The 144,179-nt window shown below is 35.0% G+C and overlaps 2 protein-coding genes across 2 annotated transcripts; one reads left to right on the top strand and one right to left on the bottom strand.

Annotated features, from left to right (window-relative positions):
* Nucleotides 1-65,198: 65,198 nt before the first annotated feature.
* Nucleotides 65,199-68,282, top strand: LOC113493068. Its single transcript, XM_026870866.1, has 2 exons — nt 65,199-65,883; nt 68,218-68,282. Exons 1-2 carry the CDS (start codon nt 65,199-65,201, stop codon nt 68,280-68,282), a joined length of 750 nt encoding a protein of 249 aa, XP_026726667.1.
* Nucleotides 68,283-76,240: 7,958 nt separating this feature from the next.
* LOC113492998 (neuroligin-4, X-linked) lies at nt 76,241-116,086 on the bottom strand. Its single transcript, XM_026870760.1, has 11 exons — nt 115,451-116,086; nt 106,744-106,899; nt 100,503-100,700; nt 87,903-88,019; nt 85,763-85,888; nt 83,442-83,592; nt 83,142-83,354; nt 81,034-81,172; nt 79,262-79,413; nt 78,802-78,960; nt 76,241-78,715 (listed from the first exon to the last, which is right to left on the bottom strand). Exons 1-11 carry the CDS (start codon nt 115,902-115,904, stop codon nt 77,866-77,868), a joined length of 2,715 nt encoding a protein of 904 aa, XP_026726561.1. The 5' UTR covers nt 115,905-116,086; the 3' UTR covers nt 76,241-77,865.
* Nucleotides 116,087-144,179: the final 28,093 nt, after the last annotated feature.

The raw sequence follows: 144,179 nt of genomic DNA, 5'->3' as shown, positions 1-144,179 counted from the left end.
GATGGATGTGATGTACGACTGCCACACATTAAGAATTTAAATCTTTATGTCGCAAGGGCTTTACAAACAAGTGCATACAAGTTAACTGCTCGAATACAATTTATTCGTGAGTTAAATGCTAACTGCTGCTTTTTACATACCGTGAAAAATCAAGATTTTAGAAAGTGGATAAAGTCAAAAATTATATCCCACTAAGTTATTCTCTAAGTAAAATTTAAATATCTGCCAAATACTTGAATATTCTTAATTATATCTGAAAGCGACGAAGTCTCAAACTCGAATTGATCTAGAACAAAGTGGAATTATTAAGCGAGGAAGCTTAAAACAATAATTGTTGAAGAACAAGTTACAATAATTGAGTCTAGAGCCTATTGCCTTATTTATATTGTAGAGCCAAAGTTAAATATGAATTTTTAAAACGAAACTTGATACTAAAGTAATAAAATATTATATTGTAATAAGTTCATAATTGAGCATGTTTTTCAGCAAAAAAAGAACATAGTTGTACTTACCACGAGAGCGAAAATCATTAATTATATAAAAGAAGTAAATCTGGCACCGGGAGACTTTAACATCATTAGTTTTCTTCTTAAATGTCTTAAGTCAGAACATTTACTTGTAAAACATCGTAGAGTATTAGACTAATAAATTACACTTACGCTATCAATCACGAGTAACGCTAGCCAAAGTTTCTTACCACTATGATTGATCTCTTACAACGAAATTACTTTATTGGCTTACAAAAAGTTTTGGGAGCAAAGAGTGGAATAGTGTTAGGAATTTATTTCATTTTAGAAAAAACTCTTTGGACTATTGTACTTCGGTATTTTAGAAGGTTATAATCGGACTTTTACTTAGATGTAAATTAAGAAATCATTTTTGGTTAAACTCTAACTAAAGAACTAAACCGCGTGGTCTTTACCTACATAATAAGTAGTTAAAATGTTGATGTTAATTACACTTTTTATTAAAAGTGCACTTGTTTTGTGGTAATGTAATATTTTATGTTGTTAAATTAAATCACATTGATGATACTGAAGTAAAACCGGTAAAGCGCGACTCGCAATAGTAAAGATTCCGTACAAAATTGATAAAGAAAAAAAAAAAGAGTATTCTTTACTCACCAATTATGACCAAATATTATATTATTATTATTAATTTATGACCGAAACAACCGTTGCTGAACAGGCTTTTTTTTGGTTTTGTTGTTTAAGTCACATCAGAAATACAACATAGTACGTATGCATGTGAAAATAAATTTAATGAAAATGTGTTTAGCTTACCCTGGTGACGAACGACAGACTGACGGATAAACAACGTTTTTACGTGTTGGTTACGGAACCTTAAATAGCTCAACAATTCAGCAACTCACTATCTACCAGGCAGACCAGAAACATTAAATGTAAATAACCGAAAAACCTCGAGCTCATTCCTCTATTGAAACTATGAAGAGTGTGTCATCACAGTGAAATGTAAACCGCATTGCTTTTAACATAACATTTCATGTTTTTTGATAGCTGACATTGTCACTTTCATTCAACAAATTGTTTACCGACCTCAAAACGTCCGTGTAAACATATTCGGCATATGGGAACTGAAAGCAGTATTTTCGGAATCTCTCGAATATGTACGAGTACTTTATTTGGACGGTTCTGTTAAGTGGTTGATTTATGAAGTGATTTTTGTAGCTAAAATTTGCGTATCAGTTTTCGTTGGGGATTTTTTGGCTTTATTAGACCTTGAAGAATTGGTTCGGAGAACGATTATCAGATTAATTATTGTTTAAATATTGACTGTACACATAGTCTAGTCTTCTACACAAAGCCACTGTGAGCGACGTGTCTCGAGTTCGATCCCTTCGATCTGGGTGTCTTTTTGCATATGATTTGAATGTTTGTGATACCACCCGTCACTTAAGCATGAAATTCCACCATGCGGGAGTCGTTAAAAAATACTTAGTTACAAATTAAGATGGAGAGATTTGTACATGTACGTTTGGAGCATGACTGCGGATCAACACACTATGACCCACAGTAAACTTTACAGCTAAAATAATAAAGTCTATCAATAGACTACTTCTTCTTACTAATCGAAACTTTTGCCTAAGTTTTTGTCTGTAATAGAATTAAACAATGGCTTGGATGGTTCTGTTTAATTCTATCCTCCTTAAACAGTAAAGTTAAGAGACTCGCAACACAAGTATCAAGAAAGTTGGAACAACAAAAAAACGCTCTCAAAAGATATTGTAATTGGAGTTCAAGAAGTTTGTAGAAGCAAATCGTTTATATTCAGAACAGCAGAGAGTTCAGGAACAAATTTAGCCCTCAATAATATTAGGACTTAATCCGAGGTAAGTACTCGAATATTACTATTAACATGATTCAAATCATCGAAACTTAATCTTCAATATTTGTCTTAAAATTAAGGAAGGATAAGCTTTGTGGTGTGACTCACCAAAATAGAAAACCCATGGGCGGATCAAACTCGCAAAGAATCCTAATATTATCAGACGTAGTGTCTATCTACAACACACACAAAATACTTATACAGAGTATAAAAAACCGATTTCTTAAAAAACTTGCGCCGAAATTTTACCTCTTTTCAAAATTCCATATAATGTTTCTACAGGTTATATTAATATGAACATTCCATCCAACCTGCAATTAAATAAAACATATCCACGGCGAGGTTTTCCCCGAATCCCCTTTGTGTTCCAGATACAAGTATTTTTTATTATACATAACAACACGAAACTCGCTTGAAAAGCTTACATACCTTGTAATATAACTTTGGTCTCACATTACCATCGTGCAACAAAACACATGAGCCGTAACCGCAAAAAGCCGGCGTTAATACGAAGCCCGAACAATATTTGCAAAGTTTTTGTTCTCAGGATGTAAAAAACTGTAGCACAGCAGTTTCCAATAAATTGGAGCGTAGTCCTGAACTCTTAAAGTGAATCACATGTCATTGAGGGAGTGAGATGAAGCTATATAGAGTTTAGTGCGCTGTCTCGCTTCCACAACTGCGACGGTTTTGCGTTTAGATCTCGTAGTACAAATGCTGTTCAGTGGAAAAGTTTGCTTGAAACTTGTTACGACGCTGTTTTAGTGTAAGCCAAGTTTCTGCGGAAGAGATAAATTATGAAGAATGTAGCAACGACACTGTCCTAATGACCGCGGGCGACTGACTCTCACATCAATTATAACAATGTTCTTTTAGCATGTGCTTCTGGATGATTGCACCTGTTCACAATGCTGGAGCTTGAAGAGTTCCAATTTTGTTTGGTTTTTCAATAGAGATTGTTTTTATGTCACAAAAATATCAGAAACCTTGCTGAACACATTCAAAGACGTAATAACTTAATGGATCCAATTTTAGTTTAATGAAATATACAAAGCTGAAGAACATAGACGGAGCACAAATAACCTTATTTCTGCTTTTCAGTAAACGAATAAAAGTTATTAGCTGTGATTCATTTATAAGGTGAAAACATATTAGGTCTATCAATACTGCGCCCATAGCATTCTTGGACTTTGCTTGCTGCACTGGCTCTACCACTAAAAAAAACTAAAAATATCAGAAAGACACAAGTACTATAACACAACATCAAAAGTAAAAAGTTATTCTTTCCAAGGAATATAATATAAACGCAACTAATAAGACAACGCGCACTCCACGCCAAGCCAACTCGCTGAATAGACGTCTTTCCCATTCAGCGAATATAACAGTAATTACTATGTAGTTCCCAGATGCAAAGTTCTTGTCTACATAAAATACAGGGAAAGCTCTATACACCTCCCTGCATGTTGGGCCAACGTTACCGCATGCACGCCAACGCCAATGTGTGACGTTGTGAATACGCCACGGGGTTTGGACAAAGTTTTACGTGAAAATTTAAGTAGACAAAAAATTTAATGGTTTATGAATATGCTCTTATAAGTAAGTAATAAATTAGATAACACACAGGTATTATCAAAATTATTAATGCAATTTTAATAGTAAATGCAAAGCTACATCATAACACATTTCGTAAAACTTATTTCCAGATGGAATTTGACTTATCTATACTAATATATAAAGCTTAAGAGTTTATTTGAACGCGCTAATCTCAACTACTACTGGTTCAAATTGAAAAAATATTAGACCATTCATTGAAAAAGGTTTTAGGCTATATACCATCACACTGAGACTAATAGGAGCGAAGATACAATAGAAAATGTGGAAAAAACAGGGCAGATATAAATCAGAACTTATATCTTATAACCACGCGGACGAAGTCGCGGGCAACAGCTAGTAAAATGACTGAAAAATACTTTACCTTCCACAAAAAATTATCAAATTCATATTTAAATTCTTCACACGCCCAACATTGGCCCACACTATTTGGCAAACCTTTTCAACCAACTAGCGTAAAGACAGCATTAGCGGTAAATAAGGCTGCAGCGAACATTTTCTTTCAACCGTCGCCCCCAAAGTGACGTGTTAATTAAAACCACGTGGATGGCATGGAAATTAAAAATGCTGAAGTATTGTCACTGTTATTTCCCTAGATGCTTTGGAGAAATTAATCGAGTGTGAAGAAACGCTATCGGGGAAATGTATTTTAAATAAAATATTTGATAAATTGACAAACTGTGTTTTGAGGTCGCGAGGCATTTAGTTTTCTTTTTGTTCTATTGGAATATTTGTAGTTACTATACGGGTTCAAAAAAAGATGATTTATTTTCACTTTTTAAACATAGACCACGGTGGACTAGATGCTTACCAGTCAACCAAACGGTTCTCAGCTTAGTTTTTCATATAAGTTTAATTACACGAAAGCGTTATGATATTATTATTATGTCTCTTAAAGTAGGAAGGCTCTAGTTTTTTAAGGAATCAAAAGAACAAATATGAACTAGAGAAACATTAAACCATCAATAATCTTAATGACTATTAAATAAATTTTATAGACCAACATTTTTCTCCTCGTTGTCTCCTCATCTTAAAAAAATCATTAATTCACTTTAACCCCATGCCAGGATACGTCATTCATCAACCAATAACTATTAGGTATACTCTGAACAAACCGCAAAATGTGTAAAAACACGTTTCGGTCTTAAATCTTGATAAAACAAACAAGCCACATTGACGGCACGCGCCCGAATCAGACAATATCGAATCACTGCATACGGAATATTGAACGGCATTTTTCAGAATCGAATCACAATACATAGAATTTGTCTAGCCTCGGGGAGAACAACTGACGAGAGTTTGGGGTTTATTGATTTTATTGGGAATTGAGGGATTTACCTGAATTCATTTAGACTAGGTTTCGAATAAATAACTAATAGTTTAGAGGGTAACAGTGTGGTGTAAACAATTTTTCGCATGTTAAATTTGATTTAAAATATTTTTAGTTATTGTTTGCTTTGCCGAGAAGTATACTGGACCGGAGGTCATCACATCGCGTTGGATCCCCACGTAGGATACGAATGCTTATCCTGAGTCTGGGTGTATTTGTACCTGTATCATGAATGTTCGCGAACTCCTACATTAAAATTTTTATAATAAAATTGGTAAAAAAAGCAATTTCTACACAATATGTAAAATCACTTTCTATAAGGTTACTTAACGACGCATTTAAAAGTTCCAAAACGAAATTTCTTTGGCGGCTATTAAAATAATTGCGAACAAGATAAACAAAAGACAGGCTAACTTATTTTCTGGACAACCGCACGCTTGAGGAGGTCCAAAATTCGATTACAAGGGTCCGTTGTTTCGCTACGGTATTCCAAAAAGTGCTTATCGTAGCGAGAACTTATCGAAAGAGGAGTTGTATCAGCGCTATATAGTGTGAATTGCCACTTACTGTAGTCGTTAATTCTCGGAGATAACAGTTACACCGCGCTGCGGTCATGAATCGAAACGCAAATGATCCGTTTTGTGAATTACTGGTGTTGATTTTAAAGCCTCACTTGCTTACACTGGTTCAAGTGTGGCGGGCTTGAAATGACGGGATTGAGTGTAAATCAAAGTGATTGCTTTTATTTTTACGTAGATATAGAAAGAGAGTTCCGAGGGAGAGAGGGAGAGGCCTTTGCCCAGCAGTGGGATCTAAAATGGGATAACAAAAATGTAAATACGAAACTTCTATTTGATGTCAGTGGTATTTGGTGTCATGAGTTCAGAACAATAATCATCAGACAAAAAATGCCTCTACACTAAAACCTTACTTGTAACCTAGCTAAGTTTTCCAAAGTCACTCACAAATTCAATTGAAACTTACTGATTCACTTTAAAGCGTACTCGTGAATCAGTTAACTCCTCAACATTTGCCAAAATAAAAAGTCTAGGAGTTACAAAAACTCGTCAAACGGACGATTTGGAGCAAGTTCACAATCCTGAATGAAATATTGGAGCACTCTCTTCAACTGTGACCGTAGTCCTTTGATGAATTGAAAACAAGTTTTGGTGTACGATCCAAGTTGTGGGAGAAGTGCTAAGCGCTTTCTATCAGCTCTTGTGACCAGACTGCTGTGACTATGGAACTCGCTACTTTTCAAGTGATGTGCCATCTCGCTTTTTCGTAGTCGTAGTACAGCCTTTGTCATACTAATCTCGCCAAGCTGTCATAATGCGGCGCGACTTTGATTTTATGGTAAAGTTTTTTATGTATTTATTATTTCTTTCTTCATCACTCCACCTACTGCATTTTCCTTTTTTATTTAAAATGTCTGTTTTTAAATATAGTTAAGTTATTCCAGTTCCATACACATACAAATCCTACGTAATCTCATGACTTGCGTCAAACAAAATCGCATCGCATCGTTTTAAGTTCAGGACTTTTGGAGTGGCCCGTCCTTTTAACTTTCCTTTGAATGTATAAATTAAAGATACATTTCAACTTTCTTTCATGATTTGATTGTTCCTTTACATTATTTGTGTCGCAATGCTCCCTGAAACAAGGGAACGAAATTTCCTTATTTACTTTAGCGTGTTTATAAGAAAATTTTATGTTTTGTTTAGTTATGAAAGCTTGAGGGTTCGATTTGGAAGATTGTTAAACGTCTATCGCGTGTGAACTTTTGTTTTTACATCAGAGTATTTTGAAAAGTTCAATATTAACATACCATCTTGCCTACACTTCAGAAAGAGTAAGTGTATCAAATATTCTCAATATTAAATAGAATATGGTATATGAGAATAGGAACATGGTTACCTTAAAATTTATTTTGGTCGAATGCTGTGATCGAAAATATAACAAATCTAAAAAAAAGAATTTTTGATCCGACATCAAAACCAAAACCATTTATAACACCAGCAAAACAAATAAAATACCATTCGTTTCATCTCAATTAAAATTTTCCAAACCCAGAACAATTTTACATCCAAACATTATTCAAGCTCACGGGCCGTCGTTATAATAAAAAAACATAAATAAATAAACATTCGGAATGGGCAATATTCGATAAAAGCAATCTTGATGCCCGTCCGGGATCCTACCACTACACTTTATGGTCGCTACAACTTAGAAGGGCAAGATTTATATGACCTGACCCTACCTGAACTAAAAAGGATTTTTCGGGTTGAAAAAATTGGCCGCACGGCGTACTTTAGTGGGTGTTTCTCTGATAGTTTTTCAATGAAAACTATTTCTACTTCTACCGCTGCGAATGTGGTGAAATGTTTTATAGGTGACTCGATTATATTAGTAACGTACGGCATGGACATCAATAAAAGAACTTTACGCCTGAATCGATGTTGCTTGAAACAAATCATACAATCGTTTTCAAGTATTGATAACTGCGAGATTTGATTCCAAATTATGTTAAACATAACGAACTATTTTAATTTCCATATTTTCTTTTCTATGAGCTAAGAATCTCGCGTAGAGGATAAAGATAGATAGAGCTCTACCTACGTCCCTTTATACGCAGTTTAATGTACGGCGGCAAGTACAAGGTGTTGTCTGTATATTGCCTAATCAATACTGCGAAGTATCGAAATAGTCCGATAAACAAATCTGAACTTTCTAGAACGTATCGGTTATTTGTGATTCTCGAATTTTTTTCTTTTTTCCGTACAGTTTTAGTTTCCTCGCTGTGTTTTTTCATGTGTCACAGGTTTTTGTTACTTGATAATCATTCACAGGTACTGGTTTTTCAGTTCGAAGTGTTACAAATACTCTTACTATAGACTATTAACAATAGAAGGAATAGCAATATCGATAAGAAGAACCGGTCAAGTACTAGTCGGACTGGCGACACTGATTTGTCGATAGGTATAAGCTGGTATCTTGGAAAGAAAATGGCGACCCACCAAATCTATAAGAGACGGAAAGACAGCAGGAGATTAGCGGTCTGTTAAGTAGTAAGTTTCCGTTTTCACCCTCTTCGTGCGAAACCCTAAAAATGTAATTAAAGCGATTGACGATAATTCCAATACTAGTATCTCAGGTACATAAACTCTGGCGAAACCTAAATAAACTGACGATGGGTCTACTTAATTACTAATAACATGTCAGCGTAATCACTTAACCTTTTGTCAACCTTTGTTTATACATGCTAAAATGTTTATGAACCCAAAGGGCACTTAAGATAGTAATTCCCGATATTGTCCCTTAAGCTACCATATTACCGCGAAACGAAGATAAAATCAAGTTAATGGCAACCCTAGGAGGTGACGGTGCCCCTGGGTATTTCTATGGTGTTATGAATCAGCTGACGTTTACTGGGAGTCATTTATTGGTTCCTGATCAGTAGATTGGGGTAATATAGTGCGGGACATGTCGCTTTTATATAAAAAAAATATCGGTCAGGCCATGAGTTATGGGAGAATTTCGAACGAGTGAAAAATTGAAATGGGTTCGCTTGCGTTGAACGGCATGTTTTGTCTTGGGTGTGCCTTCTTTTTTTGTAAGGTGGTGTAATCCCCACGGGCACGCATGCAAGGGTAGTGTCAGACTCTTACGGACTAAACCGGGTTACGTCAACGCGTAGCATTAAATCTTGTTTGTACCAAAGAAAAGTTAGCCGAGTAGGTAGAATTGTAATTTCATTAATTGATCAGTACTCACCATATTAGGTGAGTATTTCTATTTCCTTATTCGGATATTAGTTGGTCCAGGACAAGCTTCAAAAATTCAGACATAAATTGTCTATACTTATTTATTATTTTCTTTGTTTAACTGACGACTATTATAATAATATTGAAACCATAACTAATAACTCAACCCTCTTTGCAAATACCAAGAGTACACAAAATACGAATTTCTCATTTTTCTGATTTCTTTTCTGCACTTACACTTCATTTGTACCTATCAATCTTGCCGATACAAAAACTCAGGACTCGCAAGAAATATCGTGTGTGGGCATCGAACTACCGACCTTATACCGGCGTACAAGAACATTCAACATCTATACTAATATATAAAGCTGAAGAGTTTGTTTGTTTGTTTGTCTGAACGCGCTAATCTCAGGAACTACTGGTCCAAATTGAAAAAAATTGTGTTGAATAGACCATTAATCGAGGAAGGCTTTAGGCTATAAACCATCACGCTGCGACTAATAGGAGCGAAGGTACAAACGAAAATCGGGGACGAAGTTGCGAGCAACAGCTAGTTATTTAAATATAGCTAGTAATAAAAATACAAGTGACTTGTAAAACAAGATGGATGTATATGCTTTGAAGAATTTACAAGATAATGACTAACCTAACATTAGTCTTTACCATGAGCCATTCAGTTATTTCGATAGGTTGAAAGTTAAAAATTTAATATAAGTGATTAAAATAAATGTATGATCTTGGCTATTCCCATAACATTCTCAAACAGCTGTATTCGTTTTCTCCCTTTTGAATTCAAAGAATACCTCTGAATTTTCTCCAGTCGAGATTTCCCTAAAACATCCCCCATTGACTTACCCTAATACAAGCTTCTTATTAAACAAAACAAGTACACATGAGCCAGTTCTTTGTTCTGATTTTTCTAAGATTTCCTTATCACTTCGTTTCCTTAAAAATCTTGGGTACCAAGAAATAATGAGTGACAAACACGGCTTGATTACAAAGACTCGCTCCGATTACCATACCAAAGGAAGTTTTGAGATACAAAAAATCTAAACAATTCAAAACGTTCAGACAAAAGAATACGCAATCATTCCATTCTAGGGAAGTGAAATTAAAAGTGTCTCGAGAAGGAAAATGCTAATTCTAAGAAAGAATCACACTTGTAAGCAGTGTGTTGAAGTTTATGTCCTTTTCAGGATGTCTTTAGATATTCCAAAGAACTGACATGCTTATTTAAAAATAGATGTTCCGCATAAATTCGTGAAAATATTAATAAACTTAGTAGCAGGATTCTTTATAATAACCTCCTTAAATATATTATATTCCTTTCTACATATTTATTAGATACTTTTTTTCTTCAAACTCTTTAGAGTACTATGTTTTACAAGACTACAAAAGAAAACAAAATCCTAGATGATAATTTGTTTCTGTTTCAGGTTCATGTAACTTTTATAATTTCGCCATGTTCTGCCCCCTGCCGGTGCCTGGGGAAATACGCGCGTGATGTTAACCCGCTTTTTGTTTTTGTAATATTTATTGTTTCTCGGTTTACGAAATAGTTATTCTAAAACGCTAGAGAATATTTGTTCCGAAAATTTTCCATGTGCGTAGGCAGTACAGAAGTAGTTATTGGGTACCAGATATAGAATTAAAATAGCTTTTATTCATTAAACTTGTGTTTACTGTAGATCAAACAAATATAATAAGACAAATAAGAACTACCGAAATAAATCTGAGTCCTTTATTATATCATAATCGTATTTCTATTACATTTATAATAACCCATTATTAGTTTGTGAAAGTATGGAAAACGAAGGGTACGTTTTAGTAAGACAACACAAGATTACTTAAGATGTTCGGGAGAATCAAGTGTAATAGAAAATCAGTCAGATAGAATTACTCCTTGCGCATCTTCTAAGACTGTAAGCTTATTTTTTAATCTACGGAACACGATCTTCGCGGAATACATTATTTTGCCTACCGACCATGACGCTTGTGGACGCCGGCAGCATACAAATTAGATGCCAAAATCTTTGCAGTTCACTTCAAACGATTTCAGACTCTATTAGGTTAATTATAAGCTACAATTTTCTGTTCTAAGTCGTTCGGTATCTGAAGGGAGTCATCATCGTTAAAACCTAATCGTGTACAAGTCCTCATTATGCTAAACAGTCGACGGCTTCATTAGGAGGTCGCCGCGTCGTAACCAAATGAATTACGCGCGATTTTTCAAATCATATTATTTTGTAATATATTCCCTTTTGGATGATATCGTAACTACAAATTAAGATCGAATTTACATACAGTTATTTTACAGCAAAATGTGAGTTTTTCCTTAATGATTTAGGTTTCTGTCAAGTGATTATCGTTACTTTTGTTTAACAATTAAAACTCGAAGCGTGAAACCTCATTGGACTTGTTACAACTTTTTAATTACAAACCGTTCACTTTCATCAAATCTGTCTGCGGTTTCTCTCGTTCACAACTACAATTTAATTCCATTGAAAAGAATAATTGAAATCAGATTTCACATAGAAAATTAAAATTTGTTTACTCAAAAATGTTGGTTGGGTTTAGTTCAAATAAATATCAGGAAGCTAATGATGACAACATGACTCCAATAAACCATTCCGGTGTTTATTTAGCTCACGGCTTGATATATTGCGTTTTGAAAACTGATGGGGTTCTGTCCGACTACCGAAATTCAATTTTGCCAAAATGATTTATGATTTCAACTATCTGCGCACTGAATATTAATACGATATAATTTATTCAATCATAGATTTAATGACGTTTAAAGGAGGAATAGACTGGATGAATTTTATGAAGGATATTTATAGCGGGCGTAATTTATTGCGCCGCGTTTAGCATATTCAGATAGACTCGAGATTTTTGTGTTATTTCCGCGTCACCAGGAGCAGTGCTTATAAAACTTGAAGTCCAAAATAGAATCCACCAGCGGGTAAGCAAGGTGCAGATTGCTGAATCATTCTCCACATGGCTAGCTTATTTTGTTTAGAAGTGAAACATTTCCAGGATAGAATAACAGTAAACATTTAAACCGACATTATAACAACAGCGCAGACACTAATAGCATTACCTCCAGAATACACTGTCGAACAAAATTTCATTTCATCGTCGTACAATTTCTGACTGTGATTGCAAATAGCGGGTACGTGATCGAGAAACGAATGAAACAGTCTCGGTAAGAACTTACCATGGACGATGTAATAGTAACTTCATTTGCATGTTTTATTTTAGCTTCGAACACGATTTATGCTGAAGAAATGAAAGAAACGATTGCAGAGCCGGCGCAGAAATGGAACGTTTAGAGGTCCTTACCCTTTGTCGAGTCTCGTTCTTTGTTAAACTAATTCCTACTTTCTCATATTCTCATAAGTACTTTACCTGTACCGTTTAATTATTGTATGCGTTACATCATAGTTGTATTTTAGTGAGGTTCGAAGAATATGTCAAATCAGTCTAGTGCTTTAACTATATTATCCTGCTTTCCCCTGATCCCGTTAAAATGCAACTTTATTTTCAACATTTTCAAGTAAAAGCAGCAAAACATAAATAAAAAACTCTAGCTACATAACCTAGATATTTACCACTCACCTGTACATAAAAATTGAGCAAGATAAACCGATTTATTAGCACCGCCGCGCCAACAATTTTATATCCTCTCGCTACATCCCAGGAATCGCATAAAGTGAATATTTTCTACGGCAACCTTCTGAGATATGGTTCTCGCGTTCATTCGAGATTTTTTACCGATTCATAATCGAGTTTCATTGCGATTCTGCACTATTTTATTCTGGTGTTATTGAACAAGTAATAAACGTGGTGCGATGCATTGTATTCTTTTCATATCGTTTTTGTCCACACTTGCTATCGGTATCAGAAAATAGAGTTTTGACTATTTATCGTTTCCCGATAGTCCATGAATATTAAAAGTGCTTTGTACATTATGCATACATTCATATGTAGCTGATGTTTGATGTGAACATAGGTGATTAATTGATGACCCACTAATTGTAGCGAACAAAAGCGGTTGTATTTCTCAAGGGATTCGCTCACGAGCTTTGTTTGAATATTTCGGTGTGTATTATGAGTTTGTGATGTCTATTTATGATATCTAGAGTAACATAAAACGAATATTGACAGGAGATTTGTGATTTTATATACACAAAGTTATGCTGCGAAATTTGAAGTCGTAAGATAATTTTTGTACTGTGTCGGTTTAATTTACAGCACGTTACTTATACCAGTGACATAAGTTATTATGTTCCAATCACTAACTTCTTTATATTTTTTTGAAAATTATTCTCATGGATGGTCAATGCAACAATCTTTCTAACTGTAACCTCATTTGTCGATTTTTAGCTAATTCTTTGTTTGCGCTATCCAATCTTGAGCAGCAATCAAGCACATGAGTGAAACTTTAATCCTAGTACTAACATTTTCAGATATTCTCCATAATCGACCACCCCAGACCAGTACGCAACAAATTTTAATACCATAAAAAAGTAGTTTACAAACACTATTACAGTTCGTCGGTCCCAAATTCCTGCTTACTACAAGAAATCCATTAAACACACCCCAGGTATGGCAGGGATAGGAAATATTGAGTTGTAATCGCGCACGTAGACGGTTGGGCCTCGTAAAAATACGTTTTTACGACAAATTACCGTAGTAACGCGATTTTGAAACACGACAACCCTATTCTGACATCTGTAATCTTATGTATGGCTGTTGGTGTTAGGTGATTGTACGTGTTTTGCTCTGTATTGATTTTATTTGAATTGGTCTTTTTATTTTGACTGCCTCTTTTATTTTTACGATACATGGATAGAGGTTTGAAGAGAAGACTAAGAAGGAGAAATATTGACTAATTGAAGGAAAGAGTGTAAGTACACTATATGAAAGTAAGTAAAGGAGATAGACGGGATCGAGGGAGAAGAACAGGCAATAAGTGTCACATATTTAAATTTCAATTTAATGTGTTGCCTTTAATGCTACTAGTTAACGTAGTATTATGTCCTTATCAGGAATGTTATAGTTGCACAGAAGTATGCTTTTATTATTTAAGTCTGGTTTGTTGACTGTTGCTTAGGAAAGTTTTTCAAGTTTCATAATAATCCTATGGACATATCTATTTAGGTGTTGATATTATCTGCAAACGTCCTACGACTCGGCAAGGGCAGCACGGAACAGCTGCGTGAACCAAGTAGCAGACTAAAATTTATACGTCAGCATTAGACCGTAATAACTAATAAAGCATTTAAATCAAGCCACAGCTTTTATATTTAATTTTAATTTAAGTATTTTAAACCAATTAAAAATAAAACCAGAATGTAGTTTAGCAGTTTCTAACATAACTTAGCGTAAAAATAAATTAATTCTGACGTTAAAATAGTAATTTGCATATTACTTATTTATAAGCATTTTAACCTTTTTTATACGTCACAGTTATCAGTGACATGTTCAAATGGAAACACGTAGCTTAAGGTCGGGATAGACGAAACCTTTTTGCATATGCATATTCTGCAATTACAAAATGTAAAATCATAACTTAATTTAATAACTAATCAATTACGTAAAATTTTCGGTATTTATTCGATAAAATATCGCACGTGATTGTAAAATAATAATAATTTCAATTCGTAATCATTTTTGTGTTTGACAAGAAAGAGACTCAAACCGCACAGAAGGACATCTCTATAGGCTACTATTATCAAAATAACAAACTTGCATCCATGCAAAACAAAAAACGATAGTGAAAAACTGCAAGCCATTTATCCCAAAAAATATGACCGCAAGACAAAACAGTTTAGGTAAAGAAAACATTTTTGTAAAACAAATGTGTTCCGCTGCAATATCAACATCATTATATCCACGTTTACTGCCTTAACGTGTTCCGAGCAAACAGCCCGAGATAATAGTCCTCTACGTGCAACAACAGACCCGACTTCCTTGCCTTTATACGGTCGCACGAATATGTAATTGTTAAAGTGCAGTTCCGAATGACTGGGTCCAAGTTCAATTATTTGCTATGTATATTGTTTGCTGTAGGCCTGCTCTGGTGTTGTGTAAATATGAAATATACCTATATAGATACAGTAGTGCTTTGGTCATTGTGTCGAATCTAAATCGCTTAAGTCAAGTGTGACCTATGATTAGTTGTATTTTATCACAATTCTTTTCGATAGCAATGACATTTTAGATCAAGATTTGGTCACTTATTAAAAATTTGATTGTGTCTGATCAGGTTTGACTTTAACATAAAATAAAAAACAATTTTAGTTTGTGAAAATAAGGATTTGTATAATTTTCTAATTCGATTGAAAGGGTAACTTTTATTAAATTGGAAGACAAAAAAAAACATAAACTCATTCCCGATCACAGACAAAAACTAAAAACTGCCCACAAGTAACTTCATCAAAACATTAAAAAAATAACTCTTGTTCATTTATTCCAGGGCTGAGTGTATGTACGCCAAGCAGGGCCCGTGACACGCGACACTAACAGTCGACACACGTTTAGTTATTAAAATGGTAATTACGGGCACACGCTGTTTGAGCCCTAATGTGGGAACAAGTGACGTCACGTCGACGGTCTAGCGTTTAATATGCTCGGTTTATGAACGCGATGATTTAGGTACGACGCTGTAATCTTGGAACTCCGGAGTAGTTGCTACTTTTAGTTTTAAATACTTTATACTGTTAATTTGACAAAGATTTTTCGAATGTGACTTTGACTTTGTAATTTTGAAACTATTTGTTTAACGTATGAGGTTTGGTTTATAGATCCTGTTTTGTATAAATAACACACGTACACAGATAGATACGTTAAATGCGTTGATTTTAGACAAAAGATACGAATCGAGGCGACCGGGCGTAATTTGGGCACTAAAACTTAAAAAAAATAGCATCAAAATGATGCAGTTAGTTAGAGATTGCCTCTAAAAATCTAAATACAAAAATCTGATCAAAAGTGTTTCAGAAAAATAATTTCATCAAAAGCACCGGAGAAAAACTTACTATAGCGAAAAACTTAAAGTGAACGTCGCCAAAAGAAAAATGTTTATTCATAAGGAGACGCTCTCGCAACTAAACGCTTAATCTAAAAAGTTTGACACGTACAGCAAACTAAATTTCAGTTAGAAACTCGAGAGTTTAGCTAATACTGTGTGACAACTAAACTGCATCTAGTTTAGTCTGAACTAAGACAATCTGCAAACGATGCTGACTTACGTACTAACTAAATGCAACATGAATATTAAAAGCTGTTTAGAATTTGTTTGCATTTAGTTTTTATCGACCCCGTACTATGAAATACATTTAAAGGTGATCATCTGATGAGGTGCCATGGTACAGAATGTGGTTGTTTTCGAGGTATTGGATATTCACACAAATGAAATTTTAATTTCCAACTGATTGCATTTTATTACAAAGTACCCGCTGAGACAGACGGACAGAATATAAATGATTTTGTGGCACCTAACAAAACGTGTGTCATGCAAAAAATCACACATTTTAAAACAAAAAAAAAACTTTTTTTTTCGCATTTTAGATATATGTCTTATTCCATTCACTGGTTTCATTCTGAAAACCTAATAAACAGTACCTATACACATATTTATTGCAATTAATGCTATAATCGATATTAAAGTTGTAATTAATCCAGTCTCAGTAAAATGCCTTAACGTTTATCACACGTTACACGTCACACGGCTCGAGATAGTGAAAATGTTTTATTTATTGCAGTAATGGATGAGATGTGACCTCCGTGGAGCAGCGGCCGTGATGACTGTAATTTTTATTCGTTGGAAAGAACAATTTCGTATGGCATATTGTTTTTTTTTTGTGTGGGCGATAGTGGATTGTAGAATTTGGTATGTGGTAACGTGATAGCCGGTGCAAAGTTGTGATTTAATTCGGCCATTGTTGCTATTTTAAACAAAATTGTTTATTCGACAATCAACAACCGTAACAAACTACTCAATCATAATATATATTTCTCAACTTTGCATTCACATCTGGCTCAGAACCTGCGACTACTATTCCCCATTTAGATCTGAAATTGGGCGTTCAATGAAATTTCCCATTCAATTTACCCAAACAAAAATATCCATTTCGTAGTTAATAAAGATTGATAGCATCTTTAAAAGCACCATCAAATTATCAACACCAAAAACAAAACAACACTCATCAGCCAAAAGTAAAACACGGGATACGTGTCAACGTATTTAAATAAATGTTCAATGTTTTTATTTTGTTCTAAAGCTGATTGCTTCGCGATATTAAATATACGTCATTATTTTGTACACGTCTCATTTGCAAACTCGTTAAGCGAACGAGTTTTGATCCAAACTTTATGAAGTAATGTTTTGTGAGAATTTCTAAAGACTCATTGGATTAAAGTCGTTTGTTTCAATTAGAATTGATATCATTAGGGTGTTTGTTTTGTTTCGTGTTTGTTCAACTCGTAAAGTTAATAAATAAATAGTTTGTGAACTAATTTAGGGTGATTTGCTTAATGTTATGTAATGAAGTTTAGGGTTTTGATGGAATTCATTACTAGGTCTTCGCTTACTAAAGTAGAACACAAACTTACTATCGACGTTTGTAGCATTGTTGGATTGAGGTAACAATACATATGTTTTTTTGACATAACATGGCTACGATATCTTGTAGTTTTCTCTCTGTAGTTGCCATCACGATCTTGTTGAACCTGATACAAGATAACTTGAAGTGGTGAAAACCGCTACGAGTCCTATCTCTCCGCTTTTCCCAGAATGGATAAAATCTACAGAGATCTCCTGAAAAAAGGGCTATAATATTTTCAAGTTTGATAAATTTTATATCAGGAATCCTTGCTTATCCATCTACGTCATCGTTATCAAGAACGTTTATAATCAAGACGTCCTACGTCATAAATCCGTCGCATTACATCGAATACGTCACACGAGTCTACGTCACAATTCGCGCACTTTTTATCAAGATACGACGTTTGATTTGCATTTATAGTGGTTGTTACAGTACTGCTCGTTTTTTTGCCACTCTATATTGCACGTGCTGTGTAAAAGTTATAATTTATCGATTTGATATTGTACGAGAATTTTAATATGGAATGGACGATGTTTTTATTTGAATTTATTATGATGTAGTTGAGGAACGTGGTTTCAGTTCATTTGCTGGCACGTGTAAGATCACGCTACAAACGCTGAAATCGAAATCTTCGGAATGCGGCTTAATATGGTTAGAAAATAGATTCAAACATTTTTAGAAGTACAGCTGTCATTTCAATAGTTATCATATTATCGTTCTCCTTCCCTGGGACAAAACAGCTGCAACACTGCAACCTGACAAAACATTTGAATGTCTATATTCTATGAAAAAATACGTGATAGGAAATAGTTTATATTTACTAAAACAATAGTACGTGCTAACCTACATTTTAAGCTTTAGTCAATGAAAGAAACAAAAGTGGGTCTGAGCGTGTTTGTTTGAATAGCGATCGAATGGTATCGCGCCGGGGCAGACGACGCTACCTAAACGCTCTGTAGGGCTGCCACGCAAAGGTAAACTATGTACTGAAAAAGGAAAAAAAAATTGTCGAGAAACAACACGACGAATTAATGCATGAAGAATTGCAACGAATCGCCATGCACCGATAGCAAAACGGCGATGACGTAGCACGGTGGTTTGGATTTAGTCAGTAAGAGTCTAACACCTTTTAGCGCCGAGTGGGCGAAAAAAGCAAACCCAAGAAAAACAAAATGAAAATATTTAATGCGATACAAACGACTAACATTAAATTAACGACTAACAACGAAAGACAGAAACAAAAGGATATCAGACACACTTAAAACGTCTCGAAATGACAAATTTCTAACAAAAACAAAACACGAATATAATTTGAAAGCAACAACCCGTCCGAAGCCAAAGATCTTTTAAAGAGACTTTAAATTAAAACGGTGAGTAGAATAGAGATAACCCTACTCTACAGACGGACGGACGAAACGTTGAAAAAGTTTCGATGGCACTCTGGCTCGTATTTCAAATTCTACAATAGCCCCGCTTCAACCGAGATTTATTTTAAAACTAAAACTCGCCGGCATCGGTAGGGTTATTATGGACGATAAATTAGAAATTTCGCAATTTCCTACGATTTAAATTAATTATATTTCGTGAGGTGAGGATATCTAATTTTAGAGGATTATGAAAATTTTTGGAGGGTCGTGTTGCAAGGTTTAATATAAAAAAATGTGCATCCACTTTTTGTTAAATGTTCTGACCCTTTTTCATAATTAATTATCTAGTTTCTGACTTTCTGGTCAGTTTATACCCAACAGTAGACCCAATATATGGAACTAACTGATACATATTATACATAACTTACATATTATTTTCTTTACTTTTGGACAAAAATTTCTCCCATGTTCAACCCTACATTTTTCTACTAAAATCCAAACCAAATTAATTTCCCAAAACACAATTAATATCAATTTTCTCCTCATTTATCAAATAACAATTTCAACAACAGTGTAAGTTTCGTTAATAGCATTTATAGATACCACAATCACGACGATGTAGTACCAGTGTAGAATCACAATGCTCTAAACCAACACGGTATAGACAACGTTTATCCTTGTCTGCCCACTGCATCTATGGACAGAGTAAACACCAGATGTTTAGTTAAGACTAATGCAATGCAAGCAGGTTAAGCTATATCTAGGTTATGCCATCCGAACGATGTACTACCAATTTCTTATTGAGCAGATAAACTTTCAACTATAGACGCCGTTTAATCGGATTAAATGAATTTAAAATTGGTTCATCATTTTTCAGTAGTACCAGCGTCCTGGTATTAGTATCTATTTTTTTTACTAGTATGATTTAAATAATAAAATGAATAGAATTTATAATGTTCAAAAGACTCCTTTTTATTGTCATTACTGCGTCAATGTCCATGACACTTTTTGGGTAATAAAACAAAAAATCAAATGAAAATTCGAAAATCATAAATATTTTCATACCGTTTGGAACAAAATAACAAAAATGACCGCCTTCCAACTTTGCCAAAGAGGTGAATGAACTCTGACCAAATAAATCTAATTTACAATGTAAATAAAACAATGATGGGAGTAGTAAATGCGGTAGGTATGCATGGAGAAGTTTCTCGACTGAACAAGGTGACGTAATGAAGGAGAGGATTATACTCAACGGTTGGAGAACGTGCGATGAATAGCGTGAAAAAGTAGGTCAAAGTCTGGCTACTATCTCTGGTTTTACTCTGGAAAACTCCTAGGTGAGTGACCTCTGGATACTAAAATAGAAAATTTTATGTATTTCCGAAAATGTCACACGAATCTCATGTAGTTGAAATTTGACTTGAGGATTGGTAGAAGATAGACGATTTACCTACTCGTTTCAATAGTGCCCCAGTGACTTGATAATTTAGCCAACCCCAAAACCATTGTACCAAATTTCATTTAAGCAGTAAATTTTGCATCTTAATTTTTCATATCTAAAATGTTAAACCGATTAAACAAACCAAGTGGAACAAAACCATTGTTCTGTGCAATACAATCGTCACTCAGCTTCAAATCACGTCCTTAAACAATTACCTTCGCTCCAATTTTATACAACGCTGGCATTAATCAATAGAAAAACAATAAAACCCGGACATCGGATCACGAAATATCGGCAGAATAGCCAATTTTTATAGAGCATTTTTCCAATGGATAGCAAAGGACAGAAGTACCACTCTGCAGAATAACAAAACAAAATCAATTAACATTGCGATACGGTGAACTAAAATAAATATTATTTGTTTAAAGCAATGTACAATGACATTTTTATGCGCTTCTCTTGTCATCAAAATTGTTGACAGAGTCTAAAAAAAAACTCACTGCACACTATGCTGCCCATACCAAATAACTGTGAATTTCAAGATTAAAAAATAATGACGTTTTATCCATTAACTGTCGATGAATTGAAACATCAATAAGAAGTACTATAACATGGAACTTCTAAACATTTTCTCCTTGCTACTGATGTACGAGTAGGAAAGCAATCTGTTATTCTGTTCGCGGAACTCTAAAGAACCCATCTCGTAGTCTCGGCATCAATAATTTGGAGAGAAAACTTATATCAGTATTGTTTCTCATGGATTTTAAATGTTATTTTTCTGTTGCTACCGACTTTTAAAGCGAAGATTTATGAGTGTTTCTCAATTCTTTCATTTTTATAGTCTCTCTGAAAATTGGATTGAAAGTTTTTGATATTGAAACCAATACTAGATAAATTCTATAATGAAGAAGTGAATGAAGTTTATAATTGAGGTAATTGTATTTTCGCACCTTGCTCTGTCACAGCTGTCGTTAAGTGAGTTCTCTTACGCCACTATGGCTATAGTGCTTTTGCATTAGTCTTGCTTCAAGAACTCATATTGCATACACTGGGTTTATGAACGCTCACGTGTTTACCGTTTTATAGACCAAAGCAGTGATACATAACGTACCAGGTAAGAGGATCATTAGCACAAAGTAACTAAAGACATCAAGTTATAACTACTGTAAAAGGTACGTCGTTGTTTTGTCCTAGCAGCTCTTCTATTTTCAGTAATCCAACGCAACAATCGGAAACCGATTGAAAGGATTGCAGATACTCTTTGTAAGACTAATTGTTGAGGGAACTTTCGGAAAAATCGAGAAAAGAGACATCGTTGAAAGCCTTTGAAAAAGTTTTGTTTTGCAGTCTTTTGTGATGGACTGTCGTTAATTACACTTGGCTTATATTCGAGAATAAGCATTCTGTACAAAAAGGTACGATTTGAACCATGGAACTTAGATGTTTGAAGAAGTTGCTCTCTACACGCAGATGTGTCACTGTTAGGAGTTGATGATCAGCCTTTGCTTGTATTGATTTAATATAATTTTATAACCTGCCATAAGATACACTTTTGGTAGCAGTGTATCATGAAAAAAAGAAACATATTAAAAGAATAAGTCTTTTTCCAGGATAATGTGTTATGACTTAGACTTATTTTTTAATAAAAGTCCAAACACACCCAGATTTCGCTATTCTCTTAAAAGTCTAGACAGTGACAGGTATTACCTATATTATTATTACGTCATGTAGTGGCACTTTCCTGTCTTTCTTTCTTATCTATGCTCAATGATTACAGCAGTATTTACGGCTGTAGATACCTACTCCGGACTGAAAGGTAAAGTTAAAATATATTCTGCCAAGTTTCGGAGATTGATTTTAAAACAAAACAAGATTAGTATCATGGGTAAACCTCTTTGTAATTGTTTAGGGGATGCAAGCCTTATCGGCTTAGAAGCAGATATTTTGGAAGTAATTTTCTCAAAATCATTATTTTTACCTCATACGTTGTTTGCTGTCTACAGTGTAAAAAACACACATTATTATGAATAAATAATATTTAGTTTACTATAGCGGAGTGGTATAGATCGCTGCGGCAGATCTATTGCGAACCAAACGAAAACAATACTTACTGCATTAGTTTCAAGTATTTTTTATGTCTCAAAAATATCAATAATCACCAAAGTTGAAGTTCGTGATCAAGATTCGCTTCTCCAGACAATTAATTAGGAACAACAAATAAGTAAACAGGTTCAACATATTTATTTCTGATCATGATCAAATATTCTTGGTAACAAGGTATTATATATTATCAGATCATCGTTACGAGAATAATCTGAACGTCACGTCAATGTAATTATCAGATTAGTTCTGCGCAAGTAGAATTAATTAGTGCATACATTATTATATGATGATGAGCTAATGAGAAATATAATATTCATAATTATTAGATACCTTCTGTTTACTTTTCGATATTAATTTTAGCTATCAATAAAATTGTGTCACACTAATATCATTACATGAGAAAGTCTGTGCGTGTGTCTCTGTGAATAGTGGCAGCATACATTATTTGGGCCATTCTAACTGTCTAGCTATTACGCTTCGTGAGATACAGCCTGGTGATAGACGGACTGACCGACAGCGAAACCGTTGTTAATGAGTATTTACACTTTAGGTCAACGGCTTAAGATTACCTTAAAATTTATAATATTACACAAATTTTAAATCATCTTCAACACACCATAAATACAAAAGCTGGCACTAATCACAAAAAAAAAAACCAGCACCAAGTCTATAACTTACTTGTATCCATTACAGCATAAAACTGCAAACTACGCAAAAAACTTCGTTAAATTTATTTCCTTGCTTCCTCCGGGGGGAGTTGCAAAGCACATACATTACATTGGTGCTTAAATTTGCAAAGTAGCGAAGTTGTAGGGCCCAGTACCGAAGTTGCCGACCCAAGAGTTTTGTATCATTATATCTTAGCGAGAGTCGACTTGTTGCGAAATCCATGGGCTGCTTATCTTGTTTTTAGTTTGCGTTTTTGGTTTATAGAGTTTTGATGGTAATTAAGATGTTTGATTATAATTATCGAAATAGGCGTAATAGCTAATAATAACGGTCAGGTGTGAGTCTGACACCATAATCAAGGTTTTGTTTTCATTGGTTAATTAACTCTATAACTTACAAAACAATTTCTAGCTGCAATTCTCTCTATTCGCTGTCTAGCGATCCCGGTTCACGAGATAAAGCGTAGTGAGCGAATAGATAGATTGACAAACACTAGGGCCCTAAAAACTGAAATGAAATCATTTGATAATACTTATTTTCAGCAAACTAAAATTGTTTAAGAATTTCTACTATTACTTTTGGGTTTCAAAAGCAATTCCGATAGTTTTAAGTGCTAAACACAAATCTCATATAAAACACAATCTTAACGAAACCATGTGTAATCTTTATGATCCTTCGTATCCACAAGAGAAAAATCTCAAATTTACTTAAAGATACTTCGTTCCGTCCAGTGCACCTCAGTTGCAAACTACTAACTGCTAGTCGCTCGCCGAAACTTGCTAACTTAAGATAGGTAGTAACGATTAACATACATTTTACGTCAGGCAATAAAAAACTTTAAAAGAAAAACTTTGTCACCATTTTTCTTTGCTTTCCTGTATCCTGTTAGGTAGAAGATTTTTTTTAACTATTATACCAGTTAGTCAGATAATGTTTGTGGCTTGTATTTTATATAATTTTACCGTATGTCTATATGGTCACTAAACTTCTCTTAAAATCCTGGACTGATTTGGATCAACTCACTCTGGATCTGGTTTAGTAAAGGTTTTTGGGAGCTTATGATTAAAAGAAAACTGAAAAAATGTTCATCATCTTTGTCTTTTTGTATGGTTGATGTAGAATCTGGTGTCAGATTTTCAAAAACTAGTTGAGAAGTATTCAATGAAGCCTTTATCTTCACGATTTTTTTCTTGTTATTTTAACCAAAACGGTCGGCGGAGAAACATAGTACATTTTTTCTCCCTCTCGCACACCTCATCCATGCTAATTTGCTGTTTCTCTTAGGTCATCTGCCTATCTTTATTCGGACTACAGTTTGTCGAAAGTAAAGCAAGCAGATATGATAGTGGACAATGCCATTCAAGTTGTGCATTAAGTAACTTTCAAATATTATCCCAATAATTGCACATTTTTGTAAATGTTCTCTTCCAGTCCAGAAAACTCGGCCTGATCTTAAAATGCACAAATACGAAAATTCGATTTGCACAGATCAAATCACTTGCAGCTCCGCCGTACAAAGTTTCTCAACAACTCTAATATGCAAATATTTGAGCTCCAAACTCAGGGAACCTAACGTTCAGCCACTTCTTCGATGGGGTCGTCAACGCCATTCTATGCCGGACTGGAGTATAAGGAATCCTTGCATATAATATGTATTTTATGGCAGAAAATATGGCAAAAAAAGAAAAACTGCAATATAAAATAGCATTCGTTGTTAATAATGTGTGTATATAACCATATTTTCTGGTTTGTCAAACCCTTCGGCTCGGGACCCTACTTCTTCAGCTCAAGCTTAAAGACTCCAGTTGGGTCCGAATCTAGTCAGTCAATCCCGATAAATACGCGTTACCTCTTTATTGTGTCAAAAATAAACTAACCTAAACAAGACTCAAATTTATTTGACAACTATAGCTGATACATTGAAATAGAACAACTAACGCTTAATTTATACATAACCTACGAATAAGTACCACTGTAAATAAATAAATCACGTGTTACAATGTAAACGTATTCCACTATTCGAGGCTCTGTCTGACACTTCCAAGGCTCATCCGGTACAACTTTACTCATATTTCCTGTGAGTCTATTAGCTATGGTGATAGCAACCGATTGCTATTGTCATCCATATTAGCGTTGAAGGAATTGTACAAATAAAACTAATGTAATTGTAAAAAATCTTTGATCTCAGCCTAGACTTTTCCCAACTAAGTTTGGATCGGCTTCCAGTCTAACTCGATGCAGCTTAGTACCACTATGCTACAAGGAACGAGTGCCTATCTGACTTCCGCAACCTAGTAACCTGGGCAAAACGATACCCCTTTTGTAAGTCCTGTTTGTAAGACCATTTGTCAGACTTTCTAGCTTCTAACTACCCGTAACGACAATACGAGGTGCATAAATGGTATGTATGGTCACTCTCCATGTGACTACCGTATCAAGCGCAGCTTTACCTGTGATTGATCAACTTGTGCAGTTATAGTTTAACCACGAGCTCCTTATATTCAATAGGTAGCAAAATGGGGTCAAAACCGTTCTTTTTGTATCCGAAATCGGAGCAAAAAAAGTCTGTGGTTAATGCCTGCACTAAAACAGGACAGTAGCCATAGCGGAAGCGAGACGGTGCTATTTGCATAAGCAATAGTTCTCGATTAATTTCATAGTTGTCATCATTGCCACAAAAACCTTTCCCGATATTGTAAAGAAAAGGTAGGTAGAGAGAGAAAATAACAGATTTCAATTTAGTTATTCTGCGACTTAGCCCGCAGTACTTGTATTAACTCGATAAGATCAGAGGCCTAAAGTTTGAAAATTCTTAGCACTTAGTCATTTTAAACAACCCTTTGAGGTCATTGAGTTATTTGTGGTATATCGAGGCATTTTTCTAAAGCCTTAAAGTCAATTAATTTAAACAAAAAATGGCAAATTTAAGCGCAAAAAATAAGGGACAGAAATTCCGAACAGAAAATCAAATTATTTAAAAGTAAACGGAAAATTGTTATTTTAAGGTTCGATTCGAAGTCCCAAGCTGGTGCTAGCCTGATCCTAGAAATACTCAGCGTTGAGAATGAAAAGGGTTCTTACTTTCAATATTTTTTCGAATTTGAATCGACTGGGGAGTCGTTTTAGGCAGCTGTGCTTGTAAAAAGTGACAAACTTAGAATATGTAAAGTGTCATTTCAACATTTATCATGGACTTGTTGTAATTTATTAGATTAAATTTTTACTTTAGTTGTTTCTCGCGTCTATTTATTTGTGGTATACGAAGTTTTGGCATTCATTTTTTACGTAATTCTAACCGTTCATGCAGATAAAAAATTTCGCAAAGATTTTTTTTCTCAATAACTCCACTGATCCTCTCCGACCATTGCAATTGGTCGAAACTTGATGCTATAGCTTATTCGTCTATTTTATTTCCTTTTGGACATACACAAAAATATTTTTCAATACGAAAACGTAGTGCCTGAGATAAGCGAGATCATATCAACCAACCTTTTTTAGTTTTGGAATAAAGATACCCAATAGAATACAATTGCTATCGCATTTTTGTCTTTCAAAAAAGAATAGCTATTAACTTCAATCGCTACACGTAATAACGTTTCCAAAACACAATGTCGCTAACATTTATTTTACGATTTAATTCCGTACATTTCACTTAAGTATGTGCTTAAGCCGCTTACAGTATAGCATGGTTATAGTTCACAGCGTTCAGTGACGTATGCACGTTCTTGAGGAGTTTTTAAAGGGCTTCCTTGTGGAAAATGATATTTAATGAGAGGTTTTAAACAGGTAATTAAAATGAGTTTGTATCATGTTGCGTTGCTTACGCTGTTTCAGTTATTGCTTTGTAGTGTAGTCTATCAAAATTAAATGTGAGTAATATTTTGTAATGGTTTTAGATGATTTGGTTATGTTCCCTTAAATATTGCCTCTGCCTCCCGCGGTAAATAAGTAAGTAGGTAAGTAATTTTGTTTTACAAATATTCAAATTACATGCACAAATAAACGCGACAAGTGTTTGTTTGTTTGATCATAGTGAAAGAATCAAGTGGCCTGTCTAAATGAGTTAACAATTATAGAATTTGTCTATTTTAGATAAGTCAAATCGGTCCCTTTGCTTTGAATCCGCAATCTTTCACTCGTATCAATCTTAATACCCTGTATACCGTATATACCGCTCAAACATTTAGAGCTGAGATAAGCTGAACAAAAGCGTCCACAAAGACGAACCACTTTGTATTATTTAGGCATATTCCCGAACACTAAACATAGCGAACTGACAAGGTCAGCGCTTCACGCAGTTCAGACAACTAATTAAAAGTTTAAGTTGACGGGTAATAGCTTTTGTTTTTCCGCTTATGAATTCGTAACTCATAATAACAGCACATAATTAGCGGAGAGTTGCCGGAATAGGGTGTTTTGGAATTACGCAACTTTGAATGTTTAAAATTTGAATTTTTCAAAAGTGCCTCCAAATTGCCAGTCTTGGGAGTTCTTGAGATGAAAGTAAGTTTGGATTAATGCAAATTTTGATATTGTATTTTATATCCGTTTTACGGCCTATTAATGTTTTTTATTGCTCGTGAGTAATTTATAAGGATCAAGATTTTCGTCTTCGTTTTCCGTGTATAATTAAAGGTATGTGTTTTATATACTACATAATAATCATGTTTTATTTAGTGACAAAGTAACCAAAACCACGATCCTAATCATCATTCTCATACAAAGTCTAAATCACTTACCTACACAGTCGCAATACACGGTTAGAAGATATCAGCTAAGAATACCTACAACTAAATAAAGACCAGACAAATAGCACGGAAGCAATACAATGTACTAACACTGCAGACACCGATATCGAAGCTTAAACCCTCGTTACAAAACCAATTGAGTGCCAACTTCGCGCAGTGCAATATGTATAATCGGGTGAGACCTGCAAGTCTTGGAATCTAGACTACAAAGTAGAACAGAATAATCAATGTATATTAAAATGTCGATTGCAGTTTATTGGAATGCGTGGAAGCAAGAACAGAGACTTTATTTAGAAATCTTGTGATTTTCTTATTGAGTAAAAGTGTTTAGAATTCCGTACCTTAAGAGTAAATACAGAACTCTATTACCAGGATTTTTCTCCTTTATGGAACCCTCTATGTTTATAGTTCTAATCATATATAATGAAACTTTGAATAAATCCATCCCAATATCGCAACCATTTTGTCGATTTTCAGAGAAATTACGATAGAAAACACTGCTATTCATAGTATAGCGCATGGCTATGTGTGTTTATTTGGAATATATAAGCCAGGCTGTAAAATATAAGAACTTCATTCTTCAAGGACATTAAGAAATAGCACTAGTATTGTGCAATACACGCGACACAGCGGTACTCTCATTGAAACATACTTACACACTATCCGTTACAATCTGCAAGCAGGACTTTGACAAATGCGCGCCCATAATTTCTAACCATCTCCTCGGACACCGCCGACTTAACAAGACCTCCCGCTCCCCCCTCACAGGAACACAAAATCAAACAGCAAGAGGCGGCCATCGAGAGTGATGGGGTCCTAGGTAAAATGGATGTTACAGAAACATCGGTTCGAGGTATTATCAAGGCGGTAAATGTGCTAAGTCAGGGGCTACTTATCTGAGCTATTACTCTTTACTAAGTGAAAGGCATTTGCATTCAGCATGTGGGTATGAAGGTGCTCCAAGTTATGGATCGGTCAGACTGTTGGGAAACTTAAATAAATTCAACCGAGTCCCTCTCAGTGCAGTTAACGTTCTTCAGAATGTTAAGTCTGAATTTATAATCATTTAATACCGGAAAATTGCTTTAAGCTCCACTTCTACCCGCCTAGTCTCTTTGCTTAATGACTTGCTATTATTATTAAATTCCAAGAGTCACGTACGAATATTACATGTTCAGAATTTTGTTATATCCTGTATTTTCGATGAAGGAAGTAACATTATTTGGCCCTTGACTATTTTTATTTTTACTTATTTTTGGATACCTCAAGTACTTACCCAAAATCGAGACTTATAATATGAGAAAAAGAATCTTGGCAATACTTTTTTTCGTGTCGGTAATTTAGGTATTAAGTAACAACAAAACAAACTTTTAAAAACTCACTCTCTAGTAGTTTTTTTTTTTCTCCGCTTTCAATAAAATGCAGAATGCCACGAGCAACTGACTCCATTGGTGTTTTTCTTTCATATTCAGTATAAAACAGCTCGGAAATTGTATGGACTCAATAAACTGGAACAAAAGCGCCATGCGTACACAGTTTATTATTTTGTTGACTCGAAGTTTGGCTACATTTGGATCGACTCAAACAGTTTGAAATATTTTCATAAATAAACTTGATTGAATAAAGTTTCTGCTTTTTAATGAAACTATTAAATTAAAATACGTGATAAAGCTTTTATTGTATCATTTACAAACTATTATAATTTAAATCAGTAAATATTGCTTTATTTATTTTATACTAAACGCGTTATATTATTATAAACAATTTGTCGGTTTCAGGTCTGATTTGTAATATGTGAGAGAGTTGTAAATAATATTTACTTGAGTAATAAAGTTATTTCGCGCTTATATAATTTCATCTAGATTAACTTACTGCAAGTTAATCTTATCTAAGAGATATTCCATAAGAACAATTTCTTCGTACACGAGAGTTGGTATTATACTGACTCAATGCAAGACTTATCACCACTTAAACTTCTTCCAACCCAGTTTCGCTTTTAACAAAATTTTAATTATTCGTTGTACTCAACTAGGAATGTAGGTCAAACACTTTTAACTTTAAGCTCGCCGCCCAATTTCCCCGCAGATTAAGCACCAAATTTTTCATCGTCGTTCCAAAACAACGGAGCATCGACTCGGTTCCCAGCCGTGCGTTATCCCCACCCCCGGGGATTTCCTCTAGCCATCGTTTGTCGTAATTGACAAATTGCCGGCACACGTCGTACACTCTGACATTATTTTATCGCGTTACATCAGTCCAGTAATTGTATTAATTAGCTTCGCTGGAATTTTTCTGCTATCTTTCCGCGAATTGAGTTTCGTTTTTTCTGTTTTGACAGTACGAAAATATCTGTATGTAAGCTGATGTGTCTGGTTATTATCAATATTCATTTCACTTAACAAATGCTCTCGAATGCAAAATATATGGTATCAACTGCTATTCACTTTTACAAACCGCAGAACTATAAAAATACTTCCATTCGCAATTAAAAATGAAATTATGAGCACACTGTACCTGCGAAATAAATAAGCGAGCAACCCAAGCCGTATTTTTTAAATTAACATTCAAAACTTTGTACATTCCAATAACGATTTGCGTCCGAAAAAACAAAATCCACGTAGTGTCACGCTACCAAATGTGCCAATTTAAGCGTAAAATTAACTTTGTAACGACGTAATGCCCAAGTGGGCTAAATGAAAATGGTAAATAATAAAGTAAAATCGGGAGGGTGTGCCAAGTCAATTTTGCGACTAAATGAATCGAAAGTCGTTACGGATAAAAATCGTTCAGTCCTCTTCGATTGGGTGTAATGTCGCAAATTTTTGGTTTTCTAAATCTGATTGAGAAGCTAATGGGCTGATCTAAATATTAGTTTAAATTCGAAATCGGTTTGTGGGAGAGGAAGTTTGTGTAAAACAACATTCGGAAAGAAATAAACAAAAAGAGATCGTGCAAAAAGAAACCTCGCAGTGAGCTTTGCCATTTGAAGCTCACATATCACACGGAACTGAAGTTCATGGAGAAATACTACGAAATCTTTAATTATACATAGGATCTCATTTCTCGGAACTAGCAGCAGAAATAAATGTTATTCGAGAATTATAAGTTTCGATATCCACATCTCTAACTCCTAAACAAGCGACGAAATCCGAACTCCACCAAATACAAAATTAAACATTTACATCGATGCTAAAGTTCCGCAATAATTTCTTCGCCCCCAACTTAGGCACCCACTTCCAGTAATTAATAGGATTGGTTTTGATTAAGCAAATAAATGATTCCTTTACGATTTTAAACATTAAACTTTGTGAGTTCTTGGGTGCAATTAAAATGTTTCTGTGTGACTTGACTAATGGATTGGATGCTTGAGGCTGAAGAATTTTGAAAAGTTCCCGTCAAACATCGGTGTGTTATAAATGAGAATTCTCTTGGTCTTTCAAGTTCATCGCTGATATCGAGACGATTGATGAGGCGGAATGTTCTCTCAAACTCTATGGGAATTTTATGATTTAAATTTTGATACGGATGAAAGTATTCAGAAAAGACGTTGGAATAAAGTATTCCAAGCGTCAGTTGTTTTTTGATTGAGTTGTTAGTGAAAACTAGGATGATTTTGGGCTTATAATATATATGTTAGATTTCTCTGAGCGTTAAAGCTGACGAATCGCTGCAATGTATTGAACTGAAAAGTCAAGGTCACATCACTAGTCGAAAAGGAATCTCATTTTGATTTATTGAATTTTTGTATTCGATTTTGATGTGCTATTGTCTGGGTCATTCACCTTAATATTTTTTCATGGATAGTTTTACTGAATAACGTGATATATGAGTGCTTCTATTCGATAACCAAGCAAGGCGTTAATTATAAAATGGCCACAGGGTAAAGTCATTAAGAATTGTGTCGTAGGTATTTAAATAGATGCATTAAACTAACACAGTCTAAATTATAATAATGGGCAGATTGTATCAATGTCAACCATGCGTAAACTTCTATGAGGATTGAAAAGCATTCAAATTGAGACAATGATTAAAAAAAAATGCGTTTCAAAACAATATTAATCATTAAATTTTTTGAATTTATTTTTTATTTATTTCCAATGTTATATCATTCAAATTATTTATTTGCAACGCAGATGAAAATAAACTACCTTGACCAATTAAATATTACCAATATACCCAAAATATCAAAATTAAAAAAAAAGTTGAACAAGAGAAAAAAATAGAACAAAATAAAACAAAAAAAGGAAATAAAACACAAAAGCAAATTAACAGGCCACTAATATCCGGCACCGTTCCAAAAATAAAATTGAAATCCTTAAGATTACATTTAAATTACATTTACAGTAAACCTCGTAAAGTGGGATCATTGCTCATCGCATTCGCGTTGAGCTCAGTGGTGCCTGATGACGTGTAATTACTGTAAGAGATTACTTTCTTCCTCATGACCTCGGAATGTTTTAGCTGATTGAAATCGTTGGCCCAGGTAAGGTATCGAAAGAAGAACCTTTCAAAAATGTAATTGGTTGAGATGTTAAAGATGAGTTTTGTAGGGCTGCTTCTGAGTGGATTTTGCTTTGTGTAAAACACACATTCTGTTTAACATTTCACTAGCTAAAACCCGTTTTAGACTGGCAATAAAACTGAAATTTAGTGCGATGAAAATCAAGATTTTTACATAAAATACAGAGTATTATTTCTTGGAAAAACTGATGATGTAATTATTTGCCTAAAAGTTAGGTTAGGTTAAGATGTTTCTGCTCATGAAAGTTTTAAGTCAAAATTCACGTCATACACATTCTTAGTACTTACTATTTCATCTCTCGAAATATCACCATCCTTCATAACAACAGTTTCAGCAGCAGAAACTGCATTTAATTTACTACTTCCACACCCCGGCTAGCGCACATAAAAATAACAACACATATCATGACTTCCTCTAGATAATACTCAGGGAATCCTTATTACCAGACGCTGAACCAAAATCGACACTTCACGCGAGATCTCTGAAAGCCCTTCGATATCACACAGACGATATTGTAGGTAATTTAAAGACTACGGAACTTGGCAGCCAAAGAGGATTACGTACTTCCTATGGCAAATATTTGTTCCAACATAGCTTGGATGAAATACATCGATGTAGGAAGGGTTGGGCGTTGGTGAATATTTGGTTGAGTAGTTCGAATGTGGAGAACAAACTTTCGATTTGTTTATCGAATGCTAGTTAGAGTTTTTTATAATTCTGAATGAAATGAAATTGGATATCAATATAAAAGGTAAACTTCAACAAATAATTATTACAACTACAGATTCTGATGTAGATCTGGCATCAGCAGCATCTCGAACAGCTTCGTCTTGTACGGTGTATATCGTCAAAGCAACTTCTGAAGTTCCCTCAAAATATAGTTCTCAGATAGACGGTTCTCCTAAACTTGGTGCGGCAGTAGTTCCCAAATCTGTATCAAGTGTCTGAAGGTACTATCGCTCCAGCTATTATTCGCAGCTCCCGGTTAGAACAAACAATGTAAGCGGCGTAGAAACTTGACGAAAACGTATCACGTTCCTAAATGTTTGCCCGTTTGAAGCCAACGCTTCGCTTTCAGATGAACCGTCAAATATTCCTTATTTTCCCTCTATGATTTCATTGAACATTTTTGGGGATCCGTATCCGAATGCTGAGACTTATTCCTATTACTAAGACAGCAACTAAGCTGTCTTTTTGTTTGCCATCCGTCTGTCATCAAGTTGTAGTAGACATTTGAATTTGCACAATAAAATTTGACGTCAAGTTACGATTGGTGCTTATGACGGGTGTTTTTTTTGCTAAATGTTTTTTTCCTTAGTCAATTTGTACGTAATTCTCAGAATCGCGAGACCGACCAATAACGTACGTTTCAATCGTGTAACTTATGGTAAGCAGTCTTGCAAACAGTAGGATTAGCACTACAACTATCATTTCAATATTGTTAAGTACGTCTCCAATAAATGGAATTTCCCTTTATTTATGTCAATCATTATGACATTATGTTTTCTCTATAGCAACGGGAAAGGTTCAGAGAGTTGATGGAATTATAGACGATGTAGGAGCAATTGAGTGTGATATATAATGACGTACTATAATTTTATGAAAGAGCATGAGAAGAGATTTATTAATAGAATGATAATATTGGATCCACATGTGATCTAGATTGTGAAATAAAACACACATTTTAATCAAAAGTAAGTAGTATTTGAGCAAAAAACAGACTAGCCTTCTGATTACTGGTAGAGTAGACCAAAATCTTGGCAAGTTCTTTGTAAATAACTTGTGCACCTGATCCGCTGTCCTGAACGTATCAACCCAAGAAGTATTTTTTTATAAATTTAAGACGTAGCCGAAAATATTGTGAGAAAACCTAGACCCCAAATATTGGAATATAAAATCGTCAACTGGCAGTGAGGTAGCGCGGTGAGCACTCCTCAAAAGCTTCCCTATGCGAAAAGTGGACTGTGACTAGCAGTCGACCGTATATTACATGAACAACTTGTGACGCAAAAATATATACATACCTAAAGTCCTCTTCTACACGTCTTGATCCGTTATTGTTAGTAAGCTAATTTATCTCCTACACGTCTGAGTAACGAAGATTGATAGATCTTAATGCTCTTATATGTATTAATTTTCATTTGTTGATAAATGTGATATTGACTGGCTGAAATTGTTTGATTTATGTACGAAATTGAAGAGCCTTGTTGATTTATTGTTTATTAATTTAATACAGAAGATAATATTAAATCTGTGTATTCTAAACAGTAATTAAAATACATGACATTGAACAACGTACCCGTAACTTTGGTAACTTGTAAAAAATATTTTGCGACTTTATTTATTACAACTTCAATAATAGGTATGGTGTAGGAATAGCATATGGGTTTATTGTTCATGCTGGATTTTAATTATACGGAAATCTATCTAAACAAAACTACTTTCTCAAATTCACTAAGCAGTGGCTTTCACTATTTAAAAGGGTCTTTTTAGTACCAAAATTAGCGGAGCATACCCCCAACATCAAACGACCTTGTTTTATTTACATTCCCTATTCGTAATTTATTCGAATAAGTATAAAGAACATATCCCAGACCCCTTCTATATATTGTGCCTGCCTTAGCTAAAGGTTTGAGCCCAACGTCAATACATTAGCGAAACAAAAGCTAAACATATGCGGTGCAAAACACGCGTAAGTAAAAAGCAAAAGGGCAGGTTACGAATTAACTTTGATGGTCGTAGATTTGTTGCGGATGGATAAGAACGCCTTTTTTATTTTATTTTTTTACATAGCTATATTCATTACATGTAAGAATTTACAGAAATTATACACGAGCTATGCAAGAAATAAATGGAATATTAAGAATACACGTTTAAGTATCGTTTTTTTCCCATTTTATAAATGAGTTTCCGATCATGTCAAGCATTAATAGTAAAACATTCAATTTTAAGATTAATCCACAAAAATAAGTTTAAAAAACACATAAAAATCTGAATAAAACCAGCTGTTTTGTTCCAAAAAAGGTATATAAAAAGCCAATAACATTGAGGCACATATCACATACGTTTACAAATAGACGATATTCCTTTGTTTTCCTCATGTCCGTTCTGCTTCGTCAGCATTGTTTCATTACATGTGACCACTTACAATCAGGTGTTTGTCTGACCTTTTTTGTCCGTTGTTCTGGACGCTACCTGTCCAAATGTAGTAATTGAATACATCAGATATACCGTTTTATTTTCGTTTGTATGTGGGAAAATTTGTTGCGCCGCCAAATGGAACATTAACATTTTCTTCGGTAAGAAAACAAGAGTCCTATATTTGCTTCTTGATAAAAGTACAGAACAATTTGTTTTGTTTTTTTGGAAAAGGTATGTTGTTATAATTATACGCCAACTCGTATAAATAGTAATAAGTCCTATATAATCAAAGCTCATGACTTGTTCAAAGGCAAAATGTAATTCGTAATTCTATTTCCGTGGGATTTACGTAGGTTCACCAATGTAATCCCATTATTGGGTTCACACTGCCATAGGAGAGTGGTATAGGACACCACGTCAGATCCGCGATACGAATTTGTGAATGTGACTCAAATGTCTGAAAACGAGAGCTATACAAATTATGTCATCATAAGCTTTAATTAGAAATATCTTGAGTACACTTGCCTTGTAGAAGGTTGAGGGGTATGCCGGATTCTTACCTGAAAAACCACCGGGGCATTTCTTCACTACACGGGACTACGCTTTACTTAAAGGTGCGGTTAGAACCCCTTCAGAATAAATTTGCATCTACCCCGTTGACCACTAGGACTATCCTGTCTTAACATAATCCTGGTCCTTAGCTCGTTAATCTCTCAAACGGCGCGCTCAAATGACGTAACCGTCAAACGCGGCCGCTCATTACTTTTAATGAGAGGCGCGTTCATTAACACGAATCAATTGAACCGAACCGACTTACCAATTAAATACTACCCACACCTTTTTTCAATGGACTTCAATTAAATCTAATGGTGTGACGGTTAATTTTTGTCACTTATGTCAACAACTGCAAGTGATTATCTGTGACGAAGTATATTTACGCACATCCCTACAATTACGCGTTGAGTCATTCATTGGAACAGTGATCCAAAATGCCGAACTGGCTTATATCAAAGATAGCTAGATAAAAGGAGTCCAATAGCCATTCCGAGTTTAGTTCGAGTTCCATACTAACGAAACCAACCAGACTAAAGAAAAACAAATTTATGATAAAACATATTATCCATCAAACTTATAACCGTACCATGGCAACCGCTGGTATCCATCATCTATGCAAATTTGAACTGTCTAGCTAGACTTGGTGACATACAAACAGACAAACTGGGAACACATTTAACTCTGGGTATTGAGACAAAAAATAAATAGAACAAAAAAGGCAACATTATGGATCGCACTTTATAAACAAGCCTGCATCCTCCTATAAATATCTCTGCACCAGCCTGATACCATATTAAACAAATTAAGGCAAATAAATAATTTTAACATTACCTAAAGGGCTTTACAACACGATATCCGAAAGTTTCATGAGCGAATATATCAGAGTTCATTTGTAAGGGAAGTGCTCCCTGAAGGATAATAACTCACGCACGTCCACTCGCCTCAAGGGCTTGTTATCTCAATAGTTTCTCTTTAAATTGTTTAATTTTATCATTTCTGAGGTTCACATGATTTTTTGACTTTGATAGGTCAGTTTTACCCTTGATCTTGATGCCTGTGGGATATCGATAGTACTAGTGAAATTGTGGAAGAAAGCCGTGGCTGCTTGCAGTTTAGAACACCGTCTAGTTTATACAACTGCTTTAAGCGGTTCTTTGATCGATCCCAGAAGACAAAATTTAGTTTCAAGTGATAAATCGTTTTGACTACATAGCGAAACAAAAGCAAAACAACAATTTTAATACGCGAGATAATTTGTGACGCAAAATCTGCACTGTTCCACAAACAATAATTTCCAAACTTACATTTCATAACCCCGAACAGACAGACGGCATAACCCCAAAAAACTATCCGACAATTAACATGCAAATCCCGACTTCCAGAGCTAAATGTGCAAAACCCAACACGATTCATTTCAGCTATATTTTACAACAATACTGTACACCCTCTGAATATTTATCACGCGTTCGCGGCATTTATTATAAAACCTATGCAAATGTGGCAAAATAAAGGAATCTATTTGTCAGTGAGTGCGCCGTAGGGAGGTATCGCGGATAGTCCGGCTTCCCCGGGGAACTCTAGCTTTTGTAGCGGGACTAGTGGGGTTTGACTAGGAGTATGAATCGATATAGAACGCTTTATTTTTAAGATTAAGTCATTAATGAGAGTTATTATCAGTAAGATAAATAACTTACCTCAATTCCCTCCTTACTATCATAGTATTACGTACATATTATTTCAGACTACCAACTATTGCTAACTGCAAAAACAGATAAAAAAGAAGAAATATGTATTGTTTAATACATTATATATTGATGTACGTTCGTCTGTCACGCAAACACCATTGAGCGGATTGAGACAAAACTTGGTACATAGAAATATTACAAGCAGGATAACAAAATATAATAGTTTTAGCCCAATTTCATTCCGATTTGTAGCGGGCGGGCCCGCGGGCTACAGCTAGTTTAGTCTAAATTACTTTACTTTTGCGTGCAATATTTAACTTCTCTCAGTTCGTCACTAAAAATCTAATCAATCTCAACTTTGTCAAATCCATACACCTATGTCGTAAGTTTAAGCGTGTTGCTTAATTTTTACCTGCGTTTCGAGGACGATAAGATGGCTCGTATGTTCGTTAGTTTACGGGGCGCCTGTCCCATGGATTCTGTAAGGGATAATAGAAAGGGTTGGGTATCTATCTGAGCATTCAGGCCACGTTCATACTGTATGCCTATACACTACTTCTTTTTACGAACTGGTGGGAACAGCTTATATGGTAGTATGATACTGGGTTTATTATCTCTTCGGCAGTCGGTACCGGAGTCGTGTATGTTTTCATTTTACATTTAACACAAAATACCAATAAAGTTATTGCAACACTAACGGTTGGAACGATGATACGAAATACTGTAGTAACAAAGAAAATTTTTAGTAAAAAAATAGTTCAAAAACGTCCAAGTTTAAATGTTTGAGGACTTAATGAGCACAGTTTGCCGTCAACATATTCCCAAATGGAAACATTCGCGAACTAAAATAATTGGCCGCTTTAAAACTTATCTCTTTTGGCCGAAGAAAAACGTTGGAACATTTCAGAACTGCCATCTAAGTCCAGATTTAAGATCGGAATTATGTTTTGAAAGAAAAGTTTCCTTCGATAGGAGTTTGTGTGAATTTTGTGATATTATTCGATCTGTTTGTTTTGCTTCGTGAGCACTTTATGAAAGTTCGATAGACATTTTCGCCTTAATTGTTCGCTTCTGCTAACATTATTTTGTCGCATTTTAGAAGTCAAAATTTTGTAGAATATTTAGAACGGCATAATTTGCATTTGTTCTACAATTGTATGTACTGAACTGTTGCACTGAAGACGTTTCATACATTTTTATGTTAAGTAAATTGATATTTGATTATTACTTTTTTGTTTTGATTACTTGACGATGAAAAGCCCTGACTTTAATGTATATTCCCCATTTTAAATAACTACGTAACCAAAGCAATTGAAATTCGTTGGATTAAAAATTTTCATTAACCTATCAATAATCCACAGAAAAAGGAATAATGAAACCTCAAACCACTTATCAAGTATCGAAATAAAACTCGAACAGAACGCTTCCCAAAACGTTTCCCGATAAAGAAGTTTATATAAACTTGTATCGAACACAACAATCAAGAGATACAAAACGAAGTAGTCACGTTTACATAAAGCTGGGACAAGGCAATTGTTAAGCCGCTGTAGTGGATGCAGGCAGATCGCAAACACGATTCTCTACTTAATACATTTGCTACAGCCCGGCGATAGAGGGCGTTATTGGAGATCATGGTATTGAGAGGAAATGTGAATGAGGTTGCACGTTTAATGCGTATGAAATATCTTTTAATTTGTGTTTTTCTTTTTTTCTCAGTATTAAAATATATTGTGAAATTTGATAAGGTGTATTTTAGGTTCTCTTTTGTGAAGCCACGTTTAGCGAAATTACAAAACCTTTTAAATTTTAGTAAGGATAAGAAGAAAGATTCAATTTAATAATTAAAGGAATTGGATTTTTTGTCGTTCATGACAGTTTTGCTGAAGTTACAAATGTAAAACCGGAGTAAAACTAAAATCTAACTAACAAGTATTTTCCTTGAAATCCAGCGACATTATTCAATATCGGAGCAAGAATTGAGGAGATCTCATACAGTCCCATTCTTAGTTGCACAGAAACTTAATCTTAGTAGTTTACACCAGATAAAACTTTCCTGCCACGACCTGAATTTGTTCCGTTGAAACTTTTGCGAGTGTTAATTTCATTGTATTGTTTCGTCTTATAAGTTTGTCGTCTCGACTTGTGTTCCGATAGTTATGTTGCTATGTTCTTGTTTGCTTGTTTTTCTACCGTTCAAGTTGCATGCAAGTGCGCTGTAGGTTTTCCAAAGTTGCGTATTGAAGTAGTATAGGTTGTAGATATCGTAATTTGGAGTTAGAGTGGACTATTATTTAGTACAGTTTGAATAGTATTTTGTTATGAATTGGACTTAAACTCATTTAAACGATATCATTTTTTCGTTTGCATTAATTTGCACAATAGTCCAATATGTGAATGGTCCATTTTCAAATTCCAAATATTGAAAAAATTTAGTTTTAGGAAATTTTCGATCATGACTTAAAGTGATGTAATATATTGCAATACCGCTCTCTTTAATATTCCCGTCACCTCAGCCGCAGCACGGCCGGGCCCTGAATATTTGACGTCAAGTGACCGTACCGATATGCTACATAATCTCTGCTGTATGCAATGCAATGCTTTGCTGTATGCAAACATCGTCTCATAAATATGCGCACTCGCCTACCCGCCAGTATCGGTTCGTGAATAAAATCTCAAAGCATTTCGCGCACCATCGACTTTCACTTATGCGATATGCATTTTATGATTCTCAGCTGCTCACCGATGCATAACGTGACATTAAAAAAATCCACTTGAACGTCTGAAAGGCAGTGCGGAGTTTGGAAAATTCTGGAATGTCATCTTAAAGTGCCGCGTTCTTAACACTTGTTCCACATGAAGTGAACTGTCAGATCCTTTCTGAATTTTGAAGGCGCGAATTGCTTTAGAATATCGCGTTTTCACTCCAAGAAAAGCTCTCTCTTAAGACAAATCTTGACTGCATTGACTTTTAAAGTTCTAAGAATAATGTTCTCTCATAATTTTGATTTTCTTGTTTTTGAGTTTGTGTTTTTACTTAATGCACGTCTAGGAAACGTCTTCATCATAAAAGGGATTAACAAGAATTAAAGAACATACTGGTTTCAAAACAAAAAACCATCGCTTATTCTTCCTTATCATCCCAACTACAAAGAATGTCAACATTGTGATCACCCTATAATTCTCAATCACCTGACAAGCTAATGTCATTTGAAAAAGCTCTACCCTGTGGCTATTCATGTCCGATTTGTCATATCATTGGGGCCAGACGGCGCGAAATGGAGCGTATGATCCAAACGACGCCGGCACCGTTGGATCTGTGACGTGTGTTCATCGAGCAGTTAGTATAACTGACTGTTTTCGCACTGTAGTTTCTAAGGAGTTACTGGCATATGGGGTTATTTTATAGAGATTTTGTTTTACAACTTTTTATATTTGTTTCTGGAGAAGTTTTTAAGGTGACGCATCGATACGGTTGAGCGGAAACTTAAAGACTAGGCTTGCGTTTCCATCTGGCCGCCCGTCCGCCAGTATATCAGAAAACAGGATCTCATGAACCGTGACAGCTAGACTGAAATTTTCACAGACGATGTGTTTCTGCGCCCACTTGAACATCAATCAAAATGAAACTTAAGGTTAAGCAAAATATTTATCTTAAGACGCTGAGTACAAGCTCCTATTTCCAAGTTTCCAAGTTCCTATTTGAAAAAAACATAACTGTGTGTCATATCACTGATGAAAGCAGAGACCTATTCAGTGCCATGATGTTGAGATAACAAGCGATAGAAAATTCACTAAAATTTCCTTTAAAATAAAAGTATTTGCTTAGCGTACTTTATCTTTATAAAAAGAGCACCGATAGTAATTACGGGAGGAACTTAGGTAATTGTGTGGAGTGTAGTTTGGCTAATTAAGTAGTCGGTCCGAGGAGCAAGAGTTCCCGGTAATTGTAACAAACAGAATCCAAGTAGAAAACTCTTTGAGTTTTTTTACTATAATGAGAATGATTAAGGCTACCTCTGTCGTGAAGATGATCAGGAAAGGACTATTTCAAAAACGCTTATTTTCAATTCAAAAATGTTTATTGAAATATTAATCTGTTAGGATTATATGGGAAATTTCGATTCAGGCATATTGAAACAGCATTCTTAACCTAATTTACTCTCGGACCTAAGTCTATTAGCTGCTGTATCTCGAAAAATCTTCCACAGCCATATTTTTCCATCTAAATCACCTACTAAACATTTTTCACGGTTGTTCTTTACTCTATAAAACCTTTTTTTATCAGTAACTTCAATTTAGTATCCTGAAGAATCCCAGCAAATATTTACGCGCCAAGAATAGGGTCTTTCATAAATATTCCTCTTAAACGGGAAAACTTTCGGATTGCCAACAATGTTCCGATCCAAAATCCAAGTCCGTAATCAAGTTACGTGAAAGATTATCCATTTTATTATTCATGAATCTAGTGTTTATCAATTCAATTATAATCTTGGAACTTTAATTGGAATTTTTGAAGGGCCTTCAGCGAGCGAGAAGCGTCGTTTAGCTCCCGTGCTGAATAAAAACATGACGCCATGAGCTAATAAGGAGTTTGTAACGAAGTACTTCATGTTGCAGTCGATGGATCGATGTTGTTTGTTTTCTCTTCATATAAAAACTTCTTAAATGAATCGTCACTACTGATTGTTTCGAGTAACTTTATTTAACATAGATTACTCATGCGTATTTATTGGACCAGTTCATGATTAAGGACTTTGGACTGACAAACCAGTTGATTAAGGTTATTAATAAATTATAATAGATGTGAATACTGAATCTCTCTCATGTCCAATTTAAGTTGTTTCTAAATGTTAGAATAATACTTACTGTATTATTGTATTATTATACACCTGCAGCTAGTTTTCATATTCCCGTTCTCACTAATTTTGTTTTTAGTTGTTGTTGAATAGGTTAAGAATACAGATTTAATATTTATTATATTACATGTACATAAATGTTCCATAACGTACTTAAGGAATGTTACATATATTATCATGTTAATTTTAAAAAGCAGTTCCTAGTAAGCACTTAAGTAGCGTTAGAAATAAACTTGCTATGCAGAGGAAAAACTGCAAAGTAATTTCGTGAGTTTTCGTGCAGCCCCTTTAAAATACAATGCAATATATTCCACGTGGAAACGTAACGAGTTTACTGTTAAAACTAATTCAAAACTGGGATTAAGTTTCTGTACTCGCTTCACAGGAACTGACAAGTTAAAAGTTCATACGCGGAGTCGTGGAATACATTGTTATATAGTGCATCGGGCTGAGGGACTAGCTTGGGACTTTTTTGGAGCTATTTTTGTTTTAAATCAAATACGGCGAAGCCTAACAATGTTGCAGCATTACTAGTGTACCATTTCTTAATAATCTTTTGTCGTATTATATATAATGAAACGAGGGGAGATTATCAAACTGGCACAACAACATATTTAGAAATGACGTATAAGAAAATGAGTAGAAGGGCATGAAGACAGGTGGCCGTATGCCCTCTTTGTCTATCCCAAGCGAAATAACAAGGACAAGTTGATACCACTGTGTTATTATATATATTCTTTAAGTAATTTTAGTTAGTGTTGAGTCGTTCACTCAACGCACCGGCTGTGCGTTGGAGTGGGGACAACCGGCAACTGCGCGAGCGGCGAGATGCGCGCCCCGGGACCCCGGCCAAGCCAGTCAGCTGCAAGCCGCGACGTACGCCTGCGCTCGCGCCTCTTAGCTTAATATCTCGATGTAACAGTTGCCCTTATATTATAGACCACATTTTTATACAGTCCACTCGTGTCTCATTTCATATCCGTGAGCTATCGACCGCAACAGTTAGGCTGACAGCCGATTCCTCCCTTATAAGTCACAGAGTAATAAAGAACATCCTATGAACACTAGGATTGTTCTCAAATATTTATGCATATTAAAGGCTTGTGTTACCTCATACAGGAGACTCGAGACAGAGTGCTGCTGGGGAGTTTGTTGCGACGTTTCTTCTCTCACAGCAAAAGCACTAGAAAACGGTGAAGTGTCAGCGAATCTGGGTGCTGTCCAATGTAATTTGTCTCTAAAAAGTACTACTTAGTAGCCTAATTCAATTCAATATTGCGCTTATTTCTATAAAACATAAGCAGATCATAATTAGGGATTATTAACGCTTAATAATTAGTTGTGTTTCAGTTGCAATAGCTAAACCGATACAGCGACAATATGGTACCTATCACAAAAAATGTTATAAGAAAAAATTAATTGAAACAACCACAATAATGTTTTATATAATTATGTAGCTATATTGCATTATTTTGCAGAACGCCAGGAAAGATGAGTATCACGGACTCACGACAGTGAAGTTTCCTTGCAAACAGGTTGACCCAGCAAATATATCACCATACCAAACGTTGCTTTACCTCAATGTTTATCCTCATTGGTTGTCGTGAACACGTTACAACAGAAATACATTAAAATAATAATGTGAAAATATTTTCAAAGTTTGTCTGTTAATATTAACAGACGCTTCGGTTTTAGTCTACCATATTTGCTATTTAGGCACGGATCCCTAAAAAGAGCGACCTGCTCAAAAGGAGAAGTGGCATTGGTAATGATATGAATCGGTCAGTAGATCAGCCAGACATTTATAGTCGAGCGATCTATTCAGGAGCACAATAGGACCCCACCGAGGCCGTCAAAGACCTGAGGTATTCGATTACTGCGTGAGTCGCTTAGGACGGTAACACACCGGTATTATTGAGTCGTGTTATATCTGCCATTGTTTAAGCCACAAATATGGCTGCTTTGTTTCTTAATAAATATGGAACCGTCATTCTGAATGAGAAGCAATGAAATATTTAATAAATAATTGGTCAAGTGAGAGTCAGTATTTTGAGTCTGAGAATTCCGTGTAAATAGGCATAAGAAAACAAATTGTTATTGCTATAATAATATTGTTAAACTAGATTGACTTGATATCCTATAAATCATTATATAAATCGACCCAAATGAAATGTGCTTTATAAATGACTCAAAAATCCTTTGTAAAAAATATGTTACCATTATTTTTGTGTAATCGGATCATAAATAGCAAAAACAGACCTCGCGACGGGCTTAGAAGAAGATTTCTTCAGGATGAGCACGATTCCTTCCCGCTAAACTGACCTCCATTCGACCGTCCATATCTGTTCTGTCATGGAGCAGGGGAGGATGGATTGAGTAGGTGTTGCGTTGGTCCTGCGTCCTTCCGAGCACCTTCAAAAAGCACCGTTTCTCTTACCATGAAGCTATGCCGTGAATGAAATCTAATGCGTGACTTTTGACCGCATGTAGCCACAGCCTAATCTGCAACGTTATTCACCAAAGTTTAATATCAACAGGCCGCAACGCCCTTTGACGGATACTGTCATCGATTGTTCCATATTGTTCTCAAGTGGACCTGATGCATGCTTCTTAAAAAGTCTTCTGCTACAGTGAATCAATCATTCTACAAACGCATCTCAGTAGTCCAACAAAATTTATACAAGTCATCATCATCATCATCCTAGCCTTTTCCCAACTATGTTGAGTTCGGCTTCCAGCGTAACCGGATGTTGCCAAGTACCAGTGTTTTGCAAGGAGCGAATGCCTCTCTGATCTCCTCAACCCAATTAACCGGGCAACACGGTACCCCTTAGCTATACTGGTTGTCAGACTTTATAGCTTCTGACTACCTATAACGAGTGTCAAAGACGTGTAGATAACAGTCGGGACACACAATTGAACGTAACTTCCAAAACACGAAGGAACTCGTCATGACATAAATGGTCGACCATTCACAGCCGTATAAAGCGTTAACTTAACCTGTGATCGAGCCACTTGTGTAAGGGCAGCTTAGCCTTCTTTTCTGTATCAGAAGAGAATCCACAAATCCTCTTTTTTACATGAGAAAAAATTAAAAATCTTACTATTATTTGGTTTATTATTCTGTCTAAAACAACTTGCAATAATAAATCATGAATCATCACCAACAAATTAATTTTCCAGAATTTGCTCTATTGGTTTACATTTTAAGTAGCAGTGACTGAATACTATAAATGTTTGATACGGATTACAAGCAATCGAAGTATTATTTATTGAACCGTATGATAGTTGCGATCAGGAACATTGAACTCAAGTACTTTTTGTATACGAAATGCATTTTTAAAACGTCCGCGAAAACTTAGAACTAAACCAGATGTTTTGTCATGTATCTCCTTAACAACAAAATGCGATTGTTTCCTAGAAATTTTACGTTAAAAATGACGAAAAAACAGGATACTATTCCAATAGTGTTAATGTTGGCTATTAATAAAACTTTCGGTTCTGCTTTAGATTCGATGGCGATGTGGCGAGATGGCCTATAACTTAATCGACCAGATTTTCTTCCAAATCTGCATCCCTCAAAAGAAATAACGTGACAATATTGCCGAAGTTCTCTGTCACTGCGATCGTTACCGTTATACTACTTTACTTCGAGAACTTTCGAAGAAAAATAACACAGAAGTTACATATCTTAGCTTCGGAAGAGGGGGGTTAATTTATTTTAGATCGCTTTGTATTGGCTTCCCAATACCGATGCCTTTGGTAAAGTTGGGTAATTGGAAGTTAGGTGAAATCGATTGGTGCTTTGTTGTTTCAATTTCATCAGGGTACATAAAAACATTCAATGAAATCGAAAATGTATAAATACTCGACTAAATGTGTCGTTCTATGCCATAATTATGAATCTATGAATTCTAAATTCACCATCAATGAAATTTTCTATCAATTGATTTAAATTAAAGTGTCTGCATTATTCTATTGAGTTCCGCCTGTATTTATACAATTTTTGCAGTCGTTGCGGGTAGTAACAAGCTAGAAAGTCTGCCAGTCTTACAAATTTTTATCGTGTTGCCCAGGTAACTGGTTGCGGAGGTCATATAGTAAGCCCCTTCTTGTGAAATACTGGTACATAGCTGCATCCGGTTAGACTAGAAGCCGATCGCAAAATAATTGGAAAAAGGCTAGGCTGACGATGACGCCTAAAAATACTGCCATTTTTATAATTTTTTCTTTTTTGAATAGAGTACTTCTAACTCAATCTGATTAAAGAAAATAATTTACTTAACACACGCTTTATATTTTTTTATATTAAAAAGAGATATAAGACATGTGATACATACGTCTGACTTGCTATTTAAACTTATCGAGCTCTCATAAAATATTCATATTAATTGAACCTGCAGGCGGGGAGTAAGCGCGCGTTCCACGTAATCCTATAATCCCGATGGAACTACCGAATCCTTTGAAGTGAATGCAGTTTCAGGGAAAGTATCGCTCGTTTTAACAAACAATTCCCCGGATGGACTGCCGAAATGTTTGGTGATTTTAGCACCGATTTCTAACAATGATTTTTACATGCGACAATGGTGGAACGAGTTTACACCAGCGCATTGTGACTATAACCTCTCACCCGGCTTTGAAAAAAAATTACCATAAATATTTTATACCAATTTCAAACTAAGAATATTTTTTGGAACGCTTGTTAATAATGAAGAAACATCGGCCGTTGCTAATAAAACAGTTTCAAGGCTAAAGTTTTGTAATCTGTACATTATTTACAGCCTTTTCCCGTTACATTTGGTCGTAAATTAAGTGGAACAACTCGTAAAGTCATGACCAGCCGATAAGCGTGTACTTATACATTGGTACAGGCTGTAGGGTAAACCGAGCGCCAATTAGGTTTGTTTGCGTAAACTCCGTTAATATCTGGTAGATTGCTGATTTCTAGCTCCGCTATCCGAGTTACGTCGAGAATACTGCAATATTCATGTTCGTGATCCTTTGATTTATGATATTTACCAATATGGACAAACTGTATACAGGGAGACCACGTTTCGCCGGGAATAGAGAGATATTTCCACTGTAGCAGGAAGCAGTGCACTTTGGACATTAAGAATAAGGACATTGGCTTAATAATGCTATCTTTTTTTCTGTAATATAACTTTGTTTAACATAACACACAAAATTATACTTATTTGAGTTACAAAAAAAGAGTTTCCCTGATGTAACCAGAACAGTTCACTTAAAGTAAGTATGAAAATCCAACAAAAACTGTTCCTATAGTTTTTTATTTTTGTTTTTAAAAATGCAAATGGAACAACTTTAGTCATCATATTGTGTTTTCTCAATATTTTTGGTGGGAACATCCCACGCAGCTAAACCTATTTTCTAGTCAACGAACTGACCTTGCCTGCTTCAAACAACCGCCGCCCCACGCCCTCAATAACGGCCACAATAGGGCTGCTCGTCATGAAAAATGAGGAGAAAAAACATTAAAACTTAAATGACCAATTTGAATCAAGTTAAATGAATTTGATACATAAAAACTGAAGTAAATTTATAAAAATGTTATGTTTACTTTTTCTTCGACGTTAAAAGAGGGCCTATAAGTTTGACGACTCAAGTGGTCTGTAGCATCATAGCTCCCGAACGGATTAAGAGATTTTAATTTAGATTATTCGTAAATGATCATAGATATATCATGTTAAAAAGAAAAAGACGACCAATTTGAAAGTTGTGGTAGTGACTTTTTTTATAGTCTGGCTAAGTCTGGTGTTTAAGATCATTTTTAATTTCATCTAGTTTTGTAATGTAATTCCTGCAATACGAAACCAGGTTTTATGTCTGTATTTATTATTGCAGATAAAAAAACTAAAATGGATCATTGTATAAGTTTTTACCCTGGTAAAAAAAACGAAAATAATTACTGTTTTCTATTAGAAAACGCCATAGAACACGACACAAAATATTCAAAAAGTACCAAAAATAAAAAATCAAGAAGCAGAAAAACCTCCTAATAACCATAAACAGTAGGGTTCAGCAGCAGCCCTAAAGCCACGGACAATGTCGCTGAACAAGGCTGTTCGGCACTCGACCCGCAGGTAAACGTAGCCGCGCTTAGCCCACGTAAACGAACGTTATATGATAAGGCTGTATAAACTGAATGTGTTGTGTAGTTTGTACAACGACTTTTATGATACGAACGTACTTCGACTTTGTATAGTATCCGTAAACGCATATTTTTAAAGTCTGCTGAAGTTTCGAACTGTTTTCGTTAGTTTAAGATATTCATATAAAATATTTAGTTAAAGTTAGTTATCAGGAGGAAAATTTAAGGTTTACGATTGGAAAACTGAAAATATCTCGCTTGAGCTACATTTTTCTTTATTGCATCTTGAAATTTGTTTTCGTTTCCCGGAAAGAACCAAACATAATAAACAGTAGTTGACGTTTTGTACATAAAACTCAAAGAAAATTTATAACCTCACCGAAAATTTAGAAAACTTTTACAATTCAAATTTATTGTTTTTGGAAATCAGTTTGTTATGAGGATCAATTTTCAAATCATTTCAGTCAAAACCAACAAAAGTGTTAGCATTAAACTAGGGGCCAATAAGTTAGACTGCAAACTCGGTGGCGGTCGATCAGGCACTCGACATCAGATTAGTGGGATCTTCAGGTATCCGAGATATAAACTTGCTAATGGCCAATAACTACGAAAGTGCGCCTTTACGACCTAATGTTTAGTACTGGAGCTCCTTGTAAATTTTAGCTGATTTAGGGATTAAGTTTCATCGATTTCGGTATGGTATTGAAGGTATGATAACATGCGTAATGAAATTTGAGGAGTTTGGTCAGGATCTTCGGGCTAATTTTAGATAAGACCTCTAAGCCATGATTCAGCTGAATTTTCTCGCCTTATGTAGATAATTGGTATCTTTGCAGAGACCCAACCAATTTTGACCTCAAATACTTGGTCATATGTATGTGCCCTACAGTATTTTTACAGTAATATGGCTGCATACATTTCTAGAGTCAATTTTAAATCTATTATCCTATACCTTAATTAAACGTTACGATCGATCAAGTTTTTCTTGAAATCTTTCTTTTATTCACTAACGCAATGTACTGGATCAACAAAAGAATCTTCCGCCCGATTGACTAGATTTTTCATCAATGATATGGCATGTTTTCTACTTTACCTGAAGGTTTTCATCAAACAGTAACTGTCGTTTGACCTAGATACGTGATAAAACGGGAGGAGGCAGCTTCATGTGTCATCAAGCGAACTAAAACTGGGAACGTTGTTGTTTACCTGTCTTACGCTATCCTTTCAATCCTTGGTACCTAGGAAACTGTTGCTTCCACAATACCTGTTTTACTTAACACAACAATAATTAGCAATAGCTTAAAATGAAACACCATCATATTAATTGTTTGTACCAAGCTCGCGAACACAATTACGCCCCATGAGAAGGGATTCAATCAACCTAAGTACATATCCAATTAATTCCGAAAATCATCCCATAACAAATCTACTATTAGATAAGATACTTCACATCCGAAACGACATCGTAACTTCGGCAAGATTATAAAAAAACATGCTATAAAATTGTGTATCCTAAGAACAAAATAAATATTCATTGTACAATCCGAACAAAACGTAACGTACGTATATCTTGGGCTATAAGGTTCAATTTTCTTTGACGTGTGTACGTGGAAGTTCAGCAACGTAGCTTATGCTTTAAGCTAAATGGAGCGTGAGTTATCACGGGCATAACCTCCAAATTTGACATTCTTTTATTGATAAGAAAATTACTGTTGTTCGTGTGACGTTGGAAGTTTGTGTGGACGATATCATTTGGCTAATAGAATTGTTATTTATGTGGCTGAACGAAAGCTGGTTGTGTGAGCGCTTGTGTGTGACATGATAACATTAGTAAGCTAGTGTGTATTGTGTTGTTGGCATAGTCAATATACCATTGTTTTGTGAGTGTCTTTTTTTTCGTTAGGCGGAGCAATGCTCATGGACACCTATCCTTTCGGGGGTGGGTAATTTAAGATTCTTATTGACTGAACCTGAACCGTGCAACTTTAGCCTCATTGACTGTGCTCGGCAAGGCATAGCAATTTATCACGAAAATGAGTAGCATAGCATACTAGCCATAGCACGAATTAGAACTTACCTTCATTTTTCTAACTTCATGTGCTAGTTACTAAAAATGATTATAATACATAGAATTAAAATCAAATTTATCTTCATGTTACCCAAAACTATTTCCATGTACGAAGTCAAGTACCAGGCGCTCAGTACCCACTAGGAGGTTGGCCCTCAAATCAACCATTTAACCCTTATCAGCTCACCAACATAGATCGTGCTATAAAACAGGCACTACATAAAACCAGTATCATTACATAACGTGTGAATATCTTTTTGTTATGGAGATCAAATGACCGTATTGGGCCCGAAACGTATATTTTAAGGTTCAAGGCCTGTTATGATCTGTATAACTGCTTTTATTGTACCTATTGATAGGTCTATGAAAGGGAATGGGGGAATCAAATGAATATTTGAGAGGTGTAATATAATATTCTTTTATCAAATGTGTTAGATTATTTTTAAACGCTTGTCTTAGGATATACGTGTCTATTATAGTTAGTTATTTATATACCTAGTATTGTATTTATTTGATTTGGTTGATTTTTCTCCGTTGGCATATATAATTGTGACTAAAATGAGTGTGATCATCTCTATCAGAATACATTTAACTAAAGAAAAGTTCCAAGGTCAAGTAAAACCAAATGATACTTAAAAATATGTAAACGCATAAAAGACATCACTTTAAAGTCACTCTAAAAAACAAGATTAAAAATAAAATCAGATCGTTTGGCAAGTTAAGCTCAATGTTAAATCCAAAACTGAATGCATACTGCATAGTTTAGTGATGTCATCTGAATCACGTATAAATTATTTAGTACCCGATTAAACACTACCAAATCGAGCTTTTCATTCGTGTATTTCAGTTTTATTTTTGGTCCCCAGTGATTTATTGACAGTGCATAACTATTTTTAAGGCAAATCAAACTATTGTTGAATTAGGATTTCTGATGAATTATTTAACCGGATGAAAGAGTTTTTGGGAAAACTGGATGCTCTATTGTTTTCATTATTTTTATCTAACTGTTCAGTTAAGAGTTTAAACTATAACAATTCAGATTTTTGACAAATGAGGAAATTGAAAGAATAAAACTTAGTTCCAAAAACAAGAAAACATCTCTAAAACGAAAGTAACTGAGTATAGTAATAGATTAGTAATGGTTGAATTAGTTATAAAAACTAATATCTATTAGCTGATCGACACAGACACACACTAACAACATACGTGTTAAGTACGCCACACATTTATTGTCGCTAACAAAACATTTTTATGCCGCAGCAAGGTGATACAGGGTGTTCGTTAAAAATAATGACTTAAAAGCGTCGTGTGTCACAGGCGTGAACAATCATGGCGACTGTCAATCATTTCAGTTTACGCGTCTGTGATGTTTGAAGCATGCAGTGGGGAGATTTAAAAATGTGCTCATACTGTCGGCACGCTGAATTATAAAGTTCCATGGGGCTATGAATGTTGCTTCACGCGTTTTTATGTTCGTGCACCGTGATTGCTCATAAAGGTTAAAAAAGATTTTTAGAAAGTATTTTTCAGTCGTGGAAGTCGAGGCTCGAATACTCGGATGAGTTCATAACCAGTTCAGAAACATATCATAGATGTTTTCTTTAAACATTTGGTTGACCAATCTAGTGACAGAAATAGCTTCCAGTGAAGATTTCAGGTTGAAACTGAGTAATCAGTATTGTTATTTTATTTAATCAGACCTTCTCCTTGTAACGTTTATGTTAATAGACTTAATGCATAATTAATAACCTCACCGTATCAATTTGCTGCATTTACGGATTGATTTCGTCAATTCCCCTTGAGCTTAGTTAATGCAGTTTCAATATTCATTACTTAACGTTTCGCTGCTAATAGACAATGCAGAACAGTGTGCATCGACGCGTCAGTGATCTTATCCAACATAACAGCACGTACGTAGCCAGCAATGTACAGGTGTTGTTGTAATTTCCCTCAGGTGTTTGCATATTGGTATAGGCTTGTTTGGTGCGAAATTATATTGAGTTTATGTTTTAAATATGAGCCGGGTGACTTTTATAATCCCGGAGCTTTAATATTAATGGGATTAATAGTAGCGAAATCGTATCATGAGTCCATGTGTATATTTTCAATTAGCATGAAGGGCGTACTCTTAATTATCATACTGAATCTATTAATCAATGGGGAAATGATAAAAATGTAAAAGTTTTTCTTTTCGTAAAATTTATCAAAAAAACAAATACAGTTCATTGTTATCTGCAAAGATAGCCCATCGACGACAACTGCCAGTGGATGCGTAGCTTTACGCTTAGAACAATAAATAATTTGTGTGATCCACTTAAACTTGTTGTGTCACCATGGAATGGAATTACTTAGCAATTACGTATGAAAATACAACATTAAAATTTAAATCCCTGTCAAAAGTGTGCAAGTTTCCTGAGTTTCGGAATACGATTGCCACAATTTAATTCCACATTAGTACTTTACACGCCCAATAAATATTTATACGCGACGATTCCACACAGTGTTGTGTCTTCAAGTTTCCGAGCACCGAACACGGACCACAAATCTCTTGCTACCACAACAAATATTATTCTTCGCTCTGTATTCAACAGACGTAGTAGCGTTTAAGGCGAAAACTCTAAGGAGTCATTGTTTACCTTGTAACTTTGGTCCGGGTCAGGAAGGGATGTTTTACTTACACCTCTGGAAAGGTTTGTACTTGTATGTTATTTATTTCTTTACCAAGTATAGTTGGAGATAGGCATTATGGTCATGATATGGAGTGAATTCAGGGATGTGAGAGCTTTTATATCTACAATACCTTGTATGTTGTATATTTCTTGGCTGCCCGTAATTTAGTGTGATTCGTGTTTTGCATGTCACTCATGGCAAGTTACTGAGTTATTAAGCATGATTTGATGAAAACAAATCGCATTACGAATTCAGCTAATCTACAGTAAGTAACAATTATTAATATTTTGAATGTTTTTTGGACAAAAAAATGAAACAACACAACGCTTCATCAACAAATAACTTTGAACTTAAATGTGAAGTAAACATAATAGGAACTAACAGAAGCAAACCTTTAGCAAGGCAGTTGTGTCGAACATCTTCAAGACAAATACTTAATGTAAGACATCTTATTACAGCGTTCTACAAACTAAACTGTACCCAAGTCTCGTGTCTTGTTGACAGCAAGCCTTAGAAACCGGAGTTTAGAACCTTCGGCATGTTCTGGGTTAACATTGCAATGGGCGTACTGAAACATCTTGTAACCGCTATAAAGAACTCTCATTTAACCGAAGATGTATAACGGAGTGCCCCAAGGGTGTATTCTGTCACCAATACAATTTTAAACAATTTTTTTCTGTATTTTGAGCTATTTTACTATATTTTTTAAATAATAATTCTAAATAATGTTTAGTAAATTATGATATATGTTTCCTTCGCAGAACGAAAAAATATATGCATACACTTTTGGAAAATATTTTAGTTTCCAATATACGATTCAAAAATATGGCCCGCAATGAGTTATGATGGCATCCACATTTGTCACATCAACGCTCCTCCCCACAAATGTACAGTATTTGTCGTAAATATTCATATTGAAATGAAATATTATTACCGTGGTATACCTACTTGAAAATAATGTACGTAATAATATGGATTTATACGACATTCGATTTCAAATTCTTCTTGGTGACTAGTGTTGTTCTCTAAATCTTATCTTTAGTTGTATGTAGAACCCTGCTGCTTATATTTTAATGTCTGTGTAAATAAGATTAGTTCTGTGTCATGATGAGTCATTCATATTTTTTAATTAATAAAAAAACCTGTTCTTCAAAGCTCTTAAAATTTGAGCAGGTAAACGATGAAAAAATATAAATAACACACATCTTTATTCCAACATCTAATCAATGAACCACGATATTAGCTCCGAAAACCATTTAAAAATACGAATCCGAATGACGTATAACAGTATTCGCGAAATTTGTCACATCAGCGCCTCTATCCCCAGAATTCACCGTAAATATTCATACGGGGATGACAGGGGGGTGAATTACGTTCGTACGCATACAAAAATCCTCGCAACTTGATACGCGTACCTTGCGAGTTATTTTATGCTATCGTTAACGGTTTGCACGTAATATAAGCATGTATTTACCCATCTTTGTCCCCAGATTTTGCTGAAAGAATAAGTATCAGATGTTTGTCTTTGAGAAATATGACTCGAGGGTATTTTTAAAGCGGCTGTCGATCGAGCTGGCAGCGTTTCGCAGATATTTTCGGTTGAATTATTTTGTGATAGCCTAATGTGATATAGCAATATTTTACTTCAGTCGAAAATGTGAATCCAATAATGTTATGATCAGACTTGTTTAGTTTCCAGATGAAAAAATATCTTTATTCCACAAAATTAAATAATAATTTATAGCTATCCAAACCGCTGGCATTTCAGTGGTTTACGAGCGTAGTATCTATCTTAAATATAATTCTCTTGCCAAGACCATTTTTCTCGTTTTAAGTGCTATCGATTCGCGCAGCTCCACTAAATCGTCACAAAGGGCCACGAATTACATCCGTAATTTATTGTTCGGTCTATAAATCATCAATCTTGTACAAGGTCAGGGGGTAATCAGGTTTAATGTGGCCACATGGCGATTTATGACAGCCATATACCGGTTACACGCCATAGCCCTGACATTACTGTGACGTCACAGTCATTTGAATTGATTTCCGTGAGTCATTGTTTCAGTAATGAGGGCCGTAGGTGATTAATTTTCAATGTGTTATTGATTTATTTAATTTCATTACATATATGTTAGTAGGTTAAGATGATACGATATAGAGGAATAGAATAGAATAATATAAAATTAATGATTTCATTTCGTCTTTTGTTTTGTACTAACATTAGATATTAAATAATTTAGTGAATACTCCTGGTCACATTCTGCAAGCCATCAAATACCACATAATATCAAATCAATACACGAACGGAGCACATCGCTAATCTGCAAGCCGTATAAATCTCGACCTCGTTAACCAAACTTATCTTGAAGACGCTATAATAATATTGATAACGTTCAGCCCGCTGCGGTGCCTTAATTACCATCTACTGAGTAATTGGTCTGTAATTACCTCATCAAAGTGTTGTTAACATCAGAACTGCCACTAATTTGTGGTGCTGTAATACAGTTCAGTCGATTGGTGTGCAACGGAGCGACGAGCTCGCTTCATGGATCATGGCTGGACTGGTAATTTTGGTTGATGACGCTGGACGGGGATATTATGATGATATCGTTAGCTCAGAGCATGTTTTCGCTTATAATGATGTTAAGCTTGAAGCAAACGCGAGCATGACGTTAAAATCATCTATTATTGGTGTGTATCTATTGTCGGTGTCGATGTAATCATGAAAATTCCATAAGATTCTAAACATTTTGAAATAGAGATTGAAAAATATGATGAGATTATAAATACTGATACAGAATTATTGTATTCGGAAATATTCTCAAAACGCGATCTTACACAAACCATTCTGAGATTTGTGGTATAGCAGAGTTCAAGCGCCGATTTTGACTAGTGTTGACGTGATGAACTGAGGAAAAGCTATTCAAAATCAAATTAAGAACAAAAAAATATTACAGCTCGGAAGATAATATTATTTTTGAAAAATCTCTAAGCAAGGAAGTCTTATAGAAAAATCCCCAAGCAAAAAATCATATGAAACCATCAGAAGTTAAAAATATAACACAGGATAATTCAGTGTGCGAGCCGCCTAACATGACAGATATCATTACGTATCCCATTTTCAGGGCATTACACACGTCACACATTATTACAAATGTGCGGGTTCCCCTAGGCGGGCCAGACAACTTCGTTAGTTGTAGGTTAGAACAGCTGACATTTTGAATTATATCCCTATTGTAATATACACTACAATAAATTATTATAGGTATGTAGATGTAGGTTTTCACGAAAGTTTGGGTTTGCACCAAATTGTTTCAGATTTTCGTAAAAAGATACCCGTTTCCTTTTATAACGTTATCATCAATTTTGACTTCTCTGCACGTGTTTCATTAATGTAATAGTTTCTTTTTTTCATTCTAAATTAATTCAACCCAGGTACACCGAATAATCCGATAATTATTTTACCGAGAATAACTTCCAAAACAATTGGAGCAACGAAAACAAATTGTGGTTCAACGTCCCTTTTAAGGTCTAGACATTTATACTTGAGAACAATTCAAGATGACCTTTAAACTTGGATTTATAACTTTGACTTGATAAATAGCCAAAGGAATTCTAAAATGTCCAGCGTTGAAGCACTAATCAAATAAAGAACCTAAAATTCTATTTCATTGGTCCTTTCATCATTTATGAATATTTTAAAACAGTCTCCACCAATCAGCTGAAGAAAAAAATCTAAAGCAATAACGACATACTGTTAAACGTTATTCGAAAATCAACATTTTATCACCTGAAAGCAATTTTTCTCACTTCATAAAATTAATTTAACCGTTTTTGAATGCAGAAAATTGCCTGCGCATAATAGCATTCCGCGGCGAAACTGTTATTAATAACTTTTGTTCAAATATAATGGTATGTTGTGAGATTGGGGCTTGCGTTTTATTGTTTGGTTATTTTTTTATTTTTCGTATTAATGTTGGAAATATCCTTTTTACTGTTCTCCCAAAGGATAAAAATTGAACTCTATTTACTAGGGTTCCGTTCTGGGCGTGTCCGTAAATTTATCATTAGGCCATATCTCCTGAACCATGATAGCTTGTCTGTTGAAATCTTAACAGGTGTTGTTTTTCTCTTGACTTGGTTTAATGTACCTAATCAAATTAAGACATCATATCATTTTCATTAACATTGTAACTATTCTAAATATCAAATATCAAGTGCCCCGAATATCATCTCTTTAGCCTAGAGTTACAAAGGAGTTCTCAACAAAGTTACAAACACACAGCTTGACAATTCAAAAACATAATATGCCGATCTGAGTTCAAAAACTTACCAGACGATAGAACGTTCCCACAACATAAAGGACTCGGACAACACGCTACAAACAATTAACCTTACAAGAATTAATGAAACTATCTCAAACAAAAGAGAAACTAACAGCGAATGCAATTACAGTTGAACAAGAAAATCTTAAACAACAGAGTTGAATTTTAAAAGAAATTTTCAAGGAGCACAATGAGTACGCAAACTAGAGTGAAGCTTATTTTCAACAACTCTAATCCTGCTGTTACGGCAAATTACCGGCTTTGTGGAGAAGAATTAGTTTCTTTTGAATCTGAAGAGTTTGCTGTAAGAGCGACAGCTGTTTGCATCTAGCAGGTATTTTCACAAGGATTTTATTTAATTTTAATTGCTTTTCTCTTGTTGAGACAGCTGTTGAATGTGAAGGGGAAATAATTAAAAAATATAGAATTTTTTGCTCAAGCAGGGATGCTGGAGTAGTAGTATATTATTTTTTGTTTTGTTTTTCTTTATATTTACAAAATGTACCGTTAAGAACCGACGAAGTGCAAGATGGTGTGGAGACACCAAGAGTTGCGCACAAAGCGGCTAAATTAAAACTAATTTGGAAAAAAATGGTCGTCCATCCCATTTCTTGCCGCACCTATCGGTGTTTTATCCTGACTTTTATAGTTTTTGTTGTAATAGCGACAAATGAAATGTATAATTTCAAAGGTCTAGCTTTCACAGTTCATATGAAACAGTCTGGTGACAGACTGACAGGTAGGCAACGGAGTTTTAGAATAAGAGTTCTGTTGTTACCTCTAGGCTACGATTTAATATCAATAGTTGTGTAATATTACCTTCATCAGTCATTGACTGATTTGATAAATTTCCATTTCAACAAAAATACAATACAAATTACTTCACTAAAAGAGAAAATAGAAAAAATACATACATTCTAGTATAATGGCATCAACTGGGAAAGTTACTTGCAGCCTTGGCGTTTGAAACATGTGGCGCAGATGACGTCATTAGGCTTCATGAACACAGTTTCACCAACTATTATGAACATGTCACTGTCTTTTCAAAACTTACTTAAGTTCAAATTTACGTACACTGTTCGTGAAAGTTGATAAATAATTTGTCATCATTGTGTTAGTGTTTTTTGTTTAATGTTATATTTAATTATTTGTAAGCTTAATAATCTGAATCCTTGTAACCCATTTCTAGTGCTTTATAATCTTTCTTAATAAATATTACTTAATTGCAAGGTTAGCCATCGAAAATCTTAATCTTTATATTTTCTATTGAATGGAAACTACACAGGCAAAACCGGAGTCCTGCCATGCCATAAGCCGTAGCTAAATTCGTTCTGAGAATTAATAAGTCCTAATTACTTCTAGAAATGTTTGCATCCTACGGCTTTTTTAATACACCGATGTAAAATGACATATCTATAAAAAAAAACAAAATATGACTTTTTGTTACTGTACATTTTATCTACAAAACCTTATTACTTCATAGTTTCACGAATATCATTTGGTTTGAGTATTTCGCTACAAATTAGTTACAGTGACAATGGAACGAGTTATGACCGAATTGGCGCAGTGGTTTGTAGATTTAATTGCTGGTCAGAGCAAATATTTGTATGGTCAGTGTAGCGATACCTAGGTGTCGGCGTGTTTAATTATAAAACGTAGTTATGAACAGAGTTATGTAATTCTTGCTGCAGTTGAATATAAGCGCTAATTATTAACACTCTTAAAACTATTTTAATATTATTTTTAACTTAGCGGTATATCTGAGGTTTAAAGAATGCAAAATATAAGGAAACTTAAAAGGGTTCATAAATTTCGAGTTATATTTTAAACTTCATTCATATTCAATACTAAATTATACCATTTATTATTGTTAATTAATCTCCAGTTTTGTCCACAAATTGAAAGAAAAATAAATGATTATTCCCAGCTTTTCTCTATTTATCGCAAGTGAAATTGAATAGTTAATTATTATGTTTGCAGCATATGTATTTTCCGCTGATAGTTTCTTATTAGGTATTAACTATCAATAATGGCTAAGTTTGTTAATAATTAAGTAATAATAACTTAATTAATTTAAGTTGATTTGCTGCGCCCTAACAGGGTAATGTATACCTAGGATAAGGATGCATTTCTGTAACTGTATACATTTTTGCAATAAATAAATAAATAATTATCTTAATTGGCAGCAATTTAAAGTGTTTTTAATATAAATTTATTATTATCTGAATAAAAGTGAAGTAAAATATTTACGTTTGGTGTTTATGTTGAATCAATTGAGAGACCATGCAATAATATTTATCTTAACAACTTCAAAATACGAATTTACAAAAACTATATGCATCTTCATTTTTATTTTTATAAGCTCAAAAAACAAATAAAAATTATTAGAACTGACAAGGTTGAAGAATTCAAAGAACCAATTTATTTTGATTTCTACGAAACTACCATCTCAAAATAATAGATAAAAGTGATGATTTCTGAAATTTAATCTGGTGAATGTTTTAGAGATAAAACTATATGAAACGAGTTCTATTGAAAATTTAGAATTATTTAAATAAGATACGCTTGAATATCAAAACACTGCACAGTTACTATTTCTTAAAACAGGACTTTGACAATCTTTCCATCGGGATTGACCAATAAAATTTAACCCGGTTTCAGTACATAAAAGGATACATGGGTGGGTTTTAGTCAGTAAAAGTCAGACACTCCCTTTCGGTCAAACCCAAGCATGAAGAGTCGTTTGGCCCGATATGAAAGCAATACGATACGTGTATTTCTCCAACTCACTTTCACAATAACAATATTTCGTCTTTATGAGCTCGTTCAGTCACTGGTAGGTCTATCAGTCGTTAATATGAAACTTACCTTCGTTCAAGCGAGATATCTGTATAGCCAGTGTATTGCACTATCGCGCTTTTACAACAGTAACACAGCATCAGTCTTAACTTAAGAACATGAAGTCGTTGATTTTGGAGAAAAGTTTTTCAAATCAAACTTTACCTTCGACTATCTCGTTAGAGTTTTAAAACCCAACATGTGGGGTATATACCGATAGGAATATAAATGGTATCGAATCGGGAACACTTCCAAGCCATTAGGCGGAAACATCGCTTAACCCTTTCGTAGATAACCGTCCTTTGCTGATGTTGATTGAATTTCTTAGTGGAAACAGTTTTTAGGTCTTCGAAGATAATATATTATGTGTTTGTTTACAAACTGAATTGGTGTAAAAAAAACAAATCGTTTTCTGTATTTTAATGTTTGTGTACACAAGCTTACACAGTTTTAAGAACATATGAATTCCAATAAGGAAGCAATATTGTTGTCAAATTAACAGGTAAAGAGAATAATAAAAAAAAAACCAAAAATTTTGCAACAATTTTTTTTCCTTTATAATCATAGAGTGGAGAGAGTCCAAATATTGAATGAAATGTCATTTCAAAACCTTACTCTTTTGAAATGGAAACTATTCTCACTATTAAACAAAACTAAAACATTTCGAGCACGTCTTCACTTGTTTAACAGTTCATTGCTGCTCTGTCAAAGGGGAAATTAAAATCTGGCGAGTTAATTAAGCAATGTACGTTGTCCAACGGTCAGTAATCCAATATCCAATATGTACTGGATTCGAATTATTTACGTTCACACACAAACTTGATTCCAGTTGATTATTTAAAGCCAGGCTTTAGTTGCAGACACGCTTGCACCTCATGTGCTGTTGTACCCTAAACGAAATTTTCTGACTAAGGCAAGATTTAATAACAACAAAAAAAGATCTAGTCTTGCGTAAGATCAAATACCATTTCGCTGGGCTTGAGGCTTGTTAAACGTGAATAGAATGTTCTGTTAACAGACTATCAAATGAATTACGAAAGTAACTATGGCATAATGTGCATTACGAATGTCAATATTAAGTAGGTTTATGAATTTTGCAATTTATTTTTGCCATAAATGGCCAATGTCTCAACAGTGCTCTTTGGACTTTCCTTAGCGGATTGGAGAGTTGTATATGTTTCTGGTTATCTGTACGTTTTTCTTGTATTACTTTTTAAGACTTCAAAATTTGTAGCAGCGTGTCACCGCCACGCCTTACTAAAATTTTTAGTACTAAAAACCGAGTGAGTAAGCTTCAGTTTAACTTATCAAAGAGACATTGATGAAAATGAATGGAATTTATTACAAAGTTACCGAACATTTCGGGAGTACTAAAAACCAGGCAAGCATTAAGTCAATTTGAAAGTATCTAAAAGTCGAATATCAGGTTCATTTCATTTCCTAAGAATCATTTTATGTCTACTGAACTGAGTTTTTCGAACAAACTTCGCATGTGTTGAGTAAGCTTTGCCCCTTTTTTCTCAAGTTTGCTTTCAGCTCACAAATAGCCTCCAGTGGAAATTCATCAAGATTTTTGGTTAAAAAATCAGGCTGTGGACGAAAATTCTTTACTGACACGGTTTGGAAATATTTCCTGGAAAATCCTTGCAGGTGCGGTAAATTAATTTTGAGAAGCGAGCAAAATAACGTTCGGTACATGAAAGAGCAGTTTACTTTGATTGATCTATCATCAGTGCGATCTCGACTCAAAATACAAAAATTAAAACAAGATTGGCTTCTTACCTTCTTTCGTTTATGTATATGTCTGCAACGAATTATGATACATACATTATTAATGTCATTCTAATTGCTAAGTTTTAATATAAATAACTCAATATATTCAAAATCAATCCAAAACGTAATTAATCTAGAGGTAGATCAGTTGGATTAACTGACTTACTATTATCAGTATTATCCTTTCTGATAGGCTTAGTTGCACGTTCAATATAATGGATATCATTATCAAGTCTGTAAATCCACTTACCCTTAGAACGTAGAGAGGTCTCACGTAAACTTCGAAGTCATTCATTTCTAGTTAATCTTGACAACGCTCAGAGGCATCAAGTCTAGACTTAGATATATTTTAAAGTGGCTCTTTATTGGCTGACTCTAAGGGATGGCCGAGCAACTAATTGAAACCGCGCTGAGCACCTTTCCGCTTCGGTGAACGTGTTACTGGGTTGTCCTGTGCCGTAAGTCACAAGCGATTTGGTGACTAAACATCTTTTGCGGATATTTTTATTTCAAAATCTAACTACGGATGAACTTTGACTTAGGATACATTGAAATAATATTATTTTTCTTTATAAAGAAGATCATAAGACTTAGTGCTTGTAATCTGTTTCATTTTTTAGTACCAGTTCAAACGTCGAAAAAATGAAGAAGATTTAAGTAAACTTATAAGAGTGCATAAAAGAAGCAAACTTTCCAGCAACATCCCAAATCTTAGTAAAAACATTGAGCTGATGTTAATTCCATGAAATTTTTACGACTTATTTGATGAGCTTAGACGGTAAAATTATAAAAGTGGACGTCGTCCGCTTCTCATTAGCCGTATTGAACTAACTTTATGTAACAAAAGCTGTATGTTCAATCTAAAGTTCTCCCAGCAACCATACAATTATGCAGTTTCCTGTGCTTCACCGGTAATACCTCTTTTCCTGATATTCCCTGGTATAGTGGATATTAATTTCTGCGGTATTTTATTTTTTGTTTTAGTTTCATACTGGTAGCTCATGATCATGGTTTTGGGAGTTGGATGCCTTGACCTTTTTCATTGGAGCCAAAAATACGTAGATATTGGGTTAAGTTTTTTTTGGCTTTACGTTATGACTTTGGTTTTATGACCCATTCATCCCATTTATCTAATCTTATAATATTATACGTTTTTATAATAACTATCGTGAGACTGATTCATTATTAAATGATGTAACGGTTTACTCACGCGTATTTATCGGGGTAGCCCGACTAGTTTCGGACCCAACCGGAGTCCTTAATCATGAGCAGACGCGGCGGGATCGCGAGTCGAACTGACGTCAGCGGCCGCGCATCTCGCTGCGTAGCGCCGCGCCCGCGCCGTGAGCGGCGGTGGGGCCGGCGACGCCGGTGGCGCGGGTGGGGGGTCTGCTGTCGTCATTGGCATCGTCCGTGCTCCCGTACTGGCTGAGTCAGTGCATACTATGCTGACCGCGTCGCTCTCCAGGCTTGGCTTCATATGACATAACGCAGCATTCAGTGCTGGTTTCCACGCTGCCGGCAGTGTCCATCCACGGTCTCTGTTGAAATTCGGGTGACGGCTGATTTCTATAGCCTCCCGTACTTTTCGCGGCACGAAGTATTTCTCCTTCGCTAGTACGGAGGCTTTGTCAAAACGTATGAAGTGTGCCGTCCCCGCATTACACACATGTTCTGCCACTGCCGACTTGTCGGTGTCCATGTTCTTCATGCTGCGTATGTGTTCGCCCAGTCTGGTTGCTACATTACGCCGGGTTTCCCCAATGTAGCTCAGGCCGCAATCGCACGGTATTTTGTATACTCCCGGGAAGTCTAAAGGATCCTTGTCCTTGGGAGAGCGGATCATCTGTCGCAGTTGTCCGGGCGGCCGATAGATCGTCTTGATGCTATATCTCCGGCGTAACAAGCGACCTATCTTGTCTGTGACACCCTGCACGTACGGTAAGTACGCAGGAGTCCGCTCAGCCTCCGCCGGACGCTTACGAGCTTCACCCGCAGATCCCAGGAGACGTCTACACTTGCGCCACTGATATCCGTTGCGCTCTAATACGTCACGTACATGCCTCAGTTCCGCATTGACGTAATCATGGTCGCATAGAGCGAGTGCTCGGTTCAGCAGCGTACGAGGCACCGAAGATAGGTGTGAGGGGTGGTGATGAGAGTCGGCCCGTAGGTACCGGTCTGTGTGCGTTGGCTTCCGGTATACGGTATGAGTCACCCGTCCGTTCGGCTCTCGAATGACCAGTACGTCCAGGAACGGTAACTTTCCTTCTTTTTCCTCCTCTATGGTGACCTCTATCTTCGCGTGCACCCGATTTAGGTGTGACGTCAGGTCCTTCAATGAGTCCCGGGCGACGACAGCAAAAATATCGTCTACATATCGCCACCAGTATCGCGGTTTCACGTTTGCAGACTCTAGTGCACTCTAGCACAACTACGTCCACTCAATCCGACACCACCCAAAATTTATGGTTTGCCAAAAATACATAAATCAAATTGGCCCCTACGACCTATAGTTAGCCAGATAGACGCACCGACCTACAAACTGTCGCGTCACCTGGCTACACTATTACAGCCACACACCGGCAAAACGAGTAGCTACGTGAGAGACTCCCGTCATTTTGTTGAGTTGCTAGAGGGTATACAGCTGCAGGACACAGATATAATGGTTAGTTTTGACATTACGTCGCTGTTTACCAACGTACCAGTAGATGAGGTCATACAAATAATCACAACCCTTTTAGGCGGAACTACACTACCTACTGGCTACGTTGAGAGTATCACGTATTGTCTCAAAAGTGGATATTTCCTGTGGCGAGGGGACTTTTACCTCCAAATTGACGGAGTGGCTATGGGCTCACCACTGGCGCCCGTTGTGGCTAACATTTTTATGGAGTGGTTCGAGGAAAAAGCACTAGAGTCTGCAAACGTGAAACCGCGATACTGGTGGCGATATGTAGACGATATTTTTGCTGTCGTCGCCCGGGACTCATTGAAGGACCTGACGTCACACCTAAATCGGGTGCACGCGAAGATAGAGGTCACCATAGAGGAGGAAAAAGAAGGAAAGTTACCGTTCCTGGACGTACTGGTCATTCGAGAGCCGAACGGACGGGTGACTCATACCGTATACCGGAAGCCAACGCACACAGACCGGTACCTACGGGCCGACTCTCATCACCACCCCTCACACCTATCTTCGGTGCCTCGTACGCTGCTGAACCGAGCACTCGCTCTATGCGACCATGATTACGTCAATGCGGAACTGAGGCATGTACGTGACGTATTAGAGCGCAACGGATATCAGTGGCGCAAGTGTAGACGTCTCCTGGGATCTGCGGGTGAAGCTCGTAAGCGTCCGGCGGAGGCTGAGCGGACTCCTGCGTACTTACCGTACGTGCAGGGTGTCACAGACAAGATAGGTCGCTTGTTACGCCGGAGATATAGCATCAAGACGATCTATCGGCCGCCCGGACAACTGCGACAGATGATCCGCTCTCCCAAGGACAAGGATCCTTTAGACTTCCCGGGAGTATACAAAATACCGTGCGATTGCGGCCTGAGCTACATTGGGGAAACCCGGCGTAATGTAGCAACCAGACTGGGCGAACACATACGCAGCATGAAGAACATGGACACCGACAAGTCGGCAGTGGCAGAACATGTGTGTAATGCGGGGACGGCACACTTCATACGTTTTGACAAAGCCTCCGTACTAGCGAAGGAGAAATACTTCGTGCCGCGAAAAGTACGGGAGGCTATAGAAATCAGCCGTCACCCGAATTTCAACAGAGACCGTGGATGGACACTGCCGGCAGCGTGGAAACCAGCACTGAATGCTGCGTTATGTCATATGAAGCCAAGCCTGGAGAGCGACGCGGTCAGCATAGTATGCACTGACTCAGCCAGTACGGGAGCACGGACGATGCCAATGACGACAGCAGACCCCCCACCCGCGCCACCGGCGTCGCCGGCCCCACCGCCGCTCACGGCGCGGGCGCGGCGCTACGCAGCGAGATGCGCGGCCGCTGACGTCAGTTCGACTCGCGATCCCGCCGCGTCTGCTCATGATTAAGGACTCCGGTTGGGTCCGAAACTAGTCGGGCTACCCCGATAAATACGCGTGAGTAAACCGTTACATCATTTAATAATATTATACGTGTTCTGAAACCTAATAAAAAATGATTATTTTCTAATGTATTCGATCAGACCATAAATTATGTGTGGGTCTGGCTGAGGCGGCCTCAGCGTACTTAAAAATAGCTGATTGACCTATCGAATGACTTTCAGCAACTAAGGTCGATGGTTCGATTTAAGATCAGGTTGAATAGAGGTGAGATCTGAAATGCAAGTATAAATGCAATGCCAGATAAACTACTAGCGAAAACATAAGGATTAGCTGGTAAAACAGACTTTGGGAGTAGGATGAATGGTCTGAGAATTTTCTTCTCAATTCAATTGAAAAGAACTTTTGAGTGAATATCACGATTATAAATTTATAAACTGTGGCCCGCAGGCTCGCCCTTTACAAATTGAAAATGATCCCACGAGAAATAAAATCGGAAACTTTCCTATGTATTAATCTTGGTTATAAACTATCTGTATGCCAAGTTTCGTTTAAATCCCTTCAGTGGTTTTTGCGTGAAAGAGGAACAATCATACATACAAACTTTTGCGTTTAAAATATTAGTATGATAATGGATGAATCTTTCCCGAGTCATTTTAAGAAACAATATTATAAGGCTTATTATTTTATGTCTGTGTTTTCTTATAACATAGACGGCAGTGCAGTACCCACGCGAGTTTTATTGCTAATTCCCAAAACCCAATAAACGTTCTACTTCACTCTCGCTGCAATCTCACGCCTTCTAATAAATTTTATACTCTTACTTATTTACTGCGCCTGAACTCCTGCTACTAACTGCTCAAGCTTTAAACGCTTTTTGTTAATTAGATTTTGTTTTTTTTATCCTTTCTGTTTGTTTGTCTGCTTTTTGTTGAGGTATTCATTTATTTATAGGCACAATGCTTGTAAATATAATATTATTTTAAATATGTATGTGCGTTCGTATCATATTTCTAGAAAAGTTTATGATAATTACTCAGAAAATAAATCATCTTGGATATTTGATATTGAAATGGTCAGACCATTTAATAGAACAAAATGTAAGTTATTCGACACATAACACTACAATAGAAAAACAATTGACACACAAATGTTTTCAAAAAAACGACAAACTATCTTTCTATTCAGACATTTGCAGCAAGACCAGCTGATGCGTTTTTCTTCCATTTGACCCAATTTCAGCGTGGCCAGAATTAGGTCAGACAATGTTTGTGATGGGCCAACAATCTATCATTGTATCAACCCTATTTTTGCACGCGAGATATTTTTAGAACGTGCCCTATCGTTTCGGGACTGATTTGCAGCTGCTATTGCCAGATTTGTAATACTATGACTGGCAAATAAAAAAGGGTAAGTACATTGTATCGTTTCTGAAAATGTCGATACGATTTTGGGTACATTGTGCTTAAATTATTAGGGGTTGTTATTGTTGAAAAATGCCCAAGGTTGAGTAAAATACGTTGTGACAATAAATAAATTATAAATAAAATAAATAGAATTGTCAAAAAAAATATTTCCTCTCTTAAAGCTGAACTTTATAAACTGCATCCACTTACAGATGAGGAAGATGACACTCCGATATTACATCAGAGCAAGCAAATCCGAACCAGGCCTGTCCGATAATCGATAAATTAATCGAGTGTTCACGCGACTCGATAAAAATAGATAGGCAGGGGACGTGGAACGAGTGGCAGCATTTGCTAACTGGATACCGGACTATTTGTGTCATGGACTTTTTTGTTTGTGTAACTTTTTGCTTGAAATGAGAGAATCGGATGGTGGTAATCTGAGGTTTCTGTATCATTTCAAGTTTTGCACAGATATTTTAACAAAAGTTTAAAGTAGGTAGAATGAAATCATGCTACTGGTACTCTGTGCCCATATAGGGTAGTAAAATTAATTACTACGCTGACTTACTGGAGCTGGTTTGATCAAATGCTGGTTTAATCTCACACCGTTTAAGAATAAGAGACACTATTGCTTACCTGGCTTTGAACCTGCAACTATATAAATACGAATCCCATAATTTTACTGCTAATCGACCACGGCTCTTTTCCTTCCTTTAATCCATTTTAATCATAACTCATAATTATCCCTACAATTCTTTTACTTCACATGCAACGTTAAATCGAGCATTCATTTCAGTTTGCAAGCAGCAAACTTATTGTCGGTAACAATACAGTGCATAACACGACAGACGTCAAGGGCTGATGTATGCGGCCAGGATTAGCATAATAACATAAATATGATTAAACACGTAACATACACGAGTCTGTAATTAATGTTGAGACTAAAAAGTACTGTTGCGTTCTGTGTCTGATGTAATTTGATATTACCACATATATTATTACTAGCAGTTGCCCGGGACTTCGTTCGCGTGGTTAGAAGATATAAATTAAGAATTTTTGAACGGAAGCCCTCGAAAATGAATAATTTCCCGGTTTTTTTTTCATATTTTCCATTGTATCTTCGCTCCTATTAGTCGCAGCGTGATGGTATATAGCCTAAAACCTTCCTCGATGAATGGTCTATTCAACACAGAAAGAATTTCTCAATTTGAAATAGTAGTTCCTGAGATTAGCGCGTTCAAACAAACAAACAAAGAAACACTTCAGCTTTATGGATTAGTTAAATGTATTATCGTAAATCGTAAAATTACGTGCTTAAAATTTAGCAAGATTCAATCTTTGACTGCATGGATAGCCGAGTAGTCACTAGCCAAATCCACTGTTCTTGACGTGCCTCGGGTTCGATCCGTGCTGCTAATTTGAATGTTAGTAAAATTAGCACACATTGATTTTATTCCTATGTGAAGACGTCGATAAAATAAATGTCTTCTATGATCTTTCCAGATTTTGCAAGATTTTTTTTTATTAAATGAAACTGGCGATTCTTTTGAAATGCGACCATCAAGACACGGAACAGTATCATGAATTTGCTCACTCTCATGTTTAAAGCTCTCCGTGGGAAAGACACAGCATAATAAACTTCCCAGTAATCTATTATACTGTTCCTTTAATTTTTATTACAGATGCTGCGACGCTGCGATGATAACGAGGTATATCCATTACGGCCACTCGACTGTTTCTATTATAGTCGGGTTTAATAGAAACACTCGTCACAAAACTTATGACGTCATCAGGTCCAGTCTCACCAATCAAAACGAAGTCGGGCATACCTTGGATAGCAGTCCAAAAATGGGTTGAATTCGATTACAAGGCCTTTGAGAGGCCGAATTTGAGTTGCAGCCCAAATTTCAGGTATTGCAATATTCAGAGCGCGAATTTCAACGAACTGAAGCGATAACCCGGTCTATTCAAAGTTGCCACCAATCATAACGAGTCGATATGATCAGTTACACAGTAGACACAGCGTGAATATTAAGTGACCTGAATTAAATCGCCTCGTTACTTCAAAGTGAGGTCTTTGATTCGATCCCTAGGCCGGACTGATACAAGCGAGCAGGTATTTTGTTTTTATTTTTAGAACAACTCTAATGTGAGCCACTCTATCGCTATATCGTAGATGAAAAATGTTTTTGATCTTTATGTCGTTAAGAATAGGTCTTCTTCTTGTATGGATAATTCGACCAGTTGGAAACTTGGCCAAATAATGACACGACACAATTGTTGTAGTTACACCGATGTAGGCAAGGTGTTCTCCGAGCATCCCATCTGCATTAACAAACAATGACGATCGTTTATCACGAAGACAAGACGCAACTGCACCTGTCCATAAATTAAAGCAAGATTACAAGCAATTAAACTAAATTCGTCCGTCTGTCCTGTCGAAATTCGATTTGTATGCTAAGCTTTGATTGGCGTATGTAAATGGGGCGTCAGTTCAAAACCGTTCATGTGGACGGTTTTGCAAACTCGCATTGTTTAGATCCCGAATTTCGGGGTATTTGGAAGCTTAAACCTCATTTTTGTTTACGAGTACTTGCGGATAATGAAGAGAATAATAATCTGGGAACGTTGTGTGTATTCAGAAGTCATTATCTTGTTTATGCACGTTTCGGTAGAACTTAACTTGTGACGAAAATTGTTCTGTGATAAGCCTAAAGCGAGGGTTATGTAGAAATCAATTACATTATTAAAGGTACGGTTTTAACAACTTGGAGCAGTAAAAAAAACGAAACACATGTCAAGAACAGAAAAAAAGCGAAAAATCACAACATATTTCAGTATTTCCCGTATATCCTATCTAATAAAAATCTATAGACCTAAGATGTTATAAAAATAAAGCCACACGAGATCGGAATCCCCGTGAAAGCTTTTATTTAAGTCAGGTTGGTATTGTAGGCACGCAAGAGCTGAGCCAGCAAAGTGAGCGTGCCACTGAATCGCCCAGCAAGCGGCACTACAATTTATTCACGTACTTCTGTATTAAAAGAAATATTAGATTCTGTTCCACATCAGGATTTAATTTAGTATACTGCAGTTGCAATGCAAATAGCCAGCATGATATTTCCTTTGGAAAAAATATGTCTGTCAGACTTTGACGTAATCAGGTGTCGTCAGTAAGGAAGCCTTCCATTTCAGTCCATTAATTCAATGTATCGAATGCCTACCAATAAACAACATTAACTTCCTTGATAGAATATAAAAGAGCTACAAAAGCAATACCCTCACCCCAATGAGACTTTAAACCATCCGTGATACGCCGCAAACATCCTCATCTGTGACACAACATACCTACACATTTTCCACACGTCGGATGCTTCCCAAATAGGTTTACTACTAATGAAACGACCCCAGTTTATTTATGTTCGAACAAAGCCAATTTCGTCATCAACTAAAAGCATCGATACTACTTGTGTATGGGCAATAAAAGAAAATTACACAACACATACATTTCGTGACTACGGACAGTTTGCCGTGCACACGAAAAAAAAGAAATGCTTACAACGATAAAAGATTCAGACGTTCGTGTTTTTGTTATTAAAGACGTATCTTTATGCACGTGTGACGTCACGCCACGCTCGAAGCAGATAATCAAGCAGTAAAGGCGATGACCTCGATACTTGCTTGTTTACGGCTGTTTGGGAGAACTTTTATTTCTATACCTTGAGAGAGTCCACCGTGTTATTGCGTTTTGGGTCTAGTAATTGTTTAGATGTGGCTAATTACCAAAGCTTATCAAGATACTTGTCCCATAATACTCAATTTGCATAATGAATAAACTTAAAGTAAAATGCTTATTTACTAGTTTATGTTTATTATAAATGGCCTTTGCACACGATTTATGTGGTGGTGTCTGTGATACAACGCCAATGTATATTATATATTCCCAATAAATAAGTTTGAGTTTAAATTAATAATTTTTAGGGTTCCGTACGTCTGAATACAAAAACGGAACCCTTAAAGGATCACTCGTGTGTCTGTCCGTCTGTCGCTTACAGTCAATTATCTCCGAATCTGTTAGACCGATTAAGTTGAAATTTGGTACACATATCAATTCCTGTGACCCAAACACAGAAGTGTGACGTGAGCAGATGAAATCTGTATATGGGGGGTCATTTTTGGGTGGGAAGGGGAAAATTAAAAAAAAAAACTGAAAACTGCATCGTGTTGCATATCAAATGAAAGGTCTTGTTGAGAAGATCTTAATTTTAAAATAAATAGTTTCCAAGTTATTCAAGAAAATAGACGAAAATTGACCATTCCCCCCCCCCTTATCTCCGAAACTAATGAACCTAAAATTTTGAAAAAAATACAGAAATTAGTTTTCTCCTTATAGATTACAAGAAAACCTATAAGAAGTCCATGATATTAAAATAACATGTAAATCACTGAATATTGTGCGTATCAACTTACATTTGCAGGTGGAATGTGTGGGAAAACATATTTTTTAACACCAAAAACATGATAGGTAACATCGTACGGAACCCTTTTCACGCGAGTTCAACTCGCACTTGTTTGGTGTCATGTAGTATTTAGCTTTAAATCAGGTACGTTGTTTATCATCGTCCTTTTTTCCTTCATAATTAAAAAAAAAACATTGAATGACGTGTAAACTTACACTTGAATCATTTCAATGGAACTAGCACGCAGTTCAGGTATCCCCTTACTCATTTTCACGCCGACCCCTGAACCTACATCTGTAACTATTGCTTAATGATAACCCAATAAAAGGCAATCTCATAAAAGTCAATGAGGTCCAATAATGTTCTCCGCAGTTTTTTTATGATAATTCTTATAATATTTCCTCGGTAAAGCAATTGAATAAAATAAGCCAGTTATGTATTTTCTATTAGCTTTCGTTCGAAAGATATCTAAAGTATTCTTCTTGATAATTTTGTGAAAATAAAATCGTAAGAAGATTACAAGGAATGTTCTCACAAAAATAATGTTCCATACTTGTGGTTTATAAATTTTAATTACTTATTTTTATAATTCATATACTATTTTTTATATTCTTATCATCGAAACTGATACAAAAAATAATTATTACTAAGAAATGTGTTTTCAATAATATTCAAGTTAATAACTAAATGTTTCACACATAAGTCCCTGTCTAGACTTAAAACAAACATTTGTTATTGTTGTAAAGGACGAATATATCAGAAATTAATTTGTGGCGCCTGGTGCAGGTTATTTAGAACAGTACTTGAACATTTGCAATTAAATAAAACTTATAATACTAGAACAAGATGAAGACACATCTAAAAGTCGAACAACAGAAAAAGGTCAATCACAAAACACCCTTTGTTTGAAACAATTAAAAGGAACCAAGATTTGTGATGTGAAAAGATATTGCAGCTACAACAGCGTCGCTGGCCACGCCTCCTAGCGCCACAAAAGAAACAGTCTCCAAGCGCTCACAATATTCTCACTTAATGTCGACACAAAGAGAACTTTTAATGTTATACACTTTTTTGCTTGCAACATCGCGAACTTTTCGACCAATTAGACTTGATATTCAAATACACCAGAGTTTTCCATTAAGAGAGGACTTCGAGTAGCTTCCGTCTCCTTTTGTCGGAACTCGAAAATACTTTTTATTTTTGGAACGAGTCTTAAAGTCAACGTACTGTATTTGCTTAACCATTAAAGGGGTGAAGTCGAAAGCTTTTCGCTCCGAATATTTGCATGTTTTCTACGGATCCGTTGTGCTGATAAAGAAACATCTCGCGAGGGTGTTAGGCTGAATAAATGATGCCCACATCGCCTCCTGATGGCTCCCATTGTTTTCAAGTGAAATGTTTTGAATGTTTGCTCTGGAGGTGAAGGATTTGAAAGGATCTTTATTGTTTTCTCTGTCGTATTGTGTGAGGACGACAAGGATGGATGATTTCGTGGATATGGGATGATCCCCTCAAAGTTTGACAGGGCTATGAGATGGGGCGTGATAAAGATGTGAGGAGGGTCTTCAGGTCGACAATGCAGCGCATTCCTGGGCGCTGCAGGTGCGGCTTTTATTACGGATCTCGGTATGAATGATGAGGCGGCAGTATTACACTTTTTTGGCTCCTATGAAAAGTCAATCACTTTGCGGGTCGTTTTAAAAATATTTCATGTCTGTACACAGGGGTAAACTAAAATATAACAAAAAAAAAACATCTTCCATCGCTTTGATGTGAACACTGCCCTGTTCTAGAAATTTTTTGAATATAACACACAACACCAATTATTACGCACCAGTGCATAGTAAAAATACCCCAACAAGCTTATTGGCAAATTACAAGACAATGTCAGCACAACTAGAGTAGTTGACCCGGTTAACCAAATGTTAAAACGTCACGCGTATAAGCGAACGCTGGAAATTAAAAAAAGCCTCCATCCGTGCCAAAAGCCGGTCGAGCAAAGTTAATATCCGGGTGAGGACACGACACAGTTTGGCTTCGCACTAGTATCTTGCGTATTCCGCGATTGTAATTTTAATATTAGAAATATACAGCCGTTATAAACTAATACAATTTTTCTTTACCAATTTTGTTTTGCTGTCTTATCTTGGTATTTCAATTAAAAGTAGTTGTCATGTCGTGTTAAGGAGTCATCAACTCTCCCCCTATTTTCTATTATACTTAACATATATATTAAAGTCGTCCATATAAAAGACAATTACGTTTCCCTTAATTCCCTTTGTCCTTACCTTAGGCTCAAGGGTCCATAAAGTCTTGGGGCGAACTATCTGGCGGTCATTATCGGAATTAATGCAACTTTACGAGCCCTAACGCTTTAAACAAATGTTTAATCGTTACACTAATGATGTAATTTTCTGTTGGAGCCTCTATGGGTGCGGCTTGAGTGATGGGGAAAATTTCATTTTGAGGTTGTTTCGAGTTTGAGGTATATTCTGAAAGGATATAGCAATAATGAAGCTATTGATGTTTTATAGGACTTAATATCGTGCTGGATTGAAAACGTTAGAGGTACCTAGATATCAATTGTTAATTTAGAAGATAGTGAATCAGCACCAGATTTTTCAGAATAATTATTGAAAAAATAGCCTGTAGGTACCTGCAGCGGGCTACATAAAATGGTAAACAAGAGAATAGAAAAAGTTTTATGCTGAGAGATTGAGATGGTGTTACCGTGTTATGTGTCATCCAAACTCCTGAAACGAACTCCTGTTAAGAAATTTAATCCTTGTGTAGTAGGGGTTTTTATAAATATTCAGATCACTTGCGCGAAGACACCCACACTCAAGACAAGCATTCGTGAATCAGACAAATACTAGTCCTGCGCAGGGATTGAATCTACGACACAACGTGTGCAGTGCCTTTGGAGTGGTTAACGATACCACTCGCTTATCCAAGCAGTCAATTGTGCCCGTGTGGTAAAACACAGATAACTTTCTTTCTCTTCTCTTAATTTTTGAACTAAATAAATATTAATGTCACATTTTTTTAGTTTGTTTAATGGCATGGCAATGGCATTAAGAATATTTGATTTAAAAATAAATAACATAAAAATTTGAAACCACTTCTATACCATACCGGTTCTCTGACAAGTTCACAACACCATTACTGTACTAGTCAAATCAAATCTACGACCAGCCTTAATATTTTCCTCGCCGCAGAATATTCCCTTGTTATATTAAAACCTTTGTTGTAAAGAGGATTTCGCTTGAAGTAGTTTCAAGTGTCGGCAAACCAACGTGCACGTTTAAGCCGTAATACTGAAAAAATAAACGAACATTTTGCTAAGATTTTTTGTTCCGTAGCTGACTGGTCTCGCAGTTAATCCTTCTCGTCAAGACACTTACGTTGTTTAACGGTTTAGGTTCGTAGGTTTTATGTAATCGTTGTATTGGTAGCGATAATGACCGATAACAATAAAATTGACAATGTATATTTCTGCAATATAATATGAGTTGTGTCGTACGAATTGGTAATATAGGTACTATAATACCGGCCAGTACATGATCCAGTAATTAAATGGCCTTTACTAAAATATATATTATAGAGAAGGAACTTTGCGTTTGCGAACGTTTTGCGTCATATAGATTCCAATATTTTGAAATAACGAATCTTAATTTTATGTTATTTTACCTTTATTCAGTGTTTTCTTCTAAAGAGTTGTTTGAGTAACTCAGAAATAAAACAAAAGAAATATTTTCGATTTTATTTTATTAAAATTTTTAGTCTGTATCCCGGTGAGTACTTTATAAGGAAGTCTTTGTACAGACTTTATTGATATCTATAAATACAGTTACGTCTTCCAACAAAATTGTGTGAGTATGTATTGAAGGACAAATAAATAATTACAAAGAACTTATTTACAGTAAAATGTTGACTTCGTTGTCAAACAGTTGAACACCGACTGCACTCATAATCATTTTGTCACTAACATACAACATTATGAGTCTAGCCATAATATAATTTGCTAAATAAATTACGTTATTGAAAACATTAAAATTAATGGGATCAGTCGTGGTTCGAAATCCAAATAAAATAGGATGTTTTACAACCTGTTATACCGCTTCCTAAGTCTATTTACATATTTACAAACACTATTGGTCCATCTATGTTGAAACTAAAATGATGTCACTAAAGAAACAGGCGATTCAAAAAATGAGCCATTAACTCATTGTGTACCTTATGTATTAACATTAAAGTTCAAATTAATCTGGCACAACAAAGAATAGTGTTAACAAATATACCTTAGTCTATACAATCAATTTTACAATACGACCACCTGTTTCTTGAGCAAACCTTTTTATTCATCAAAACTAAATCGCTTACAAACTGACTTTCCGAAGAACCATTATTGCTTCTAACTCCGAATAAAACGTCTGGCGAAGATTACGTTCGTGTCTCTTTATTCTTCAAATATCTAGTTTTTATTAAATTCAATATTAAATTCAAGTTCGATCGGCTGTTAAAACTTCTAAAAATGTCACGGACGAGAACGGTCTAAATTTTATTACTTAAGACGTTCAAAGGAAAATTATATTTGAAATCAAAAGGGCTTGAACAAGGACCCTCTGTTCCCTCTTAAATTTGTCCGTTTCAACTATTAATAAAATACACTGATTCGAGTTTAAGGGCGGACGATAAAAGAGAAACAAAATTCATTTTTCAAGTTTTCAGCTTTATACAATATCTTTGTATCGGGTTTAATCATCTAAATAGACGTTATTAAGGCAAATAGCTGCACTTAAATACAATGAAACCTTATCTGGGCCTCGCGGAGAATAAGCTTATTACGCTGTCAGATATTCTAGATATAAATCGCGCGTAAAACAACGTTGAAGAAACAATTTGTTACATGGCGCTGTAACAACTAAACTAGCTTTGATTTCATAAAATTTTAACAGCCGTTCGTAAACAACGACGATTAACCTTTAATATTTTATTTAAATTTCACTATTTTTGAGATTACCATAATCGTAATTAGGATGGATATGCGGCTGAGCTGCTAAATTATGTACAAGTATATCGCTATTTACAATCATATACATCGATAAATCGTCCAATAACACACTATACACTCCAACGTCTTAGATATGATAATCACGAACGTCACTTGGTTCAATATTTCACTTTGAGTTTTGTTGAAAGTCACTGTTTCAGTTCACTTTGTCTTTCTTAGAACGAATGTCTTAAATATTAATAACCTTCAAAGTTCAAGGGGCACAGTAAAGTCTATATGTAATCTGTGACGCACTTGAGAAGGTCCGGCTCAAGTCACACGATCTCGTCATGGTGGACTACGTCGCTGCAACTGCCGGCTCGTTGCAGTCATGCACGCTGACGTCACACTCGCAACTCCTCCATCGTCACATTCGACTTCGCGTTCAGTTGCGTGTTCTTCTTTGTTAGTGTGCTCGTGTTTATCATTTGCATCTGATGTGCTGATAACAACGGCTGGTTCTCTTGCAACTGCCCGCTGGCTAAAGTATTTATATTACTTTTCCCAAGCTTGGGTGGTGGAGGTGCTCGCGGCAACGTTGCCATACCAGCAACGTTGTTACTTGGAAGATCCGCAAACTCAGGCGGTGGTAACTGATGATGGGAGTGATGATGATGACTTAAAATTGTAGCTGGGTCATTCTTCAAACTAGTTTGATAAGTTAATGCTCCTTCTAAGTCACCACAGATGTTGTTCGGCATCTGCCCGTTTTCCACTCTTTTTTTTAAGTGAGCACCATTTGTGTGCCCGTCTTGTCCATTCATTCTTGTTTTGTCACGTTGGTAGTACACTCCGGCAAATATGAGAACATTGAGAATAAGCAGAGAACATCCAATAGCGATGGTTACGCTTAAGGCCGTGGAATATGCTGCGAATCCATCTTCAGGGGTAGTGGCAGTAGTAGCATCAGTTTTATGAACTTCGGTACTGGCAGTACTCTGAGTCGGAGGATTCATACCCATAATGTTAAAGTTTAATGGTGAAGTAATATTGAGCACTCCCAGAACTGGTATCTTTGTTGCGAGTCCAGTGTCAGTAATAATGATATCTGTTGTCTTTTTGAATGGCGGGCTAAATGTTTTGAGAGTCGGCTGAAGAGCCGTTTCTTCGTGTTCTAGCTGATGATGAGAGGGAGGTACGTCCTCACCTCCTGGACGGTGAAGATCTGGTACGAGGTTCAACCAGAACGATAGTCTGTTGACGAACAGAATTATCATGAATATGAAAAAAAAAATGGTAAATTGTTTTTTTTTGCATTTATATTGGCAGAGACGACTTACCTATGAGCTCTGTAATGATTTTTTAATTTGGCTTTGGTATCAATATTCAAATATTTCTTATGCACTGCTTCGTACGCGGTCCATTCAATATTCTTCATTCTTACTCTTTCTTGTCTGCCTGCTCTTATCGGATCACTTTCTTGAGCTTCATTGGGATTTCTAAACAAACAAGTTTTTAATTTAAAATGCGTATTACAATTATGTAAAACAAAAGACATTCATTTAGGATAAGATAAAACGAGAAGATTAAAAATAAAGCCTAGATTGATACAACGAATAAGTGTCGACGCCATAATACACCAGCGCAACAATTTATAATTTAAATTCTGTCTGGGAGTTCTGTTATTTTTTTCTTATTCATTTCACTGAAAATTCTTGAATCCTGATTGAAATTTATCCAATAAATAACACTGTACCTACTAATAAAAAGGCTATTTGATAAACTCTTTCCAGCACTCACCCAGTCTTAGCAAAGTTGCCCCAGTACAGCATAACAGACTCGGACAAGGCCACTTCAGCCTTCGTGTAGTTTCTCGCAAAGTGGGCCAGTCCACCCACGAGTGGGGCTCCGAAGACATAGGGTAGCTCTTCACCGTGAATGCAACCTTGGCGCTAATGGGAAAAGAATCAATTTAGATTGAGATCTACTGCAACGAAAAACGTTTCGATTAAATTTGATGAAGAATGTCGATGTTTCGATACAGTACTTAATAATTTCGGTAATCAGACTGGTTATCTAAGATACTATATAAATATCTGTACAAATTCAAAACTACTACGTCTTTATGATTGCTAAACTGTAAATTTATTAACGATCAGTAGGCCCCATTTAATGGCTACCCTTTATTGCTTAAACTATCATAACACTGTTTCCAATATTCAAAATTGTTCCTTAAGCCGGTTTATTGCCCTTGTTAGCTCATCTATTGCTAGCGAGGTAACTCCACGCTTCCATATTATCAACAACACCATCGCAGGCGTCTAATCAAGATTGACCTCCAACTACTTCAAAATTGTAGGGTGTAAAGTGTCTACGTTAAATGGGCGGTTGGTAATTGCTCCTCAAAATGCGGGTAGTTTGTAGTTTGTGCCGGAAACCGGTTGGTGTTGGTTATGTGATGTATCGGTATTAATCAGTTGGTTAATGAGCTCTATTATTAGGGACAGTCGATGTAGTCGTGTACAGAATGCCCAAAACGTGCATCACTGTGATTATTTTTGACAATTTGGGGTATATCAACTAGCCAAATGTGATTAAAATATAAGTTACAATTTTATTTTATCAATTGGCTGTTGAATATTTCCAAAACTCTATCAATCGAACCATTACACTCTGCTCATATATCATATTATTAATATTGAGGTTTACCGCGCCAGCGATTACATAGCTTTTTGGTCTTAAAATCAATACTCTGGCACTAAAATACATATTTTATGATATAATTAAAATAAAATAGTTTATCTCTCATAAACGTACAGTGTTAAATAAATTTATTTAAATATCATTTGCCTTATATAAAAGAAAAATGTGTTGATTAATTTTCTGTATTTCACTTTCAGACGTTGAAATATTGCCTTAAACTTGCCTAATCCAGATAAGAGCAACTATAAACAATCAAGTCCCTAATCGATTCGAAACTTCAAAAACTAAACAAACTTCGATTGAAGTAATGAAATAATTTCATAAATCTAATTTGTTTCCAGTTTAGGCTCGTTAACTTGAAATGTGGGCCATTGGGGCCACGTTAATTGTTCGGTGAACTACTATGAAAGTTTCGGAGTGCCGATTGTGTTTTGAAATTCGTTTGATGACTCGTGTTTGTGGAATTCCGGGTGTTGTAAGACGTTACAAATTTCGAGTGCTTATTTTGAAATGTATTTTTAATGCTTCTTTAAATACGAGGTTGGTTTCAAAAGGTTGGTTCGTTAACCGTTGTGAAATGTTGTTTGAATCGGTTTTTGATTCACCATTTTCTGCTGGTTACTTCGTTTGAGGAGCAATTACATCAAATAATTGAATACTTTAATCATTATTCTTACTTCCTGGTTCATTTCTTTACTTAAATAATACTTCCAATACAGTAATTCTAAGAACATTAATTATGTATCACTATGTTTTCTACATTCCTGTAGAATGTCTGCTACACCAACCAGGACATTTTCAGAATTTATTCAGTGTACTGTACTAAATTGACATAAAGATCAATACAAATATTTTCCAACAAATCTTACCTGCGGATAGTCACCATATTTGGTCTGGTAGTCAAACACGTAGAGGTACGAATTTCTGCGGAGTGCTGAATGTGTGTCCGCCGTCAGTACCATTGGGGCGACAACTTGGGCATCGCTCAAGGCTTCCAGCGTCTCGTCCCTAGCAAATGTTTGAATATTAATCACCTTGAATGTTTAAAGTGATTTGACTGTACCATTGGCGCAGTGACTAAGTGCCTTCTGCGCATTTCTCGGGTTGAATATTTGTCTGTTTTGTAGATAGTGCTTCTGAATGTGGATGCTCATGCTCGTGAGATTTATACACGTAAAATGTATCTTCGTGGTCCTTGTATGTGTATTTACGAACATGTACAAGACTTTAAGCTAAAATCTTAGTTAATCATGGTGGTTCGCTCAAAATCATTTTCAAACAGGTTTAATGTTTGAACAACCATTAAATAGTTAGAAACAATATAATCAAATACCAATGAAAAATAAATAAATCAATAAACACGAAAAGTGTTGTTTTAAGTGACTATTTTTATCACTAGACTAACTCTTTTCATTTATATTTGAAACTCATACACGGCGACCCATAGGGATTTATAATTTGTAGTTATATTATAATCTATAAAATCAATTAGTGAAACCATGCGAAGGCGATTAGGGATCCTAGTTTAATTTCAATTGAGTACAAAGTTCAGGGTATCTCTTAAGATGGAAATAAATTAAAGTCCCTCTAGGTAGACACCGAACAATTTATTCTAATTAGTGTCCAATGTCTTGTTAATTATTCCCAATAGGGTTTGTGTACTGGCAAATTGAAATATTAATGAATCCTTGTCAAGTCTTAATGATGTAATTATAATTTCTCCTCTCTTCGTCTTTGGATTAATGTTTGACGGATTTTCTGAGAAGGTCAAATTCTGAAGGACACTGAAGATGTAACGATGGCATCACATTATTTAAAAGTACTCATCGATTTGAAATCCTTATCATTTAATGAAATACTGAAGTCCTACTTAAAACTTTACAGACAAATAAGAGTCGGTTGAAAGCAGTCGATACGATACTGCAATTTGCTATCAACAATTTAAACTTCAAGAATAAGATTCAAATTTCATACATATCTATTTCTAGAAATTCTTGTTTCATTGGCACGGCCGAAATGGAATCGGCGAAGCAAGCCTGAATGCATTTATATTCTATTCAAAATTATTTAGGTCTTGTCTGGCCTGCCGTCGACGCGAGTCTATTTTCTGCGATTGTATTGGACTATGTGATCGACACAAGCTATCAAACTGATTCAGACGAACAATGTCTGTCCGATCCATCAGACCCAGGATCTGAATTGACGAGCGACGGATTTTGGGTGAAGCGATATTTAAAAGATTTTTCTTTTTCATCCGTTGGTTTACATTTTCCTTCATGTGAAAATGACTGTGCAAGTGTATGAATGAACTTAACTGAACGAAATTTGTGGATGAAGATAGCTCTCGAATCAGTAGCTGCCCACTTATCGATAAAAACTATGCAGCATTATACAGACTTTTTGTAATAGCTTTTTTTTAACAAGTACACACCATACGTGAGATGTTCAAAGCTGAATTTGTGAAAACGAGTTGTTATATGTCTGTATTGTTGAAAACATTTTCTAAATACAGTCACTTAACAATTGGCAGACTTGGCTCGCATTTCTTATACTACTTCCTTGATATTATCTTTGTCTGCATTTCTAAGACAAAGACTGGCTCTCTTTAAGCTATACAAGAAAGTCCATCCAAAAACTGTAATAGGTATTTCTAACTTTAAAATTAAGCAATTTTGTATTTAACGCTATAGTTTGACTTTCTTTACATTTTTAGTGTTATTTTAATCCAAACTTATTTTTGTACAGTAATAATTATATCCTACATCCTCATTGTTTTCTTTTTGGGTTTTTCAACTGTAGCTAGCTGCTAGAAAAAAACGTGATTTGTGCTTTTGACTACCATGATGATTTTCAAATAGATACAAATCGCTAGTATATCCAACTTTTTTGCTTGGATTTGTACATCAATTATAACTAGAATTTCAGTAAAATTAAAATTGCTTGAGTCTATTCTCACAACTACACACTCTAAACTCACCTTATATTAATCGGATGTTGCACAGGCCGTTCCCAGTCAGTATACTCGTTAATAATAGTCGCGAGAATCTCCGACAAGTGATAACTATACGTGTTCCTTACAAAGGATTTCAAGATCTTGGATCTTCTGTCGGCTTCGATACCGTATTGGACGTCATCTCCGCTGAAAGCGAAATATGCTTCCGCTTTTGTTACTCCTAGCATTAAGTCGTACCTAAGAAAAGGAGCAATGGATTAGGTATTTTGTTTATGATCGAAGCATTTTAAGGTTTGTATGATGTATATTGGGTGTTTTTCTTACTTAGTAAGCTGCGCAACAGCGCTCTTCCTCATCAGCACCGCGTTGATGATGTTGATGGCGTTTTGCGCTTGTTTGCCGAGCGGCGCATGCGCGACCGTCTGACCTCCCCACTCGTACCCATTCTCTGGGTTCACTAGCAGGTCGCCGGTGTCTGTTGAACAACATCTCTAATTATTTCACATCTTCATTTCATACATATCACGTATTTACGAAAAGTCCTTTCATAACTTTGTTTTACCTTCAAACAAAAAGACAGAGAACATAATTAGAAAAAATGTAGCCTTTACACCCTCATTTTATTATATTAAGTCTAAACCCCCAGGGCAAAGAAAATCCTTGTCATACCAGACACGGCGAAAAAACTGAAATTAACAAAGCAGAATTTCAAAACAGCTAGCACAAACAGAAGCGGTCATTAATTGTCCAACATCACAAAGAACGAAGATCAACCTAAGGAAAAAATCCTTGTTCAACAAACTGAGCTAACAGAAAACGTTGACGCTCGAAGCGCGAGATGAGAAAAGTTCCCTGAGACAATTTAATAACAGCGGGTGGAAGACGCCGGAATGCCGATGCGAAAACACGAAAACTTTTGTGGATTTATGTCTAGTGTTTGGGTTACAGGCACTGCAGTTCATGAAATCCTTGTATCTTTTATGGCTTATTTGTGGAACGCAAGAAAATTTAAGCAATAAACTGTTGAGCCAAGGTTTTTGGAAGGTAAAATGAACTCAAATATTTGTACTGCTTTTAGTATCAATACATTTTTCCGCAAATAAGAATATTTCGATATTACACATACTCGTATAATAAGAAATAAACTGTCGCTGCTAAAATAATAAACTAAATATCTGAAGCATTTATTTTCCTTGAGAGTGTACTGCATAAAATCCTCGCTAAGAAAATCGCGTTGCGCATCTACGAAAGTACTTAAGTTCATCCAAATGAATTGCAGCTAATCTCGGCTTTAATTCCGCTGTTCTTAGCAGATGTTCGTTGGAACAGATTTGTTGAACCAGTGACCACAGCAAATCTGTCATTGTCTCAATGATACAAGACTCAACTGATACAGGACAAAATTTCACTCCATAGATGTCTGTGTCGATACCCTGACATCATACTGTTCCATAGTATTCATCTGATGTAAGTATAGTTTCTTTATCTACAAAATTTGATGTTGGTATATTTTTCGGATTAAACTTGTCAAAAATTCTTCCTTCCTCCTTTTTGATGCCAACAAAGCATCGAGACAAGATGAAATTATCTTCATCTCAAACACATAAAACAATACAAATAATGGAGCTTCGTGACCGTCAATACTCGGAACGCTAACTTCATCAACAATACAAGAGATTAGGAGACAATCGTAGAATATTTGTAATAAGTTTCCCCGTGTTTTTCCCATTAGACCGAAAAAGTATTGGTAAACTATTTGGGCGACGGCCAATCAAACTAAGTCGTAACGAAGTCATTCTTGAAGTCCTGTCCCTAATTGCCAGTGAGTTTGTTTTTCTTTTTAGGGCTGTATTCGGTCGCAAAGGGATTGGGGTTCAGCAGCAAACGTTGATCCAATAAAAATGGTTATTCATCGGTACTTGATCAGCCAAGTTCAGTCAGTGATGTTTGTTATACCAATGTCTGAAATACTCAAAGAATAAAGAAACATTTTCGTGAAAACGTTGTTTTGAAACTACAGCACAAGTATTCTTGCTATGTTGGTTGTTTTTTACGAAAAAGGTTTAACAAAATATTCAATTATGATTTGGCAATTAAAAAACAATATTGAAATAACTACAACGTATTAGGAAATGGAATAGAAAAAAAATACGATCGCGTCAAAATAAAATGGCGTCTTCGTTTGTAAAGATCTTAATACGTTTATTTATCGAAAATGTTTTTGGTTGAATTTAAGAAAACACTTTAGCATAAAAGGAATTTGTTTTCTTTTCTTAAAGAAAATAAACGATGGCACGACAAATTGGTGACAGTTTATTTTAGTCGGGCTTCTTTGAAAAAGTAAGTGATTTTGGTGTATTCACTGGTTATAGATATCCTTTTATATTTTTATGAATGGAACAAGTGAATTCTAAGAACTTTTTTATGAACGTAAAGTGGTTATTACACGAAGTACTTATTCTGTTAAATTCTTGAAATCATAGAAAAAAACCTTTTAAAATTGCAAAGTTCTTCTGTAATACCTTTTAAGAAATTACTTTAGCATAGTTTTGCTCCATTTTCTGCATTTCTCATGCATTCATAAAAGTTTTTGTAAACAATATCGCAAAAGACTGTAAGGTTTCCTTCAGGTGAATATCACTTACCTATAACAACTCCGTCGACGCTAGGCCCGAAAGCGTAGGCAAAGTCGGGTGCTTGCACTGGCGCAGACAGCAGCGCCTCTAGCGGCCGCTCGCGCAAACACCGCAGCAAAGCCGGCGGTGTTAATTCTGTAAACATAATTTTGTTTAATTATTGTCCAACAACCTAACCTAGGTATTACGATGTTGATTCTATAAATGGCTGTTTTAATGATACTGAGAATTTAGACCGTATTGCTGGTAGATCGAAAGAGGCGTAAAGCAGACAGCTTGTAAAATAATTAAAAATCGAAATCATACACATTCTTATGCCATGATCTTCACTTATGCAATTTGCTCTCTTATCGGTCGCAATAATTTTGTAATCCTTGTCGTAATAACAATTAAATAATTTGGACAATTAGCAGGTAGAATGTCCATGCAGTAACCACGGTTTATTTTGACGTAGCTTCAATCCCTCTCGTGTCTAAGTGTCATTCGGCAAACTTAAATAATTACCAGCAGCAAACACGCCCAGTTCCCATTCTCTATTTCCAAGTTATCTGAAGCAGTAAACTGCACTTGTCACCTCATTGTCATGGGATTCAAGTCAACTAAACACTGGGTTTAGGCGACGACACCGGCTATGTGCTCACGACTATTACTGAGATTTTGAGAGGCTATTTGGTCCAGAAATTCGCTTTTGGACTGTCGCTTGCAGATTTTCGATATTTAGGAAAATGGGAATGTATATTAATCGTTATGTATATCTGAATATCCTTCTCCTTTATTATTATTTGTATTGGAATTACTCGTGTGCCGTAATGAGGTTTTTAACATCATGGAGGAGGTTGTTATAATCTTTTGATCGGTTTTAATGACCCAGTCCTCAATGAGGGTCTTTTTGCAATTTCGAAAATGTTTTTTTATGGTTGTTCTCTATGTTTTGTTGCTTTTAAGTGTTATGACAATTCCAAAAAGTAATTTCACCAGCCACAGCATCATGTTCAGTTTATACTTATTAGGGAAAGCCTGTAATTATGCAAGTTATGAGTATCATTACTTTGTTACTTAACAATAATTACTACAGCTTATCAAAATGTTGCAACCTTCATAGTACTTTTTTTACAAAATAAAATATAATCAATCCTCAACCATCAATTCTATAGTTAAAAAAACTCGTATCAACTATCTGTTCCATCGTTCACCCCGAACGTATCGGCCTACATATGCAGCTTTACAAAGGCAGTAACGTGCATTAAATTGGAGCCATGCCAACCGTGATAGTGCAATATGGTGGCAGTTTCTGTAACAAGAAGTTACTGAATGTCTGTGCATTGCGTACGGTGCTATCAAGGAAGTCGCCGATACTCAAATGCTGGTTTCCATTTACTGATGCAAACTTTGCCGATATTTTTTTTATATTTGTAATTTTGGAATATTACGACGCTATGGAAAAAGGTGAGGTATCCCATTTTGTTTTTCACAGTAAATATGATACGGGAAATTGAATTTTGAAGTGTCGAATGATGATAATTAGTATGTTTTCGTGTTAATATATCTCTGATGTTTCAACTATGATGATTTCAAATTTTTCTCTATTTACTTTATCAGATTTGTCAGGAACAAAAATTATTTTGCATACAGAAGAAGTTATTTTGCAGCATTCACAACTGCAACCTTAAGTAATGTATGTTTTTAAAGTGACGTCATTTGCATCTGTTGCTAATTTGCAGGTGCTGTGCGAAACTCGTGGAGAATACTTAAGTGCCGTTGAGATAAGCCCTTTTAGTTTAGAATTCTGAATATTTATTTGACGCTTTGTTTTTCTAGATAAGATATACCCCGGTTTATTGTATACTCCGGTTTTTAACTTAAAGAGTTTATATGGTCCTGAATTTTGCAAAATAGAATAAAAATCTTATTGTTAAAAACAATTGATGTCAACATTTTACAGAATTTCTGTCTCTATAATAAAAGAAAGCCTCCCATATTGCATTTTGGATGATTTGCACTCTAATAGGAATCTACATTAGATTATCGATATTATGATAAACTTGAACTCCTTATTTTCTCGATGTATATCATCGAGGTATAGTATAATTATAGTAAAGCCATGTACATCATTTCTTATGCTAATGCTATAAGTTGACTTGATTCTTACCTGGAGAACAGTTAGCATGAGTAGCGACTAACGCCGCATACTTGCTGGGGTCGGCCACCAGTGACCACGGACTGAGGCCCGACCCCGACATTAGGACGGCTCTATGGAAGAGTAAACCTGCAACAAACGAGAAATATATTAAATTATATAATGGTAAAAAAAAATTGTAATAATTATAAATAATAATTAAGTTGTAATTACAAAGCGTAAATATGACTTTTAGACAGTGTGCCAACTACTTTGTTTTAAAAACATATTGAAACTTTACATTGGAAAAAATGCGTACAGGAAAACCGACCTACCTTCTACTAAAGTACCTACGAGTCAAACTCGCGGCAGTAAACGTACTGTACAAATAGGTTTTTTTATTATTTGATTTTATTGGTTTATGAGAAACAAGGAAGCGTCATCTTAGAGAAGAGTTCATATTTTTCCTTCAAAGGATACTTATGTATATAAGTATTCTTAAAAATGTTTTGAAAACTCACACAATCAATTATTATTTTCAATAATTTTACAAATCATCTTGGAAGCAACAAAAAGTCTCAAAGTTGACAAACAAAATCAGGTCTTGAAAGTTCCTAATTTGTAGAAGCACTTAAATTTGTTTGCCTATCAGAATCTCGATCGTCAAACAACGAGGCATCGTCAACGTTTTAAAGTGAAGTAGCCGCCGGGGAAATCTCCTCACTGTAGACACGCTTCAATTTTCGCTAGCTCAAATAGTTTGCGAACGTGTATGCCTGTTTTTCATCGACGAAAAAGTTTTGAGCGATACAAAATGCACGATTTTGAAGTCACCAGAGAATTTTGTTGGCTGCAAAATGGAGTTTTACAAGTTCTGCCTTGTCTTTTGGTAATATTTCATTTTTGAATGTCTAAAATTTTGAATTAAATACTTATTTTAGGATCTGAATCAGATGTGCAATCGCTATCAATATTAATTCACGATAACCTTGAGTAATTTTAAAAATATCTATGTAAAGCTCTCAATACTTCATTTCGAGTTAAAGCGTAGCTTAAATCCAAATATATCTAGCCTCTTTCGTTTATATATTTTTAGATGTTGTCCTTTACACGCAAGCATTACTTAGTATTAGGAAAGTGATAGGTTTAAACCTGTTCAACTCATAACTTAATATTAACATGATATTAGCGTGTACTAATGACGAGATATTGGGATCACCTCTGTGCTTGCCAAATATTATTATTACACCGGCCGTAGCAATGTGGTAATACCTTACCTCAGCATTATTATACGGAACTGATCCAACAATTCTAGGCGAGTATTTAGATTATTAACATCCGATAATAATGAAGTGTACTCGATTTACTATAAAATAAAGGCAATTTCATTGCTCTACTATATTGATGCATGGATGTTTGTTTCTCTTCCACGCATTAAACCAACGCACCTCTAAACGGATTTAGACGAAACTTGGTACACAGGTAGTTTATAAAAATATTGACTGCCTTTTCATCAAAGTTCATGAGGTAAGGCTGAGTGACAGACGGACTCTGACTGTGCCTCAGTAATATGGTTCTATCTTCACACTTTACGTATAACCCTAAAAATGAATTATCCCCTAATATCAGTTAGTTGACACAGTTAAATACAGTCGGAACGTGATGAAACATCTAAAACTTAGCGCTAGTTTCAACTGTGTGAAAACAGGCGATTAGAACGGTCTCCAGCGGGACATTCCGGACGTGGTAATCCTTAATAATGATCATTTGAGAAAGTCTTTAAACTAAATGGAAGGTACTGCTGTAGTTATTACTTTAAATAGAAAATAAAATGTGATGACTCCTTGAAATGATTATGAGGACGAAAATGGTTTTAGTTTTGTTGGATAAACAATAATAAAAATAAAAATACTTAATTAAATTTGAGTAAATATACTCAAATGTCCAACGACTGTAAAAACTGTTCGTTAAATTATAATATTATGCACTAACTAGCTGACCCATCAAACGTTGTATGAATCAATTATGAATAGGGAATATCTGGTGAAGAAAAACATTACATACGAATAAAAAGATGTTAGGCGCGGGCTCAAATCAAATCAATCAAATCAAAAGTCATTTATTCAAATTAGGCTACTAAATAGCACTTTTTGAAGGTCAAATTACATTGGACAGCACCTAGTTTTGCCCACCCATCACCGCTTCCTAAGTGCTTTTGCTGTGAGAGAAGAAACGGCGCTACAAACTCCCCAGCAGCACGTCTTTCCATTTACAACCTACCCTTACAAATCTGCTGCAAGAATAAATCTAGTGTAATAATCAACAAAGTAGTCGTTTTATAATATTAAGAAAACACTCTAAGTCATTCACCTTAACCTGCTACCTACAATCGGCAATCATATAAATGGCCACTTACAAACATGGAATAAGAAATGTTTCCCAAAAAGTAAAAAAAGAAAAATGTTTTTTTCGTCGAAGTAATTATCTTAAAGACACCTACAACCTTTTTAAAAAGCTCCCATCTTAACATAATGCAACACCTTAATTAAGAAAGACTCATCTCAAATCTTATCTCTTGAAAATTTTAATCTCAAGCATGAGTAAATAACTACGAAATTAACAAATTTCCAACGAAACAGAGAATTTCATGCGAGATTTTTAAAAGTTAATTAAAGTCTGACTTTTTAAAGGATATATGCATTGTTAGCAACATCATTTTTTGCTCAAATGAACTAATAAAGTAAGTACAAATAATCGTTTATATGTTACGCTTTTATGCCTTAACCACTAGACCGATTTTGGAAATTCCATGCTAAATTGTCTTCATATCACCTTTGTAATCGTCATACATCTGCTGTTGTAGTGGTCTTGCAGTTATATGCAGTTTTATTTGTATGCACGAGGCTACGGTTCGATCCAAACACAGGCAAAGTACTGAACCAACCTTTGCAACGTTGTACCTCCTTTTTTAATAATTTAAGGAACTAGTGACAAATGGTGACGGAAAACAAAGTGAAGATACCTATGTTCCCAATATTTGAATCTGAAATCGCCATCTTGCAGTGAGCTTGCGTGTTGATTTGATTATAATGTTCTAAAACTTCCCTATATAGGCAGAGGCCTGTGCCCAGTTGTAGGCATATATATAGGAAGGTATTGGTTATTATTTAATAAATCTTCGCATTTTACCGGAACGGGTTCACCGCGGGCGAAACCGCGGGGTGCCACTAGTGAAGAATAAAAGTAATTGTATGGATGTAAATATGTCAGTAACAGACTAATACGTTTATTTTCTCTAGTGGTAAAACCGATGTTATTGACAATCCCTCTTTGTAAAATAAGATTAGTTTTGATTGGCTGTCAAAAGGACTGTTTTAGTTTTGTTTATCGTTGTCTTAATGTTGGTAACGAAAAATAAAGTGGGTATTTTAAAATAGATTGTTTTTTCTTCGACATAGAGTGTCTTAGAAGTACTTAGTTATTTAATTATTTTTTTAGAACTAGAAACTTTTTTCATTGAAACATTATTCTCGTTTTTGACTCCACAATTCCCGTAGACAGTTCTTTCATTTGTTTTCTACTATTTATCTGAATGCATCTGATAATAAGTATATCCTAAAAGTATTCTCATTATTAAAATTCATGAAACAAAACAACAAAGCACAATAAAACTCGATTCCTTTTTATAAATACAAGTCTTTCCGCTAAACGGTAATCGAAAAAACGTCTAAAAGATTAATAAACCCGGCAGCCTCTTCATTTGATACTTTATTCCTTTGTTTTTCAAGTTGTTTACTCTTGACTGGAAAACCTCAATAATATCTCTTCATTAGTCTTTGTACTGTAGCGGAACAAATAGATGAGAAAGTCCAGATATCGATACTTGGATTTAAAGACCGGCAATAGTCCGGGGAAGATTTTAATTAAAGGGAAAAAAATGGGGTAGTATGATTGTTCGAAGTCAGTTTTGATTTTATTTATTAAACGTCACTGTGCTATTTCTTTAAGCAATTCATTTCATAGTACGTTTATTGCGAGGTCCCGACTTAATATCATAGTTTCACTTGCTGGTTCCAAAAATAATAAGAAACAAGTTTTCCATTATTTTCCATTATTCCAACATTTCTATTTTCCACGTAGAACAAGTAAGTTAACTCGGTACCAACAATCTTTTGACTACATTAACCATTATGATAACTACAACTTAAGCCATAAAAAGCACTAATAATAATGCTCCCAACCGTTGCACTGGGATGCTACAGAACTTAAGGCAGATTTTCAAGCAGGGTTTTTGTAATGGACTTAAAAAATAAGCGCATATTACCGTCGTTGCTTCGAGGCAACGAGGCAAAATGAGAACGGGTCTCAGTATCTCTGCTAGGACACTTTTTGCATATAATATTTCTTAGTGGATATTAAGATTTGATTAAAAAGTTGGCAGTGAATATGCAAGTAAAGGGATGGTAAGGAAGACTATCGGGATCATTCACTTTATTATTTTCTGTTTTCAGTATTTTCTCGAGTTTGTGTAACATTGTCGTGGTTACCTTGCCGTTCTGTGTGTGGGTTTGTATGCAATCTTAACGCAGGCAAAGTAACTTCGACGTATTTTTAAATATACTTTCTTTTATGACACCAGTGATAAACGGTAAGGAAATTTTAAACCGCCAACCCTTCCACTTTATATGGGACGAGGTTTTGTACCCTGGGACGTTTTTATCATATAAGGCTGGGACGCTTATGGCATTTGTATCATATCAGTTGTTGTATCTAAAAAAGCAAAGGCGAAACTTTTGAAGACCATTTTCTCCAAGCTCCAACCGATATTTAATTTTGTTCATTTTTGTGTTGTAAAGTCACTTTTTTGCACAACAATGACCGAACAAAACCGAAGGTCATTGTTAAGAAATCCTCCAAAAGTCCAGTCACGTCCAACATTATCTATAATTTAACTTATAACATCAATTTCACTAAGTCGATCGTAGTCTTGAATGCCACGAAAATTACACTCCACGCAAAAATGATAGTCATCATTCAAGCTTCTGAATTCGATCAATGGCAAACAATGAAGACTGGCTAGTTCAAAATAGCCGCATTTCTCAAGCTTCTATGTAGGTCGATGTCCGTAAAATAAGATGAATGGTTACCCTATTCAGTGGGAATTGCATGGACTGAACGTTGCATACCCTGAATTGAAGCGGGAGATTTCAGACTGTTCTCCGTCGGGTATTTTCTTTTTTGTTGAATTGCGTAATGTATCTTGTTGCTTTGTTTATTAGTACTGCAATATGAGGAAAAGTTTAAACTTTAATTAATTATTTGAAAAGGGTTACTGGTCTGGGACTGGTGGGATTTTAATTAAAAACATCAGTTCTCTAATAATTGATTATTATTAAACCAGAAAAAGTATGTTATTAAATTACAATTCGTACGGAATGATTATGTAGAGGCTTCGATTTTCTCTAAAAAATGTGTTTTCACCACTGAATTAGTATAGCCGAGGCCTGCTTGCATAATAATATCTAAATCGTTTACAAAAACACTTTAAAGGCTATCTGTTTAGACGAGTAAATATTACTGGACTTAAAATTATTCACATCGGATAAGACAAAAAGTAGCCTTAAAGCTTGTGAGATACATTCCGATGCTGTATAGGTGAATATTCTAGTACTCTTGTACCTCAGAATATCGACAATCTGTAGGATAAAGGATTGCCTCTACACCTTCAATATCTTTGTTTTATTTCGAATTTGTTTCATCGTTATTCTTGGCTAACTTTCAATACGTCTAAGAGAGGCCATTATTCATATTTTTCGCCATAATTTATGTCGTGAGATTTTTTTCATTGTTCTCTCCAGAAATTTATTCTTTTTTTGTCAAATATCCCGGTTATTTTTGTTACACTTTTCCTCGAATGTTTTTGTGGTTATACAATTTTTGGTCAAAAGTATCTAAAAAAAGACGTCTGACCAAAACTTCAATAAAGACATTCTTGGAATAGAGTTAAGTGTTAATACTTTATCATTCTTTAGTATCCTTTGGAATATTTTAAGGTATCAATTTCAACGAATACTATCAGTACTCATCAGGTTAATTAGTGAGGAACAAGAAAATAAAAAATATAAAAGGTCGATTAACAATAATCATCAAAAATTAAGGAAAAAAAGCTACGAATAAACAAAAAATAGAAATTATTTTTTTTACAGAAATGATGGCATAGCGAAACTTCTGAGAAGGATTTTGGTGGATTCTTTTCAACCACCACCTACCCGATACCTGGTACAATTCTTAAAATTATAAATGTTCTGTAGAACAAAAAATATGCTTAACCATTTGTCAATGTATTTTAATAATAAACGGATATTTTGATTAAAACTAGGTAGAAAGTTTTTTGGCATCATTTATAGTTTTCGGTAAATTTTCACGCTCCTTTATTTCAGAAAACGAAAAACACTACTAATCTATATCTATTACTAATATATAAAGCTGAACAGTTTGTTTGTTTGTTTGTTTAAACGCGCTAATCTCAGGAACTACTGGTCCAAATTGAAAAATTCTTTTTGTATTGAATAGACCATTCATTGAGGAAGGCTTTAGGCTATAAACCATCACGCTGCGACCAATAGGAGCTAATATACAATGGAAAATGTGGAAAAAACAGGGTAGATATAAATCTTAACCTATATCTTCTAACCACGCGGACGAAGTCGCGGGCAACAGCTAGTTGGTTTTATAAAACTGTAACACTTAGAAAACCGAACTTAAAACGAAAACGTTAAAGGCAATACAAGTCTACAACTATTAGTTTCCCAAACCGCAATATCCACTTGTATTCCGATTCCAATTGCAAAACACTTCCAATGGAAACCAAAAAAAAACAAATGTAGAAATAAACAAAACTAATTTGCCAAACGGCGAAGAATCTACAATACTCGAGCAGTATACCCGTTTTAATTACGAAAGCAAACCGACGGAACAATAAACCATAAAATGATTTTGTTCCACGCCGGCCAGTTTGTTACGTGCCAAGTATAAAATTGAGTTGTAAACGAAGGTATTGTTTTGAGATACAGAAAAAGTTTTCAAGAAATTACGTCACATTGTTGACTTGGCTTCGGATTGGATTAAGAGAGATGTAAAAAAAAAATAGTGGCTAATTATAACATTAATTGAACAAAGAATTCGAATAGGTAACTAGACAAAAGTGACTAAATTACAGATCCCTGAAATTAAAAACCAATGTATGTAAAGCGACTTCACCAACATTTACTAAAACTGACGATGAAAATTTCCTAAGACCTAAAGCAAGAACCTCAATACTTCTTCCAAACAATAAACTTCAAACCTTAAATCAATCTGCCAACAATCCAATCAGAAACGAAAACTTTATCGAAACAACAAAACACTTGTCATTATAGATTTAAACTCAAGCCGTTCAGCTATAATTTAACAAATCCGCTTCGATATTTCAAAAACTCGCAATACCTGTATTGGAGGTAATATATTGTGGAGAAAATCTCCAAGTCGGAATTGAATAAGGGTACCGCTGATAGGAAATATTTCCAAGGTATAATAAAAGCATGACTTCAATCCCTGTGAATGAAAGGAACTTGTATATTAAAGTTTATAGCTTCCGGATGGGCCAACTCGGGTCAATCCGTTTTGATTACTTCGCTGTAATATTGTATGATTTAATCAAATCAGATTCAATCATGTTGATTTATTCATTGCGATGCGACTTTATAATGTTCGATTTTTTTGCAATTAATGTCAAAGTTCAAATTAATATGTCGTTTTTTTTTATTAGGAACTCATACCTTATTGGCACTTATTTTTTTATTATTAGATCTGACTGGGTATAATAGGTATTTATGTATGTAGAAAATAAAAACTTATCATTGATATTATACCGATAAATTATATAATATGAATAAGAAATATTTTTAAGCAAATAAATGATGGAATGAAGACTAAATAAACAGAATAAATAATTTTTTTATGAACGTTAAGAGCATTAAAAATAAAAAGATATAAATATTTAAAGAAGTCAGAAAATCGAAAGCCTAGAATCTCATATAGGTTTTAACAAAGAGATGCATGAATAACTGAATACGCAAATAGATTCAGTTCACGCTCACGACTCTCATGAAATTCAATGAAAAATACATATTGTTTTCAAAATAACCCATTCGACATTTTAATCTGAAGCCACGCTGTGCTTAATGGCTTCTATGGTATTTATTTAACTTTTCAACGAATCCAAATTACTTTTAGAGCTTGATAACAATGTATGGTTGAATTCATTTTTCTTTTTTCTAATATTTTAAATCGTTATAGAGTATGTGTTTATCATATTTATTATGATTATGAAACTTGGGAATTTGAGACTGCTTCAATGTGTTAATCTTCTTAAGAATTCCTACGGATATTTAATATTTTTGATAACTTTTGTTTCATTGCATCATCAATAACATATTCTTCAAAAATCTGACTCATGAGTTAGGGATTAAGTTTCACTTCAGATCAAATTGCTATAACTTATAACATTTTGTGCCTATTTAAATATAGATTATCTTTGCCCCACTATTATGACCAAACATCATTAGTATCCCACATACAAAACCAGTCCCATTTTAAGTAAACATTGTAAACAAACTGAAACGAAATTAAGTGAAAGTACATTCAAATATCACCCCTATTCCTTTTACATAAGTTGCACCTAACTTTATTTTAGTTTTGCTGATAAAGTAGAAGAGAACGAATTAAAGGATGTCCATTCAAAAATAGTTCTTGTTCCATCGTAATATGGTGCAGTAGAATTTATTTTAGTTTTCCAAAGTTTGAGGCCCCAAATTGCTTCGCTCCCTTCATCAGGTATGCTGTGAGGGGCGGTGCGAACTGAACGCAAAATTACTTTCCTACGAGCTTCGGCCTCAAAAATAGCGGGTGTTGACTCAGATTTATGGGTATAAACAAATACTGTGTTATCAAGACTGTGTTTTCATCGTTATGAAGAACTATCGTGCTCACGATATCACTCTGACTACATTCGTATTATTAGCGTATCTGTAGTTATTTTTGCTTTCATATTCAATTTGTATACGATAAACTTTTGTTTGTTTTTTCCTGATGCCTTGACTAGATGTGACTATAATTCATTTTCTTGATTTCAAGGGAATCTGTCATTATAAAGGAAAATAGTCCTTAAAAGAAGCAGACGTTAATTTTACCAATCATTTCAAGATGGTCTTCTTTAAAGTGTGATATTCAAAATTCTTAGTACCAATGGCCTCGCTTTTTTAAGAGCTCCAATTTCTACCGCCGACAGTACGCTATAATATGCAGCAGCGATTTACCGGAGCTGTGCCGTGCGTTATCTGTGACACGTAATCTGTAGGTAACGCACTTATGAGATGAGGTACATTTTCACTTTAAGTGAAATTCTGTCGAGAAATTTGGTTGAAAATGTTGTTGCCCTCGTGTTGGCATCTGATAAAAAAGTTAGTGTTCAAAAGCTGATGATTTTTTTAAGGCCATACTTTTAGATTTTAAATGAGATTATTCACCTATACAACACAAATAAATCTGCCTTAATTCGAACCCCAACCATGACCAGCTTAACTTTTAGGTTAAAGGATTAATCGATCTGCAGGTTAGGCCATTACTTTGGTAATTACTGTCAAAGATACTAACTCTCTTGAAAAACAAGCCTCTTGCCTCGTTCCGTAATTGCCCATTAAATTTTAATCCTCGCCCACTTTTTATTCGCTTCAGACGCCTCCATCTTCCCAACGCAATTAACGGTCACTGTTCCCTGCATTATCTCCACGTGTGGAACAAAATAGGTTAGAGGAATCTTAACTATACGTGGATCTGAGAGAAATGCCATGGTTTATAGGGATCGTTCTGTTTCTGTTATGAGGTGAGGAAGGTTCGTACATGTGCCTCTAACTTTATGGAACCTGCTCACCATAAAGTTAGTCGTTTTGTGATTTTGCCCATCTCGTGTTATTGGGGTAGGGTTGGGTTACAAAAGAGGTTTGCTCTAACTGGAAAGTCGATAGGTATCTTAGAGTTATGAGACTTATCACACACCGTCATAGCTTTTTATCAAACACGTGGCATCGGTTCCGCAGAATGTGGAAGAATAATATTTAAATGGATACCATTTGTCACTGTCATGGATTAGATAAGTTTTTCGTGTCTGTAAAAGACATCTGAAAATAGTTTGAATTGTTATGTAAAGAGTATGAATAGTAAACGAAGTGCCAAACATTTCGTAAGATTTGCTACAGCAATTTTTTTTTTTTGTAAAACCACGGCATAGTTTTACTAGCAAAACTTTGATTTTCTACGAACTGAAACACGAGTTTTAGAATACGTTTATCAAGTTATCAAATTCTTAAGAGTAAGTGACTGAGATTATGTTGGCTAAAGTTTAAAATTTTCAACTTAATGTCACACTTAGCTGGTAAGTTTTCGATGAGACCGGCAACTTAGATCACCTCAAAATTTAATATGATCTAGTTTTGAAGTTTCGAAGCCGCTATTATTTTATTAATTATGGTCCGAACAACTTCATCAGCTTATTCAATTTATTTCTCTTGATATTTTATATATGTACTTCCTTCATTTATTAAAGTTATTATGTATTAATTATCAATTTTAAATTGTGATTGTCTTTCACCCATTTGAGACTTTAATTATGAATTTACCTTAATCTGTTTTCGCAGGAATTTAATAATCACAATATTTGTTTTCGAAGGATTTATCAAAGCCCCTATAAGTCCCAAAAGGTCGTGTAACTTTGACCAACGCAAACACGAACGATTAGACACACATATTAATTTCTTGATATTACAACATGCTAATACTCCCTAATAATTTGAAAATATAACAATTTACCCAACAAACTGTTGCAAAGTAAACTACTGTGGAATCATAATATGAATATATCGTAAATACAAACAGATCGCGCTGGACCGAGTTAGTACTGTGTACTCAGGACTGGGGGCGATGAAAGTTTTAGTTGTGTGTGAACACCGGCTTATAATGAACGTGTGGGTGAAGGTGCCGATGAACTAAAGCTGATTTAGATGACATTGTTAAAAAATGATAATTAAACATGCATTTTATCTTATCTTTGTACGCAATTAAAAATAAGAAAAAAACTTCGAAGAACTCGGACACTCGACCCTGATGGTTCCGACCAAATATAAAACGATTTTTCAAGAACAATCTGTTACCCATCAGAAATCAGAATGAGCGTACCCCAATTTTCATTTTTAAACAAAGTCCTTAAAAAATCAGTATTCTGCAATACAGCATGACGACGAAGGATAGATAACAGCAAAGTCTAAGTTATAGAGTTCCGTTTTTACTCTTTGGGCACACAATCCCAATAAGATTTAAGTCGCATAGTAACGATCACGCATTTTTAAACGATATTATGTAATTTACAAATATGAGTTAGAACTCATAAAACATTAGTTACCGATACCAATCTAGGTAATGTTTTAATCCTAAACATTACTGCAGAACCAAATATCGAACTAATCCAGCAACATCAAGATACAACAATAAACTAGGTAGTAACAGTTGAGTGCGCAGCAAGTCTTACTTCAAATTGGCTCTAACGTTCCCGATAGTGTGTCGGTCGGTGCCAAACATCCTTACACAGCAGTTATGTGACTCGACGTAACTATCGAAGCGAATAACTATCTTTATTGAACATAAATGAATACTGTAATAATGGGAATATCTTGTTTCAGGAACGGGAATGATGTTAAATGGATTTCTATTTTTAGAAATGAAGTTTTGAACAAGAATTTTCTTATATCATCTAGACTCACAATGCCAGCGAAGACAAATCGAACGAGTCCAAAAATAAAAGAGTTCCCTTGATTTTAGGGTAACCAAATTCCTATGAACGATTGCAGGAACCATCAGACCCTCTCAAAAGTACTGTACTGAAGTATAGTATTGTCACTAAACGTCACATGGTTCAGATCATATAATGAAAAGAGCTTGTAATTAATGGTCAAAGTAATGGAAGGATGGCAAGTACATCAAAAAGCGAATGTAAGGGATTATTAAGGTAAACAAGAATTCTGTTTAATCTGCCTTAGTAAAGTACACACAACAAGATCTACTTCATCCTATCTTCGGGTATAGGGTAGGCTACAGGCAAAATTCTCTACTCACTAATCCTTAAATCAATGATGTTGACAGCCCTTCCTTCAAAATGTGTTCCTAAGATAAGGTTATAGTTTTGACAGAAACCTTACGCAGCTGTTATGAGACGAGCAGGCTAATAGGGTTCCAATGCACATTATCTCCTGAAGGGACCTTCTGATGTTTTGCGAACGTACCCAAGATTTTGGGTTGATGGCGGTGAAGCTGGTTTCTAAATAGGCGGAAATCATTAACTTGAACGAAACGATTCTGATGAGTAAATGAATTTACGTTGGAATTATAAATACCAAAAGCAGGTATAGCTAGTATCGAAATAAAAAAAAAACGATTAATTTCGAAATAGTCTTTCATTAACTAAAAGTGTCTGAAAGTGATCGATCATTTATTTCTGGAATATTGGAACCGTTCTCTATCCATTATGATGTCTTTCGGACTTACCTTCAGGCACGGCTAAGGAAGTAAGCAGGAAATGAACGCAGGCGGCTCCAGTTCCATGCCCCATGAGAGTCACATTTGTAGGGTCACCTCCGAAGACCGCGACATTCTCTTTGATCCAGTGAAGCGCCGCGATCTGGTCCATAAGACCATAGTTCGCTGGCGAGCGGGGGTACTCGTCTGAACGAGGGTTGAGGAAACCTGTGAAGACAGAATTTATTAGATTTTTGCAAGAAATTTTGTTTTCTTGGTAAGGAATTTCAGCAAACAATGTAAATACACAGTTTTGTCTGCAATATCGTCATATTTTTAAAATGGGTTGACATTAATTGGATTGAGATTTTTTGTGTTAGTCGTGGTCAAAAAATCTTTAGGTACTATTGAAAAGCAGCATTCGAAAAAAGCGACTAATTACTTAGACCTCATCAAAAAAAAACTTTCTGTTCGCTAGTGGAGTTCTAAAATATTGTTAGAATTTTTTGAAAATGAAATATCTAAAATAATCTATGCAAGTAATTTTATTATCTTTTTCAATTTATGCAAAAATTCGAACTTGAAATAAAAATGCGAAGAAAAAAAGTGTGTGTGCGTAATCAAATTGTCTTTGTAATTGGATAACGTCAAAAATATTTTATAAAAATAATTTTCTCGTAACTTTTTAGTGAAACAACTTTGTGCGTTACGCTATCGCAACATGAAGTGATTCAATTTACTCCATCATATTAATTTTAGTGTTGATTATTTTATAAAATATGTTTTTATAAAATTCTCTTTTTTGTAAAACTTTATAAAGGTTGTCTTTTATTTTGACATTGTTATCAACTTAAAATTTTGGCTGTAGCAGATTAATATTTCAGGTATACAGCACTTATCGATGTAGGCTGTCATGAAAAGAATCGATATATTTTAGAAAAAGAAAAACGATCATTAGTCAAACACGTATATAAAACGATGCAAACAAAATCAACTACTTAAGTGTTCTAATTTCAAAAGAGTACATCAAACACCACTCGAATAATTGAAGTTTCTAGTTTCGTCACTAATTGCTTTTTGTAAACAATCGTATTCTTTAAATGTAGTAAATAAAAAGTTTGCTAAGTCAATGAAAGAAGAAAGGCATTGTTTCTCAGAAACCCTTGTTTACGAGTCTTGACATTTAATATTCAATTACTCAAAATATTTTATTTTAGAGTTTTAATTGTGATGTTGTCTTTACTTCGAGATCGATTTTTTTTGCTCTTTACATTAACGAATATTTTGGACTAATTAGTATTATGTCTCATTAAGTTTTATCTTGTGTGAACGACAATCGTGTTTCGTCGTTCAGCTTTTAGGGTGAGTTCAAACTATGTTAGGGTCGGCTTCCGGTCCAACCGAATGCATTTAAGTATACTATCAAGATTTCACAAGAAGCGACTGCCTGTCTGTCGTTGTCAACCAGTTACCTGGGCAACACAATACCTCTTTGTAAGACGGTCGTCGGACTTTATAGCTTCTAACTACCTGTAATGACTGTCAAAGATGTATACATAACAACCGTGCACCACACACAAACAAAACACGAAGAGAGTTGTTATAATATAGATGGTGACCCATCCACCGACCAGCCGTATCTAGCGTCGCTTAACGTGTGATCGATCGAGCTACCCTTTTTATCAGTAACTAAAGGTTTTTAATATTTTATTTTTGTAATTTATTGTTAATTTTATATCTCAAAAGGACGTAAACCAGGCGTGCTTCAAATACAAACTTTAATTTTGACCCTAGACTAAAATATGTATAATCATCAATTTGTTCAAAACCTATTTGTCAGCCTGTATTGTTAGCGGGATCTACCTAGATTTGCGTCTATTATTAGATTTAACAATTAATTGGGCCAGTAAACCCAAATCCGTAAAGGGACTTCAGTTGTCATGGCAACGGATAACAGATAAGCTTACGCGTGGGCGCCCAACAGAGGTCTATAATTTATTTTGATATGTCATGGTCATATTTCTTGCGCGTTCTTTTATTATAATTTTAATTGGCTATGGGGATTTAATAGATTGTGACAATTCATTATTTTGTCACTCATGAAAATAAATAGAAAAAGCTGTAATTTTCGAGTTTTACCGGAAAAATTGAGGATCCCGTACAAATATTGGCCATCCATATTAATTATTACCGTATTAATATTTCTATATAGATATTTCATTTTTGCCACAGTTTTTTTAGTGAAATACATCACGTGTGAAAACTTCAACCATCTTTATCACATTTCATTAGATACAGCGTGATGACAAACAGTTTGAAAGATGGCTGAGCCTTAGTGGGTTCCGTTTTTAGTTTTCAGGTAAAAACCCTAAAAGTCTCGACTGTTCATAAGACATGATAGAAAGCAGGTTTTAGCTAACACAATAAAAATTAAATGTTTTTTTATTTTATTTTACTTTATTTAGGACCTCCAACAAAGGATATATACACAAAATCACAAACAACATAAATAGGATGAGACCATTTCAGTGTACTCCCTCAATTATAGGAAGCCACAGCATGTTAAAATTCCTCCCAATATAACCTTCAAAATATGTCATCCTACAAAATGACACATAAATTAAAAGCACGATTCACCTTAAACTTTATCAACCGAAAACCGAAAACTTTCTAGTCTGCAACACTAAAACGAACTTACCCCTAGTTTATTACATTTGCGTCATAAAATCTACGTCGAGGCGATAACCATAACGTTTGAGTTAAACGCAAACAATTATGTCAGCGTTTATCGAGGCTAAAATAGATTTCGCCCGTAGGGACCTTATAATGTATGATGTTGGAGCAAAATTAGCTTGGCATGGAGTAATTGTGTACACAAAGTTAAATAGCTAAATGTACGCTGGAGTCCGATAGAAAAGTTACTGTAATTTCTTAACGAACTCTTTTAAAAATACCTTTTTTTCTTTATTGATATATTTATGATATACGTATATGCTTTGTCGAGAGAATTAAAAAAAACATCGAATAAATTAATAGGAATAAAAACCATCATTTTCTTTGGCAAATGTTTCTTAAACAGAGAGAAAATCTTTTTATATTTTATCATATTATAAAAAATATGTCCTACGCCGATAAGGAGAAAATTAATCAAATCTTTCCGGGGTTCGATGCAATAACCCATTCAACCCTTTGAGGAAAGCCCATGCTTAGAGAACTAAAGAAATACTTGGGATTGCAGAGCAGGACCTCCCTAAATAAAACGAGAGTCATGGGTGGGGTCTCATTAACAGAGATTTAACACTGTTGACTATGTCAATATTTGTTTTTTAGGTTAACAAAAATCACGAGAAATAATAGATTGAAAATGTAATGGAAGTATTGCTTGTTATTTGAGTATGGGAGTATTCAATGAATAGGCAAAAAGCAAATAAACTGTGTGTGGACTAGGCTACCCATGTCTGATTAAGTTGTGATAACAGTACTTGCTTACTAGCTTCATGAGTATGTTATGTTTCTAAAGTAAAATTTGCCTCCTCTTACAAACATTTTCCCTGTTATTAAAAATGTACACCGTTTTTAGACGAGCATTTCACATGCAACAAAAGCGCATTGGCATGGAGTATGGAGTCCACTTTCAGCGGAGTTTGTGCATTCACAAATTCCGCTGCAAGTGGAACCACACCCTGTATACGTTATTTCGTTATAAAGTAGAAAATTTCGTCAACAATGCGACAAGTTCCTTCTCCCCTGTTCTCTATCACAAAAGCATGATAAGGTATGCTTGACATTGTTTATGCTCTCGTTGAGCGCTTGAATAATCTTTATACCCGGGTGGTTCATGGGCCATTATAGTACGCTAAACTGGTCTTATCCGGGTACGGTAGACTGCAATTTGACAAGAACTAGGCTTAATCGATGAGAGGACTTGGGTTTGTTTAGAAATGTTTATCGATTAGCTGTAAGCGAGACAATTTTTGCGGAACTATTTAATAATAGTATTAGCCGCTATCATTGCGTTTATTCTAAGTTCGGTAGTCAATGGTATATGGTCAATAGTTTTCATAAAAACAAAATAGTTAACAAGCAGACTTTCAAAATAAGTGTACACAATTAAATATATTGACTTGCTGTTTTCTTGTTAAGCAGCAATTCCTACATGTTATGAAGTAATACCGGCACTGGATTGAGTAAAACTGCTGGCTGACTGTACACAAAGATGTATATTTTTTCGGTTTGAAAGATTGTTCCAATATAATGTATTATGTTGGTGCGTAAACTACTTTCATCAGAAGCACAAATGTAAAAGTTCCCAGCAAGGCAGTATTGCCAACTAAAGAATTAGATCCTATTCCTAAATGGATGCCAACTTCAATTGGGCTCTCAAACGATAACAGTCCTATAAAAACGATTCTATAAATTTTACAACTTGGCAAATTCTTATCCAAACAATTTTAAGATCAATAGTATAATCATAAAATGTTAAACGACTCTTTTAGGCGAAGGAAAGCTCTATAACAACTGGACAAAAGACTTTTAAAGTGAAGAAAAATCGAGAACATTAATTTTATTAAAATCATTATTCACTGTACCTACAGTTGTAGAACTTGTAGTTGTAGTCTTTATTTAAGTCTGGGTAGTTACAGAGGATACCAAAATAAATCATTAATGAAAGTTTCAACTGTTGAACTATCACCGTTCATGAGTCCTAGCCTGGCAATATACGGACAGTCAACAATGCCTTAGTAATAAAGGACCATTTTTATCATTGTACGAAACCCAAAAAACATCGAAAAAGGGATACCTCTTTCCACTTATATAATTAACTATGTCTTAGAACAATGACCACAATGAAACCACTCATTACTTTCGTACATACTTTATCTTCAAGCCAGCGTTATCAAATACCATGAATACAAAGAACAAACAGGAATAATGCTGAAATAAAGTGAGATTGTCTTGCTAAGTGGAATATTATCCTTTCGAGACAATGATTTTGGGAATGGTATGGTCGTTGAGAACCTCTTATATTCTTAAGTGGGCTATGTAAATGTAGAGTTTGAGTGTGTACTGTAAGGGTTAAATAAACCAAGTTGAATGGCTGAGTACTTGTTAAGGGTGCTTGGAGTTTTTGTTGACGTATGGTTAAATAGTTATGTAATTGGGGTTTTCGTGAAGAAGGCCCTAAAATATTTTTATCATAGATGAAGGAGTTAAAAAGCATAAATGTTTTTGACGTAATTCTTGATTAGCTTCTTTACAATATCTAGCATTTCTTAACTATTCATTATTTATTAGTAACCAGCATTTTTTTTCGTTCAATATGATAAGTACTTGTACTTGTCGTAATAATGTTATAAAAAATAAATTTTGACAATAATAGTAAGTAAACAATTTCGATGCATCATTATCCTTCGGTTTCTGGATGGCTGGTCGATTTAAACTATTGTCAAAGCGACTGATCCCGACTATGTTTGGTTGACCACAAGACCAAGGTGCACAGCTATCATATGAGCAATGACGTGACATTTGACAGCCGATTGGGTAAATTGGGGTTCGGTAAACTTGAGGTAATTAACAAAATTACTATTTTACTAATTTTTAATACTCGTGTTACGTGATATTACGCAAAATAAAACACTTGAATCAAAGCAAGCATTCGTTGTTCCTATAAATATTTGTTTTTCGCGGATTGAACCTGCGACACGTATCGGCTACTGCTACGGCTACTTAGCTATCCGTCCTATATGACGATGATGATAGTTTAATCCAGTTTTACCTCGCTAGTACTTCCGTTAAAATTTCAGAGATAGCAAGTTTTCACTTGGGCATAATCGATGGTCAACTAGAGTGGATACTTGGGTGGGGGCATGAGACCCGACCCTTGCCTCTATGGAGAGCCTACCCTACTTATTATTCATACATATCACTTACTCGCAACCTGTATTTAATAGTTTTAACCTTGAGCCTTCGTATGATGCTAGAAGTGATGTTTCAGCATTTTTTTAAGTAGCTTTTACAAGTCACTTGACGATGTAAAAGTATTCTATTAAATTTGATGATATTATGAACTTCCATTTTTTTTTAGGCCAGCTCACCATAATTTTCTTTGTACGCAATATCCTTGAAATACTTAAAATCATGTCTTTTTCCATCATTTTCTAATTTTAACGTAATCTAACTGTTTTGACAGTCTTTAACCATTAGAATTATTTTCTGTCACATCGAATGCCAAAACCAGCCAAATAATCTCCATAACAGTTACAAGTCTTACCTAAGATCCCCAGTCTGTAGTTAATAGTGACGACAACCAGCCCGGCGTGTGACGCCAGCACGGTCCCGTCGTACGGGTTGCCGGAGCTCCACTCGTAGCTCTCGCCGTGCACGAACACCAGAACTGGGTAGCGGGCGACAGCGTCTCTTACACCTGCTAGAAGAAGTCAAGAGGTTAAAGGTGCAGTAGGAGCTCTTAGTCTAGGATAAGCCAGCGTAGTAAAGAAACTTTTAGGATTTCGTTTAATATGGGGAATCTCCCATACAAAATGTGGAACAAATATTTGAGAATCATAAAAATGCTTTTTGCATATAGAGATTTAATATAAAAAAGATTTAATATAGAAAGAACATTTGCCATTCGGCTATGCCCAAAACGCGAGTCAAAAATATCATTATGATTATATACAGATACAAATAAGATGTTAAAACAGACACACAAACAGCATAAAAATAAAAGTATGATCGTTTATCTATTACAGAAGGAATAGTGTCATTTTAATATTATGTCATATTAAAATTATTTATTATAATTATATCACAAATTAGTCAATTTTGTCAGAAACTGGCATAATGTTTATACGTGTATACCACACGTATAAACATTATGCCAGTTTCTGCAACACTTACTAGTGATAACTCATCAACCTGTTTGCCTGAACCAATTATAACTTTCAGCAATCAAACTATAACCGAACATATTTCTTACAGATTAGCATCTTAATAAAGGAAGCTGAGCAAAAATATCATTGACGACAGGAAAATATCCAGCAATACAAATTAATATATTACATAACAAGAGCCCTCAGACATATAGTACTTAATCAACAATACAGAAAGAACGATCAGAGATAATCACCTAACTTATCTAAAGAGCAATAAAGCTAGGGTCATAACCGAACTAATAAGTTACACTCGTACAGAAGGACAAGATATGTTATACCTATATATTATTTTTATGAGCGTCTTGAAACCAATAAATGTAGTGATGATAGCTTCGTAGACGGTAACGGATGGTGTGGCTACTCTCCTGAATTCATACAACGTAGGAAAGTGTTCTATTTATACTTACTACAAAATGTCTAATGTTTGAAATGAAAGAGTTACCGACGTTTCGATGGGTCTGCAAAAGATCATGACGTGAAAAAGGGTTTTAAATGTCGGTAACATAGCTTTTATAGAATCAGTTTCAACAACTTATAGCAAATCAAATGGATATCAAGAAATTTATGGTAAAAATAGTCATTTGTTTGCAACGGCACGCTTTCCTTAAAACTCAATCAAAGCCATTATGAAAATAGTTACGTCCTACATTATTCCATTTTCCTTTACAAACTAATCTTCCTTAATGGCTTTTTTGTCAGTTAATGTATTAGGTATTATTAATGACATTCCTTTCTACGAATTCATGTACATCATTTATAACAGAATTCTTTATACGTCTAAAAATTAAGGCCGAGTTATTAAATTGAAGAAGGAAAACAACTCTACTACGATATTCCAATCAATATGCCGTCGTAAAAACCATATCCCTCAGGATAAACTTATAGTCTATCGAAAATACTTAACGGGAAAGAAAACACAATAGATTGAACCCGAAAATCTTGAGGAAGGGGAATATTATATGGGTCGAAGACTATAATACAGGACCTACCTATGCAAAGTTGTGACCTTTTAACCCGACATATTACTTACTGCTCGCCCGAAACTTGGACACATGCCAATGCACTTAGTGTTAAAATTTGGCTTTCAGCTCACTCTGCAAAGATAAAAATGCGAGAAAACGTACTTTAGTTTTAAAGGTCGATAATGTAGGAACCGCCTTCCTAAAGAGGATATAAAAGCCACTACATAAGGGCCGAGTGAAAGAATTCCTAACCTAGTTAGCCTATTTTTCTCGGATGACCTTATTCGATTTTTTCTTTATTTTCGTTGCAAAGTTCTTTTGTCAGTTTAAATCGGGAGACTGGACAGTTTTCCTATTATCGACTGTACTGCATTGTTATAAGATTGAGTTTTCCGTAAAATGAGCTGACACATTTAATCGGAGGCGTCGAATGTGGGGCATGGAAGGGATACTTGCAAATGAGTAATGCTTTTCGACGAAGGGAGGGTCATTTTCAAGTTGTTTTAGGTGACATAATTTGAATTTTTGCGTGACTAAACGTTTATTTTTGGAAATCCTTGACAATGTGAGTATGTAAAAGGAAAAATGAATATTAACTGTTTAAGGTTGCAATGAAAACACGTTCAATATTCATTCCTAAGTATCTATTCACTCGTTTAGATTCATCACACATTAATTACTTAGGAAAAAGAAAATCTAATTACAATGAAATGCGCTTTGAACTCCGAATTCTTTATGTGAACATTTGAACAAAGATAAAACATTACTGAAAGTAAAGTCAACAGTCAAACCCAAGACGACCCTTAACACAAAAGAACGAAAAAAAATTACCACATAAAAATTCAGACAATATGAACAATGCCGAACACTCACTATCTCACATCTTTCCATTCAGATTGTCGGATGGAAACAAAAAAAAGAATAGCTGTCTATCGGATTCGACGGGAATTTTCAGCGGAGGTTCGAGATATCTTGGCCCTCCCCTCCCGCCCCCACTTCGTCTTATCTCAGCCATGATGGATCGGGAAGAAAAGGATAAATCAAGTTTTTGTTGGAAGCTCAACGTTTGGTGCAAGGTGCGAATGACTTTGTCGAATGATTTTTAAGCTTGGATTTAGGGTCGAGAGTCAAATAAACAGCTTCTAAGAATATTAACGTTAGCAACACACTTGGTTCGGAGATTTATATTTATGTGTACCACAGTTTTATTTCCGCCATTGTAATGTTCTTACTCGCACTGGGTATTTTGAATATAAATGGAAGTATCCTACCGCGCTCATTCTGAATATTCCTAACTCGAAACTTCACGACTTCACAACTTCACTATAATATTATCAACCATTTGTGTTGCCTCGGATCTAACCACAAACATTAACAAGCCGCAAATTCTCGTCGTCCACGTCCATTCAAAATAACTCGAAGCTCGAACAATTAGCACGTCATTCTGTATATGAGCAGTTTATTACTTAGACCGTTACAGTCGGGACTTTCATAAACACTGGTCGGGAACATGGAGGCTATCTTGCAAATCTGCACGGTAATGAGGGTAGAAAGAGATAGATATACGTCTCTATGATCCCGCATAATGTGTTACGCTAACGACGTTGGAAAAAATTGGCTCGTGACTTGAAAAGTTAGGAGGAAATCGAGAAGTTGTCAAAGATTTTAAATCTCATTATGTCGGCCTTTTCTGTTACTTTTTTATTTTTATTTGAGTTTTGGCATGGTGTTCTTGATGGAAAGTGTTTTTTTGAATCATTTCGACAGAAGATCGTCGTAGTTGACTTTTGCGTCAGTAGTGAAGACCAAATTATTTTAGACAACGTTGTAATTTCACTACTAATTGCGCATATACAAATATTTCTTTCTTCTCAATCAAAATTGAAATCCTTTTAAACTTCTGATAAGTTCGCCATCTCAAGTTCCAAATTAACATTTCGGGCAATAAGGAAAATGCAATGTGTAAATTGAAACTACACAGCCTTTGTTCCTCATCAATTGTAATGCAACTCAGAAAATCGATGTGCTCTAAGTCAATTCACTCCTAGATATAAATCAAATCCAGAGTTCCGAAGCAATAAATCCGTATTTGGGTCACCATTTACTTGTTCCCATCGTGTTTTATTCAGTTGATGATATAAGAAGCGTTTCTAATAAAAACCGTTGAAAGGGAGATACGAAGTTTGACGTTGGTATTTAATATTGTCGGGTTTTTTGTTCGTTTCCTTGATAAAGGGGTTGAGTAAAGTTTTAAAGGGTTCTTGATGTGGAAATTCCGGATGAGTGATCGTTCTTGCTCTAAATAAGAGCAAATGCATAAATGATGTTAGTCAATTTGGTTAGTGTGGAGCGCACTCAGAGAAGTAAGTTAAGGAAAAAAAAAACTGAATTACAGATTTTGAATATTAAAGTCACTTATTTACTTAGACTTGCTTTAAGTCAGTGCCAAAACGGTTTTCAGTCACCAAACGAAACAAGAATATTTCACAAGCAGTCAGTAATGATTTTTTTATGATGTGCTCCAAAATCTAGATAAAAGTTGCTCGTCACGATCAAACAACGTTCTCCTGGGAGAAGTATAGAAAACTTTTAGCCTATATCTAAGCATGAATAAAGAAAAATTTATCCACAAAAGTGATCGCAGCTCGCTGTGTGTCCGTTGGGGATTTTTTTCGGTTGAAATGAATGAATCCAGGGCTTCTATAGGGGATAAACTGTGTAGTGTTCAGTGCTTATACAGTAGACTTGCTGTTTCTTTTATGAGGAAAGTTTAAAAATTCTGTTGAAGAGCAATAAAATAATGAAGGCTCAAAATATGTCTAGTGATATTCAAAGTACAGGGAAATTCTTTAAGTAAGCTCACGTGTTAAATATTGTGTGACGTAAAGAAGATGAAAACTCAAAGGCAGCCACAACATAGCTCAGGAAAAGGTTAGGCGAAAGAATTTAGAACTATTGAATCAATTTTATAATTGAAATTCTATCGAAAGCTACCAAAAACCTTAATACATTGAAAGTTAATATGAACCATCAATTTTCATACAAATTATAGACGAGTAAAAGGTTATGCTGACCTTTACATTATTGAATATCAGTTAGAACAGCTATTTTCTTCAACGTTTTTACGACTCAGTTTTAAACGCCTTTGATTCCGAACAATGGATCATGTATGCCTCCAACATTTTTCACAACGAAATTTCCATTATATCGGTACAAATAGAGTTAATGTTTCCCAATCATTTCCTCGTCATTGACTTTAAATGTTGAGCAATTCACTTGAATCGAAGCCTAATATGATATAACATTTATAAAGCAATATAAGGAAAATCTCATATCAAAAAATGTATTCAATATATCGAGATATTACGAGCTCGGAGCAAAAGTATTTTGAAAGACAGAAAACTGGATTTGTTCTTTGAATTGTCGAATAGTTTTTGGTTTTTATTGCTAGGTTTTGTCGTCATAGCTGTCTTATATAAAACTCTTTAAGAAAGAAAAAAAAGAAAGACGTCAACCAAAACTGCCCTTGTAAGTCACTTTTTTAATCACGGAGGAAAAGTTAAACATTATATTCAAGCAATTATTAAGCACGTCATCAAAAACACATTAAAATATCCCACTTTAACAACTAAATGGGAACAATATTTATAAAAAATGCTCCCAAAACGCTTTTTAACACCGCAAATCGTCCACAAAGCTTGCCAACCTCATTGTGTGGCACCAGAAAAACGCAACAACACTATACATCATTGTAAGTAGATACCGCGCTTCATAAAGCGCCAACACTATCGGTTATCCTGTGATGGATCGCATTGAGGGCATAAATCAACCTTCACTGTATAAATCCATAGACTCACGCGGCTGTCAAATCAATTTTTTTGCTATAACGTCGTGGTTAGATTATCTTGTTATTCTATTTTCGGATTTGATTTCCGAGAAGTGGTTGTTTTTGCCGAAATCGGGGAGAGTGTTAGACGTACCCGTATGTAAGCGGGTTGTTTATGTAAGTACATGTGTAAACCCTACTGTTGATGTATCTTTGACGGGCTTAGTTTTTCCACCATGAATAGATCACACAATAGGATGTCGATGATGGGGAATAATATTAACTTACCCTTGGGTATACTTATTTGTTAAACAACTTACGTATCCAACGTACATGTATTCCCTATGTCAATAATTGTTTGCCTATCTTTGCAAATAAACCAAAAGATCCACCCTTTACAGACATGTTGACATTATTGAATGGCTATAATTTGAAATGAAAATTCTGCCAAAACTGCAAATCAAACATCTGCGGACATCCATCAAAACACAAATATGAAAGATCGTGCCCAATTCACGCGAAGATAGAATTTATTCAGCGCATTCAAATTGCATGACCACGTTTTGGTCCGCGCAAATTCTGTACCGGAATTATGAACGCTCTGGGTACGAATACCGTAATACCGTTTAGACTCAAATACCGGAATCCGACGAACCGTAATTCGGAAGTTTTCCGGAACGCACGATACTGAAGGAAGTATGTAAATGTTCTAACTGATCGTTGCCTTTTGAACTTATTTGAGTCTTGTTTGTTTAGCCAGTTCTCGTCTATTACTGATGAGGATTTGGAAGACTAATGATTTTGAATGTTCAAGTGCAAACTTTTTCTAAACAAATCAAAATATGAAGTAAGGAAATGAATATTTTTGTGTTACGTAAAAAAATTGCTACAAAAAGTCTCAGAAAGCAAGAGCAATACTCGAATAACACCATATTCCTACATAACAATATACCATAATTTTATTATAAAGATAGCAGCCACATGAAAATAAGGTATAACAAAAGCCGTTATGACGCGTATTCACAAAATTCTAAGACAATTATCGTAAGAGGATTTCTATATGAAACGTACGTACGAGTTCTCGAATAATCTACCATCTCCATTATAATTTCGCTTCATAACAGCGTCGAGACAGGTAGAGGGGAATTTTAGGGGACCGCATACAGCGTCGTTTACGGTTATTAAAAAGCCAAAAGACTATTTTGGAGCGAGTCCCCGAACCTCGTACGTGTTCAAAGTTTGCCGCAAAATTTAGGGCGGATCGCATTTTTGTACGCGTAGTGAAGAAAATGATTGAATATCTATGTAAATCTAAAATTTCACGGTGAGTTTGTTGATGAAATATAAATATTTATAGGTTGTTTATTATATAGGAGGAAAATATCTTTCGAAAAAGACTGAATATTATGAAAAATAATTTTGAGTTTCATTGGAAGTTGATTGATTTACACTGCTGCAGCAGTTCAGTTAAATCCAGTTTATCATAAAGCATTTCCATCATAGCTCGTGCAAAGAATAGGAAAAAGAAAATTATCTAATACAGCTGAAGAGTTTGTTTGTTTGAACGCGCTAATCTCAGGAACTACTAGTTCAAATTGAAAAAACCTTTTTGTATTCAATAGACCATTCATCGAGGAAGGTTATAGGCTATATACCATCACGCTGCGACTAATAGGAGCGAAGATACAATGGAAAATGTGGAAAAAACAGGGCAGGTATAAATCATAACTTATATCTTCTACCCACGCGGACGGAGTTGCGGGCAACAGCTAGTATCAAAATAAACACTAATGCAATATATTCCTTCCCAAAAACCTTGCATGAAATTCGAGAGTACAATATAAAATTGAAAAATCTGCACCAAATTTAGTCCAAAATTAGGTTGAACAAAAATAAGGTAAACTGAAACCGTACTCAGAACTCACTAATCGCTACTAGCTCCACACAGAGATCCATCCCAAAAATAGAGGGAAAAAGTATTTCGTATGCACAGTGGCGCACCGTCGCATTTCTGACAAAAGCCTGTGACGAAAGACAGCCAGACGTGGAATATATGGCTTCCCGTAATATCAGCTGCCTTGCTTGTTTTGGACATAACCGGGTTCCTTTAATGTGAAATCCATTTCATAATCTTAAGGGACTTTATGCTAGTACAGTACTAAGATTAACGTTTAATTTACTTAATTAAAAATTGAGTAAAAGGCAGCGTGTTTTGTACTTTATCACGAAGTTGTCGTTTTGTTTGCGTATTGTCATGGAAGGTTATTTCACTCCCATTCCCTGTTTCCGACGGGCATTGTTCATTGAATGAAGAATGAATGAATTGGTCTGAATGAGAATTAAAGATTTCTCTACAATAACGAAGTTTACAATGGATTTACTCAATGTAACGCCCGACTTAATCAGTAATCTTCTTTCTCCAAACCAGTGCCAAAACCGCTTTATTTTGTCTGAAAACGCAAGGCGGGGTTCCGCTTTGCGGATTTCCTTACATACGTAATATAAGGAAAACTTTAGACGTAAAAAAAATAGTTTTTTATTTTGTTTCATGCTCACCGCTCAACTTGGATCACGATGAAACAAAAACCTACGCAGAAACATAATTACCACCATTCTCGTTCCAATTAGTCACATCCGTGAATCCCGTATAAAAGACATTTCATTTATTTTTAATACGAGCCATGGGCACATTGGGCGCTCAAAAAAATTTCCTGTCCGACCAACTGCTAAAATGAATGTGATCCAACGCCGGGCAAGGACAAAAGTCTTTTTGAAAATAAGCTCACTGGAGCGCAAGAAGGTTTTAACTGAAATTATAAATCAAGTTTTTGTTCCCGCCCTCAGTTTACGAGTGTAGGGCTTGGCTGACGAAATTTGGATTAAAATTGCTTGTTTATATTTCCCTGTTGCCACTTTGCCGTAACAAAGTAAGGAAATAAATTTGTTAGGAATGAGAACGCAGCGATTGTGTTAGTCACAACGTTTTCATGGGACATTTTTCAGGAAATAGCTCGCATTTTCGTAAAGAAACACTTTTAAGATGTTTGGTATCCGTGAACAGAACAGTAAAGCTGGCTTTGTTTTTATTTACATATTAATTTTCTCATAAAGGGGCCATTTCAATGCACGGCGTCTCTTAGCGTGCTTATCCATTTGAATGTTAATAAGTTGAGATGGTAATCGGATTTGTAAGAACCTTTTTATTCTAATTCTGTCTCGAGCTACGAATTCAGCAAAGACATTATCTGGACTAACCTTGAGCAGGAGCGTAGATATTTAAGTACAAGCAGTCTTCGGACTGGTTTGTCAGGAACGGCAGTATCCTCTTCAAGTACTCCAACCTCCCTTTTGATATTCTCTTCAACACAGCGGTCTCATTCCTTATGTCAGGAAGCACTTGGGGACAAACTGGACTAAAATCTTCGGCAATTTTAACGCCTGGCCATTGCGCGCCGGAAACTGGAGGCATGAACCTCAGAGAACCTACAGGGGGCGATGCATAGGGCACGCCCCTAAAGACTTCCACTGGTTCTAAGAACCTGGATTCTGGAGTCACTATAAATCCCCTGAGATCTCCGTATTTAGTCCTCACTACTCGGGAACTGATGAGTGGTTGCGGTTGTTTCTCATCCATTGTCGTGTCGCCTCTGACGAACCTGGATGTCAGAACTGGGAGCGTGATGAAATACATGATCATCAGAATTAACATCTTTCCGCTTCCACCGCCACCTTCCGAGTAAATGTCCCCGGCCGCTGACTGCTATAAGTCGACCATTTTGTAGTTTTGGAACGTTTCCGTAGATCATTTACTGGTTTATCTGTAACAAAGAGAATAGCTCGTGAGTATTAAAATGGTAAATGAAATAAAAGGGATATGGGCAAAACTGAAATAGTTTTATTTTCCTGTATTAATTAATATCGTAGGTAAGTTTTAAATGATATGAAATTTTGTGATGTGTGTGTGATTTTGTGCGTGAATGATTTTTTTTTGTTAACCTGGATAACTAATATTTTCTACAACCCCGGTGGTTGTTAGGCGATTTCATATGCCATTATTGGGAATCTAGATTTCCTCACAATGGTTTCGTACACAGTTCGTCAGTAGTGGCTTAAAATACAACTTCAAAAAACACACATTTACTTTGAATGCATTGGCATTGAATCTGCTAGTTGGGCATATAAAGCCATCACCGACTCGCTAAAGCATCGGCAAAAATCATTTAAGTTTGAAGACGAAGAGGGTCAAAATTGATCATTTTTCCGAGTGAAAGTTCTCAACATTTTTATTTAGTTTCCAGTTGCTAGGTTGCGTCTCATACACTCACGCCGCATTAGAACATCTTCAATCAAAACTAAGGCTTGAGTTCACTTTAATAATACAATAGCACTCGTGCATCATTTCAATCATTTCAGTTTTATTGTTTCTAGGTTTTTTCACAAATGTACTCTTAACTTTATTGGTTAGCAGTGATATGAGTGATAGACAGATAGTGAATCGTCGTAGGTTTACAGACAAGTGTATTTTTAAATTTATGAGATTTGTTGCCAAAAATGGTGTAGGAACCCATCTGAGTTTTTTTGAAGGATACGTGTAAAAACTCTGACGTATGGTTTTACAATAACCATATGAAAGATTGCTTAACTAATTTGTCGGTCTAATCTTTTATTTTGTTGCTGGTCCCACAGAAGGCATGAATCGAGCAATCAGCTTTCTTCATAGCTTTAATTACATTTCCTTTAAATGCGAACGTTGCTGACTTTGCAAAGAGATAACCTTTTGTGAGTAATAATTCCACATCTAAGTATTTTCAGGTTTCAAATCACATTAATTTAAAATTGTTGAAATTAATTACTAGTCTGTTCACAAGAGCCCATGTCATGGTCTTCATATTATCGAACCCCATATTATACCGGGCCTTATTATTTACTAAACAAAACACTGCATCATATTATTATCATGGGATCACTTATTACTATTACATATGTCATCTATTATAAAAATCATATCTGATGAAACGTGTGACTTCAATTGAAATTCCACAAGAATTCATTTTCGTCGTCCAATTGATGTTACATCACGTTCACACCACGTTTCACTTAATAGTCCAGCAACTGTTCTGAGTTCACATCAATTATATCAATTATTAACACTAATTAACGTAAAACGGTACAGAGCAAATGTAATGGCCGTAATCGAATTATTAACGATACGCTTGTTAATAGTCATGATAATAAATTTGCAGTTAGCAATTATCAATTAAATTACCGCAAATCATTTAAATTATAATGTGTTTAAAACTTTGATACTGCTTTTGATTTGACATCTATGTAATTTAGGTGGAGCTGACATAGTGACGTCATAAGCTCTGTTTTCGAATATTAATTAACTCATTTCGGTAATAGCTGATAATGTAGAAAATTCAAATCAAATCGAATCAAACTTTACATGTCAAATATAGAGGTGCAGATTCGATCCCAAAGCAGGCAAAGTACTGTGACTGTGTGACTGTGACTTCAAAGTTATATATGTATGCTGTCTTTATTATTTTAAGACGCCACTGAAAAACAATGTTGGAAAACATCGTTGGAAGACATCATCGGCCTAGCCTTTTTCCAACTATGTTGGGGTCGGCTTCCTGTCTAACCGGTTTTAGCTGACTACCAGTGTTTTACAAGGAGCGACTGCCTATCTGACCTCCTCAACCCAGTTATCTGAGCAACGCGATAACCCTTGGTTAGACTGGTTGTCAGGCTTTTCAAGGTTCTGACTACCTGTAACGACTGTCAAAGGTGTAGGAATAACAGCCGGAACCCACAATGTAACGTTAGAAGACCTGAATTTGAAATAATGTCATATGGTATCGCAAACCCAATAGTGAGCTAGCGTTTAGTTAGCTAGCTACTGGGAGACACGTCTGTACCTAGCTGTGGGACTATTTAGGCTAGATATACCTATCCTTCCAATAAACGGTAAATAACAATAAAAGAAACATTTTGTATTTCTCGGGTAAACGAAACATACATTTTTTAAATAAACGCAATACATATGCATTCTTTTGAAATACCGAAATTGGACATATTTTACAACATACAATTTTAACAAGGCAGCTTCAATTTGATGACGTTTTTTATGTCACAATTTTTTTTCTGCGGAATGAATCCGTAATAATTTTGCAAACCTTTTTATTAATTGAAAGTAAAATTCGGTGAGACTTTTATCGGAATATTTTAATAAAGCTGACATGAAACAATTTTTTTTCATGCACATTTTATCAAACTGGATTGTCTGATTTTTTTTTAATTATCTCACCAATAACGTATGCAAATACCTACAAATAATTGACCTTCTGATTTACCTACACAAAAGAATTCATCTATTTTTCTTCGATAAAGATTTCACATAACATTTGACCTGTTTTAGAAATCTATGCACATTTACTACGCCACTGAAATTAATTTGACTGACTTCCGAATATTTACGTATATTTTAATTAAAACTGTAATATTTTAGGCAGTTTATAAAAACTATATTACACTTAAGAAATAAAATAAAAAATAAATAAAAAATATTTTACACTAAGTACACGTCATATAACGTTGTCTTTAACCCAACATTTGTGTAGGTACCACTACTTAGACAAAAAATCATGTGTTTGAGTATGTTCACGTGGAAGTACACTTTAGTACACAGGTGTGCACTAGTTCTGGACTCTACTGCATGCGTTATGCATAGCGCACTATGTCAGAGTAGTCTAGTGCCTAGTGGCTAATAGTTAACTATTTGCATCCGTACTGTTGCAGGTACTTATTCCACTACATGTATACGATGTTAGTATGAAAACAGCATTTGAGGTCTTACTGAGCTATTCTTCATGAACGCATCTAGAAAGAAATTACTATCTAAAATAACGCGTTTTGAAATGACAGAACATCTCAGCCAATAACCAATCCAACACATACACAGAAATTTAACTCAGTCGCTGACGCTGGCGAAACTTTCATTCGCTTCAAGAACAAAAACAAGGGAAAAAAATAAAAATATTTTAAGAGTACTTCTTACTTGGCAAACCCACTCCTGACGTCCAAACACTCGTATATATCGTAGCATCCCACGAAACGTATTTGTTAACCCTTACCATGCTGATCAGATGCTCCGGCCCTGAGTTATTGGTACAATAAATATGTTTAAGATAAGCAAAAGCAGGACTAAACATACGAACAGTGGTCGTAAAGTGTCCCCTCCCAGAGAAATCGTTTCCTTCAACGGACATAAAACGCGTGATATGTATTCTTTGAATATTTATCTGTACTGGACAAACAGATAGTTGGGTTGTGTAATAAAATTCCCTCGGTATGTGAATGATTTATCTCCGCATGATGAATGTGTGGATTGAGTTTCGTAAGCAAGGCTCCGAAATAAATTCGTTAGGAATAGACACAGGAATAGATAAAAAGAAAATCGAAAATCCGTTTTCGTTGAGTATAACACTCAACGAAAACAGATTTTCGATTTTCTTTTTATAGTAATATTTTTATTGATTGCCAGAAGAACAGTTCCGCGGAGATATAAATAAAAAGAAATACAACAAGCTGATTGCTAACCTTCACTAGTTGGAGGGGCACCACTAGAACACAATTACCTAGTCTCTACCTTTTATGAAAAACAAAATAGTCTTATGACGATGTCACTGTTTCATCATAATAATGTACTAAAACTATCAAAACAAATGAACAGAGTATCCTCACTACCCAATAGCAAGGATAAAATTAACCATATAACACCATTCAAAAGAAACGTTCACAAATTAATCTTCACATCACACCTTTGATTATTCAAAAGGAGACAAATCCCAGTCAAGCACTGACCACGAAAACAAATTCATTCAAAAGACTTAACTTCAATAATACAAAACATTCTCACATGAGAACATCCGAACGTCGAAGTTTAAACCTCAAACATTTTTACTGAGGCGTTATTAAGACATTCGTATTACGGCATTGTGTACGCGACCTTACTTTTCAAACATATCTGCTCTATTGTACACATTCGGACAATGTGCCCGGTTTACACGCTACGATAAGTCGGTACACAATGGACATGGATACTTTAGGGCGAGAACATACATTGCCGTTTGGGATTTTGAGAAATTCGGTGCTTCATTTGGTTTCAGATTACGGTTTCGTGTTTGCATATGGAAATGCATTCACTGATTTGCGTTAAATATATTGTGTAAACTAGATTTGTAGTTTCTAGGTTTATACCGCGTAATTCTTTAGTTATAAAAAAGTAAAAGTATAATCATAATCGGCGATATTTCAATTAAAATTTTCTTAAGTTGTACATAAATGTTAGTGAAACCCAACCGCTGAAAATGTTACTAAGACTATGCTTTCTATATCTAAGAAAATCACGATCACCATTTTATTAACAGGTATTTTTCGGAATGCACGAATAGCCCAACTAAATTCAGATCCTAACCGTGATGTTAAATAGGATTAAGCATAAAATTAGTACTTTACCATAGTGTCGTGTAAACGACCAGCACTTTCTAAAATAAGACTTTCGCTGGTACTATCCTCTTAAGCTTAAGCTTATCGCGAACCAAAACCCGAGGTCTATAGAAACAGTGGTCCCTAATTTTAATCCTGCTTCAAGACCTTTTTCATATCCCACCCGAACTCAGCTTTAGGTAATTGTGTGTAGTGTTAAAATAAGAGGTGCTGTAAAATTCTAAGATGGCGATTTGATATTATGTTTTGTATGACCTTGGATGGTGATGCCTATTATAGGGGTAGATTTCAAATTTTCTGTTTATAAAAGACAAAATCGTATATCTGCGTTTGTATGCACGTCAATTGAATTGATTTTTTTCGGTATAAATTATATTAACTTCTTCTAAAATCCCTATTTATTAAGTTTTAAATCGAAACGTACTTTTAATTATAACACTTTTTTAGAGATAAATAATACAAATTTTAAAACACATATTCAACCTAAATATCTACTACATACAATCTATGTTATTCCACTATGGGATACTGCAAAACGATTACATTATCCCTGTAGTTTACACAAACTAAATTGTCAATACATTTCCCTATCAGGCTCGTTGCATCGATCAGCGATCGGAAATACGTTTTTATTGAATGCGACTGGACTAGGGGCGGTTGTAATCCCACTCAAATGTATGTGAATTTAAAAACAAACTTCGTACATACACACATACATAGATTCTTCTGAACAAATCCATACTTCCAAATTTCCGGGCAAGTAGTGCGTGAAAATCGATGTACGTGGTTGGGTACTGGGGAAATACGATTTATTCCGTACATATCATAAAAAATGGTCGCGAGGAAACCTCTATATTATCGCGTTGAACCCAGAAGCTGTTATATCACGGTCACGCATAACTTTGAATAATACAAAAATCATGAGATCATTTTTCTTCATTCAAAATGAGGATATTGGTTTTCATCCAATCTTTTTAAACACCCTACAGTGGCAGATATAATACCTAAATTGTTACAAGACAGTGGTAGATACCTGCCTGTATTACCTGTATTGCAATTAGTTACTTTTCTCTTTGCATTTTTATTATCCTGCGTTGAAGTTGCGATAAATTACATTATGTTTATCAAAATTCACGACGTTACTCGATACTATAAAGATAAACTAATTTGATTGATTTATTATTAAAAAAAAAGTTATATTAAAAAGTATTAAGTAAAATTATTGTTTAGTTAGACGTTATTTCGAAGCTTTCGATCGACAGTATCTTAAGTAAATGTACCTATTTGATACGAGTATTTAAGCTGTCCTCAAATATTGTGAACGCATTGTATACAATTCTACATAACCAAATTAAATCATTTTTAATTGAGATAAATAAACAAATTAATCATAAGAAATTCTTAAGCAGGTATTAATACAAATTCTTAGTAAATTTCCTTTTTTTTCAGAATAAGCATACCCTCTTTATAAAATCCAACCCTTATAAGCAATTTAAGTAGGTATTATCAAGAAAATGTTATGACAATGGGATATGTTTGTAAAATTTGATTTTAAAAGAGGAGTGATTCAAGTACTCCACTTAACAAGATAATTACAGGATTTAGAAAATACTTTTATGTGTGTCCATAATATACAATATAGAGTATCTAAAAAATAGTCTAGTAATGGCACACTCTTTTAATAAAAACAACCAATGCTTAGTTTAAGATTTTATTCCTTTTTTCACCTTTAAGTAAGTTAGAGCAACAAAGAGGAAGGATAATTTTTATTATAATTGAGTAATGTTTATAAATTCCAGCTTCGTGACAAAAAGGGCCTCTACTGACAAAAAACACCAGTGATCCTATGAAGGTAACGCTTTTTCTTTTATGGTACATAACTATAAAAATGGTGAAAAGTGAGACATGGATTTTTAAGGCAAATAAAAAATTGGATTAGGTCTCAGTAAAACCTTACTTGAATATGCACTGCCTTTACTTTCACTGTAAAATCACAGCTTTTCATTACCATAATCAGGTAGAACAAAGCTAAAAAATTTACAAAATATTCTGTTTTTCTGTCTTTCAATCCTAGATAACATCTTCTATAATACAATATTGTAGCATGTCTCGGCCTCATAAAAGGAATGTAAAATAGTCCGGGGCACTCCGGGGTCAAATAAGACAATCTGCAATAAAACCTCTGAATGGCAGACCTTTAAAATGTCTCATGTTGTTAAAATGATAAAATGTTTTGTAAACATTGAATACTTGGCTCTTTTATAAAGAAAATTCACAAGTATGAAATTAAATGAAAGAATATTTTGAGAGATATTATTTCTAGTCTGGTGGTTTGATTTAATACTTATTTTAAAGTTTGAAGATATGTTGCGAGATGTGAAATAAAAAATTAATATGTTAAATAATTTGGTAGAGTTGAAACATGACGAAAAAAGCTTTTATTTATGTACATATGTTTATGTTTTTTTTTATGCAAGCGACACACGCGTCTAAGGAATTTGGTCCTTGTGTGGCGGGGGTTTCACAAACATTCAAATCAAATGCACACAGACACCCAGACTCGGGACAAGCATTTGTGGATCATAATTGTCCTAAAAGGTGAAGTCAAATCATTTAATAAACAGTGCCATACAATCCTTTGCTTACGTAAAACTATTTTTGTGACTGAAAGTTTAGTACGAAAAATTTACACAGGGAGATAAAAGTAAAATATGTATCGCTTTACGTTAAATAAAAATGTAACTCCGTGCCGGCTACCAAATAACTAAAAAACAACAATGGAAACGTAACAACTCGCGATTCATACTAAAACAATAAACACAGAATTTAATCACACAACAAAGTAACAAACAACTAGATAAACACAGAAACCGTGGAACATAAAATTAAACAAAACAATACACAAAACGCTCGCAATGAAAGAACATTGAATCCCCTCGAAACTAACATTGTTAGGAATTGCAGTATAGCATACAGTTGTAAAGCCAATAGCATCAAATACGTTAGGGAGTTGTTCCCTCAATTAACCCACCGCAGCACAATAAGCAAACATTTAGAACAAGAACCGATACACTCAATATCTTCGCAACAACTTCCATGGGACGAGTTGTTAACACAACGACTGAGATGAAGAGATTGTTTACTAATTAAAACTAACAAGATATCGACAATATTCAAATAGCTTAACCGAACGTAGAGTCATAGGAACCGTAGCGCTACGCCGTAGCCAGCCGTAGCAATTTATGATCATCGGCGGTTTGTACTCATTAAACATTTGCATTGCAATATGGAATAGCTCGAGTCGTGCTATCCTTTTCATCTCTATTGTTTTAATAAAGGACGGTAAATGTACAGTCGTATTTACTATTCTCTGACAGCGTGAGAAAGGTTGAATAAGAAATACGAACTTAACTCCACGGGTTTCGCTTGAATAAGACGAATTTATTACCTTATTTCCTTGTTGGTGCTCTAAGAAAATAGCGAATTAAATCTATTGTTCTACATTGTATTCCCATGGCTTAAGAACTGTGGATTCCCGTATCGCTCTTTTTTACTCCAGACATCGTGCATAGAGATGTCTGAAGTAAAGAAGAGCTTCATTTATTTTGATAAAACCCGAAACGCAGTATAACTTACTATAAAAGTAAAAGGATTCACCAACAGATTAAGAAGTCTGATAACGTTATTTCTAAGTTTTTAATTCAAAAACAATCAAAAGACACACGGACTTTTAACAATAAACAGCTATTTCACTTCGAAATGATCAATCATAAGTTGACTCGAAAACAATCTTTACTACAATTCATTCATTTTTGTAAATACGGAGAGAGCTCTATAAAACTTTGCATTGTAATTCATGGCTCGTCATTGCTGTGTGACGTCACAAGTCGACGATTGAATGCGCCTACACGGTCTATGAGACTGCAATTTCCCGGCAGACGTGTCTATTCATTCCTATACCTATAGTGCCTGACAAATGACTTGCTTGAATACATTATAAGCAAAATATTTTAACTGTAAGCAAAAATAGAGCTTAGACTGATTTATAGTACAGAAGACCTTGTATTTATTACCCATTTTCGTAATAAATAATTGAACATGACGTGATCTTTTATTATTGCTGGAACACATAGTATTACGCAACAAAGAAAAGAAGTAACTACAAATCCAAATTGCGGCAAAAACTAAATACATTCAAAAATGAATAAAAAAAAACAAGAGTGAAAGTCATTTCCAGTAGCAGGAAATTAATAAACTACATGCTCGCATCACAAACGCCCTCATAAATATATTTCCTACATTCATCACAAAAAAACACTTTACCACGATACTCCTCAACAAAGCGACTGTTAACACCAGCTCGCAATGTAGCCCATACAACGCTGGGCGACTAACGTTCCTAAAAAACTGCTTTCAAATTAAAACCGCAACGTATTGTCCATTCCAACAGGAAGCGGTCGCGTCGAGTCGGTTCTGTTACAGGAAATTGCGGCCCCTATACCGCGACCCGACTGACAGTAAGCTTAGTATGCACGGGCCACATATCGCGTAATCGGTCTGTGCGTTTTGAGGTTGACACGCTGTTACCTGGTCCGAATTGATAATGTATTTGATACAGTTTAAAGTATTTAGGATATGACAAGAAGGATTTTTTTAACACGTAACTTAAACTTGTATCCCACCAAAAACATTAAATGTAAAAAAATGCCAAGTCTCTCGATGCAGTCTTTCCATTGTAAAAAGTTTTGAGATCTCATAGAAGCCAAGTCCTATTCAAAATATTTTGTAGTTATAAATCAACATTTAGTAATTGTATCAATAGTTTTCTTTATATTATAATTATAGTGACTTGGCAATGAGCACAAGAAGAAACAAATAAAACGGCATATTTGTAGGAGTTGAAAGTTACACACACCGCATGCGTAAACATTAATATCACAAAATTAATTTTCTTTTGGTTTATCCGTGTCGTCCCAACCGAATTTCGGCAACGGCAGTCAGTCTTAGTGTACTCTCGATTCACTTACTTTCATAAAGCGATGGCCCGTAAGGTATTCTTAATTATTGTATTGGAGCATGTAGTCGGTAGTGACCATCATGATTCACACATAACAAATAATCTGATCACTGGTCTCGTCAGTAACATTTGCACATAATTCCAGGCATCAAGCAGCTTTTAATTTGTGCTCATTGCCAAGTCACTATAATTATAATATAAAGAAAACTATTGATACAATTACTAAATGTTGATTTATAACTACAAAATATTTTGAATAGGACTTGGCTTCTATGAGATCTCAAAACTTTTTACAATGGAAAGACTGCATCGAGAGACTTGGCATTTTTTTACATTTAATGTTTTTGGTGGGATCTCATTTATTTTTTGTAAGTGTATTTCTTTCTTTTTTTTTAGGTGTCATAATTTCTAGGACTTCAGCTACTGCTTTGCTTAGAACCCATTCTCTATCTCTATCTCTTTTGTTTCTTCTCTGAGACTTCGTTACTTCTAATGTAAACAAGCTTAAACTTATATATATATGCATATATATATATCTACTAACTTACAAACTATAGCTAAACTAAACTAAATAACACGTAAAGTTCTCCGAATATCAATTATCACTACAATATTTTTTAGTTTCGAAATGGTTTTTCATAGACAGGTGGCGCTATCAAATGAAAATTATCGAATTATTCTGAAGTACTACTTAGACTGCGCTTTGTAACGAAACCATAGCGCGATTCAGACACGTACAACGCCATCTATCGAGCGCGCATACAATATTTATCGCAATACAATGGAGTTTTAGCTTTATTAATTTAATGAATTATGAATTTTATGTATTAATTTGTATTAATGATAGTCTGTGTATTACATTTATATTATTCTTTTCTATTCTATGTATGTATTCATCCAATTGAATAGGTACTTAAACAACGAACAAAGTTAACAATGCAGTCAAAATCCATACATAATGTTCTTGCCAAACCGCAAATATAAAATTGTTTTCTATGGCATATTATTTTTTAATGTTTTTATAATTTTTCCTTTATATGTGGCTAAGGACCTATCTTGGTGCAAAATTTGAAGTTTCTAAGTCTGCTAGAAGTACCTTAGATTTTTGATGATTTGTCAGTGAGTCAGTGAGTCAGTGAGTCAGTGAGTCAGTGAGTCAGTGAGTGACAAAATGGTGTAACTTTGATCGACCGTAACTCCTAAACCATTAATTCAATTGGCATGTAATTTCGAACTTAAGCTTGTTCTAATGCCTACTATTATTCCCCGAAAAGCTAAACTCCTAGCTTTGTCCACGTCGAAGATACAGGGGGGGCGAAACAGCCGCGAATCGCTTCGAGAAAAGATGGTACGGCCGTGCCCGTTTTGCTCGAGACTTGGCAGGGGCACTGCCGTGCCCTCAGATAGCTTAATCAGGGTTTTTTTACTTATGCTCACACGAAGCCAAGAGCTAATATATAATAAATATTTTTGGTCTTTATTGTTTTAAATAGTTTTGCTTGTAATCTACTTTAAGTGCTACTACAATTAAAAAGAGGCCGTCTGTTTACGTAGTACATATTATGTTAACGTTAAATTAAATTAGTAGGTAAGTTGTTACCAATTTAAACGATGTATTAAATAACTAACATTAAAACCGTTTAAAATAAAACACGTTTGTATATTAAAAGCTGTACTTTAAAATGCGGAAGATATTTACGTCGATTTATTATTTAAATCTAAGAGACACAACATTTTATTTTTCGTTACTAAGTCACCGAGCAAACCAATACAAACTTCGTAATAAATTAATCGGAAGTACTCGTAAAGGGAAATATTGATTGACAAATTGAAATTAGAAAAGTTTCGGTACTTTTTGTCGTTCGAGGACAAAACGGCTTAGTCTAACAACAGAAGAAAGCCGAAGGATTACAAATTTTAAGTAATCAAGTAATTATTTATGAGGTATGTTGACTGGTAGAAAAATATCGTATTTAGTCGTTGTTTTACATTTGCCATTTACAAGAAAAAATAAGAACCGATATTTTTGACTCATTTTTTTTTGACGTAAATCGGATCTATGAGGACTTTTTAGTATTTTGCTACACAGTAAAAAATTGCCACTTTCAGGTTCAATACATTAAGTTCTAATTCAATACAAAAAATAAATTGAACATTCGATCCTTTTGATATTACTCTGTCAATACATAAAGCGGTAACGATAAATATTGTTTGTAGGCACATAAAACATAAGAAATACTTGCGACAAATCCTGACACAAAGCGTGTTATATATCAAAGGAGGTTTTATTGCTTTCGTGTGACGCGCGACGTTATGCGAGTGTGAACACTGCTTAACACAATCCTAGAGGTCTAGGTATATTTTAGTATTAAGGATGGAAGTGTTAAGGTGATGTATGTAGAGTCTGTTTACGACTAGAGCTATTTTGAGTATTTTAAATACTGAGGTTAAATATTCTAAAGTAAATTTTTGAGTCTATTTCTATAACAGGTAGGGTTAGATTACAAATAGCGACCGAAGTTTCCAGGGTGATTACTTTTAGTAAAAATTAAGTGTCAAAACTAAGGATCGAAAAGTATTTTCTGGGGCACGAATTTATTTTTATTTATCAAAACTTATATGAGTTTTGATACAAAAATAAAAAAATAACCAGAAATGTGTAAATAGTTTGCTGGCAATAATAGCGTAAGCAATACAATTGAGGTAAAACCTTAATTAAATCTACAAGTGCGACATATCAGCCTAAAAAAGAGTTCATAGTACATTCTAGAGGGACATTCTTTTGTACATAATTATGATACAAAAATTAGATCAAATCAAACGACATTTATAATATGAGGATACTAAGTCGAACTATTTCATATCTACAACAAAGCGACTCTCCAATCAGTGACACACTTACGACTAGGTACATCACAAAATAATATAGTTACATCACTAATTACACGTGGCAAACGCTCATTAGATTACTATACGTATAGTTGCGCCGCACGCATGCTTTCAGAAACTAATTGACACTAATTAATACTTCTAAGAACGTAAGAGTTCGTTACTGTCGTCTATTGTGGGTGACGTAGGCTGAAATGATAAGCGGTTACATTAATTTAACCTTGGAGCCTTATAATAGTTTTAATGCTATGTTTCGGTCTGAAAAGCGTCTTGGATTTTGTAAAAAAGTGTGACGGAGAATGGATGGTGAATAAAGTCGCCTTTGCCGAACAATGGGAAAGGATAAAGGTACAGCATTTTAATTGATATTTACTGCTTGCCTTATTAATTTTGGACGAACTAGGAGGTTATTATCTAAATTTTACACTGAATTTTATAGGTCAAAATCTTACAAAAGCATTCGAGCACTGACTTAATAAATAAATATTCGCTAAATAAGAACCTCGAACTAAACAATTATTATTGTTTAAATTTCTTTTGAGAAAGAGAACTTCACAAGTGCACTTCAAAAACATAATTCAAATAACGAAGAACCTTAACAAAATCTGAGCAACAAAAACAAATGACCTCTTCATTCACGAATTATATCAAAACTGGGCCATAAACATAAAATATTAAACATCAGAATGAAGTCGCGACAAAGTCGTATTCGACAAATTAATTAGTGAACTCGTATTTTCGAGTTTTACGAGTATTTTACTGTTAGCTCGAAAAGTAATCACTCCCGGGTGGATGGTGTTAAAACATTAAATGATAACTTCATTACTGAGTTATATTTTGAATAGAATAATTAAAAACGTTGGTATAACGTCACGGGTTAGAGTGATAGGCACGCGATTTAAGGCTGACCGCACACTGAACGATAAAGACTTGGTATTCGAGTTAGTAGGTCTACTAGACAAATGGGTGTGAAAAGAAACATCTATTTAGTCTGTCGTCTGTCAGTTGATAAGCTACTTTATTTGCTCGTTTATTTTACTAAATTTTAATTTATAACGTAAGACTTTTGGTATTGTCGAAGTGAGATGGCGTATTGCGCTATGGCTAATGGCGCTCTCTCTTTTACAACTCCACCAGTCATGTTATCAGATCTCATACTAAAGATACTTAAAATACTCAACTTGATTTGTGTTTGTTTTGTTTTATTAAAAAAAGTACCTCTGGCCATTATTTTTAAAAGTGTTTATTGGCTTGGTTCCGTCCTTGGTAGAGCAAGTGATTCCTAGTAAAAACATATTTCGCTATTCATTTTAACCCCTACAATAAGTTGCCGCATAATGAGCACGTAATCTAACAGCTTTATGTCGTGCCCACCCCACATTCAACTGCGAAACTTTTAAATAACAACCTTTTACATTTTTCATTTAAAATTACGACGACAAACGAATTATGTCACACTTTTTATTTATGTAACGTAGCCTATTTTTAGACACTTTTTGGTCCTTTTGGGCAGATAGCAGTAAGTCATGTGAATAAAATTACGATTTGGTGAAACACTCTCTTTTGTATGTAACAGAATAATATAAACTTTTTCTTTACTCTGATTTAAATTCGGAATAGATTTGATAAGATCTTTGTTGTGACATGAAAACCTAAACCGACTAGCAAAGGAGGATATTAATGTTTTTTTGTTGATAGAGTAGGAAAATAAAAAAAGCGGTTAAAGTTGAATTTAATTGTTTTAAGTCATGACGTAACTAGTTCATGACAGCAATACGAATCAACCATTATTCCTTAAAAGCTTTAATTGGCACAAGTACAATATAGAAACAAAAATAAAAACTCCTAGATTTAAGTTCTCAGTGATTGCACAAGAAATACAAAATGAGGCCAATTTTGTTGAAAAAGTGAAGGCTATTTAATTATTTAGCGGACGACCTTTTTGGCAAAGTGGCACTGTGTTGTTGCTAGGCTGAGTTTTACTTCAAATTCGTAACACTGGCTGTATGTATTGACACATTATACGTGCCTCATACATCGCTTTTCTGGCTTCTTTTTTCTTTAGTATATTTCAAATACTGATTTTGAATTTCGAGAATAATTCATTTGTGTAGACTAATGACGTACGCAATTTAACGATAAAAGCATTACGACATTAGTCAAAACACGTTCATCAATTTTCAAATTATTTCGCGAAGCAAAAACATCGCGATTTAAATCGATAGGCGATATTAAATCAGTGTCTAAAATCTCATGCAATATAACTGCACCTACTCGATCGAATCCAAATACATTTGATAAACGATGTGAACGTTAATCGCGAGCAAGTCGATTAATTACTCGATTCTATTCGATACTGAATAATGGACTTTCGGCTCGACTGAGATCCTGTGATCTATTATTGTAGTTACTTAGTATTGGTTTAGTACCGGCTTTAGATGCACTGCTGCGGTTCCCATAGTTTCTTTATTTTGATCCTGATAAATAGTTGTGTCATTTTGATAAAACGTTTTGGGAAAAAAATGGTCTTTTAAATGTTCCGTTTGGATACAGAACCCTAAAAAGAAAACAATCAATAAATAGCCGCAAGAGTACAACATATTAAAAACAAATTGGTCAATCCAGAATTTCTCAAACAAAAGAAAAACGAAAAAACCGTTCCATTCATTTCGAGTAACGATGCCAAATCAAATATACAAATACATTTCTAAAGTTAATCATATTACGACCTTTTGATAAAATCCCTCCTTTTTTCTTTGATCAGGGGTTAGAAATTGAATCAACCTCAAGTCGATAGCCCGCGTTCTACATAAGAAACCCTGTTCAATATCTAAGTAGGTCAAACACTGCAGTTTCTTAATAGCTTTATATTGGCAGGGTACCAATAAATGTTAATTCATTTTCCATCAATTTTTTAGAATAAAATGCAATTAATACGATTTATTAAGGAATAATCATGATACTTTAGTCCTTAAAAAAACCTAAGTACTTGTTATTTCAAGACTTATCTTGTCAGTTTTCAATTAATTAACCGAATGGTTAATTTCAGTAATTAAATTAATTCCATTCTCAAGGTTCATTCACTACTAGAACAGTGAGTGTTACTTAAAATGGACTAGATGTGACTGTACTGATAGCCGAATGTTTGAGGTTACCTCGTCAGGCCCACTGAACGCAACGTGTCGTGAGTTTTATCCCTGCGTAAAAATAGCAATTGTGTGATCCTCGAATGCTTGTCCCGAGTCTGGGTGTCTTTGCGTATGTCACTTTCAAATCTTTGTGAAACACTTGTGATACAAGGATTAAATTTCTCACAGCGGGAGTGTTGTATTTTTTTTAAATACTACACTTATACGCAGGCAGGGCTACTACCCAAATTTTTGTATTCTGAAGTAACGCCTGTGAAAATGGTAAAAACACATGTAAACGTATTTAACTGTACTGAATGTATACCCATGATGCTTCCCTGAATTTCAGCATTTCATAATAAATGTATGAGCTTGTAAATGGAACTTTGGGATGGACTCAGAGCATTACAACTATGAGTTTTTTGCAAACAGGATTAAAAAAATCTGGTGATGGCTGATGCGAGTTGATGTTTTAAATATGTATTTTTTAATAAGCTTTTCCACACAATTGGGCTTTGTTTGTATCGTGTTGAACAGGACATACTTATTATCCGTTCCTGGAATTTAATTTATTCATATTATACGCGTTCAATAAATCATCAGTAGTAAAGCATACAATTGCCTTCATATAAGGTTGGGGTATTAAAAACAAGGTCAGAAAAAGTGAACGTAAGAAAATAAATCTATTCTTTTATACATTTTATTTCATATTTCCAGGTTTGGCACATTTAGTATTGAATTATTACAGACACATTTGATAGGTTTAAAACGCGAAACGTTTTCAACGCTTCCCCGACAGAAATGTGGAAGGAAGCCAAGAATTGAGATTAATGGAAAGATTTGGGCTCGCGTTTGCCCCACGGCTAGATTTTAGATTCAGAAATATAAATTGATCTTTTAACCCTTTATGATATTGTATTTCATAATAACTCACAATCTAAAAATATCTCAAATATGATTCATCGATAATCTACTGTAGAAGTGATCTTAAAAATGTGAGAGTGTTTGTATGTACGTATATATCTGTATGTTTGTAACCTCTTCACGCCCAAACGAATGGACCGAATTTAATTAAATTTGGCATGGAGCTAGCTGACATCCTTGGAGCTATCGACTTTGTTGAAGGAAGGAAAAGTTATTGCAGCAAATACCATCATCAATAGCTACGTTAACATAAAATAAAAAAATGAATTCGTTTCACTCATTCAAAATATACATGACAATTATTCGAAAAACAAAAACTCAGTCCCAATCACACATAACTTTTTGCATGCCATTAAAAAAAAAAACCCCAACAAAAACTCGAAAACTTTCCGTTCCTCATCAAAACAGAATTTTGCGTCATTATCAACGGTCGATCGTAAGTCGAAAATAATTGCAGACTGTCACACAGCCAACACGTCATCGTGCAGGTTAATTAAAAACGATTAAGGCCCAGTGAGTATTGTTAGTCTACGACAGATCCAGGCCAGTGACGTCACATTCAACGTATAAGCAGAAGAATATGACGTGTTCAAAAGTGTGTCGTGTGACCTAGTATTTAAGTTTGATTTTCTATTGCGGTACGTTGAAGTGTTTGAGTAAAGATTTTTGTTCTCAAAGTCTTTTCCTATTTTTGCGTATAGCTGTGGCTTTTGCTTAATAAAGTCCTGGTGAATAATGTATAGGTCGGTATTCAAGTATTTTATTAGAATACTAAACAGAGTGGAGTATAAAGTTAGGATTATAAATAGGTACCACTAATGCACAGTTTATTACTGACTGCGTTTGTGGACGGCAAACAAGCTGTTATTACCATGCGATTATAAAGGAAATACAACTGGTATTCGTGTTACTTTATCGTCAATTCCTATGCAACAAAGTAAGCTAAGTATGCAGTATGGTTTGCAAATCAACAGACGTATGGACAACACGTCATTTTGTAGAGGCAAAGTGGCACCACAGGTCTGGTGGGGTTTTATATTTTCTTGCATTTTGCGCTTTCAGTGCAATTTCAAAACGTTTCGAATTTGAACTCGAGATTCAAACAAAATGAGATGTAAATTGGTGCCAAATTCAATGGTCTGCACTACCAAATTTAATTTATTTAAAACTTAGGATAAAATATAGAAGAAAAAGGTCTGACTTGGCTAGTTCTCGTAAACGAATTATTATGTTCAATTATAGCTAGTAGGTCTCTACCAACAACCTTAACGTTCGGAATAATAAAATAAGATCAAACGAGTAATAAGTTTAGAACTTATGAAGGCTATAATAGAATTCGCATATAATAACAAGCCAAGTCAAACCTTAAGCATACGACATAAGATCTATTGTTTCATTCCGATAGAAAAAAAAACAGTATCACAAACACACAACATTAAAATGAAGGCGGTGTAACAGTACATCGGCTTATTATTGGGTTCATTAATATATCAATCAATGTTATTCGCTGATTCAATCCGCGAGTTAATGAACTGAATTGTTCATAAATTGATTGTAGTAAATCAGTTATGCAGTCAATCCAGTTATTCGTTTACTAGCCGTTGCCCGCGACTTCGTCCACGTGGTTAGAACTTTCCCCGTTTTTTCCACATTTTCCATTGTATCTTCGCTCCTATTCGTCGCAGCGTAACGTTATATGGCCTTCCTTGATAAATGGTTTATTCAACACAAAAAGAATTTTTCAATTCGAAACAGTAGTTCCTAAGATTAGCGCGTTCAAACAAACAAACTCTTCAGCTTTATATAATAGTATAATATAGATTATTTCTCATTCGAAACTAATCATTTGTTGTTTATTTTGAAATTTCGAGAACTTCACTTGTTTTGAGGCTTATGAATATTAAGTAGTATTGAATGTTAATTTTTAATTCTATAAAACCTTTTTGTGTTGGAAATTATTATTACTAATTAATGTGGTACTGCCAGGTGGTATTATAAATTGTGAATATAATTATTTCTCAGTAACGTTTTCACAAACATAATCCTTACTAATATTATAAATGCGAAAGTAACTCTGTCTGTCTGTCTGTTACGCTTTCACGTCTAAACCACTAAACCGATTTTAATGAAATTTGGTACAGAGATCGAGTTGATCTTGAGAAAAAACATAGGATAGTTTTTATCCCGGACTTTTGAAGAGTTCTCTTGGAAACGCGATATAACCGACCTCGACGCGGGCGAAAAGCTAGTATTTAACATATTTAGTAGTAAAAGTAAGTTCGGTATACATAATGTACATACTACATATGTAGGACTAGTTTGTCTTTGACTCAATATTTTGAGGAGTTAAGAGAGACCTCTACTTTTCACTCCAATAACTGACATTACTGCGCTTAAAGCCACAGTCAAAACATTTGACAGCAGGAACCTTATTCTTTCCTACGTATTTCATAATGAAGCACGTGCGCAAAACTTTATACAGAATGACGAATCAGAAAAATACAAACACGATAAACAATGTTCCCGAATCCCGCCAGTAATCGAATCACAGTATACCAAAAACGTATACTTTGCGATATAATTGTATGAAAACACGTATTTATTTCGGCTATCGATTTCGTTTCGTTCCCTTATAATTCAGTCGAGGTTTTATTAGAAAGCTTGACGTGAAGGGTGAACGGATCGTGTTCTGTTTTGTATATTCACTCCTTCATTTCGGGTACAGGCAGAATTGAAGGTCGGTGTATTGTTACCGATAATTTTGTTGACACGTCGTGTTTGGACAATTCGTTATTTCGTTTGTTTAATTAAGAGCAACAGATCTATAGAATTATTTGAGAAGGTATATTGTTTGATAGCGAAATAATACACTGGGTTGGATTTTTAAATGTAAGTAAATAAAGAAAATATACAGAGATAAGTCAGATTAATTGTCCTACGCGGCAACATTACTCGTACGGTGAGAATGGTAATGTTACCTTAAACAACAAAAAATAGGGGATATTGTGAATTTCTGATAGAGTCATTTGTATAAAGATATTCAATTGAAATATCAAACGAACACTAGCAATCACAGAAACACTATTACAGAATCACGACTCTGTTCGTTCTCTTCCAATAAGTAATACTTATTCCCATATCCCTTAATACCATCTAAATAATATGATAAATGAGAAAACATCCCTATGTACGCTTCTGGACACTGTTATACATTTGGTGAAACGGGTATCGCTCAAAAATACCATTATAACGGGAGTTTCACAAACATTGCAATCACAAGAACAGAGACACCCAGACTTAGAGAGATCAATCCCGTAGCACGTCGCGTACAGTAAATTTAACATGGCGACTCCCGGAATCCGTACAGTAAAATCTAAACTGAAAGGACCTAATTCTCAATAATTCTAAAAAAATTTGTTAAAGATAAGTCTAAATCCCAAGGTATAATAACGGAAGCCACTTGTATAAGCCAATGACAATATCTAGTAATCTATTCTGTGACCTATATATTAATTATCAACACCCTGCCCCTGATCCCCAAAGCTAACAATTAATTATACAATAACTCTACACAGTACAGGAGAGAACGTCAACTGTAAAATAAATAAATAATTAGTAATTTACGTAGCAGCTGTAACACAACTCCGCGTTAATTATAAACTATTTAGATAATAACGCTTTTGCCTCACGGTAATTACACCGTTGTCTTAGCTATGTGTTGGGAATATTTAAAACGAGAAAATGTAACCTATAAAATCTCTTTTGTGGTCTCATTTCTTTACTGTCCAGCTTGGGTAAGAATAGCCAGTACAGGGTCAGTCAGATATGCGACGCTGGGGGTTACAAATGGGCTATTGAAAAACATAAAATACTCTTAAAATATTTTTTTCATCTTACAAATTTTTGACCATAAGGTAATATATGGGTCCATACGCAAAAGGTAAAAATGAAAAGATTTTATTATAACTCCGCTCTCTGTCTGTTTGTTCGCCTGTACAACATCAGTTTGCCACGAAAATAATTGTCATGGACCTTGATAGCCATAAAGTAATTTTCGCAACTGATGTATTTCCGTTGCCTGTATAACATATGTAGTTATATAGGTAGGTGAATGTAAGATTAAAAATATAAGTAAGTTAGAAAAATATGTAAAATGTACAATTGTAACGATCATTACATAAATGATTCAGTCCATTACCACAAGACTTGATTCTGGTGTTGAAGGTCACACGTGTTTTCTAGGAAAAGAAACAAAAATTAAAATGTAATTTATTTTCTCATTCCTTATCCCGGACAAAGGTTCCAGTGGAATCAATATTTAATATTTTACTTTGCCTTGATTTAAGCCAGTAGCACATTGAGCGTTTTTAAAGCGTTCACAAAGCTGCATTTTTAGGATGATTCTTTTTTAAGTTTTAAGTTTATCTTTTTGGGTATATTTCTGTAATACGACCATTTCGTGTGGTGTAAGGCGTTCCCTTAATATTAAAAGACTCAGGGTCTAATCAGACGGACCGCATTTCAACTGCAATCCAACTGCAACTTTGCAGTTCGAATGCAGTTGACACGACCGTGTAAACGGTTTTGCGGGGCATGTAATTTAGCTATGTAATGTATATGAGAGAAATAAAGACTTTGAATTGAATTGACTGCAATAGAACTGCACGCCCACTGCAATTGGTTAGCAGTATGGTTGGTTTGCAGTTCTGTTGCAGTCGTGTCAACTGCATTCGAACTGCAAAGTTGCAGTTGGATTGCAGTTGAAATGCAGTCCGTCTGACTAGAGCCTTAGGATTAGCATTCTTGGATCTCATATATGCGTGTCCTACGCGGCAACATTACTCGTGAGTATGGTAATGTAACTTTAAACACTCGGCTATGAATATTGCGAGTTTCACATAGAGTCATCTCTAAAAATTATCTCAATTGAAATATCAAACGAACATAAGCAATCACAGTAAACACTATTACAGAATCACGACTCTGTTCGTTCTATTACAATGACTAATACTTATTCCCCTATTACTTGGTTATCGCTCTGTTAATGAGCACGCTCTCAAATTTTATCTCCAAATCTACATACTTGTGGCAACTGTTGCACTGATAATGTTATTTTAGTATTAGCATATAATTAAACCAATTCTGTAAGCTTATTTTGAACGAGGCAGGACTGTGTGAAAGCGAGAGGTTACTACGTATAGACCTGCGCGGTGTAAGCGCACTTATAGTACAGGTATGATAGTGGTGAAATCAATTTTAGGTAAGTACCAATTCATATTCAAGTCATAATGTTATATTTACTCAGCTGGTGATAAGACTCTACCAAGTTGTAACGCAGCTTAAAATTATTATTTGAAATCTCCAAAATCAATAATTAATTATAATAGAATGGATGACTTTGATCAAACGTATACTAAAAAAAACCATCTTTTTACCTATGTTGGAAATGGAACATAGTAATATTTGAAGCGATACCCCACAAAGGAAAATCGTCAAAAAGAATGACCTGTTCGAGAAAACGAGACAAGTAACCAGTTGTATAATTAGCATTTTTATAATGTTAGCTTTACAAGAATAGCTGTTTGTAAACTAGGGTATGAGAATAAAAAGCATTTAATTTTAATTAAGGTTCGTCCAGTTCATTCTGTACCTAAGTAAATTCAGGTCCTCAGTGACCTTATTTAATCTATTTTAGTGGCTAAATAATTGTTCTCGTTGCTTAATCTGCTATTAAGTTAATACTTAATTACTTAACCTTTTAAAGAGAAGGCTAAGAGGGTGTTTAAAACGAGTTTAGTGCTTACGGGTTACATGGTAGGTTAAGTATACGAAGTTGTTTAACTTATGCTGTAATAATGTTAAATATTTGTTAAAGCAGACCTGTTTATGAATGTCTTGTATTTATAGTTATCTGAATCAAAAAAATAACTAACTATTTAGTGCTAACTATTTTAAGAACTTCTGTTTGATGTTTAATTTTATAAATAAAATACAATATTAAAACATAAACGAAAATAAGAAAAATAATACATTGTTAACAAAACCTGAATAGGATGTTATTTCTAAAGAAACAGCCGTCTCAACGAAACCTTAGAACCGATTCGTCGAACACAATATTCTACGGCAGGTGAACCCACGAATATTTTATGTAGAGACCCAAACAGGACAGATTAATTCGTAAAACGACCGACCTTCTATGAAACTCAATGGGCTGCCTTGATTAGAAAACATCTTAAGGTAGGATTACATCACCCCTATTTTGGGACTCCACACCTTTCATATAGACATATCTTATCTTTCAAGCAGCACCAAAATATAAAAGATTTTAGCAAATAATTCAAATAGTTTTCTTTTGCATTTTTTTCTTAAACCGCTAAAATTGTGGTGAAATTATTGTACAATATTCTAACAAAAGTAACACACAAAGGAACAATGTTTTATTACAAGAGGCTTTTCACAGCATGTAGCCAGTCTATCAATATATTCAGACGAGCAATAAACGTTGTACCCAGCCTTAACCCTCGTGCATCCATAATGATACCTCAACAATTCGTAGCAATTGTTGGCGCTACGAATATACTGCTACGAGTATTTGTAGCAGATACTACATGCTACGTGTAGTCCGCATCGTAGGCGATATGGAACACGGTACAAACCGCAATGTAGGCGGTGTTCAAAATTTACTACAACCAAAATGTGGTGTAAATTTCTGAAACCATGGCTTGAAATATGTAACAATTAATAACTTGGCTAGTGTACATGACCCAAACGATAAAATAAGACGTGAATTACTTACAATTTGTTATAGCCACAACAAAACCTTATTTTCCTTGGTGCACAAAGTTATTATTCGTCAAGCGTGAAAGACGTACTTTTGAACGATTATTTTTAAATATAATGTCCACCACTAGAACAGAAATATTAGTCAGAAATATGTTAAAATTTTAAAACACTCTTTAGCTGTTCAATTAATAACATGATAACTTCTGTTAGATCCAAAATCAAAGTGGAAAGCCACAAAAATGCTTCGCTCATTGTACATCTACTTCGATTCCCATTAATTTTACAAACAATTAAAAAGTACTTTCAATATAATTTAACAACAATTTAAACACAATCAAAATTCTAAATAGCTTTGTAATTGCCCATGGTATTTCGTTAACAAGTTTCTGTTTTAACCAAATCGTTTAATCTCTGTGCTATTTTAAATCCGTCAGTTCAAAAATGATCCACTGAAAATATCTTTTGAAACTCGAAAAACAATGTTGTCGTATACAGAAGCAGAATGGATATAAAAATAATTGAAAGAGAATTTAATTAGCATCGCAACTTTCAAAAATTAAAAAGATTGTGCAACGAATATATCGTATTCTGAAGAATCCAATAACCAACAGCTTTCTTTTTTTTTGCATATTCCTCATCCACACTACCTACCCTATTTATATTAACACTTTGTTGAAGATACGAAATTACATACAAGTATATTTCCATCCATGCTGAAAAAAAAACAAATATTCAACGCCGTATTCGCACTGAGAAAAATGGCGCACTTACTTGTAGGTGTCATGCTATCTCTGTCACTGTCAAATGAAATTCAGAGACATCTATTTTACAATGTCACTTAGAAAAGAGTCGTTCTTGAATTTGGTTTAAAGTCTAGATAAAGTCATCTAACTTATACTAATCTAAAGCTCTATAATTTAGAATCCAGACCTGTTACTGATTACTTAACCAGAACTGGACTAGAACTAAAATAGGCAGTCGCGAGGCTAATTGGGTCGAAACCGCTTCATATTATCAATAGTATTATCTTAATCCAGACCAATTTTGGCTTCAGTGGCAAATTTAATGAAGACCATCCATATGTAGGTTACTATAATTTATTCAGTTGAGTTCAGTGTTTAATATTTTATTCTCAGAAAGGTCATACTGGAAAATTGCAAAAAGTATACTATGTTTTTCAGAGAATGTTGGCCTTCAGGTCATCTTGTCAAGGCAAACCCTAGCATATCTGATATACAACATTTTAAAGTTTAGAGCATACAAAGGGTAAGTTAGGTTAGGTTAGCTTTCCCCTAAAATTCTTATCAATTTTAATCTTAAAAATATCGTAAACAGAATACAGTTCAAAGACTCCTGTTCATTTAGTTCATACTCTTCTCCTTGCGACCCATCTCAATAGAAACTTAAAAAAATACTTACACTCCCAACCTGACCTAACCCGCTTAACTCCAGTCCGCATTACCAGTGCTTACAAACCGGTAACATATCCATAAATACCAGAAAACATTATCCAGTGGTGAGGATAACTCAGTGCTCGTAAATATCGATTGGCAGGAAACGCGGGAGTAACGAGCCGTGGCGTACCATGATTTATGGGTGAGCCCGACGGATCATAGTTACTAACTGGATGCCGTGTAGACCTCATTACCTGAGGGGAATCGTTTGACTATTAGCGTTTTAGGGTTAGGTACACAATTTGGAGTGAAAACGTTCTTGTCGTTTGAGGTAGAGTCCATATTGGTGGTTTTGGAACAAAACAGGCAAGGTTAAAGTTCTGATCATGTTAGCAGCTGTGTTAGCAGAGGTGTTTTACGAAACAAGTTGTAAGTCCAAATGAAAAGAGTCCGTCTATGCATTATTGTACTTTCTCACAATGATTGGAAATTAAAAATTGATCATCACAACAATTAAAATTGTGGGAATATTGTTTCAGTAAATTATTCTAGAAAACTAATAAAGATCAATCTGCGAAAGTTAGACGAAGCTATTTCCTGCACTGAGCTGATAGTAACTGTTCTATTATTATTATTTTTTACAGTTTTAATTATCGATAGGAACACATTATGGCACTAATGAGAACAAATACGTGAGTGTTGTACAAAACGCAATACAAAAAGAAACAAAAAGAGAAAAATATATTGAGAAAAAGGATTTCATAATTGCTCTTGTTTCCATTTTATCCGCAGAAAATTAAAACTGTAAATTGGTACATTATTATTATTGTCAATGAGAATAGAGCCGCAGCATTTTTTTTTCGGCTCTCTGACTTGGATGATTCAACGAGGCAAACACTATTACTGGTAATCAGTTAAAGGGTGTACCTATGTTTTGAATCACGCTTTTGGACTATAATGTTATTATATGACTAGCTGACCCAGCAAACGTTGTTCTGCCGAATATTTTTTTTTAGTTGTATGTATTTTTAATGCCACATTATAAAAAAATAACAACAAACAATTTCGTCCAAAAAAATAATTAATTATATGTATATTAGAAGATTAGGGTAGCAGAAAGGTGTGCATGAATACTGAAATCGGCCCGGACATCATCATAAATATGTACGTCAAAATAGCGTCTATTACCTTATATTTCAGTAACAAAAAATATTTATTCCTCATCCGTCCATACCTCAGGTTTTAGTAAAGACACTTTAACTCTATCCAAGCCTGTCACTAACATCAAGCCTAAATCTTTATACTGAATAAATAATAAAATATCTAAGTTCATCTTCAACTGAGTGTAAATAATTTTATTTCGTCCAACAATAACTCTCATTGTATTTGGTCTTGCTTTATTTTGCTCAGAAATAGAAAGGTTTACCTTTTTCTGATATTTTTAGTTTGGCCCCGTTGTTTTGGGAATGTCGAGTCACTGTGACGGTACGGTTTCACAATTTCTGGGTCGGCAGTGATGAAGTGGTGTGTTAATTTTGCTGGCTCTTTATTTTTTGGTCTCGTGTGAGCGTATGTGCTTGCATTGGCAAAATTAGAGGGCTAAATGTTTTTACTAAAACCTTTCATTTTCAATTTGTAAGTTTTTTTGTGTGTCAAATTTTGGTTGCTTAAGTCTGAACATCTTTTTCCAAAGGATTCTCTTAAATAACATTTTACCACATTCCCCTTAGATTCTGGACAAACTCGATTGCATCAAACCAAAGAACTTTAAAATCTTCTTCAGAACTAATAAAGATACCTAACTAATTATCTCAAACAAAGTTGTAATGAAGGTATAATTTTCCGTTATCACCGTTCACAATTGATAAGGTTCGCTACCTAATCTAAGATCGTTCAAATTTTCCGTTGTTATTTCAGGAAACTTGCAGAACTTGCGAAGTTCTCGCCTATTAATGTTTCGCTTATGATGGGGCTCTTTGAAATAACGATACTTGTTAACAATACTTGTAAGGTTTTGTCGTGTTCATGATAGCAGTTTGATGAAATAAGTACTTGAGAGTTAACTAGAAATTTAACCCTGGTGAAAAACGTTGCTGAAATTGATACGAGTTTTAAGTAGATGGTTTTCATAGCGAGAGAGTTTATCGTAGTCTTTATGTTAACGAAGAAACGGTTTGGTTTGAAATTTACTTTCATAATAATGTTTATTATAAATCTCGGTGTCTCTTTTTCAACTGCAGTAAGCAAATCATATATTAATAAGTAATTAGTAATCTTCTGAAAATACTGCTAGGTTCTTACTGCCTTTTTCACATGATGTTTGTTTTTCTTTAACGCAAAAACCACTGAACGGATTTAGAGGAAACTCGGTACGACAGATAGTTTAAAACCACGATTAATACATAGAATAGTTTTATCCTGATTTTATGTTCCCGTGTGATCATTTTCGAGTTGTAGCTAACTAGGACCACCCAGTTAGCTAGTACAGTTATATATAATAATGTTAATGATGTAAAATATGTATGTTTATGTAGACGACATAATAATATTACCATATGAAGTGGTTCGCGGCACGTACGGCCAGTTATTTTCGGTATGTCTTTGTCGTCCTTAGGCTTATTTCAGGAATCCGTTTTGGGTCACCAGATTACTTAAGCCTTAGGACATTAATTCCATGAATTTTGTTGGATATGAATGTGGCTGTTTTAATGGTGAATTAGGAGGCTGTTTATAAATCCCTATTAGTACAATATTCCTTCTTCATATCGGCCTATAGAAAAAATTAGATTTCTCGAAACATTAACGATAATGTAAGAAAAATGATGGATATGAAAAGTCAAAGACAGATTCCTTGTTGAAACCGAATGTCGGTCCTAATATTCAAAGAATTCAATTTGTCTCCGTCCGTTTGCCAAAATCGTATTGAATCGTACTTCATTCTTTAAATATTACCTAAAGTTTTTTTTTTCATTTTTCATTAAACGCAGATATTCTTCAAATAATTATATTTAATAAGTTCAAACGTCAGTCTAAGCTCTGTACCAATAAACAAAAAGTTCACGAATTCACTTCGAAACTATTTTTGGCCATAAATCCAGCCGAAGTAATTTCATGACTGCGTCCCCCGTCACTGAAACTATCTCGTTAGTTGATATATATTGAGGAAATGAACGCCTTATTGCCTGGCCCAGAGGGGCGAATATACTATATGTAATTTGAATTTGTGATAAACCGACTACTTCACTTAATTGATCGTGGTTGAGATTGTTTTTTATGATTTTTAGCTATGTTTTACAGTACACAAACATTCATGTCACATCCCTAGCTAAACTGACTCG

The sequence above is a fragment of the Trichoplusia ni genome, chromosome 4, assembly GCF_003590095.1.
Source record: "Trichoplusia ni isolate ovarian cell line Hi5 chromosome 4, tn1, whole genome shotgun sequence".
Taxonomy (NCBI): domain Eukaryota; kingdom Metazoa; phylum Arthropoda; class Insecta; order Lepidoptera; family Noctuidae; genus Trichoplusia; species Trichoplusia ni.
Note: the sequence above shows the minus strand (reverse complement) of the source record. Positions and strands in the feature narration are given on the sequence as shown.

Excerpts from the sequence above, each read along its gene's own strand:
- LOC113493068 (XM_026870866.1), top strand. The coding sequence starts at position 65,199 with ATGGTTAGTTTTGACATTACGTCGCTGTTTACCAACGTACCAGTAGAT. Across the intron at positions 65,884-68,217 it reads GGGATCTGCGGGTGAAGCTC|ATGAGGAAGATGACACTCCG; the intron begins GTAAGCGTCCGG and ends ATCCACTTACAG.
- LOC113492998 (XM_026870760.1), bottom strand. The coding sequence starts at position 115,904 with ATGTTAATTCTGATGATCATGTATTTCATCACGCTCCCAGTTCTGACA. Across the intron at positions 100,701-106,743 it reads CTACAGACTGGGGATCTTAG|GTTTCCTCAACCCTCGTTCA; the intron begins GTAAGACTTGTA and ends CTGTCTTCACAG. Across the intron at positions 83,593-85,762 it reads CGTCGACGGAGTTGTTATAG|ACACCGGCGACCTGCTAGTG; the intron begins GTAAGTGATATT and ends GTTGTTCAACAG.